The sequence below is a fragment of the Nomascus leucogenys genome, chromosome 2 (assembly GCF_006542625.1).
Source record: "Nomascus leucogenys isolate Asia chromosome 2, Asia_NLE_v1, whole genome shotgun sequence".
NCBI classification, from domain to species: Eukaryota; Metazoa; Chordata; class Mammalia; order Primates; family Hylobatidae; genus Nomascus; species Nomascus leucogenys.
The window spans coordinates 61,916,071-62,060,249 of NC_044382.1; the positions used below are offsets into that span (position 1 = coordinate 61,916,071).

The following is a 144,179-nucleotide window of genomic DNA, read 5'->3' on the forward strand; positions in this document are numbered from 1 at the left end:
ACAGAAAGTTGCTGCTTTCAAATTTGGGGAAAATATAAGAGAAACTTCTTTAAATCATATGCAGTAGACAAAGATACCTTATGAATACCAGAAACAAGTGACAAAAATAAATACCCTAGGGGTTAAGCAGAATGTTCTGGATATCGAACTTGAAGCTTATGAGCATTCTTTGTTTGTTTTTTTGTTTTTTTTTTTTTTAGATGGAGTCTCACTCTGTCACCCAGGCTGGAGTGCAGTGGCGTGATCTCGGCTCACTGCAACCTCCACCTCCGGGTTCAAGGGATTCTCGTGCCTCAGTCTCCTAAGTAGCTGGGACTACAGGTGCACGCCACCACACCTGGCTAATTTTTGTATTTGGAGTAGAGATGGGGTTTCACCACGTTGGCCAGGCTGGTATTGAAATCCTGACCTCAAGTGATGCGCCCACCTCGGCCTCCCAAAGTGCTGGGATTACCCGGCCTAAAGCATGTGATCATTCTGATACCAAGATAAGCACAGAGTTGCCATCAGAGCATATTTCAGGCCTCCCTTCCTGTCCTGTGGTTACAGTTGCATGTTCACTCAATCCTCCATTGTATTTTGAAGAATAAATTGTACTCTACATAGTTGTTGTGCCTTTCAGATACAATTTATAATACAGTTAGGCCTATTAAAATTCCAAGAGTAACAACCTTTTCCAAGATGACCTTGCCCAACATTTTTTTGTTATTAATTGTGTCTGTAGGACCACATCCTCCCCCTTCTGCTCTGAGAAGGTATTCTGAGAAGGACAGAGTTGCACTCAGTAATGAAAACATGTTACACGGATCCTGTAAGCCAAATTTGTTGACCAGGAGAGTTGGGACACATACTTTCACATTTTCTGGAACAACTTGTACTTTCTGGAAAAACCTATATTACTGGCTGGCCCAGGCTCTCTTATTAGAATTTCTAATATTTTAGGGTGACAGCTCATTTTAAGGGACCACATCACACTGTCAGACTGTCAGGGTCTTCTTGGATGTGATATTAACAGCACAGGCAACAAAGAAGAAACAGGTAAATTGGGCTAAAACAAAAATTTAAAACTTTTGTGCATCAAAGGATGCTATCAACAGAGTGAAAAAGGAAATTAATGAAATGGGAGAAAATGTCTGCAAATCATATATCTTAAAAGACACTAATATCCAGAACATTTTTTAAAAACCACTATAACTCAACAACAAAAAAACCAAGTAACCAGATTTAAAAATGGACAAAGGACTTGAATCAATATTTCTCTAAGGAAGACATAGAGACATACCCACTTAGCACATAAAAAGATGCTTGGTGTCATTAACCATTAGTGGAATGCAAATCAAAACCACAATGAGATACCATCTCACACCCATTAGGAGGTCTATTATAGAAAGAAAAGAAAACAGACAAACAAGCAAAAACCCAACACAGAATATAAGTGTTGATGAGGATGTGGAGAAATTGGAAGCCTTGTGGGCTGCTGGTGGGAGTGTGAAATGATGCAGCTGTTATGGAAAACAAGATGGCGGTTCCTCAAAAAATTAAACATAGATTTACCATATGACCCAGCAATTCCACTTCCAGGTATATACCCAAAAGAGCTGAAACAGATTGGGACTGGAACAGATATTTGTAAACCAATGTTCACAGCTGTAGTAATCACAAATAGCGGAAAGGTAGAAGCGACCCTAGTTGAATGAATGGATAAACCGAATGTAGTTTATAAGCACAACGGAACATTATTCAGCCTTAAAATAGAAGGAAATTCCGACACATACTACATCGTGGATAAACCTTCAGGATGTTATGCTAAGTGAAATAAGCCAATCACAAAAAGGCAAATAGTGTATGATTCCACTAATATAAGGTACCTAGAGTAGTCAAATTCACAGAGACAAAAAGTAGGATGGTGGCTGCCAGGGGGGCTGGGGAGAGGGGGAATGAGGAGTTGGTGTTTAATAAATGCAGAATTTCAGTTTTGCAAGATTAAAAAGTTCTGGAGATGGATGGTGGTGATGACTGCACAATTCTGCGAATGTACTTAATGCTACTGAACTATACACTTAAGATGGTTAAAATGGTAAATTTCATGTCATGTAAATTTTACAACTAAAAATAAAATAAATTTTAAAATGTAAAATAACCTTGAATAAAATTTGCAAATAAAAAAAAACTGGTTGTTGAAAAAGGACTGATTTTTGAGAGAGACAAGTTCTAAAATAAATGTTACTTAATTTATTTTAGAAGTTAGTACTTATCATGTTAATTCTTATCAATTTTGAGATAATGCTTTTTAACAGCATCCTCAGAATTTCTCTATGTGCCTAGCAGTGTACCAGATACTTCTGTGGATGGAGTAGGTACATGAAAGATTAGCTTAGCCTTCCAGGAGAGACAATCTTGGTGGGAAAATAAGATGTATATAAAAAAAGTGAGTAACCAGAAAAGACTGCATGACACTAAGCTTCATATGAGTGTGAGAGATAATAAGTTTAAGAGAGAAGAGAAGGCTAGGGCCAATGGCTTACGCCTATAATCCCAGCACTTTGGGAGGCCGAGGCAGGCAGATCACTGGAGGCCAGGAGTTCCTGACCAGCCTGGCCATCATGGCGAAACCCCGTCTTTACTAAAAACACAAAAATTAGCCAGGTGTGAGGGTGGGTGCCTGTAATCCCATCTACTCTGGAGGTTGAGGCATGAGAATCGCTTGAACTCGGGAGGTGGAGGTTGCAGTGAGCTGAGATCACAACACTGCACTCCAGTCTGGGCGTCAGAGTGAGACTATCTCAAAAAAAAAAAAGAAAGAAAAGAAAGAAAAAGGCCGGGCGCAGTGGCTCACGCCTGTAATCCCAGCACTTTGGGAGGCAGAGGCGGGCAGATCACGAGGTCAGGAGATCGAGACCATCCTGGCTAACACAGTGAAACCCCTTCTCTACTAAAAATACAAAAAATTAGCCAGACGTGGTGGTGGGCGCCTGTAGTCCCAGCTACTCGGGAGGCTGAGGCAGGAGAATGGCGTGAACCCAGGAGGCAGAGCTTGCAGTGAGCCGAGATTGCGCCACTGCACTCCAGCCTGGGTGACAGAGCGAGACTCCATCTCAAAAAAAAAAAAAAAAAAAAAAAAAAAAAAAAAGAAAAGAAAGAAAAAGAAAAAAAGTTCCACGGGGACGGGGGGTGGGGGGGAATGAAGGGAGAGTGCTGTCTAGAGGTGAAAAGGACCTAAAATTGAGAAGTATGACAAATCTTGACATTGCTGTGAATTTATATAATGTAGTGCAGAAAGTAACAAATACCATAAGAAAGCCGAGAAGTAATAAAGACAGCTAAACACTGGCACCTGAGTGGCCACGCAAATCAATGGGACAGACTAGAGGGCTCACAAAAACCCAAAAGATGATTTGTTTTTTGATAACATGGCGTTTCAAATCAGTAGGGAAAAGGTAGATTATTTAATAAGTGGGTTGGGAAATTTTTATGTTGAATTCCAATGTACTCTTCACACCCAAATATGTTCCAAATGGAGCAAAAATTTCAATACTGTAAAACCATTAAAAGTACTTGAAAAAATGTTAGAAAAAAAGAGTGTTTTTAAAATCTTGAAGTCAGGAATATTTTTCCAAGCTAGATTGAAAATCAAGGAGCCTTAAAGAAAAAGACTGATAAATTTTACTATATAAAGGTTAAAACATATGCACAGGAAAAACTTATATCACAGATTTATGGTATAAACTATATATTTTTATATATATTTAGAGACAGGGTCTCACTCTCACCCAGGCTGGTAGTCATACTCACTGCAGTGAGTGCATACTAATGCACTCGGCTAATTTTTAAAAATTTTTCATTTTTATTTTAGAGACAGGGTCTCAAACTCCTGAGATTACAAGGATGAGCCCCTTTACTTGGCCTTAATTAAACATTTTTTTTTAGGCTGGGCACAGTGGCTCACGCCTGTAATCCCGGCACTTTGGGGGGCCAGGGTGGGCAGATTGCCTGAGTCCAGAAGTTTGAGAATAGCTTGGGCAACATGGCAAAACCCCATCTCTATGAAAAATAAGAAAAGTTAGCTGGGTATGGTGGTGCAAGCCTGTAGCCCCAGCTATTCAGGAGGCTGAGGTGGGAGGATCGCTTGAGTCCAGGAGGTGGAGGTTGCAGTGATCCATGATTGCACCACTGCACCCCAGCCTGGGTGATAGAGTGAGACCCTGTCTCAAAAATTAAATAAATAAATAAAATTTTTTAATGGCATGATCTATTTTAAAGAGTTTATTTAATACATAACCGGTTCCTGTTGATTAATAAGTTCAACAAATCAGTAGAAAAATGGACACAGTGCAAGAATAAGCAGCCCCAGAAAAAGAAGCAAAAATGGCTTATGATGTCTGACTGAAAAAAAAAAGGCTTATAAACTCTTACTGAAAGAAAAAAATAGCATTAATTTTTTTACGTATCAGAATGGCAAAGATAGAGATGTCAATGATACATGCGTGAGGGGGACAGACACTCATATATTGACTGAAGAAATCAGTGGATTTGGGCTCTGGGCTGGGAAAGGTAGTTTTAATACAATTTTTTTGTTTTTGTTTTTGAGACGAAGTCTGTCTCTGTTGCCCAGGCTGGAGTGCAGTGGTGCAATCTTGGCTCACCGCAAGCTCCGCTTCTCGGGTTCATGCCATTCTCCTGCCTCAGCCTCCTGAGTAGCTGGGACTACAGGTGCCCGCCACCACGCCTGGCTAATTTTTTGTATTTTTAGTAGAGATGGGGTTTCACCATGTTAGCCAGGATGGTCTCGATCTCCTGACCTCGTGATCCACCTGCCTTGGCCTCCCAAAGTGCTGGGATTACAGGCGTGAGCCACCGCACCCAGCCTTTAATACCATTTTTAATATGAGAGAGAGGAAGAAAGATTTTGAATGAGAGAAGTTCCAGCGCTGTGTGGAAGGAAGACAGTCACCTTACTTGGGTTAATCGAGGGAGATCTTGTAGGGATGTCGTGGGGGAAACATTTAACTGGGCCTGGAAAAATGGGGAGGTTTTGAGAAGAAGAGAGGAAGCGCCTTCTGAGTTTGAAACAATGTCTAATTTAAATTCTACATTTTCTTTTTCTTTTCATTCTTTTTTTTTTTTTTTGTCTGAGACAGAGTCTTGCTCTGTCACCCACGGTGGAGTGCAGTGGTACGATCTTGGCTTACTGCAACCTCTATCCCCCAGGTTCAAGTGATTCTCCTGCCTCAACCTCTCAGGTAGCTGAGATGACAGGCACATGCCACCACATTCAACTAATTTTTGTATTTTTAGTAGAGACAAGGTTTCACCATGTTGGCCAGGCCAACATGGTGAAACTCCTGACCTCAGGTGATCCGCCTGCCTTGGCCTCCTAAAGTGCTGGGATTACAGGCGTGAGCCACTGTGCCCGGCCTAAATTCTACATTTTCAAAAACTGAATCAAGCTGGGAGGTTGAAAAGCTCTTTTATTAAACAGAGGAGGGCCATGAAAACAATAGAATATTCTAAAATCTCAACATTCTTTTGGCTTTCAGATCACAGGAACTAAGTTCTGTGAGCAGCGAAAAAAAGAACTCTCTGGGGACTTGGTCATAAGAAGTTCCAAGGCAATTTCCGATGTGCATGGTCCCTCCAGTCTTGATCCCTTGGGATGCAATGGGAAAAACTCCTAACTAAATACCAGATCAGCTGCCTCTAGCCACAGCTGTGCTACCAAAGGTGGCACAGGCGACTCACCAAGCCCCACTTCTGCAAACTGAGGGAACTGGACCATCCGAGCTCTGTCCTTTCCAGTACCAAAATTATCCATTGTGGCCTTGACCACTTGTTGTCAGGGCTAGAGCAGAAACAGTGACAGTGGTTTTCCCGGCAGCAACAATATGGAGCGCAATCCAGGTTTGAGGAAAGGGAAGGAAAGGAGAGAAGGAGCCCTCTGCAGGCTATTATTCGTTTTTATTTTTTGAGACAGAGTCCCCAGGCTGGAGTGCAGTGGTGCAATCTCTGCTCACTGCAACCTCTGCCTCCCAGGTTCAAGCGATTCTTGTGCCTCAGCCTCCCAAGTATCTGGGATTACAGGTGTATGCCACCAGGCCTAGCTAATTTTTGTATTTTTAGCGGAGAGGGGGTTTCGCCATGTTGGCCAGGCTGGTCTCGAACTCTTGACCTCAAGTGATCCTCCCACTTCGGCCTCCCAAAGTGCTAGGATTACAGGCATGAGACACCGAGCCCAGCCCACAGACTATTATTCTTTCTTTTTTTTCTTTTTCTTTTTCTTTTTTTTTTTTGAGATGGAGTTTCACTCTTGTGGCCCTGGCTGGAGTGCAATGGCACGATCTTGGCTCACTGCAACATCCACCGCCTCCCGGGTTCAAGCGATTCTCCTGCCTCAGTCTCCCAAGTAGCTGGGATTACAGGCACCTGCCACCACATCTGGCTAAGGTTTTTTTTTTTTTTTTTTTTTTTGTATTTTTAGTTGAGAGGGGGTTTCATCATGTTGGCCAGGCTGGTCTCAAACTCCTGACCTCAGGTGATATGCCCACCTCAGCCTCCCAAAGTGCTGGGATTACAGACATGAGCCACCGCGCCAGCCTGCAGAATATTATTCTAAGTGAAGTAACTCAGGAATGGAAAATTAAATATCATATGTTCTCTTTCATAAGTGGGAGCTAAGCTATGAGGATGCAAAGGCATAAGAATGATACAATGGACTTTGGGGACTCTGGGTAGTGGGGGAAGGGTGGGAAGGAGGTGAGGGATAAAAGACTACAAATTAGGTTCAGTGTTTACTGCTCGGGTGGTGGGTGTGCCAAAATCTCACAAATCACTACTAAAGAACTTACTCACATAACCAAATACCACCTGTTCCCCAAAAACATATGAAAATAATTTTTTTCTTTCCACAGTGGGGAGCGACCCCACCCTGCTCATTAGGGAAGGACAGAATTCTCCCCCGGGAGAAAAGTCTGTATGAGACAAGCAGATGCCCATTGTCTGTTCACATGGAAATCCTTCTCCATCCAGGCATTTCCTCTGGCTCAAAACTGTTCTGGAACTTCGAGGACATTGTGCAATCACATTGCCAGGTGTGCTCCTGAAAACTCATCTGTGCTATAAGTAGTCAGGCCTATTTTCATCTTCCCAAACAAAAGAGTTTAGGGTGGTGTGTCGGTCATCTTTCAAAAATAGTTGTGGGCTGGGCACCGTGGCTCATGCCTATAATCCCAGCACTTTGGGAGGCCGAGGTGGGAGGATTGCTTGAGCCCAGGAGTTTGAGACCCCACCTCTACAAAAAATAAAAATAAAAGTAGCCGGGTGTGGTGGCACACACCTGTAGTCCTCACTCCTTGGGAGGCTGAGGTGGGAGGACTGCTCGAGGTAGAAGTTCAAGGCTGCAGTGAGTCAAGATTGCACCGCTGCACTCCAGCCCAGGCAACAAAGCATGACACTGTCTCTTAAAAAATTATTAAATAATTATGATTACAGTTTTCCGCTCTGAAGCTTGGATTTCTTGAACTTCCATTTAGAATTCAAGCTTACCAACACAAATTTTTGAGAACATCTTCAAATGGATTAACAAGGCTTAAACGCCATCTATGTCAAGAGTTTTATCTTTGTCAACTTGATTTATTTTTCGAGTCAGGAGACTTGGAGTTTAAATTCCAGCTGCCTCTCTGTGCCACCTGACACCTCTGGGCCTCTGTAACATAGCAGTTTTAGAGGGTTGGTTGGTTTACTTTTTTTTTTTTTTTTGAGACTGGGTCTCACTCTGTCTCCCAGGCTGGAGTGCAATAGCATAATCTTGGCTCACTGCAACCTCCGCCTCCCGGGTTCAAGTGATTCTCCTGCCTCAGTCTCTCAAGTAACTAGGACTACAGGTATGCACCACCACGCCTGGCTAATTTTTTTTTTTTTTTTAGTAGAAACAGGGTACCATGTTGGCCAGGCTGGTCTAGAGCTCCTTGCCTCAGGTGATCCACCTGCCTTGGCCTCCCAAAGTGCTAGGATTACAGGTGTGAGCCACTGCACCCGGCCTGGTTGGTTTGCTTTTAAAGCAACAGAGACTTTCCACTGCATGAAATCTTACCTTTGAGCTCCAAGACAAAACCGGTGCTAAGGCTGGAAAGGGCCTTGTTTAGTCTCCTGGGTTCACTCAGGTCTGTAAGAGGCTGCAAGGGAAGCCAGAGAGTGGCTAGAAGCCCAGGTTTCAGAGATGAGGAAATAACGCTCCAAACACGGTCACCCAGCGAGGGTGGCACCTCCTGCACGGCCCATCGGCTGCGACAGTTCATTTCACAGAAAGGATGAGTTTGCCACTTTGCCTCATTGGAAATGCGGCCGATGAAAAAGCCACCTGATATCAATGAAGAAAAGGCACCGAAACAAAACAGCTAACATGTTAATTAAAGTTTTAACATTTGCAACAAGTTGACAAAAACAAGCAGTTTTTTCTTTCTTTCTTTTCTACAGCAGTTACTCCTATAAACAGTGATCAGAAACCAGGGAAAGCGCTTTGGCTTTTGAGCACGTTTCTCTTGCTGTTTGCAAATAGTTTCTCCGCCAAGGAATCGTCAGCATAGAAACCTTTCACCTTAATTTTCTTGAGTGCCACGTTCAGGCGGCTTGAGGAAGCGTCAATATAGAATGTGGCGAGCAAGATCGCCCCCTGCCTGCAGAAATGATCATCGCACGGAAGCACCAGTATGGCATTTGGTTGACGGGGCTGCTTGGGGGAGGACGGAAATATTTAACTTTTCTTGGGCAATGCATGGGTGACAACGTTTATGTGGTCACCACAGGAAACTAATGAGAGCTTCACATTCGCCCAGTTGAGAAAAAAAATGTTCCATGTCTGCTGCAACTGTCCTGGAATTCTCTGTACCTCTGGAGTGAGGTGTGTTGTTCAATGAATGATACTTTAAATAATAATATTTTTATTATAATAAAATTTAAAATATTAAATTAAATATCAATGTTTAATAAGATAAATATTCTATCATATCATTACAAGTAATATTTTAAATAATATATAAAACGTTTTAAATAATATATTTTTAAGCTCATCATCTTGTGAAATAGAAGCTCTAAAAAGACATTTTATTGGAGATCGAGAGCATCCTGGCTAACACGGTGAAACCCCGTCTCTACTAAAAATACAAAAAAATTAGCCCGGCGTGGTGGCGGGCGTCTGTAGTCCCAGCTACTCGGGAGACTGAAGTAGGAGAATGGCGTGAACCTGGGAGAAGGAGCTTGCGGTGAGCCGAGATAGCACCACTGCACTCCAGCCTGGGCAACAGAGTAAGACTCCGTCTCAAAAAAAAAAAAAAAAAAAAAAGACATTTTATTGATTTATGGTTTATTAAATTCTTTTTTTTTTTTTTTGTGAGATGGAGTGTCACTCTGTCACCCAGGCTGCAGTGCAGTGGTGCAATGTCGGCTCACTGCAACCTCCCCTCCTGGATTCAAGCGATTCGCTGACTTAGCCTCCTGAGTAGCTGGGACTACAGGCGCACGCCACCACGCCAGGCTAATTTTCGTATTTTTAGTACAGATGGAGTTTCGCCATGTTGGCAAGGCTGGTCTCCAACTCCTGACCTCAAGTGATCTGCCTGCCTCCGCCTCCCAGAGTGCTGGGATTACAGGCGTGAGCCAACACACCTGGTCTATGGCTTATTCAATTTTAAAGAGCAATCCAACACATAACTTCTTTTACAAAACATGTTGCTTTGAGGGCCACTGGAGTAGTTAGCCCCCTCATATGGGAATAAGATGTCGATAGAGGCCAGTTTTTACCCAGCACTGCTTCTACCCAGGGCCAGACTAGGTGTTGTGAACACAAGTATGTTCACTGCGTCCCTCACCTCGGAGACGGCCAACCTAGTAGTTAGCTTACAGCATGTTCTTTCTATTTTTAAAACATTCTCAGTGACTATCTCTTACATCCTTACCATTCTGAGCGATTGCGGCATTTATGCAGATCGGTAGGTCATTATTTTCCAACAGATGTTTTTTCTTTTTCTTTTGTTTTTGTTTTTGAGACAGGGTCTTGTTCTGTTGCCCAAGCTGGAGTGCAGTGGTGCTATCTCAGCTCACTGCAACCGCCGCCTCCCAGGTTCAAGCGATTCTCTGACTTAGCGTCCCAAGTAGCTGGGACTTCAGGTGCGCACCACCATGCTGGGCTAATTTTTGTATTTTTAGTAGAGATGGGGTCTTGCCATGTTGGCCAGGCTGGTCTCAAACACCTAACCTCAAGTGATCTGCCCGCCTCAGCTTCCCAAAGGCCAACAGATGTTTTTTCAAGATATTCGTAATTGAGAACGCACACTTTGAAGTCAGACATATCTGGATTTGCATCCCAGCTCCCCTGCTTACCAGCTGTGTGGCCTTGGGCACGTCATTTAACCTCTTTAGGCCTCAGCTGCCTCATCTTTAACATTCTACCCACATGGTTGTTGTGAGAATTAAATGGGTGAATATGTGTTAACACATTCAGTTCCAAGTTTGGCCCATAGGAGAAATAAATATTGGTATAAGTATTTCAATATTTAGATTAAGTGTATTTTTTTTTTTTTTTTTTGAGACACAGTCTTGCTCTGTGATCCAGGCTGGAGTGCAGTGGTGCAGTCTCAGCTCACTGCAGCCTCGAACTCCTGGGCTCAAGTGATCCTCCCACCTCAGTCTCCTGAGTAACTGGGACCACAGGCACACACCATCATGCCTGGCCTTTCTTTCTTTCTTTTTTTTTTTTTAAGATGGAGTCTCTGTCACCCAGGCTGGAGTGCAGTGGCGCGATCTTAGTGCACCGCAACCTTTGGCTCACTGCAACCTCTGCCTCCCAGGTTCAAGTGATTCTCCTGCCTCGACCTCCCGAGTAGCTGGGACTACAGGCATGCACCATCGCACCTGGCTAATTTTTCGTATTTTTAGTGGAAATGGGGTTTCACTATGTTGGCCAGGCTGGTCTCGAACTCCTGGCCTCAAGTGATCTGTCTGCCTCAGCCTCCAAAGTGCTGGGATTACAGGCGTGAGCCACCATGCCTGGCCTACGCCTGGCTATTTTAAAAATTTCTTTTGTAGAGATGGGGTTCTCACTATTTTGCCCAGGCTGGTCTTGAACTCCTGAGCTCATGTGATCCTTCTGCCTTGGCCTCCCAAAGTGCTGGGACTACAGACATGAGCCACCATGCCTGCCCGGATTAAATATATTAAACTGGCTTTGTTCCCTGACTTGTAGAATGGGACTTGGTTGTCACAAGAGTATTTCCAGAAGTTTTGCCTTTTATTGTGCAAGCTTTTTATAGCCACTTTGACCTTTCCTACTCAGGCAAACAAGTCTGCTTCGTCCCAGTTTTCTAGTTCTCAAGTAAGGGAAGTGGCTACCTCACTCCTGGAGAGGTCACACCAGGTAAGTTTGTACACTCATAGAGGCCCCTTGATGTCCTTGAATTTGACACTGGTGCCAGAGTCTATACCATTTTGGCTTATCTAAATAACCAGTGCTCCGTGGGCTCTAATTTTTCTGAGGCTGAGAAGGGCTATTTGAAAATTGTTGGCATAGTTCTGTTTCTGGAGGTTAAGGGATCACTTTTTTTTTTTTTTTTTTTTTGGTGAGATGGAGTCTTTTCTGTGTCACCCAGGCTGGAGTGCAGCGGCATGATCTTGGCTCACTGCAACCTCCACCTCCCAGGTTCAAGCAATTCTCCTTCCTCGGCCTCCTGGGTGGCATGTGCCATAACGCCTGGCTAATTTTTGTATTTTTAGTAGAGACAGGGTTTTGTCATGTTGGCCAGGCTGGTCTCAAACTCCTGACCTCAGTGATCTGCCCACCTTGGCCTCCCAAAGTGTTGGGGTTACAGGCGTAAGCCACCATGCCCAGCCAAGGGATCACTTTCGAAGCAGCTTCTTTTGCTTGGGGAAAATCTACAGGATAGGCCCGTTAGTCACACAAATATAAAAGGTTCTTGGTGACAACTGTGTGGTGGCTCATAACCAGAATACCAATACTTTAGACCAAGATATCCTGTTGAGCCACAAGAATGGTGGAGGCATCTTTAGCCCGACTGTGTCCTTACAGGGTTAGAGGGCGCTGGGCCTTAAAGATCCATTCAGGCTGCCCTGTCTCTAAACAGGGTGATTTGTCCTTGGGGGATTTGGGTGTCCAAGTCTGGCCCACAGATCAGGAGCAGAGGCTGACCCAAGCAGGAAGAATGGGGGAGTGGAACCAGGCAGGGGGTCCAGGGGCCCTGAGCTGGGAGTGAGGGACCTCTCTCTGGAGGGAAAGGGGGCTATTCTTGGCCTTCACAAAGGGGACATTGACCAAGGCACTCCTATGGCTGATAGTTAGGCTGACCTGTCAATCAGGGAAGAGAGAGATTCAAGGAGAGAGAGACCTCTGAGTCCACTAAATCAGACTCTCCAGAGCCATGACCTGGAACCTAATTTCTCAAACCAGAGCCACAGGGTGGGGACATTGCTTGGACTGAGTGCTTCACAGCCTTGGCTGCATTTTAGAATCATTAGGGGAGCTTTAAAAAACACAGATGCAGCCAGGTGCCGTGGTTCACACCTGTAATCCCAGCACTTTGGGAGGCCGAGGCAGGCGGATCACTTGAGGTCAGGAGTTCTAGACCAGTCTGCACAACATGGCGAGATACCTGTCTCTACAAAAACTACAAAAATTAGCCGGGCATGGTGGTGTGTGCCTGCAGCCTCAGCTACTCAGGAGGCTAAGGCAGGAGAATCGCTGGCACCGGGGAGGTGGAGGTTGCAATGAGTAGAGATCGCACCACTGCACTCCAGCCTGGGTAACAGAGCGAGACTCTGTCTCAAAAAACAAACAAATAAAACCAAGAAAACTACAGATGCCCAGTATATACCTCAAATGATAATGGAAAACAGATACCAAACAAACATGTGTACACTCGCGTTCATAGTAGCACTACTCACAATAGCCACAAAAGGCGGAAATAACCCCAATGTCTATCAACGAATGAATGAATAAAAAATTGTGGTGCACCCAATACTATTCAGCTGTAAAAAGGAACGAAGGCTGACTCATGCCGCAACATGGTGGAACCGTGGAGCATTAAGCCAAGGGAAAGAAGTGATGGAAAAGGTCACAGTTTGTGTGATTCCTTTTCTATGAAATATCCAGAATAGTTAAATCCATAAAGAGAGGACCGGGAGCGGTGGCTCACGCCTGTAATCCTAGCACTTTGGGAGGCCAAGGTGGGTGCATCACGAGGTCAGGAGATCAAGACCATCCTGGCTAACATGGTGAAACCCCATCTCTACTAAAAATACAAAAAATTAGCCAGGCATGGTGTTGGATGCCTGTAGTCCCAGATACTCCGGAGGCTGAGGCAGGAGAATGGCGTGAACCCAGGAGGCGGAGCCTGCAGTGAGCCGAGATTGTGCCACTGCACTCCAGCCTGGGAGAGAGAGCGAGACTCTGCCTCAAAAATAAATAAATAAATAAATTAATTAAATAAATCCATAACGAGAGAAAGCAGATTTGTGGTCACCAGGGACTGGGGGAAGGAGGAATGGGCAGTGGCTGTTTAATGGGTACACAGGGTCTTATTTTGGGCGTGATAAAAATGTTCTGAAACCGAGTAGAGGGGGTGGTTGGACGACAATGTGAATGTGCTAAATGCCACTGCATTGTTCACTTTAAAATGGTTAATTTTATACTATGTGAATTTCACTTCAATTTTAAAATTTTATGCTATATGAATTTCACTTCAATTTTAAAAAATCATATTTTAAAAGCATATGAATGCCCAAGCCCCACTGTAGCCCCCATGAAACCTGAGTCTCTGGGGATGGAGCTAGACACGAAGGAATCTCCCAGGTGCAGCCAGGCTGAGAGCCACACTCACAGGGGATTTGTTGCAGATGGGCTCACACCTGCTCCTTTTTTGGGTCTTATTCAGGTGTCCTCTCCCTAGAAAGTTGTTTTCAAGGGAGCCCCCTGCTCCACCGCCTCCCCACTCAGTGGGGTGACACACCCCTTCCCCCCACACTTCATCACACCCAGAACAGGCTTCTTCCTGAGCACCCTGAACTCAATTGCCACCATCTGTTACCCCTCACCCTCATCCCTGATCACAAGCTTTCTTAGGGCAGGTACCATCCTTCCTTCTATTTCAGTTTCTCCATGACTTGGCACAGAGGGAAGCCTATGAAATGTTGAGTGAATGACTGACTGAGTGAAGGAATAAATAACAGTGATAAATGACTTTGCGAGTGAATTGGTGAATGAATAAGTGAATGAATGAATGAGTGATTGAATGGAAGCGAGGTTCACAAGTCCCTTGTAGCATTTCTTTCATCCATGTAGCTTTCCCAGAGCTTTCAAAACAACTTCTGAAAGGTTCTTTTGGGAGCCGGACTTTGATTTCTCTTACATGTTTATTTCTGCAAAATTGAGTAGTTTTACAGCTGGCAGATAGAAGGTGTTCCCAATTTCTTTTCTTTCTTTTTTTTTTTTTTTTTTGAAATGGAGTTTCACTCTTGTTGCCCAGGCTGGAGTTCAATGGCACGATCTCAGCTCACCACAACCTCCATGTCCCAGGTTCAAGCGATTCTCCTGCCTCAGCCTCCCGAGGATTACAGGCATGTGCCACGACACCCGGCTAATTTTGTATTTTTAGTAGAGATGGGGTTTCTCCATGTTGGTCAGGCTGGTCTTGAACTCCCGACCTCCGGTGATCTGCCTGCCTCAGCCTCCCAAATTACTGGGATTACAGGCGTGAGCCACCGCCTCTGGCCAGGTGTTCCCAATTTCTTAATTGTCAAGCATCTCTTGCCATGACATCCAGCCTCTGCACACTGGACTCACCTGGGGGGCTTTAAAGCCATACTGATGCCTGGGTCTCACACCCAATGTCTGAGTCAATTGGTCTGGGGTAGTCAGAATGGCAATTATTAAAAAGTCAAGAAACAACAGATGCTGGCAAAGCTGCAGAGAAATAGGAACACTTTTACACTGTTGGTGGGAATGTAAATTAATTCAACCACTGTGGACGGCAGTGTGGCTATTCCTCAAGGATCTAGAACCAGAAACATTTGACCCAGCAATCCCATTACCGAGTATATACCCAAAGGAATATAAATCATTATATTATAAAGATACATGCACATGTATGTTTGTTGCAGCCCTATTCACAATAGCAAAGACTTGGAACCAACCCAAATGCCCATCAATGATAGACTGGATAAAGAAAATGTGGTACATATACACCATGGAATACTATGTAGCCATAAAAAGCAATGAGATCATGTTCTTTGCAGGGACATAGATAAAGTTGGAAGCCATCATCCTCAGCAAACTAACACAGGAACAGAAAACCAAACACCTCTATGTTCTCACTCATAAGTGGTAGATGAACAATGAAAATACATGGACACAGGGAGGGGAACAACACCCACTGGGGCCTGTCGATGGGGCAGGGGGAGGGAGAGCATCAGGACTAATAGCTAATGCATGCTGGACTTTATACCTACATAATGGGTTGATAGGTGCAGCAAACCACCGTGGCACATGTTTACCTATGTAGCAAACCTGCATGTTCTGCACATGTATCCCGGAACCTAAAATAAAATAAAATTTTTTTTAAAAAATTGGTCTTGGGTGTGACCAGGGCATGGAAGATTCTAAAAGCCCTTAGATGATTCTAATGTGCCTCCAAGATCACAAACCACTGCATTAATGCTTGGTTGCAGTTTTCTTAAACAGTTTTTTTAAAAAAATAGAGACTGGGTCTTGCTCTGTCACTCAGGCTAGAGTGCAGTGGCACAATCATGTTCACTGCAGCCTTGATCTCCTGGGCTCAAGCAATCCTCCCACCTCAGCCTCCAGAGTAGCTGAGACTACAGGTGTGTGCCACTACGCCTGGCTACTTTTATTTTTAAAGTCGCAAGCCATTCAGAAGCTGACTCTAATGTTCCCTTATGTGGAAACAGAAGGATATTCAGCACAACCATGGTAGATGCTTGATTTTGCTCTAGAATTCGATGCCATTTCTTTGAGTCTTTTATATTTGAGACCTGAAAGCTGGTAGCTTGTTGGGATTATAGGCACGAGTCACACAGCCTGACCCCACTTGCTCTTGCACAATAGTTTAAGGCTGCCAAAGCGAGAAATTTTTAGGAGCTTGATAAAGCTGGAGGCTTATCTTTCTTTCCTAGTCTGTAAATAAACAGAGCAAGGTGAAGCTAGCATCATAATGTGACATGCCAAGGTTTTTTTTTTTTTTTTGAGATGGAGTCTCGCTCTGTCGCCCAGGCTGGAGTGCAGTGGCGCAATCTCGGCTCACTGCAAGCTCCGCCTCCCGGGTTCACACCATTCTCCTGCCTCAGCCTCTCCGAGTTGGGACTACAGGCGCCTGCCACCACGCCCAGCTAATTTTTTGTATTTTTAGTAGAGACGGGGTTTCACCGTGGTCTCGATCTCCTGACCTTGGGATCCGCCCGCCTCGGCCTCCCAAAGTGCTGGGATTACAAGCGTGAGCCACCGCGCCCGGCCCATGCCAAGCTTTTCATAGTCACTTAGATAACAATCTATTAAAATTTTATATTTATAGCTAAAACATCTTTTTTAGCTCCATGCGTTTGATTTGTTAAAATTATTATACCTTGCTTTTTTTTTTTTTTTTTTGAGACGGAGTCTTGCTCTGTCGCCCAGGCTGGAGTGCAGTGGCGCGATCTCTGCTCATGCAAGCTCCGCCTCCCGGGTTCACGCCATTCTCCTGCCTCAGCCTCTCCGAGTAGCTGGGACTACAGGCGCCCGCCACCACGCCCAGCTAATTTTTTTTTTTGTATTTTTAGTAGAGACGGGGTTTCACCATGGTCTCCATCTCCTGACCTCGTGATCCGCCCGCCTCGGCCTCCCAAAGTGCTGGGATTACAAGCGTGAGCCACTGTGGCCGGCCTATACCTTGCTTTTAAAGAAACAAAATGCCTATCCTCCATGTTTTGGTTAAATAAGCTTAAATAGTTGTTGTTATGGGTGATATTTTGTTGGCAATGTTTGTCGTTTCTCTTAGTACAATGTGATGAAAAGTAACCATTTCAATATTCATGACTAATTCTTAAATTAGATATGGTTCTATCTAATGACTTCACAAATACTAGCTTTCCTTAGTTTGGATTTTAAAAATTATTATGGTAAAAAAACACATTACATAAAATCGACCATAACATAAAATCGACCACTTTATTATAGATTTTTTTGTTTATTAAAAAAATTCTTTTTTGAGACAGAGTCTCACTCAGCCTGGAGTGCAGTGGAGCGGTCTCGGTTCACTGCAGCTTCAACCTCCTGGACTCAAGCAATCCTCTCACCTCAGCCTCCCAAGTAGCTGGGACCACCATGCCTGGCTATGTATGTATGTATGTATGTATGTATGTATTTATTTATTTATTTATATTTTTTGTAGAGACAGGGTTTCACCATGTTGCCCAGACTGGTTAACCATTTTAAAGTGTATGACTTAGACATGTTAAATACATTCGAAATGTTTTGCAACCATCACCACTATCTAGCTCAGAACTTTTTCATCATTCCTGTACCCCATTAAGCAGTCATTCTCCATTCTCTTTCCACAGGATTCCATTTATATAAAATTTCCAGAATAGGCAAATCCACAGATGCAGAAAGCAGATTAGTGGTTGCCGGCGGGGTAGGGATGGGGAGAAATGGGGAGAAATAGGGAATGGCTGTTAATGGGGATGGGATCTTATCTTTTCTTTTCTTTCCTTTTTTTCTTTTTTTTTTTTGAGACAGAGTCTCGTGCTGTCACCCAGGCTAGAGTGCAGTGGCGCCATCTCGGCTGACTGCAACCTCCACCTCCTGGACTCAAGCAATCCTCCCACCTCAGCCTCCCAAGTAGCCAGGACTACAGATGTGCATCAGCATGTCCAGCTAATTTTTGTATTTTTTAGCAGAGACGGGATTTCATCATATCGGCCAGGCTGGTCTCAAACTCCTTGCCTCCGGTGATCCTCCCATTTCAGCCTCCCAAAGTGCTGGGATTAAAGGCATGCACCACCACCTGGCCAAGGGATGGAGTTTTTTCAGTGATAATAAAAATGTTCTGGCCAGGCACGGTGGCTCACGCCTGTAATCCCAGCACTTTGGGAAGCCGAGGTGGGAGGATCACCTGAGGTCAGGAGTTTGAGACCAGCCTGACCAATATCGAGAAACCCTGTCTCTACCAAAAATACAAAATTAGCCAGGCATGGTGGTGCATGCCTGTAATCCCAGCTACTTGGGAGGCTGAGGCAGGAGAATCACTTGAACCCGGGGGGCGGAGGTTGTGGTGAGCTGAGATCGCGCCACTGCACTCCAGCCCGAGCAACAAGAGTGAAACTCCGTCTCAAAAAAAAAATAAATAAATAAAACAAAAATGTTCTAAAACTGGTTGTAGTGATGGATGCACCAACCTGTGAATATGGTTAAAAAAAACACTCATTTTTGCACCTTAAGGGGTAAATTGTATGGTGGGATGTGAATTATATCTCAGTATATCTGCTTTTTAACAAAACCAACAAAACACCTTATGTCTAACTTGTTGAGCTCCAAATAAGCCTTGGAGTTGTCATATTTATTGTTTTGCTAAAGTGTTTGACTCTGGGGAGTTTAACAAAATGGGCACCTCACCTCAGGCAGCTCTCAAAGGGAAAACAAAGTTCCTCATCCCTACTTCTTGGGCAGACTTAATTGACTGCTATATTTTATTTTTCTTACTCCCAGAGTAGAAAAGAGTAGGCCTTTTCCTCTGAGTATAGCTCTAGTGTTATCCATGAGTTTTTATATGGAATGTATTTATTAGCATTATTTCCCAAATACCTTATAAATGTATTTTTGTTCTAGAGTAGTTCGATAGAAAGGCTTGACATTCTCAAACGTCTTTCTGCATCTACTTTTTATTTTATTTTGTTTGTTGCCAACTACAAAAGACATCCAGTGCATCTACTTTTAACTTATTTCTTGCATTCTTGCATAATGATCAGGAATATGACTGTACAATTTCCAATTTGTTATATACAATGGGCTTTCCTTTTTATTTTATCTCATTGTGTCAAGAATACTTAACATGAGAGCTACCCTCTTAATAGATTTTAAAGTGTACAATACAATACTGTTATTTATAGCTACATTGTTATAGAGCAGATCTCTAGAACTTTTTCCTCTTGAATAACTGAAATTTTATATCCACTGACTAGCAACTCCCCATTCCCTCCTCCCTCCAGCCTCTGGCAACCACCATTTTATTCTTTCTTTCTGTGAGTTTGACATCATATAAGTAGAATCATGTATTTGTCCTTCTATGATTCGCTTATTTCTCTTGGCATCCTGTTCTCCAGTTTCATCCATGTTGTCACATGACAGGATTTCTTTATTTTAAAGGCAGAATAATATTCCATTGTGTGTCTTATTTATTTAGAGACAGGATCTTGCTCTGTCACCCAGGCTGGAGTGCAGTGGCATGATCTTGGCACACTGCAACCTCTGCCTCCCAGGCTCAGGTGATCCTCCTGCCTCAGCCTCCCAAGTAGCTGGGACTACAAGTGCTCACCACCACACCTGGCTAACTTTTTGTATTTTTAGTAGAGACGGGGTTTCACCACGTTGGCCGGGCTGGTCTCGAACTCCTGGCCTCGAGTGATCCGCCTGACTCGGCCTCCCAAAGTGCTGGGATTACAGGCGTGAACCACCACTCTGGCCTCCATTGTATGTATATACCACATTTGTTTACCCATTCATCAGTAGACACCGTTATACCTTTTTCCATTTAATTGAAAAGAAGTCTACTCTTTTCAAAGGATACAGTCCAGAACATTTAGTCATTATATTCTCCTCCTCTGTAATATCCTTACTTTCTTTTCTCTATTTAGTCCAACAAAGACTGAAACAAGTGGGTGAAAGTCTACCACCACTGTTGTATTTTTATTAATTTGTCTTAGTTATTCCCTCCAATTTTACATATGGAACAGGATGCTAAAATGGGACTCTCGTTTTGGCTTCAGCTGAGACTCCGAAGTGGAGTGAGATCAGTGCAACAGATGCCAAGAACTCTACCTCCTAAATTGGGGAGCTAGATTGCCTATGTAGGACATGCTGACGGGCTGTAAAAATGACTAATCCCAAAATGCGGAGTAAATGAGATAAAGTACAAGGATAATTTATAGGAGGTATATATGGTAAAATTTTCTGCCATTGTTAAAAGCTGTACTTTTGAAGAATAATGATATGGAAAAAAGATCGTAACATACTATCAATGGGAAAAAAGCACAGGACACAAAACTATATGCTTAATCCTAATTGTTTGGAATACACGTACAGAAAAAAGACAGGAAACAAATAACCTAATTGGGACTTCAGGTACTTTTTCTTTTCTTCTTGACATTTGTCTGAATTTTAGAAATTTTCTACAATAAATATGTGTTGGTTTCTTTTTAAAATTTTTTTTTCTTTTTTTTTTTTTTTTGAGATGGAGTCTCACTCTGTCACCCAGGCCGGAGTGCAGTGGTGTGATCTCAGCTCACTGCAACCTCTGCATCCGGGTTCAAGTGATTCTCCTGCCTCAGCCTCCCAAGTAGCTGGGATTACAGGCATATGCCACTGCTTCTGGCTAATTTTTGTATTTTTAGTAGAGATGGGGTTTCATCATGTTGGCCAGGCTGGTCTCAAATTCCTGACCTCAAGTGATCTGCCTGCCTCGGCCTCCCAAAGTTTTGGGATTACAGATGTGAGCCACTGTGCCTGGTCATTTTTAATCACTTTTGAGATTAGAAAAAAATACTTTTAAAAAGATAATTCAAATATCCAAATAATCACCTTTTTTTGCTACCTTTGCTCTCCAGCTTACAACCAATATATGAATGAAAAGCAATTGGTTTGGGATCAGTCTTCCTCTTACACAAGGTCCCAGAGGCAGGTTGGTGGTCCAGCAACCTGGCCTCATTAGCAGCAGGTTTAACAGCAGCTTCTGTTGCTTGTTTTCCCAGTAAATGGCCAGAATATTCCAAAAGGATGCGTCAAGTTTGCCTACTTTGTTCTCGTATATTTATTTGCAGCTGATGCTGGGACCAACGCAGTAGTTGTAGCTTTATGTTTAATTACAGCTGAGAAATTCAGTTGCCATAGATACGGAGGGCTAGGATGATGTTACTGTTGCCATTTGCCTCACGAGCTGGTTAAAATTGACCTTTAAAAATCTAAGCTTAATTATCCTTACTGCCAAAGTAGGTCCCCTGGGGCTGTACCTTATGAAGTCATATTTTGACAATCATTTCCTTCTTTTCTCATCATTAAACCTTATTTTCTGGATCTGCCATGAAATGCATACGGGGCCTCTATAAATTGCACATTTTCCAAAGTCACACAAGATCGAAAACTATTTGCATCCTGCTTTTTCCCTGGAGAAGACAGAGCTGAAGGAGTTCCCAGGAAGACTTACTGGCTTATTTCCAATGGGCTCATCTGTCAGGGCAAAAAAGTTGGGGTAGGAGGTTGGGGGTGGAGTGAAGATTTTGATGATCCTAGGTGCCCCCCATTTCTTCCTCAACACAGCACTATCTTGTTATATACATGCTCTGGAAAATAGGTTCTATAAAGAAGTTTGCTGTGGTTTGAAACATTAAGCATTCTCAGAAGTCAGGCGATGCACCAGCCATGCTCCCACACTGCATGCCTGTGTGCACAGCTGCAGAGCCCCTGACTCCACCAGTAGCTTCTGCTGGTCCACAGCAGTTGAATGCACGTCTTCATTCATTCATTCTTTGAACAAATGTCCTAGAAACTGAGGCTATAGCAATGAACAAGAGAGACAAGGACACTAGCTTTATAGATCTACTTTGAATGGGGGAGGCTGAACTAATACTCTCAGAAGCAACTCTACAATCCCCCTGGTAGGTGCTATGAGGGAAGAACACAGGGTGCCATAAGAACCTCTTTCTTTCTTTCTTTCTTTCTTTCTTTCTTTCTTTCTTTCTTTTCTCTTTCTTTCTTCTTTCTTTCGTCCTTCCTTCCTTCCTTCCTTCCTTCCTTCCTTCCTTCCTTCCTTCCTTCCTTCCTTCCTTCCTTCCTTCCTGTCTCTCTCTCTTTCTTTCTTTCTTTCTTTCTTTTTATTTGAGATGGACTCTTGCTCTGTCACCCAGGCTGGAGTGCAGTGGTGCAATCTTGGCTCACTGCAACCTCTGCCTCCCAGGTTCAAGCAATTCTCTTGCCTCAGACTTCCAAGTAACTGGGATTACAGGCACCTGCCATCATGCCTGGTTAATTTTTGTATTTTTAGTAAAGATGGGGTTTCACCATGTTAGCCACGCTAGTCGTGAATTCCTGACCTCAGATAATCTGCCCAACTGAGCCTCCCAAGGTGCTGGGATTATAGGTTTGAGCCACCGCGCCTGGCCAAGAACTTATTTCTGATCTATGGCATGGGTTATGGGTTTTAGGCGGCCTCTCCCAGGAAGTGCCATTTCAATTAAGACCTGAACGACGGCACTCCAGATTTTCTGTATAGGAGATGATTCAGGACAGTATTCAGAGTAGATGAAAGGAGTTGAAGCTGTATGTCTTTGAGAAAACAACAATTACTGTCAGGAAAGGAAGGTGATGGATAAGGCCCCCTCAGACACACCTTTATCACAATACAGGGCATGACAAGTAAGGTATTCAAAGAGCGAGTGCAAATGTCCTGAGGTCAGTCTCCTAGTGGGACATTTGGATAAAAGATCTAAACACAAATTACCATCACTGTAAACCAGTGATTCTTCTTGGTCTCAGGACCCCTTTACTCTATACAAATTATTGAGAACTCCAAAGAGCTTTTATTTATACAGATTATATCTACCAAAAATAAAATACCTATTAGAAATTAAAACTGAGGCCAGGTGTGGAGGCTCACAACTGTAGTCCCAACATGTTGGGAGGAGGAGGTGTAGGCAGGAGGATTGCTTGAGCCCAGTGGTGGAGGCTGCAATGACCTCTGATTGTACCACTGTGCTGGAGCTTGGTGGGGACAATGAGACCCTATGTCTTAAAAAAAAAAAAAAAAAAAAAAAAAAAAAAAAAAAAAAAAAAAGGCTGGGCACAGTGGCTCGTATTTGTAATCCCAGACAGATCACTGGAGTTCGAGGCTAGCCTGGGCAACATAGTGAGACCCTGTCTCTCCAAAATATACAAAAAAAAAAAAAAAAAAGCTGAGTGTGGAGTTGTGGAGCTGTAGCCCCAGTTACTTGGGAAGCTGAGGTGAAAAGACGGCTTGAGCCCGGGAGGCGGAGCCTGCTGTGAGCCACTGCACTCCAGCCTGGGCTACAGCACAAGACTATCTCAAGGAAAAAATAAACTGAGAAAGTTTAAAAACCACTATTTATTAATTCTTCTAAAAATAATAAACCAACTACATATTAACACAACATATTTTTTTGTGGAAAATATATTTTCCACAAAATATATTTTGGGCAAATAAATTTTTGGTAAAGTGTAGCATTCTTTTACATTTTTATCAATATTCTAAACATCTGGCTTAATAGAAGACAACTGAATTCATACATCGGCCTCTACATTTAACCTCTTGTAATATGTTATTATTTAGTTGAAGTATATTGTTATGGTCTGAATTATGTCCCCACTACCTCAGAATGTGACTGTATTTGGACATTGGGTCTTTACAGGTATAATTAAGTTGAAAATGAAAATATTAGGGTGGACCCTAATCCACTATGACTGGTGTCCTTATGAGAGGAGGATGTTTGGACCCCGGCACAGAGCGAAGACTACATAGGGACACCAGAAGCGTGCAGACATCAGAAGCCAACGAGGGAGGTCTCAGGAGAAACCAGCCCTTGGGATACCCCGATCTTGGACTTTCAGCCTCTAGAATTGTGAGAAAATAAATTTCTGCTCTTTAAGCTACCCGGTCTGTGGTACTTTGTTAGGGCAGCCCTATCAGGCTAATGTATATATGAAGAAAGTTTGGCCTCATACAGATAGGTGTAGGTGGAAAAGTTCAGATATTTTAATGGCCTTTTTAGATCATTGTAGATAGCCTTAAGTATACCCAAACTTTTTTTTTTTTTTTTTTTTTTTTTTTTTTTTTTTTTGAGACGTAGCCTTGCTCTATCTCCCAGGCTGGAGTGCAGTGGAGCGATCTCAGCTCACCGCAACCTACGCCTCCCGGGTTCAACCAATTCTCCTGCCTCAGCCTCCTGAGTAGCTGGGATTACAGATGCACACCACCATGACCGGCTAATTTTTGTATTTTTAGCAGAGGCGGGGTTTCACCATGTTGGCCAGGCTGGTCTTGAACTCCTGACCTCAGGTGATCTGCCCATCTCAGCCTCCCAAAGTGCTGGGATTATAGGCGTGAGCCACCGTGCCCTGCCCGACCATACTGAAACTTGACAATTGATGCTTTATCTTATAGGTTAGCTGCATGTGGACTCTGAAGCCACATCAATGACTTTTTCATATTCTCTTATATTAAAATCCATTATTTTGCTTTGCTTTCTTTTTTTTGTCTTTTGAGACAGAGTCTTGCTTTGTTGCCCAGGCTGGAGTGCAGTAGCACAATCTCAGCTCACTGCAACCTCTGCCTCCCGGGCTCAAGCTACTCTCCTGCCTCAGCCTCGTATGTAGCTGGGATTACAGGCCTGCACCACCATGCCTGGCTAATTTTTGTATTTTTAGTAGAGACGGGATTTTGCCATGTTGGCCAGGTTAGTCTCGAACTCCTGGCCTCAGGTTATCCACCCGCCTCTACCTCCCAACATGCTGGGATTGCAGGCATGAGCCGCTGCACCCAGCCTGCACTTGCTCTTTCGAAGGATCTTTACTCATGCATGGTTTCATCACATTGTGTTTTGGTCATTTGGGAAATAACAGTTCATGGAGTGATGCAGATTTTCCAAATGTTACACAAAATTTAAAACTCATGTTTGGTAATGTCACCACCAATCTCATCAGAAAAGAATGTAAAGTATTGGAAAGTGCCCGTGCTTACAGTGGCGGATACAAGTTTCCCAAATGCTAATTTTCATTTGAAAGCTTAACTTTTATCATTGCCAACAAATATTTCAGTTGTTCTCCTTGAAGTGACGGCTCATTCCTTTTATTTTCAAGAAAATGTCGACCAAATACCCAAGTCTGAGTAACCATGGTTTGTCTGTCAGTCATTCTTTTAAGTAAAAATGAAGTTCCATCACCAAGGGGGCTGGGAGGCTGGCAGCTCAGGCACAGACTATGCTGCCTGGAGGTAACATTGTCCTCCGGTTTGCAGAAGGGCTTCCCATTTCATCACACAGAATATTAAAAAATCGTGTACTCCAAAGTCAAGATGTCATAGAATTAATAATCTTAATGGTTTCATCACAGACATTTTTAAGTGGAACTGGCTTTTCCTCTCTCCATGAGGTGTACTCTGGTGAAAAAACAGGCCAAGTTCAGCTTTGGATTCCTGGCCTGTCTGTTTTACTTTCAAAATAGACCTTGAATCTGACCACTTCTCACTAAAACCCACTTTTACCCCCCGGCTTGAGCCTCCACCATCTCCTCGGATTGCTGCAGAAGCTTTCAGACTGAAGTCCCCACTCCACCACTGTAGCCCATTCCAAGCTATTCTCCACCCAGCAACCTCCTCCCCTGAACACCCTCTCCAAAACAGCACACACACACCATCCCTAGTCTGGCTTTATTTTTCTTCCCAGCACTTTAGAAGGTGAGCTCCCTCAGGAAAGACTTTGTTTGGTGCATCTGTCTAGAGCCATGTCCGGCCCCTAGTAGTTGCTCAATAAACACTGGGTGAATGAAAAAGAGAATGCCCAAGAGTGCCAGTTCCCAGTGACACCTCCCCTAACTCAATATGAAAAAGACTCCCCTCCTCTTGCTTTTCCTCTCTCCCTCCATCCTTGTGCTTTTGGGCCAGGTCTGGTGCTTGACCTTGGGAATATAAAGGCAAATAAAACACACAGCCCCTCCGTTCAGGAACCTCCTGGTCCAGTGCAGAGGATAGAACCAATTGTATCCACTGAACCACAAGCTATTCTGATGGGATTCAGTGGATAAAAGCCCAGGACTTGGGGTGGCAGAGACCTGGCTTCAAAACCTGGGTCTTAATCTTTCTGAGCCTCAGTTTCCTCATCTGTAAAATGGCAATAATTGTTCATTGTGAAAATTAAATAATAATATAATTAGATGTTTTGCATATTGATTATTAATGGTAGCTGTTTTTAAGTGGTGAAGGTGGAATTTATGTCTTGAGGACTAGATTTTTTTTTTTTTTTTTGAGACAGGGTCTCGCTCTGTCACCCAGGCTGAAGTGCAGTGGTGCGATGTCAGCTCACTACAACCTCCGTCTCCCGGGCTCAAGTGTTTTTCATGCCTCAGCCTCCTGAGTAGCTGGGACTTCAGACGTGCGCCACAATGTCCGGCTAATTTTTGTATTTTCAGTAGAGACAGGGTTCCACCATGTTGGCCAGGCTAGTCTCAAAATCCTGACCTCAAGTGATCGCCTGCTTTGGCCTCCCAAAGTACTGGGATTACAAGCGTGAGCCACCGGGCCTGACTGAGGACTAGATTTTTTAAAAACACACCCAGAGAATTCACCAGAGAGGTGGGTACAGGTGTGGAGACAGGGTAGGAGAGCTTCCGGGAGCAAGGCACATGGGCCCATGTCTGGGGTCTTGCTGACATGGTGAAATGCAGTGTGGTGAGTGGCTGAGGTCTGGAGGGACTGGGATGGTGCTAGATGGGTTGGCAGGAGCTGGTGAGCAGGCCTAGGGGGCTTCTTGCCAGCAGGCACAGAGGGGAGACCTAGGCAAAGCTGCCTGGAGCCAGATGTCTGGCAGCAAGGTGGAGGGTGGATTGGAGGAGGCAGGGAGACCAGTGAGGGGCAGGACCTACAGGATGCCATGAGAGTCAGGACAGGGGTGGGGTGGCAGACAAGGAGCCTGGAGAAGAAACTGCACTGGGAAGAAACTCAAGCACGGTGCTGAGAACCGGGACACTCTTCCTGCCTTTCCCCCATCTCTTGCAACTGTCAGCTGAGGTACACAGGGGTAAGCTCCAAGCCCCCCAGTGGATGCCTGAAACCATAAATAGTACCAAACTCCATATAGACGACTTTTTTTTTTCTCTCTCTCTCTCTATATATATAGCTTTGGTAAAGTTAAATTTATAAATTAGACACAGTAAGAGATTAACAACAATAATAAAATAGAACAATTATCTGGGCACAGTGGCCCACGCCTGTAATCCCAGCACTTTGGGAAGCCACTGCGGGTGGATCACTTGAGGTCAGGAGTTCGAGACCAGCCTGGCCAACATGGTGAAACCCCATGTCTACTAAAAATACAAAAATTAACCAGGCATGTGGCGCATACCTGTAATCCCAGCTACTCAGGAGGCTGAGGCAGGAGAATTGCTTGAACCTGGGAGGTGAAGGTTGCAGTGAGCTGAGATTGCGCCACTGCGCTCCAGCCTGGGTGACAGAGTGAGATTCTGTCTTAGAAAAATAAATAAATAAAATAGAGAAATTATAACAATATACTGTAATAAAAGTTACGTGAATGTAGACTGTCTCTCTCTCAAAATATCTTATTGTCCTGGACTTACCCTTTTTCTTATGATGAAGAAGGGGTGGAGCAGGGTGGTGCGAGATTTCGTTACTACTCAGAAGGATGCACCATTTCAAACTTACAAATTGTTAATTTCTGGAATTTTTCACTTAATAGTTTTGGACCATTGTTGACTGGGGGTAACTGAAACTATGGACAAGTTGCGGTGGGGGGTGGCTACTGTATTTGTTGCCTGGAATTTCCTGTCCCTCCTGTCTATCTCAGTAAGACGATACGGGTAATCCAGGATGTCTATTTCTGCAATGAGGCAGAATATTTTAACAGCCAGTCTGACAGATGGGTCCCTGGTCTCTTAACGTTGCTTTATTTTACAGCGAGGGACACATGGAGCACTTCGTTATTTAGTTAGTTTAGACTCATCACACTTGGTTCTAAAAAAAGACCTCCTTCTAACTTTCATTCAATAAGTGCTTATTGGCTGATAAATGTTAAAGATATCATATATTGTTTGAAACACAATAATCTTTGTTACTAATTATTTATAATACAATGTTCTTAAAATTAACTGTGCTCCTCTGAGCTCCACAGAAAGGCCAGAAGCACTACAGCCTGCCTTCCGCAAATGTTCCTTATTGTATAAAAGTAACACATGCCTAGGAAAGAAAGCACAAAATTAAATGGAGTCAAAAGTAAAAGATCTCTATCTCCTCCCCACCATCCCTGCATTCTTAACCCACCCCTCAGAGGGGAGGCTGTAGCTTGACAGACATTTTCTATGTATATCTTTTTATAATGTAGTTTTTAAAAGACCAGAAATGAGCTCACGCTCTATTTCCTGTTTTGCAGCTTGCTTTTCTCTTCAACAATAGATCGCCCTTTGGAGGTCCAGGCATTGAATTGCACCCCATTCTATGTTTTGGCAGAAGAGTCCTCTCTATGCGGAGTTTTTTCTTACAGGGAAGGGTGGCCTTGAGCCCAGCCGTCGTTAGTAGAAAAAGCAGACTTCAAAGACACCAACCTAATTTGCAAGGGGATCCTTGGAAAAATGGCAGTTTTTGTCCTTTGTAGCGCATCAGCCTGTGGCTGGATATGTGCCTGGAACTCATGGAAACTCCAAGTGTCCCCAGGCAGCAAGGGGGTCCCAGGAAGAACTGGGCAATGGCCAGCCCCAGAGAGCAGAAATGGGGTTTGTGGCTAGATCAGATTCCTACTGTAGGGGATCCTCAGAGCCCAAATAGAACCTATTTAGACACGTTTTCCATTTCCTCCAGGGCTTTCACCATTGACATTGGGAAATAGAATGGCAAGTTGATTTATGTCAAGGAAAAGTTCCTCCCAGGAAAACTCGTTGTAGCATTCACTCAGCAGGCTCTAGCAAAGATGTTTCTTTGGTGTTAATAGGTTAGCTTGTGGAACACAAAGAAAATCCTTGTTGACAAAAAGAGTCAAAGTCTGTAGAATATTTGATGAGATTTATTCTGAGCCAAATATGAGTGATCCTGAGAACATGTGTCCAAGGTGGTCAGGCTTGGTTTTATACATTTTAGCGAGATATAAGACATCAATTAATACACATAAGATGTATATTGGCTTGGTCCAGAAAGGCAGGACAACTAGGGGTTTCCAGGTCATAGGTGGATTCAAAGATTTTCAAATTGGCAATCAGTCGAAAGACTTACTATCTAGGACCAGGACAGTGGCTCACGTCTGTAGTCCCAGCATTTTGGGAGGCTGAGGTGGGTGGACCACTTGAGGCCAGGAGTTCAAGGTCAACCTGGCCAAACACGGTGAAATCCCACCTCTACTGAAACTACAAAAATTAGCTGGGCATGGTGGCACATGGCTGTAATCCCATCTACTCAGGCGGCTGAGGCAGGAGAATCGTTTGAATCCAGGAGGCAGAGGTTGCAGTGAGCTGAGCTACCACTGCACTCCAGCCTGGGTGACAGAGTGAGACTAAGTCTAAAAAAAAAAAATATTACTATCTACAGACCTGGAATCAATAGAAAGGAATGTAGGAATGTCTCAGTTATAGTAAGGGATTGTAGAGATCAAGGTTTTATAATGTCATGCAGATAAAGCCTCCAGGTAGTAGGCTTCGTAGAGAATAGATTGTGTTTCTTATCAGACTTAAAGAGTCTGTCCTGTCAGTCTTAAGGTCTGTGTTGATATTAATGCTAGTCAGCTGGGCCTGAATTCCAGCAGGGAGGAGGGTATAATGAAGCCTGTCGGCCTATCTGAGCCCCGCTTCCCATCATGACCTAAGCTAGTTTTTCAGATTAATTTTGGAATGTCCTTAGCTGAAAGGAGGGGTCCATTCAGATGGTTGGGGGGGCTTAGAATTTTATTTTTGGTTTACATTCTCCCCCTTCTGGCCAAAATTTGCCAGACGCAACATCAATGGTCACCAAACTTTTATTCTGTCCCACAGTGTAGCTGGGGTGACATGGCTGCCTGCCCCAGGTCCATCTTGTCCCTTGGTGGGATCCCTATGGCCAAGGGACTTCAAGTCAAAAGACTTAACAGCCAGTTTAAATGTTCTAGGCCAGACGAGAATGGACATGGACTGGCATTCATTAACCCTCACATTTTTTCTTTCTTTTTTTTTTTTTTTGAGATGGAGTCTCGCTCTGTCGCCCAAGCTGGAGTGCAGTGGCGCGATCTCGGCTCACTGCAAGCTCCGCCCCCCGGGTTCACGCCGTTCCGAGTAGCTGGGACTACAGGTGCCCACCACCACACCTGGCTAATTTTTTGTGTTTTTAGTAGAGACGGGGTTTCACCTTGTTAGCCTGGATGGTCTGGATCTCCTCACCTCATGATCCGCCTGCCTTGGCCTCCCAAAGTGCTGGGATTATAGGCGTGAGCCACTGCGCCCAGCCAACCCTCACATTTTTTAAAGTAGTATAAAAGCCAACAAACAGAATGCCAAAGGCAGGGTTATAAAATTCACTTATCTTTAACTTCTATGCATTGAGCTGCTGTAATCTTGGTTTTAGTTAAACAATTAGCTATACAAAACATAAGCATTGTTAAAATCTTTTAAGCTGGCCGGGCACGGTGGCTCACGCCTGTAATCCCAGCACTTCGGGAGGCTGAGGCGGGTGGATCACAAGGTCAGGAGATTGAGACCATCCTGGCTAACATGGTGAAACCCCGTCTCTACTAAAAATACAAAAAATTAGCCAGGCGTGGTGGCGGGCACCTGTAGTCCCAGCTAACTGGGAAGGCTGAGACAGGAGAATGGCGTGAACCAGGGAGGCGGAGCTTGCAGTGAGCCGAGATCATTACCAGTGCACTCCAGTCTGGGTGACAGAGTAAGACTCCGTCTCAAAAAAAATAAATAAAAACAAAAAACCTTCTAAGCTAAGGCATTTAGAGACTTTTGTTGTGCTGCAATGCTTTTTTGTGAGTCTTTTAGTAATTTGTCCTAAGGTGGCTGATGTAAAAAAATTTTTAAATATATATATATCTATCTGCATAAACTCATAACTGGGTGTATTATATATACTCAGGAGGTGTTGTCATAAGGTATCTTTATATCCTTTTAGTAATAATTTTCTTTTAATTCTATAGGAAGCAGGAAATTGTTTATGGTTGGGATGAATGAAAAGGTGCCATGAATCCAGTAACCCAGGAGGCAGAATCCCTTATTTTACCTGCTGTTTAGGCATCTGTGTACCCATCCTTGATTTGGAGGGTCTGAACTAACTCTGTCCCTCAAAACCAGCCCTCACAATCTCATGATTTTGGAGGACCAGGCATTGAATTGGACCCCATTCCCTGTTTTGGTGGAACACCTCTTCCACGATAGTCCCTGGGACTAGAGGTGGGGTGCTGGTAGAGTTTTAGCAGTAGGGCATTTACAGTAAGAAACAAATGGGCCCCAGGGGGATTCCAAATAAGGGAGATTCGCAGACTTTGTCCAATCATCTCTGGTCTTCAGAATCCCATGATTCTGGTTTTCTGGGAAGAAGTACAACTATGAGAGATAAATAACTAATAATTTGACAATCAAAAGAGAATCCGTGTGTCAGATCAGAAAAAAAGGAACCTATTTCATTAGGGTGCCAACTAAAAACATTTAGAAAATGATATCCTGATACTCTCTAGAGGATTACTGTAGCAAAGAAATAATTCATGATTCAATCTTCACTCAAAAACAAATGTCAGGGCTGGAATCTAGTATCAGGTGTTATAATTTTTCTTTGAAACAATTTATCTTTCTCTAGCCCTCCTTTTCTACTAAAGAGAAACTATAGTAAGACCAATTTGTGTGCAAAATAAGTTTTAGGCTTATTATACTTGGCCTGATTATTTACATAAAATGCGGCAATGACTGATTGGCCATATAGGCTCTTTTAAGGTTGGCTTTGCTGGAACTTTAACTAAAAATATGTTATTCTACGCAAAGCGTTGGTAGAATAACCAATGTCTCCAATTGTTTTGTTTTAAAAGAAAAAAGACTTACTAAACTTATGCAAATAAAGATATTGATATAAAATCAGAATACTCATGAACAGTTTGTAAATTTTGGAGAACTCAGGTAGAGAGAAAGGTAAATTTGCTCACAAAAATATTCTTTACCCAATTGCTCTAAACTATAAATAACTCAAAAGAAAAAGATTTCCTTGACTCATCTTTAACTAGAGCAGCAGGCTTCCAAACAAGATGTTGTTTGTTCACCTTGGAACTGCCATTCACAAGTCAAGCAGCTCTTGTCAGATGAGAGCTGTTTATCAGGCACTGTAAAATCTACCAGCTGCTTACATGGTTAGATCAGTCCTAGGGGAAAAAAAAGGCTCCCTGCTCATGAATACCTCCACTTTGCATCCCCAGGTAGCAAGATCCTATATAAACCGTTTTTTATCATGGAACTATTTTGGGCACCATTATTTCCATTAGCATACGGGAAGTTTTGGTTAACATCCCATAGCAAGGCAGTAAATGTCCCTCAAGTGGAAATTCTCTACTCCAGAGTCTCAGTAGTTGTCATTGGGAGGTGCTCACAGCTTTTGCCATAAGCCCCAATGAACACTCCACAAAGAGCTACCAGTGGAGGATTTGTCCCAACCAGTACTCCAGCCTTTACCCAATATTCTGTGGGCTCAGGCAATCTTACTAGTTCCCATGTAGCGCATCCAATGAACATTTCTCAAAGGGCAGTGATATGGTTTGGCTGTGTCCCCGCCCAAATCTCATCTTGAATTGTAGCCCCCATAATTCCCACATGTCGTGGGAGGGACATCATGGGAGGTAATTGAATCACAGGGGTGGGTTTTTCCCGTGCTGTTCTCCTGATAGTGAATAAGTCTCATGAGATCTGATGGTTTTATAAAGTGGAGTTCCCCTGCACACGCTCTCTTTGCCTGCTGCCATGTAAGACATGACTTTGCTCCTCCTTCGCCTTCCACCATGATTGTGAGGCCTCCTGAGCCATGTGGAACTGTGAGTCCATTAAACCTCTTTCCTTTATAAATTACCCAGTCTTAGGTATGTCTTTATTAGTAGTGTGAGAACAGACTAATACAGGTAGATTTACATGCCTTCAGTTTTATATTCCAAGGTAGGAGAAACATCCCGCAGTCAGATAGACACCCATTTTCATAAGACATTTAGGTAAGGGAGTTGCAACTATAAAGCCTGTGTAAACATCTCAAATTTCATAATCCTATAAATCTTTACATTCATATGTTCTGGTACCAGGGACTTCTCTTCTCCACCCTCAAACTATTTTACCTTTTGTGGTGAAAAAGGACTTGGGTTCCCAGCAGGGAGTTGAGCCAAGGGACTCAGACTCTTTTGTCAATTTTTTATCTTAATTTGTGTCAGTATTGCTCCAGGCAATGTCAGCATTATAACCTTTGCTTTTTGATTTTTCTCAAATCTCCCCAATCTGGGGCACATGCAGAAAACTATTGTGGGGCCCTTGAATGTTGGTGTCACAGGCGTTTGAACCAGAGCTACTCCATCTTTAATAGGGGCTGGGTAAAATTAGGCTGAGACCTGATGGGCTGCATTCTTAGGAGATTAAGGCATTCTTAGTCACAGGATGAGATAGGAGGTCAGCACAAGATACAGGTCATAAAAACCCTGCTGATAAAACAGGTTGTAGTAAAAAAGCTGGCTAAAACCCACCAAAATGAAGATGGTGACGAGAGTGACCTCTGGTCATCCTCACTGCTACACTCCCACAAGTGCCATGACAGTTTACAGATGCCATGGCAACATCAGGAAGTTACCCTATGTGGTCTAAAAAGGGGAAGCATGAATAATCCACCCCTTGTATAGCATATCATCAAGAAATAACCATAAAAATGGGCAACCAACAGCCCTCAGGTCTGTTCTGTCTATGGCATAGCCATTCTTTAATCCTTTACTTTCTTAATAAACTTGCTTTCACTTTATACTATGGACTCACCTTGAATTCTTTCTTGCATGGGATCCAAGAACCCCCTCTTGGGGTCTGGATCCGGACCCCTTTCCAGTCACATTGGGAGACCAGCAGTGGCTCCCTTTGGTCCACCCAAGCTTTGGTAAGTGTTGTAAAGACCTTTGTTTTAACCTCCATCAATTTTCATTTTATTTATTTCATTTCTTAATGGCCATCTAAAGATTTCCACCCTTCTGGAACTAGTCTTTTGAGTCTCTTTTGCCTTTCCCATTTTTTTTTGTTAATTAATGTTTTATTAGCATCTAAAAGACCCATGAGGGACAGCAAATTTGGTAAGGCTTCTCAATCAGTTGTTTGATTGTGCAGGAGTAATGTCACCTGGGGTTCCCATGTAGAAGGGGCCCCCTAACCACAGCATTTACCATGACCTGGGAAAGGCATATTCACTGGGAGAATATCCTGATCACCATAAAGCCAGGCCCACATGGTTTGCATATGAAGCATAACAGCTGCTTCATCTGGGGTGCTCCACTTGGCATTTTATAGGGAAAGTTAGGAAATCCACTTCTCAGGGTAAACAGACCTTACAGTGGCATTTATCCAGTCTACCAGGCTGGTCGTTCTCTCAGGAATAACCTCCTATGTGTCTGAATCACATATACTCATCAGAGATTGTTCAATAGTGAGCTGTGGGTCCTGCATCAACCTAAACATGCTCTTTCATTCTGTAGCATTTGAAATTATAGATATGGTCCTTAAAGTACTTATTTTTATAACCCATTACAGTAAAGGTTTCTCAGGAAACTGATGATACCAATCTACAAAGTGGAACAATTATTTTATATTATACCCTCCGATTTTAATAGTTACTTGGTTTTGCCCTTCCCCCACACTATCATCTTGGTATAATAACTACAGGTCTCAGAGGTAACTTTTGTTGCCCTGGCTTAATCTTAACTTTTGTGGGTAGCTACAAGGCTAGTGGCCCGACCTGAGAGAGACCCATATCTGAGCTTGGTCCAGCCTTAAGGCCCAATTTGGCACTCTTTGACTTTCATTTTGGCTATTACAGATAACAATAACCAGCTCAATATTTTGTTTTTTCCTTTTTAGTCTGCATTTCCTTATGCATCCAGTGAACTAGCTTCCTGGGAGTAGGAGTATGATCCATCTCTAAATTCCACAGTAAACTGAATGCAGCCCAGCTGCAGCCCCTAAAGATGGGTTGACCACATGGCCACCCAAGAGTCAAAGCTTTCTTATATCTCACCTTTAAAAATTTCTCTTTATTCATTTAGTTTTATGTAGCTAATTTTTCCTTTACTTAAATAGATAGCCTCTAAACTAAAAAAAAAAAATTACATTTTCTTTAACAAAAACCACATCCTGTGTTTTTATAAACTTCACCCAAAACACATTTTATTTTTTAACTCTTAGTAACCCAAATTCCCAATGAGAAAAAAAGAGGATTACTTAATTTAACATAACATGACTTTAAGATTTTAAACTACTGAAGAAAATGTTTGAGATTATATTTACCAAATTAATCTTACCAAATATTACTAAAGTCTTGTGAACTAAAAGGCATCTGAGCTAGCCGTTATTAGTCTGATAAACACTTATTTTAAGCCAACTGATTAGAGCTCTTTTTATAGTTTGGTAGTGAAATATTACTTCCACATGACACATATAAGCATATAGACAGAGCAGACATACAAAGGCAGATCCCATAAGATTTTTCATTTGCCTGTTTCCAAAAATTATCTCCCTTACATTAGACTATTTTAAAAAAATTACAGGAGCCAACAAAATTTGAAAGAGAGAGTCCCCATCCCAGTCCTTCCCAAAAGGGAGAAAGAGCTGAGGCGGTGGAGTATGGCAGAAGTTGAACTTGTGAGATATCAGTCTGAAGAATTGTTACAAAGAAACGGATTATGGAATTTAAAAATTTAAAACTTCTTGCATTAAGAATAAGTCAATATTTTAAATAAAATCTTATTCTAACCAATCTTTTAGTTTTGTATTGGTGTATTTTTGATATCAAAGTCCAATTTCTAGAAAGACTGTTATATTTCCCTTTTTTTTAATTTTAGTTTTTATTTTTGAGATGGAGTCTCGCTCTGTCACCCAGGCTGGAGTGAAGTGGCATGATCTTGGCTCACTGCAACCTCTGCCTCCAGGTACAAGTGATTCTCCTGCCTCAGCCTTCCAAGTAGCTGGGATTACAGGTGACTGCCACCACGCCCAGCTAATTTTTATATTTTTAGTAGAGACAGAGTTTCACCAGGTTTTGCAGGCTGATCTTGAACTTCTGACCTCAGGTGATCCACCCACCTCGGCCTCCCAAAGTGCTGGGATTACAGGCATGAGCCACCACACCCAGCCATATATTTCCCTTTTAATTATAGCCAACTTAATCATAACATTTTAAAAATAAATTATTTTTTGGCTGGGCACGGTGGCTCACACCTGTAATCCCAGGACTTTTGGAGGCCAAGGCAGGTGGATCACGAGGTCAGGAGATCCAGACCATCCTGGCTAACACGGTGAAACCCTGTCTCTACTAAAAAAATACAAAAAAAATTAGCTGGGTGTGGTGGCAGGCACCTGTAGTCCCAGCTACTTGGGAGGCTGAGGCAGGAGAATGGCATGAACCCGGGAGGCAGAGCTTACAGTAAGCTGAGATCGCGCCACGGCACTCCAGCCCAGGCAACAGAGTAAGACTCCGTCTCAAAAAAAAAAAAAAAATTCCTTTTTTACAAACCTTATTACAACTTACACGGATCATTCATAACATGCTTGGGCTTTCTGGTTTGTCCTAAACATCCCTCTTTCTTCTTCTTTTTTTTTTTTTTGGAGACAGAGTCTGGCTCTGTCACCCAGGCTGGAATGCAGTGGCGCGACCTTGGCTCACTGCAACCTCCGCCTCTCAGGTTCAAGTGATTCTCATGTCTCATTCAAGTGATTCTCATGCCTCAGCCTCCTGAGTAGCTGGGATTACAGGCGCCCACCACCAAACCTGGCTAATTTTTGTATTTTTAGTAGAGATGGGGTTTTGCCATGTTGGCCAGGCTGGTCTTGAACTCCTGACCTCAGTTGATCTGCCTGCCTTGGCCCCCTAAAGTGCTGGATTACAGGCATGAGCCACTGTGCTTAGCCAACATCCCTCTTTTTTAAACAGTCATTTTATTTTAAGACAAAAATTTGCAATATACGATTCTCTGTCATACAAAGTTATTTTTCTTTTAACCTTTCTTACCAAAAGTAGCTCTTTCTATCTATAACTTTCTTTAAGTATCTCTTATTTTTCTGATTCCTTTCATCTTGTTTTATATATAACCTTTAAATGACCTTTGAATTAGACAGAAATTATTTACCTTTTAACAAAAGTACTTTTTTTAGAAAAAGGTTTTCCTATAATTGACTACATTTGAAATTACTCAGACATTTAATGAATATCTTTTTTTAATATAACCTTAGATTCTACATTATACGACAAGTTTGTTTACAAGCATTTATTTCATTATATTTACCTGATTACTTATTTTATTTTTAATAGTTTACCTAGATTATTTATGAAAACTATGATAGTCATCATTTAAAGTTATTTTTCTGTTAACCTTTATGGCCTGTGAATTTCACATGTTTATCTAATTAAGAAACTTAAGGTTAAATATATGGGCATTTTACCAATAACATAGGATTTAGTTGTTTTCATTGAACCAGTGATATTAAATGTCTTATTTATAAAAAATTACACAAGCAAGGCAGGTGTGGTGGCTCACACCTGTAATCCCAGCACTTTGGGAGCCTGAGGTGGGTGGGTCACCTGAGGTCAGGAGTTTGATACGATCCTGGCCAACATTGCAAAACCCTGTCTCTACTAAAAATACAATTAGCCAGGTGTGGTGGCGTGTGCCTGTAGTCCCAGCTACTCCGGAGGCTGAGGCAGGCGACGTTTGAACCTGGGAGGCTAAGGGTGCAGTGAGCCAAGATTGCACCACTGCACTCTAGCCTGGGCAACAGAGCGAGACCCTGTCTCAAAAAAAAAAAAATTACACAAGCAAAGAATCATTCTGTCATGGGCTGGCTTCATACTTTTCTAGCCCTTATGTCAAATTTTGACACAGTATAGTGTTTAGCAGAGATAAGTATGAAACTTCTTAATAAATGCAAACAAAAAATGCTGACAATTCTTAAGACATCCCTAATACTACTTTACCAATAATTTCAAAGCTTCAAGGTCATAGGCAGATTCAAAGATTTTCTGATTGGCAATTGGTTGAAAGAGTTATTATCTAAAGACCTGGAATCAATAGGAACGAATGTCTGGGTTATAATAGGGGTTGTAGAGACCAAGGTTTTATGCTGATGAAGCCTCCAGGTAGCAGGCTTAAGAAAGAATAGATTGTAAATGTTTCTTATCAGATTTAAAGAGCCTGTTCTATCAGTCTTAAGGTCTGTGTTGATATCAGTACTGGTCAGCTGAGTCTGAATTACAAGAGAGAAAGGTATAATGAGGCCTGTCTGACTCTCCCTTCCCTTCATGGCCTGAGCTAGTTTTTCAGGTTAACTTTGGAATGTCCTGTCCATTCAGATGGTTAGCAAGCTTAGAATTTTATTTTTGGTTTACATCCTTTACACTTGCATATGGATAATGGTACAACAATGTTTACTACAGGATTATTTGTTAATATTTTAGAAATTGGCAACAATGCAAATGTCCATGGGCAGGGGAATGAATCAATAAATTGAGGTGTGTTTATGGGATAGAATACTTGACAGCAATGAAAATGAATGGACTAGATCTTGAAATAATGATGAAAGAGCAAGCAGTAGGCCGGGCGTGGTGGCTCACAACTGTAATCCCAGCACTTTGGGAGGCCAGGGCAGGCGGATCACTTGAGGTCAGGAGTTTGAGACTAGCCTGGCCAACACTGTGAAACCCCATCTCTACTAAAAATACAAAAAATTAGCCAGGCGTGGTGGCAGGCACCTGTAATCCCAGCTACTTGGGAGGCTGAGGCAGGAAAATTGCTTGAACCTGGGAGGCAGAGGTTGCAGTGAGCCAATTTGCCACTGCACTCCAGCCTGGATGACAGAGTGAGACTTCATCTCAAAAAAAAAAAAAAAGAAAGAAAAAAAAAGAGCAAGCATCAGAATGATATGTATGGTGTGAGCCCATTTTAAAGACACACACAATGCAGCATGTTGTTTATGGATACATGTAATTTGTAGTAAAAGTGTAAAACAGCAGTGTTGTTGTGGTGATGACCTTGGGGAGGGAGAAGGGAAAAATACTGCCTGTCTGGGCCATGCTAGAGACTTCACCTTCACCAATAATGTCAATTTCTTTCTTTTTTTGAAATGTTAGAGGAATTTATTATATTATTTATTAGAGTCTCCTTTTTCGTCCTTTATTTTATTTTTCCCAGCTTTATTGAGGTATAATTGACAAATGAAAATTGTGTATATTTGGCCAGGCATGGTAGCTCATGCTTGTAATCCCAGCATTTTGGGAGGCCAAGGCACGTGGCTCACCTGAGCTCAGGAGTTTGAGACCAGCCTGGCCAACATGGCGAAACTCCCTCTCTACTAAAAACACAAAAATTAGCTGGGCATAGTGGTATGCTCCTGTAATCTCAGCTACTGGGGAGGCTGAGACAGGAGAATCACTTGAACTAGGGAGGTGGAAGTTGCAGTGAGCCAGGAAATGGTGCCACTGTACTCCAGCCTGGTGACAGAGCAAGACTCTGGGTCAAAAAAAAAAAAATTGTGTATATTTACAGTGTACAATGTGATCTTTAAATATATGTATATGTTGTGAAATGATTATACTAAAATTAAGTAAATTAACATATCCATGATCTCACATAGTTCTTTGTGTGTGGTGAGAGCATTCAATGTCTCCTCTCGGTAATTTTCAATAATGTAATACATTATTATTAACTATAGTGACCATACTGTACAATAGATCTCCAGGTATTCATCCTGACTAACTCAAATTTTTATACTCTTTGAGCAACGTCTCCCCAGGCCCCCACCCCCAGCCCCTGGCAACCACCATTCTGTTCTCTGCTCTTGAGTTTGATTTTTTTTAGATTCCACATATAAACGAGATCATGCAGCATTTGTCATTCTGTGTCTGGCTTATTTCATTTAGCATAATATTCTACAGATTCGTTCATGCAGTTGAAAATGAATTTTCTAAGCCCATGCCAACATTATACTTAATGGGAAAAGTTGAGAGCATTACCCCTGAGAACTGGAACAAGACAAGGATGCACACTTTCACCACTTCTATTCAACACAGTACTGGAAGTTCTAGGCAGAGCAATCAGACAAGAGATGCCCTTTATTTCTTTAAAGGAGATATTTATTTTTTTATTTCTCTCCACTTTAAATCAGTAAAGTGGAAGTCAAACTGTCACTCCTTGCTGATGATATGATTATATACCTAGAAAACCCTAAAGACTCATCTAAAAAGCTCCTAGAACTCATAAATGAATTCAGTAAAGTTTCAGGATACAAAATTAACGTACACAAATTAGTAGCACTGCTATACACCAACAATGACCAAGCTGAGAATCAAATTAAGAACTCAACCCCTTTTACAATAGCTATAATAGCTACAAAAAACTAAAATACTTAGGAATATACCTAAACAAGGAGGCAAAAGACCTCTACAAGGAAAACTACAAAACACTGCTGAAAGAAATCATAGATGACATAAACAGATGGAAACATATCCAATACTCATGGATGGGTAGAATCAATACTGTGAAAATGACCAAACTGCCAAAAGCAATCTACAAATTCAATGCAATGCCCATGAGAATGCCACCATCATTTTTCACAGAACAGAAAAAAACAATCCTAAAACTCATATGGAACCAAAAAAGAGCCCACATAGCCAAAGCAAGACTAAGCAAAAAGAACAAACCTGGAGGCATCACATTACCCAGCTTCAAACTATACTATCAGGCTATAGTCACCAAAACAGCATGGTACTGGTATAAAAATAGGCACACAGACCAATGGAACAGAATAAAGAACTCAGAAACAAAGCCAAATACTTACAGCCAACTGATCTTCAACAAAGCAAATGAAAACATAAAGTGGAGAAAGGACATCCTATTCAACAAATGGTGCTGGGATAATTGGCAAGCCACATGTAGAAGAATGAAATGGCATCCTCATCTTTCACCTTATACAAAAGTCAACTCAATATGGATCAAAGACTTAAGTATAAGACCTGAAACCATAAAAATCCTAGAAGATAACATCAGAAAAACCCTTTTAGACATTGTGTTAGGCAAAGACTTCTTGATCAAGAACCCAAAGCAAATGCAACAAAAACAAAGTTAAATAGATGGGACTTAATTAAACTAAAAAGCTTCTGCACAGCAAAATAATAATAATGATAATAATAATAATCAGCAGCATAAACAGACAACCCACAGAGTGAGAGAAAATCTTTGCAAGCTATGCATCTGACAAAGGACTAATATCCAGAATCTACAAGGAACTCAAATAAATTATCAAGAAAAAACCAAACAATCCCATCAAAAAGTAGACTAAGAACGTGAACAGACAATTCTCAAAAGAAGATATACAAACGACCAACAAACATATGAAAAAATGCTCAACATCACTAATTATCAGGGAAATCAAATCAAAACCCACAATGCAATACCAGCTTACTCCTGCAAGAATGGCAGTAATAAAAAAATAAAAAATTAATAGATGTTGGTGCGAATGTGGTAAAAAGGGAACACTTTTACACTGTTGGTTGGAATGTAAACTTTCCACTATGGAAAGTAGAGTGAAGATTCCTTAAAGAACTAAAAGTACATCTACCATTTGATCCAGCAATGCCACCACTGAGTATCTCCCCAGAGGAAAAGAAGTCATTATACAAAAAACATACTTGCGTATGCATGTTTATAGCAGCACAATTTACAATTGCAAAAATATGGAACCAACCCAAAGTGGATAAAAAAAAGTTATATATATCTATCTATATGTAGATATAGATAATATATAAAATGTTATATATCTACATATATATGTATATATATATGTGTGTATATATATATATATGAATGGATAAAAAGGAAGGAAATAATGAGCATTCACAGCAACCTGGATGGAATTGGAGACCATTATTCTAAGTGAAGTAACTCAGGAATGGAAAACCAAACATCGTATGTTCTCACTTATAACTGGGAGCTGATCTATGTGGATGCAAAGGCATAAGAATGATACAGTGGACTTTGGGGACTCAGGAAAAAGGGGCAGTGAGGGATAAAAGTCTACACATTGGGTACAGTGCCTACTGTACCAAAATCTCAGAAATCACCACTAAAGAACATATCCATGTTTAAAAAAAAGAAAGAAAATGAATTTTCTTCTTTCTTAAGGCTGAAGAGCATTCTATTGTATGTATCTGTACTACGGGTTTTTTTAATCCATTCATCCATTGATGAACACTTAGGTTGCTTTCATATCTTGGCTATTGTGAATAATGCTGCAATGAACACAGGAGTGCAGATATCTCGTTGATACAGTGATTTCATTTGTATACACACCCAGAAGTGGGATTGCTGGATCATAGGGTAGTTCTATTTTTAATATTTTGAGGAACTTCCATATTCCTTTCCATAATGGGTTTTATATTCCCACCAATAGTGCACAAGGTTTCCTTTTTTTCCACATCCTTGTCAACACTTGTTAGTTTTTATCTTTTTGTTAATAACAGGTGTGAGGTGATTTATAGTTTTGATTTGCATTTCTCTGATGATTAGTGATGTTGAACATTTTTTCCATATACCTGTGGTCCATCTGTGTGTCTTCTTTTGAGAAATGTCTATTTCAGGTTCTTTGTCAATTTTTTAATTGGGTGATTTATTTTCTTGTTATTGAGTTGTTTGAGTTTCTTATGTATTTTGGATATTAACCTCTTATCAGAATGTATGGTTTGAAAATATTTTTTTCCGTTCCATAGTTGTCTCTTTACTCTGTTGGTTTTTTATCTTATTTTATTTTTATTTTTATTTTTTGAGATGGAGTCTTTGCTCTTGTTGCTCAGACTGGAGTGCAATGGCGCGATCTCGGCTCACCACAACCTCCGCCTCCCAGGTTCAAGCTATTCTCCTGCCTCAGCCTCCCAAGTAGCTGGGATTACAGGCATGTGCCACGACTCCCGGCTAATTTTGTATTTTTAGTAGAGACAGGGTTTCTCCATGTTGGTCAGGCTGGTCTTGAACTCCCAACCTTAGGTGATCCGCCCACCTCGGCCTCCCAAAGTGCTGGATTACAGGTGTGAGCCACCGTGCCCGGCCCTGTTTTGTTTTCTTTCTTGTGAAAAACAAACAAACAAATAAACAAAAACGCTTTTTAGTTTGATGCAATCTCATTTGTCTATTTTGGCTTTCGTTGCCTGTGTTTTCAAATCAAATCCAAAAAATCATCACCCAGGCCAATGTCAAGAAGTTTTTCCTTTATGTTTTTGTCTGATAGTTTTATAGTTTCAGGTCTTAAATTTAAGTCTCTAATCCATTTTGAATTTATTTTTATGTGGTATGAGATAATGGCCTAATTTTATTCTTCTACATGTGGACATCCAATTTTCCCAAGACTATTTATTGAAAAGACTATTCTTTTCCTATTGCATGTTCTTGCCACCTTTGTTGAAGATAAATTGACCATAAATGTATAAATTTATTCCTGGGTGCTCTATTCTGTTCTATTGGTCTATATGTCTATTTTATGGTACCATACATATATTTGGAAGTCAGATAGTGTGATGTCTCTAGCTTTGTTCTTTTTGTTTAAGATTGCTTTGGCTATTCAGGGTCTTTTGTGGTTCCATACCAATTTTAGGATTTTTTTTTCCATTTCTATGAAAAATGTCACTGGAGCTCTCTCCTGATGCCATGTAAGACATGCCTTGCTTCCCCTTGACCCTCCACCATGATTGTAAGTTTCCTGAGGCATACCTAGCCATGCAGAACTGTGAGTCAATTAAACCTCTTTTGTTTATAAATTAAAAAAAAAGAAAAGAAAAATGTCATTGGAATTTTGATGGGGATTGCATTTGATCTATAGATTGCATGGAACTTTCAACAATATTAATTCTTTCAATCCATGAATATGGGGTATCTTTCCATTTATTTGTGTCTTCTTCATTTTTTTCAGCAATATTTTGTAGTTTTTAGTGTACAAATCATTCACCTCCTTGGTTAAATTTATTCCTAAGTAATTTTTATGCTATTATACATGGGATTTTTTTCTTGATTTATTTCTTAGTTTACTGTTAGTGGACAGAAATGCTACTGGTTTTTGTATGTTGATTTTGTATCCTGCCACTCTACTGAATTTGTTTATTAGCCCTAACAGGTTTTTTTTTCTCCTTTCCTGAGGCTCAAACCTAACTTTTTTTGGTAGAATCTTTAGGGTTTTCTATATATATAAAGTCATGTCATCTGCCAACAGAGACAGCTTTACTTCTTTCTTTCTGATCTGGATGCTTTTTATTTCTTTTTCTTGCCTAGTTGTTCTGGCTAGGACCTCCAGTACTATTAATATATTTAATTGAAACGGTAAAAGTGGGCATCCTTGTCTTGTTCCTGATCCTAGAGGAAAAGCTTTCAGCTTTCCACTGCTGAGTATGATATTAGTTGTGGGCTTGATAATAATATTATCTCATAATATGACTTTTATTATATTGAGTTATATTCCTTCTATACTTAATTTGTTGTGAGCTTTTTTAATCATGAAAGGGTGTTGAATTTTATTAAATGCTTTTCTTCATGTATTGAGATAATAACAATTTCTATGCTTCATTCTGTTAATGTGGTATATCAGATTTATAGACTTGTGGTTAATGAACCATGCTTGCATTCCAGAGGTAAATCCTACTAGATGATGGTGAATGAAAGAAACCTGTGCTGTTCTCCTTGGAGAGGAAGAGGAACATGATTGGGGAAGGGCCAACAAGGGGCTTCATATATACTCCGTGGTGATGTTCCAACATAATTCATAAACTGGGTTGCAGGTACCTCAGAACGTTGTTGCTTTTGTGTTTATGCTGTTATTGATATATATTAAATGTATCCTTTTATATATACAAAATGTTCCACAATGTGTTTTTATAAAAACTCTATGAACATTAACCATGATGAAACACAAGTCTACTCTAACAAATAATTGTTTTCCAATGACTGCTGCTGTTTTTATTGTTGAAAAGACCTTACTGGCACTAGTCACTGATCAGACTTGGAATTAAAATGCTTAGGCATGAAAGATACTCCAAGCACAAGACCTGTGGATCAGTAAGGGTTTTTTTGGTCAGAAGCAACAGAAACTGTCTCTGACTAGCATGAGGAAAAGAAATGTGCTGGTGGGATTTGAGATAGAACATAGAAGCTCCAACTCTCAGGGAGGACAGGACAGGGAAGAGCTCCTGATGTGGCAGCAGAGCCAACAGAACCTGCTGTTGGCCTAGCGTGGCAGCTCCAGCTGTTACACTCTTTCTGTCCCCTGGCTCAAGACTCAAATTCCAGAGATGAGGGAATCTGGCAGGGCTGGTTGCAGGTTTACCCTGGGCCTGTGGGACTATCGGGTCTGCATGGCATTATAGCTCCAACTCACAAAAATGATGGGAAGGTTAAAAGAGGTACAGTGAAGTGTAAAAACAGTGATGAAAAACAGAAGTGTAAATACCGTAACTCAGAAAAAGAGTGGCTGAGACTCTAATGTGAATCACTTTCACTGGGACGTATGAATCTGAGAGTAGGATGAGTTCAAGCAAGCAGCCAAAATCTTGAGTGAATAAAGCCAAACAATAGAAACCAAAAATCCAAAAGTACAAACAGGAAGCACGATGACTACCTGGAAATTATGTTTTGCTCGACTGGGCATCCATTAGTCCAGCTTTGAGTGTGTACTATGTTGTGAGGCTCAGCCCCTTCAGCTTTGAGCATCACTGCAGACTAGGTGATCTGAGACAACCTCTCACTGCAAAACAGTGCAGAGGACACATTCTTTGAGTTATCCTTGCTCCCACTAACTTTAGGAGAAGATTCCAAGAAAAATGAGCTGCTTACCTCTGGGAGAGGAGGGGTTGCCTTAGGGGTAGCAGCACAGCTGTTAAAACAATTTACCAGCGGAGAGGGTAGGAAGCCAAGTCACAGTCCCTGGTTAGTGGCGCTCTCTGGTGACCAGTAGAGGCAGAAGCAACTTCTGTCTGGAAGAAAATGTATCCAAGTCAGAGCCCTAGATTAGGAACAAAAAATGAATTCACAATTATTAGGAAGGCACACAGGAAATGCAAGCCACATTGTGTGAGAGTAGATGAAACTAAAAACATTTGGAATCCCCCTCTCCCCAAAATAGCAGATCTTGGAACTGTCGAATACCAAATATAGAGCAGATATATATGAAATGGTTGCAGAAATAATGGATGGAATGACACAGATGAGCTCCTGACAAGATGCAACCAGAAACAAACAGGGAGACTTAAAAACATGTCTTCTAGAAATAAAAAAAAATTGAATGTTGAATTTTTAAAAACCTCCAGAGGATGGTTGAACAGAAAATTAGACAAAGATGAAGAGAGAATTAATAAACTGGAAGATATGTCTACAGTAATCACCCAAAATGCAACACAAAGTGATAAAAAATTAAAATATGAAGGCTTTGATGAGACATATGAAGGACAGAATGAGAAAGTCTGACATATATCTATTTGAAATCCCAAAAGTAAAGAATAGAGAGCCTGAAGAAGAGGCAATATTTGCAAAGATAATGGCTGAGATTGTTTCAGAACTTATGAAAAAATATAAATACACAAAGCTAGAAAGCATAATCTATCCTAAAATAATAAATTCAAAGTAAATTAATGCTTAAAGTATCATAGTAAAACCATAGTACACCAAAAATAAAAGAAGTTCTTAACAGGGGCCAGAGGAAAAGGACAGAGCACCTATAATGGAAAAACAATTGGATTTCAGGGAGACTTTAAACAATAGTACTCAGAAGACAGAGAAAAAGCACCTCCAGAGAACCGAGTGAAAATAACTCTTAACCTAGAGTTGTATACCCACAAAACTATTTTTCAGAAAGGGATACAAAAAATACATTTTTATATTAGGAAAAACAAAAACATTTGTCATCAAGAAGCTTGTACTAAAGAAATTTCTAAAGACTATTCATGGAAGAGATATTCAAATCTAAATAATTATTATCTGAATAAAATGATAAAGTATAATGTATGGAACTAAAATACGGAACGAGAGCATGAGCAGAAGTTTAAAGTATTTTAAGCTTGTAGTATTATCATGAAAGAGTTAAGATAGTAATTAATGTTAGAGGTGATTAAGTTAAATGTGCATTTCGAATATTCATTGCAGCACTATTCACAATAGCAAAGACATGGAATCAACCTAAATGCCCATCAATGATAGATTGGATTTTAAAAATGTGGTACATATATACCATGGAATATACACAACTGAATACCATGCAACCATAAAAAAGAATGATACCATGTCTTTTGCAGAAACAAACATGGATGGAGCTGGAGGCCATTATCCTTAGCAAACCAATGCAGGAACAGAAAACCAAATACCGCATGTTCTCACTTATAAGTGGGAGCTAAATGGTGAGAATACATGGACACCAAGAGGGGGGCAACAGACACGGGGGCCTTCTTGAGGGTGAGAGGTGGGAGGAGGGAGAGGAGCAGAAAAAATAAATCAATAATCTCAATAAACATAAGAGGAGTATGCGTATCAATTAAAAAGACAGAGGCCCGGCACGGTGGCTCACGCCTATAATCCCAGCACTGTGGGAGCCTGAGGCAGGTGGATCGCTTGAGCTCAAGAGTTCAAGACCAGCCTGGGCAACATGGCAAAACCCTGTCTCTACAAAAAAAAAAAAATTATCCAGGAGGATCACTTGAGCCCAGGAGGTTGAGGTTGCAGTGAGCCGAGATCGCATCATTGTACTCCATTTTATAAAACTGCTGTGACCAGAGGCTTTCAGGATCCTACTCTTGTTATTTCCCCAAGGAAGAAAAGTTCAGTACTCATTAATTCAGTGTTTGTCAGGACTGTATAAAACATAGCTACAGCGAATAATGAGAATCAACTGTAGTTCAATTTACCAAGAATAGTTGACAATTCTAAACTTGTGTATCTGGGCAAAAATAGCTTCAAAACACATAAAGCAAAAATTGCTATAACGATAGGGAGAAATGGGCAAATACACTAGTATAATAGGAGGCACCTTTCTGAATGATTGATAGGTCAAGTAGACAAAAAATCAGGAATAATTCAGAAAATTTGAATAGCACAGTCAACAAGTTTGAGGATAATTGACAGATATAGACAGTACATTTTCCTCAAGCAAACATGGTACAGGTACAACAATTCTTATCACATATTAGGCCACAAAGCACATCTCAGAGATTTTGAAGATTTGTGTTACACAGATCACATTCTCCAACCAACTGGGTTAGAAGTCTGTATCAAAAAGGTAAATAAAACTAGTCATATGTTTGGGAAATTTAAGAACACATTTGTAAGTAGCTCAAGAGTCAAACAATAATCACAATGGAAATGTAAAAATAGAACTGAATGATAAGGAAATCACAAGGTATCAAAAGTTAAGAGTTACAGAGAAATGGTACTTAGGGGAAATACAATGACTTAAAGACTTATATTAGAAAGGAGGGCTAAAGTTAACACACTAAATGCCAGCTAAAAATTTTAGGAAAATAGGCCGGGCGTGGTGGCTCATGCCTATAATCCCAGCACTTTGGGAGGTCGAGGTGGGTGGATCACGAGGTCAAGAGGTCGAGACCAGTCTGATCAACATGGTGAAACCCTGTCTCTACTAAAAATACAAAAATTAGCCAGGAGGCTGAGGCAGGAGAATTGCTTGAATCTGGGAGGTGGAGGTTGCAGTGAGCCGAGATCACGCCACTGCACTCCCGCCTGGGCAACAGAGCGACACTCTGTCTAAAAAAAAAAAAAGTAGGAAAATAACACAACCTCAAAGAAGGTAGAAGAAAACAGACAATAAAAGATAAGGGCAGAAAATAATAAACTAGAAAACTAAGTACAAAGAGAAGTTCAACAAAGAAATGTATACTTTGATATGTGCTGGAGTCACATTGGAGACTTGTGACAAATGATGCTGGCATGACTAAGTATCCACACCATGCACAGAAAATGAATCCATACAGGTTGAAGACTTACATGTGAAAAACAAGACTTCAAGGTATGAGAAGAAGATAGAGTAGAATAGATCTCTGATGCTGAGCTAAGGAAGAATTTCTTAAACAAGACACAAAGAGTCCTAACTGAATAAGATGAATACATGTGAGTTCATGAAAATTAAGACTTCTGGTCTTAAGTGGAGACAGGGTTTCACCGTGTTAGCCAGGATGGTCTCAATCTCCTGACCTCGTGATCCGCCCATCTCGGCCTCCCAAAGTGCTGGGATTACAGGCGAGAGCCACCGCGCCTGGCCGGATACAGGTATTAAGCAAAGAACAACGGAATGAGAAACACATTCTGGGCCACCATGTTCTCACCTGGAAAGCCCAGGAAATGCCTTTGTCCTGCCAGGGTGACTGCGAATTGTGAGAGAGGAAACGTATGGTAATGAAAGCTCTTTGAGGGCTGGGTGAGGTGGCTCATATCTATATAATTACTAATGCTTTGGGAGGTTTAGGTGGGAGGATCACTTGAGCCCAAGAGTTCGAGACCAGCGTGGGCAACACAGTGAGACCCCATCTCTTAAAAAAAAAAAATACGAAAAATTAGCCAGACCTGGTGGCACAGGCCTGTAGTTCCAGCTACTTGGGAGGCCGAGGCTGGAGGATCACTTGAGCCCAGGAGTTCGAGGCTGCAGTGAGCTATGATTGCACCACTGCACTCTAGCCTGGACAACAGAGCAAGATACTGTCTCTAAAAACAGTAAAAAATAAAAATTTAAAATACAGCTCTTTGAGACCTGTGATGTGGAACAAATTGAAGAATCAACTCCCACTTCTCCCACTGCCAAAAATTTTCTGCTCTTGTAGCAGAAGCCAATGCCCCTGCCCCCCTGCCCAGGGTTAAAGGTGAGGGAGGGTGGTGAAGCCGGCAGGACATCAGGGGAACCATGGGGGAAGGAAGTAGTGGCTCCCTTTGGACTCAGGCCTCACTTTATTATTATTATTTTGAGACGGGCTCTCACTCTGTCGCCCAGGCTGTAGTGCAGTGGTGCGATCTCAGCTCACTGCAACCTCCACCTCAGCTTCCCGAGTACCTGGGACTATAGGTGTGTGCCACCATGCCTGGCTAAATTTTTGTATTTTTGATAAAAGACAGGGTCTCACCATGTTACCCAGGCTGGCCTCAAACTCCTGAGCTCAAGCAATTTGCCTGCCTCGGCTTCACAAAGTGCTGGGATTATAGGCATGAGCCACCGTGCCCAGCCAGGCTCCACTTTCTCACCAGCCTTCCTGCCTTCCATCAGCCATTCATCTACCCATCCAGTAAGGATCTTCTGAGCATCTGCACCAGAGGCCTGCGCGCCCACCCTCCCTCTGTGGCTCCGTGGAATTAACATCTTACCTCAACCTTCTCGACACTTCTCGAGTCCTGGCATTTGGGCTGAAACCAAAGCTGCTCCCAGTGGCTGGAGTGGCAGATCCCATCTGGGCCTCTGGTTTGGCAGAGCTGTTTGGTAGCTTAGATTGGACCCGGAAACTGAGAGGCTAAAGAAAACTGGGCTAAGTCTGAAAGAAACCACCCTGGGAGTGTAAGATGCTGATGGGGACTGGAAATTCCAAACCCACCCCAGTTGTGGGCTTCCTCAGTCCAGTCTGACAACCATGTGTGGACACAGGCAGGGCTCTGAGTGGGGTAGACAGACTGTGGCCATGACCAGAGAGGACTTTGTAATCCAGCAAAAAGCTTGCCTTCTCAGACTAGGAGAGAGCCTGCCTTCCAGAAGAGCCCTGCCAAGGCTAAGCAACAAGGAGGCCTTTCATCCTAGCTCCTCCTAAGTCCCCATGTCCAGACAGTTGCTTGGTGGTGCCATGGTAACCATGATGCCACAATGGAACATTCTTCCTAAGGCGGTAGAAGAAATCCTTCTGTTGAACTCTACTGTGTCAGGCCAGCCTGAGTTCATTTCTCCTTGAGCAGGAACAGTTCATGGACGAACTCTGAGGACCATTCCGAGGACAAGAGGCATCCGGTGTCATGAGTGGAACATGGTGACTTAGAACTGTGCACATGGGTTCCTTGGGCTTCTGTGCATTGCTTGACAGCTGTGTGACCTTGGACTGGCTACTCGATGTCTCTGAGTATCAGTTTCTGAATCTGTAAAATGGCGATAACTAGAGTGTCTACTTCCTACCGCGGTTGTGCAAATGAGCTAAGCTAAATGCTGGGGCTGTTCCTATGTAAAGATACAGGCTGTTGGGTGGGCGTGGTGGCTCACGCCGGTAATCCCAGCACTTTGGGAGACTGAGGCGAGTGGATGACTTGAGGTCAGGAGTTCGAGACCAGCCTGGCCAACATGACGAAACCCCATCTGTACTAAAAATACAAAAATTAGCTGGGCATGGTGGCGCACATCTGTAGTCCCAGCTACTCAGGAAGCTGAGGCAGGAGAATCGCTTGAACCCGGGAGGAAGAGGTTGCAGTGAGCTGAGCTCGTGCCACTGCACTCCAGCCTGCCAATAGAGCGAGATTCAGTCTCAAATAAAATAAAATAAAATAAAATAAAATAAAAAACAAACAAAAAAAAAACAGGCTGTTAACAGTTAACAGAAGCCCCAGCATTCTTTTAGCCAGCAGAGTTTAGAAGGGTAAAATCACAGCAGAGGCATTAATCCCAGGGTGAGCTTCCACTAAAACTCTACATTTCTTTCAGCAGCATTTTATGGCTACAGAGTTAAGGCAAGGGTTGAATTCCACGAGTCAAAAAGCAGCCCTTTTCAGAGACCCGACTCTCTGGGGTGCTCAGGGGCTTGGGCTGGATTGAGAAGAAAACTGACAAGAGGAAGCTGCCTTCTCTTCTTGGGCCATCTCACAAACCACAGTGTGGGCCAACTGGTCCTGCCTTTTACTACACAGAACCAAGCACTAGGGATGTGACAGGTCAGTGCCCTACATCTTGGAACCTTTGTTGGTAGAAAGAGGGGGAGCCTCCGATGTTTGGGAGGGAACATGTGTGTTCGGGAAGAGGATGGAAAAAAGAGGCTTAGAAAACCCCACATGTGTTTGGGAAGAGGATGGAGTCATTGGGTTTTGTTTCCCCAGCTGCCCATGGTGTCCGTGGCGGGTCTCTCTGGGGATGGCAAGATGCGAGGGGTGCTCCTGGTGCTGCTCGGCCTTCTCTACTCTTCCACCAGTGAGTGTGCTGCTTTCCTCCTTCTGACTTTAGCTGCACATGTGGCACAGAAGGGGATCATCCAGGAAAATGAAGTGGTCCTTAACGCCCAAGGAGGGGCTCAGGGAAGATGACTCATGGCACTTTGCCCTGGGCGGCCTGCATTGGTGGCAGGAACCAGGCAAAGAAGTGAATCATGGGATGTGGATGGAGGAAACTAAAGTCAGGGCCAATCCTTAGGGTGGGAGTGTGGTTAGGAAAATAAGGCCCTCTGGGTGCAGGGGTGAGCAAGATGCCTGCCTCTCCACTCCCAGCCCCTGCCCTGTCCTTCCTGGAGAATACTGCTCTTTTGCAAACCACAACCCTCAACTGCAGGGCTGGTCCTGGGAGCAGCGGGGGCTTCTACTGCTGCAGGTGTCTTGGAGGCTGCCACAGCCTCAGATGGCAGAAGTGGCAGCTGCAGTCCCCTCCTCCCTTGACCTCTAGGCTGCCCAGGACTAAGAATTCCAGTCTACAGAGGGCAGGTGGAGAGGAGACAGCTAGCTAAAGCAGGCTCTGTCCCACCTTGCTGCCATCCCAGCCGGCCCTGCCCTGCCTTCCTGGGGTTAGATGGGAGACATGAGAAAGTCCACACACACTGTCACACACACACACGTGCACACACACACACACTCTCAAACACACACATGCACATACACACACACACGCACACACACATACATGCACACATGCACACACACATGCACACACACATGCACACACACTCATACACACATGCACACACATAGAGGGGAGTCCTCCAGCTCCCTCAGTCTCCTGCAGCTCTCTGTCTTCTTGCAGCCCCAAGGAGACCAGGGGATACCCAGAAAACACAGAAAGGTCCTCTCCCTCCTTAAAAAGCCACAGCTAAAGGGGTCAAGACAAGCATTTCATCTCTGGGTCAGATTTCCTCATTACATCTTGGCTTTCCAAGGGTTTTGTAAGGTCAAATAAACTAGCCAACTAGAGCTTTGAAAAAGCAAAAGTCATCACGCACTCACAAGCTCTTGTGGGGTTAGGGAAGGTTGGCAAATGCCTTGCACTGTAGATTGCCAATGTCCCAAAAAGAAATCAGACCAAAGATAAGGAATCTTGTCTCTAGTGGTTCTGATGCACTTAGTGACCTTCCAGACATCATCTTGCTAAAATCAGCCTGTCATTGTTCCAGCAAAGTCACCATGTGTCAATTAATGGAGATGTCTGGTCATATGATGCTCCATCATGGAGAGGTCCTCTGTGCTCCTTTAATGATAATTCTGTATGTTACAATCAGTTCTTAGGGTCATGGTTTGGAAACTGTTTTTGGTGCCCATATGCAAGGTTGCCCTCAGGGGGAAGCCCTCCGAGACTTTATGTCCTGGGTGGAATTCATGCCCCCTCCTCTTATACTTTGGGCACACTCCCTGTGTCACATATCCCTCTATATGGCCATCACTCTTCAGCATGTCACTCTGATGGGCTCCTGAAATCCATCCTTGGAATCCCAGGCCCTACCTCAGCACCTGCCAGGGCTGAGTGTGGTTGGATGCATGGCTGAAAAAGGAGTCACTGGTCAGGCGCAGTGGCTCACGCCTGTAATCCCAGCAATTTGGGAGGCTGAGGCAGGCAGATCACTTGAGGTGAGGAGTTCAAGACCAGCCTGGCCAACATGGCAAAACCTCATCTCTGCTAAAAATAGAAAAATTAGCTGGGCATTGTGCTGTGCGTCTATAATCCCAGCTACTTGGGAGGCTGAGGCAGGGGAGTCACTTGAGCCTGGGAGGCAGAGGTTGCAGTGAGCCGAGATTGCACCATTGCACTCCAGCCAGGCGACAGTGAGACCCCATCTTAAAAAAATATAAAAATAAAAAAAGGAATACACGAGGTCACACATACTACTAGCCATCATGGTGATGACATCCTGTGGCCTCTGGAAAATTCTACTGTACATTAATGAAGAGAGCAAAAATGCAAATAATGTCTTCACATTCTTATGAAAATAGTTTTAAAGCTGGGCACGGTGGCTCATGCCTGTAATCCCAATACTTTGGGAGGCTGAGGAGGGAGGATCTCTTGAGCTAGGGGGCTCTAGATCAGCCTGGGAACATGGCAAGACCTCATCTCTACTAAAAATAAAAGAATTTAGCCGGGGGTGGTGGCAGGCGCCCGTAGTCACAACTACAGAGGCTGAGGCAGGAGAATTGCTTGAACCCGGGAGGTTGAGGCCACAGGGAGCTATGATCCCACCACTGCACTCTAGCCTGGGCGACACAGTGAGATCCTGTCTCAAAAAAGAAAAAAAAAAAGAAAAGAAAATGAAAATAGCTTTAACCTTGCAGATCCCAAAAGTGTGCTGAGGACTCCCGGGGGTCCCAGACCAGGCTTTGAGAACTGCTGATGAACACGAAAGACGGCAGACACTGCCAATGTGTACCGTTATGTGTTCAATAGATGAGAGTTTTTATTTGTAGTCTAACATAATTTGGGGATTCAAAAATGCCACTGAGCATCTTTTAGGGTGAAGAAGACACACTAGGCAAAAGAAAGAAAAGGGGTTGCAGATAGCGTTAGTGATGATCGAGACAGACAGCCCGCAGGAGAGAGGGTCCCGAGGTCTCCTTGCCCCGGCAGTGAGGCCCCTCACCTGCTCCGCAGGTTGTGGCGTCCAGAAAGCTTCCGTTTTCTACGGTCCTGACCCCAAGGAGGACTTGGTCAGCAGCATGGAGTTCCCGTGGGTGGTGTCGCTGCAGGACTCCCAGTACACACACCTGGCTTTCGGCTGCATCCTCAGCGAGTTCTGGGTCCTCAGCATCGCATCCGCCATTCAGAACAGGCCAGTGCCCCTGCCTTTGGGGCCCGCAGCATCGCCGGGGGTGAGGGTGGGGGCGGCCCTGTTTCCTGCTCAGCCTGGGGAGGCCCTGAAAGGTGCATTCTGGGGGACAGGGCTTTTTACCAGCTCAGCGCTTGCTCTGTTGTGAGCCCTAAAATCACCAGTTGCCAAGGCTGATCTCTGCTGTGAGGAATGCAGGCCTTGCAACGGAATAATGAAATGATGAGTCCTCCATTCAATGCAGGTGGGATATTCATTCTGATTTTACTGCCATCACAGAGGCACTGGATCCTAACACTAGGGTCCCTACCACTTATCCTGTTCAGCCAGTCAGTAGGAGCCCTTACCTTAAAACACTTGGGCCTTACAAACATTACTGCTACAAATACATGTACACAGAGAAAAGCCTCGAAAAAAATACAGAAGCGCTTTTAAGAGTGCATATCTCTGAATGCTCAGAACGCACGATTTCTACTTTCTTCTTTTAGCTTCTCTGTATTCTGCAAATTCTGTAGTACAAATATGCATTCTTTTAAACCAGGGAAAATCATAAATATTATTAAAAGAATAATGTTTTTGGTAAATATTTCTCACTCTTTGACCCAGTGACTTCATTTTTGGGAATCAACATTAAGGAAATAATTTCAACCACTGGAAAATTTGTATGTACAAAGTTGTTCCTAGGATGGTTAATTACACACAAAACACTGAAAAGAAACCTAACGTCCCACTGTCGTGATGAAATTGTAATTTTTCATATATATACATGCTATACATATAAATATATATTATACATAATATATAGTGTATACTATACATGTAAGTGTATACTATACTCTATTATATGTAATACACATGTATATTGTAATATATGTATATATGTATATGGAATATCTATGCATACAATATTATATGTAACATATAGTATATAATCTATAGTTACATATATACACACACAGAGTATTGGGCGAGAGAGTATAATGACTATAACTGGCTAAATAAATTATAATATAAATCCTTGATGGAATATTATGCAGCTGGTGAATAGTTTAACATAGGATTTGTATTTTTAATTAAAAATACACGTGCAGCCGGGTGCAGTGGCTCACACCTGTAATCCCAGCACTTTGGGAGGCTGAGATGGGCGGATCACTTGAGGTCAGGAGTTTGAGACCAGCCTGATCAACATGGCAAAAACCTGTCTCTACTAAAAATACAAAAATTACCTGGGCATAATGGCATACACCTGTAATCGCAGCTAATTGGAAGGCCGAGACAGGAGAATCGCTTGAACCTGGGAGGTGGAGGTTGCAGTGAGCTGAGATTGTGCCACTGCACTCCAGCCTGCGTGACAGAGCGAGATTCCACGTCAAAAAAAAAAAAAGTATGTAGTAAAATGTTCACGAGAAACCAAAGGATGTACAGTGAAAAGCAGTTCCTTCCCTCCCCCGCCCCTCAGTCACTAGTTTTTCTCCCTCGAGCCACATTCTGTCACCAATTTCTTGCCTATTCCTTCTTAAATACTCAAATCACTCATAGATAGCTATATACCTATAGGTCTGGCTATATTGATTCTTATATCTATTGACAGAGAATTTTCTTTCCCCTTGTATTAGTCTACTTAGGCTGCCATAACAAATATCACAGACTTGGTGGCTTAAACAACAGAAATTTATTTCTCACAGTTTTGGAGGCTGGAAGTCTGAGATACAGGTGTCAGTAGATTTGGTTTCTCCTGAGGCCTCTCTCCTTGGCTTGCAGACGGCCACCTTCTCGCTGTGTCCTCACATGGCCTTCCCTCTGTGCCCGTGCACTCTTGGTGTCTCTTTCTCTTCTTATAGGGACACCAGTCCTCTTAGATTACAGCCCCAGCCTTATACCTCATTTAATCTTTATCTCCTTAAAGGCCCTATCTCCAAATATATGGTCAAATTGGGGGTTAGGACTTCAACCTACAAATTTTCAAGAGAACGCAATTAAGTTCATAACGCACTCCCGACACACCCACAATGCAACTGGTAGCACATCATACACATTAATTCACTCACAGCCTTTTTTCACTTTATCATAAATTTTGGAGACCTTTTCTTATTGGTACATAAAGGGCTAATGCATTCTTTTTTCAGCTGCACAATAGCCTGTTATGGAAGTACCATAACTACAGTCTTCTGTTAATGGAAATTTAGGCTGTTTCCAATCTTTTACTACTGCCAAAAATGCTGCAACAGACATACTTGTACACGCATTATTTCACACGCATGCAAGCGTACCATAGTGTAGACATCCCACGAGTAGAAAGACTGGGCTAAAAAAGACATGCATTTAAAATCCTGAGAGCTACTGCCAACTAGCCCTCCATGGAAGTTCTGTTTTCTATGTAGTGTTTTCATTATGGCTATTTTCTATCTGGTCCATTCTTTTGGTTTTGATTTTCTCTTTGACTCATGGGTTTTATTAAAGTCAGAGCTTTATTTTTTTAATTTTATATAATTTAATTTTTTTGAGACAATCTTGCTCTGTTGCCCAGGCTGTAGTATAGCAGTGCGATCTCAGCTCACTGCAATCTCCGTCTCCTGGATTCAAGCAATCCTCTTGCCTCAGCCTCCCAAGTAGCTGGACTACAGGCGCATGCCACCATGCACAGCTAATTTTTGTATTTTTAGTAAAGATGAGGTTTTGCCATGATGGCCAGGCTGGTCTTGAACTCCTGGTCTCAGGTGATCCACCCACCTTGGCATCCCAAAGTGCTGGGATTATAGATGTGAGCCATCATGCGTGGCCAAGACAGAGTTTTAAAATGTCTAGGTGCTAGGGTTTTTTGTTTTGTTTTCTAACATTATTGAATTATACCACGTGGTGATCTATTTAGGATTTGTTGAGGTTGTCCTGTCTGTCTACTATGGGTGGTCTATGTGAATATTTTCACAGGTAAATTAAAAAGTTCATTCTCCATGCTTGGTGTATAATTCAACATATAAAATTGGGCAAGGAAGTCTACTTGATCTTTCCTAGACTGTCAGAGGTGAATTAAAATCGCCTACCAGCCAGGTGCAATAACTCACACCTGCAATGCCAGTACTTTGGTTAGACAATACAGCCAAACTTAATTAAGATGACCTCATCTTTGTTAGTCTGGATGTCCAAGGATTACTTCTTTGTCACTCAAGTCCAGCAACTTTACTAGTTGTGCTGGATTTCCCCCAGCTGCCCCTTCAGATCCACTCTACTCTTCTACCCTGCCAGGCCCCAGGAGGCTCACCTGTATGGGTTATACCAGTGGTCTTTCTTGCCTTCTGGATTCCAATTGGTTTTGGCCAATATGCATAAAAGAGGCAAGAGATCAGAGGGAGTGGGGAAAGTGAAGTCAGTGTCCTTATCTCTCTGAGGGCTACTGCATATTGGCTGCTGGTTGGCTGCTTTTACCAGCTAAGTGACCCACTCTACACAGCTCTGTGTGATCACATCCTCCCCTCACCTAGAGCCCAGAGACAGTGTCAGCACAGCGATGTTATCTCAGCAGGAGCTGCCTATAGCATGCAGTGCCCAGCGCTGTCCTTGTGGTTTCCCTGCATCCTGCCAAGACCTTTGTAAAGAGTCCCTTTATTAAACTCACCCCAATTTATCTTATTTGAGTAGAACATTTATTTCCTGTTGGGACCTGACCAGAACTATGTCTCAGTGTTAACTACTCCAAACTACAGAGATAGTGGACACTCAACACTACTGGACATAGGTTAGCTGTCTCCAAACTATAAATTCCAGTCTTAGTTCTGAAAAGTTTTCTTAAATTATATATTGAAATATTTTTCCTGTTTCATCATTTTGGTTACTTTCTTTGTGGCCAGCTGGTTCTCCTGTGACTGCCTTATCTTTCATTTTCCTCTCAAGCCTTTAAAAATCTTTGTTAATTTTCATTTCATTTTGGTCACATTGCTCAATGCCCCTAATTGTGTTTTCTATGGGCCCTATTCTCCTTCATGCTGCTTTTGATTTGGCCTTCATTTGGTGATGGTCTCGTTTCTTTTCTTTTCGCTTCTTTGCTGAGAACATGCTCAACAAGCTTTTTCTGAGCTCTGTGGTGGTCAGTGTCATCTATAACTCTTGCACTCCTGCCATCCTTCCTTTCGTCAGCCCTTCCTTTGACTCTGAGATCTGGATTCTTTAGCATCTCTTGGTTTTATGGCGTTTGTATTTGTTCCTCTTTCTCATAGTTTCTTGGGTGATTCCCAAGAGGAGAAAGGGAAAACACTCAACTCAATTCTATTGTTATTAGAACTTCAATTTCTCCAAAATGTATTTACAGAATATATAATAAGGAAAGATGCCTGCTTTAAAATGTAAATACTAAAAGCAGGAGTCAAGATGACATCTCTGGTAGAACTGCAATTACTACTTTTGCAAACTACAATATGTAAAAAAAAAAAACTATTCATAGGAAAAACGTTAATCAGCAATAACATGTTAACAGATTTTCTTTAGTGGTGGGGCAAATGGTGTTAAGATTAAAGAATCTCCAGGATTCTGCAGGCTCACAAAAGAGGGCACAAGCCTAGAGGTTCATAAAAGATTTCCTAGAAACTTGAGTCCAAAGGGGTGAGGAAGAATTAACACAGGGAATATGAGCTGGATGAGTGTTCCAGGCTGAAAAAACTTACATGGGAAAACCGGGAAGTGTGAAGCTTCCTTGCTGTCTTGGCTTCTCAAGATTCCCTTGCTCTCTCTCCAGGAAGGACATTGTCGTTATAGTGGGTATAAGTAACATGGATCCCAGCAAGATTGCTCACACAGAGTATCCAGTCGATACCATCATCATCCATGAGGACTTTGATAACAACTCCATGAGCAACAACATAGCCCTCCTGAAGACAGACACAGCGATGCATTTTGGCAACCTGGTCCAGTCCATCTGCTTCCTCGGCAGAATGCTGCATACACCACCAGTCTTGCAGAACTGCTGGGTGTCAGGATGGAATCCCACATCTGCAGTTAAGGCATTCCTCCTCCCAGAGGAGGCTGCATGTGTGCTGGCAGTGGGGGTGACCTGGATAATCCAATCTAGGGCCTATCTTAATTTAATAATGGAGCTTGCTTGAGGTTCTAGAGTTTGGCTGAAACCCTTACCTAATCAGTCAAGACTCCCAGGGCTTTCTCTTTCTGTGGCCACTCTTTTTTTTTTTTTTTTTTTTTTTGAGACAGGGTCTTTTTCATGCAGTGGTGCCATCACTGGCTCATGCCAGGCAGATGTCACCATGCCTGATTAATTGTTTTAAATTTGTTTTTTGTAGAAATGGGGTCTTGCTATGTTGCCCAGGCTGGTATCAAACTCCTGGGCTCAAGCAAGCCTCCCACCTCGGCCTTCCAAAGTGTTGGGATTACAGGCGTGAGCCACTGTGCCCATCTGGTGGCCACTCTTACATCACATTGGTCCTTTACCTTCTAGCCCTACACCAAAACTGGAAGTACACAGGCAGTGGACACCCTGGAATGAGTACAAGGGTACAGAGAGGTGAGGGGATGTTAGTCCCCGAACTAGGGCTGATTGTCCTCCTGTCTAAGCCATCCTTGTTTTCTTTCATTTTGGGGAAAGAAAGAAACAAGGAAATGGATACTCTCTAGAAGAGGGGGAAGGGTGTTCTCTGCCTGTTTGCACATTCAAGTTCAAAGTGGAGGTAGTTTTCAGTAAAAACTCGGTCACAGGTTCTTATTTCTATGAAAAAAAGGGATTTGTAAGAACATTTCTGGCAGGGCACAGCAGCTCATGCCTGTAATCCCAGCACTTAGGGAAGCCAAGGCAGGTGGATCACTTGAGGTCAGGAGTTCGAGACCAGCCTGGCCAACATGGTGAAACTCCATCTCTATTAAAAATACCAAAATTAGCTGGGCGTTGTGGTGCAGGCCTATAATCCCAGCTACTCCGGAAGCTGAGGCAGGAGAATTGCTTGAACCCGAAAGGCAGAAGTTGCAGTGAGCCAAGATCACACCACTGTACTCCAGCCTGAATGACAGAACAAGACTCCAACTCCAAAAAAAAAAAATTCTCACTCTCGTTTGGCTATATGAGTGGGAGTTGTGTTGACATAGGGGACTGCCTTCTCGTTAATAATCCCTGGGCTCTCTGTTGCATGGTCCAGACAGGAAATCACATGACGATGAGTATCCTGAGGAAAATCTTCGTGAAAGATCTTGACATGTGTCCCCTACAAAAACTCCAGAAGACAGAATGTGGCAGCCACACGAAAGAGGAAACCAAGACTGCCTGCTTGGTAAGAACATCGTGGAGTAGAAGCTAAGTGTTGAGAGTAAGCCTTGGTCACATCCAGGGGAGCCTCAGGACTCCCCCTCCCTAGATGGAGAGCTCTGTGAGGGTAGGGACTAGGACTTGAGATGAGTGGCTGTCTCTGGAGTGAATAGCACTTGGCAGACAGTATGCACTCAATAAAAATCTGCTGAATGAACTAACCAGTCACAGTTTTCAGTGTAACACTATGAAGCTTGTTTAAGTCACAGGTGCTTTTTAACTAGTTAAAAATTTGAAAGTCTGAGTCCAAACCACACAGGCTGATAATGCTTTGAGCAGGTCTACAGTGTGGGGCTGCTGTATTCAGCTCCTAGGCAACCTAGACTCCCCTCTGATGCTATCAGTTATAGGGTTTTTCTTCTCTGAGAAGCCCTGCCCTCCACCCAGATGAGGGCTGTACGGATGTGGCTGTCCTACTGCCTCAAAAAAAATGTGTAGAAGTCACACACACCTGGTTCAGGCCCCTTCATATCCAAATCTGGAGAAAGTGTGGCTTACTAGGGTCACACAGTCAATAAAAGTTACAGCAAAGACAAGGACCTAGGTCTACCAGATATCCAGATAGCGTTTATCTCCTCTACTCTAGAATTGCTTTTCTAAGAGGCTTATCACACACTCTCCTCTAAATAGCCTTCAGGACACCTGATGGGGAATTTTTTTTTCCCCATAGGATCCAGAAAGGCAGGATTTTTAGAGCAAGGGGAAAAAATACATATATACAGATAATTTTTTTAAAGATCATTTTATTGCAAAACACAAAGGACTGCCTCTCATTAAGAAATATGTTTGCCCTTCCAAAGTTGGTGTAACATCTATTGAGTGCCTACTTTGTACTGAGTCCTCTGCCAGGTGGGGGATCTTAACAATTTCTTAAATTAGATAATGTGTTAAAATACACTGAAGATATAGCTTTTTAACAAAATTCTGCCCTCAACCATTCCATCAAACAAGTATCATACTTCCTCAGATCTAAGATGCTGCCAATTATAGAATGCACCATCATTTTTTGTAATCCCAAGAAAGAAAAAAATGCTGCCCGTTAAACTCTGACATCAACTGATTAAAAGACACACCCTAATTTCAAAGATGTTGATTTCTAACTGTATCTTAGACTCAATGGAATATTCTAAGGTATTTCTTCTCTAAGTGACCATCTTTTAAAATCTAACTGCAAAGTTCAGGTTGGTTTTTAACTGTGACTCACCTCTAAACAGGCCTTCCTTTTTGAACAGAATTATGCTTGCACACCATTTAATGGTGACCTGTCCCCGTAGAATCCTCTGTCTTGGAAATATGTTCTCATGTCCAGAGGTCTCCAAAGCCACAATTCCCACATGTAGAGTCAACCACCACGTTCAGAATCTGCCTATGGGTTTCCCCGAAACCCAACAAAAGCAGAATCACTCTGCACTCACCCATCCTGCCTTTATTCTACTACTGTTAGGGCTTTTGCTGAATGTCAAGGGAAAAGATCACACAATGAAAGACCCCACTCTGGGCTGTGGCCACTCCCTTGGGAGATGAGGTAGGGTAGCTCCAGAGGGGCACCTGGAGCTGTTTGCCTCTGCCTCTTGTGCTTCAGAAGTCGCAGCCCCTACAGGATTATGGGGAAGAGAAAAAGCGTATATGCTGTGCCCAGGTGGGTGGAACAGTGACCTGCAAAACCACGCCATAGCTGAGGACATCTACCAATCACTCATCCAATCATTTGTCCTAAATCACATTCTTTTTCTTGCTCTGGCTATACCACTACAGTTAAGACAAACTGCGAATGGGACTGACGAAAGGGGGAACCACGTCATTCTTGGCCAGGGAACCCTCATGACCTAGGCAGACATAGTGAGGTGCACACAAGGGCCGGTTCACCAGTCAATTGAAAAGTCAAGAGTGCCACACTAAAGCACCCCCTTCCATCCAAGGAGAGGCACAGAATGAAGTCCTCAAGGCCTTCCTCACATGTCTGGCCTTGGCCTGCTGAGAGATCACCAGGGAATCACAGCAGCTTTGCAGCACGGCCTCCCCCGCTGCCCTGCCCGCGGAGTTGCTCCCTTCTTTTCCCACTGGTCTTCATGTCTGTTCTGGTGTGGCTTCCTTGGAAAAGAGGAGCTTTGTTGAAAGAGAATACCCCACTGGGCATGGTGGCTCATGCCTAATCCCAGCACTTTGAGAGGCCGAGGCGGGCAGATCACTTGAAGTTAGAAGATTAAGACCAGCCTGGCCAACATCGCCAAACCCCATCTCTACTAAAAATACAGAAATTAGGCCGGGTGCAGTGGCTCACGCCTGTAATCCCAACACTTTGGGAGGCCGAGGCGGGTGGATCATGAGGTCAGGAGTTCAAGACCAGCCTGGCCAACATGGTGAAACCTCATCTCTACTAAAAATAAAAATTAGCCAGGTGTGGTGGTGGGCGCCTGTAATCCCAGCTACTGGGGAGGCTGAGGTAGGAGAATTGCTTGAACCCAGGAGGAGGAGGTTGCAGTGAGCCGAGATCATGCCACTGCACTCCAGCATGGGGGACAGAGCAAGACTCCATCTCAAAAAAAAAAAAAAAAAAATTAGCTGGGCATGGTGGCACATAGCTGTAGCCCCAGCTACTCGAGAGGCTGAGGTGGGAGAATTGCCTGAATCCCGGAGGTGGAGGTTGCAGTGAGCCAAGATTGCACTACTGCACTCCAGCCTTGGGGACAGAGAAAGAGAGAAAGAGAGAAAGAGAGAGAGAGAGAGAGAGAGAAACACCCAAGACAGACCACACACCCAGGCCTCGGATGGTAAGGGGCTGATGCAGCTGCTCTTCTGCCTTTCTGCTGCTCGTGGTTGAGTCTGTTCAGATTGTTTCCTGTTGTTAATTGCAGCCCCATTCCATGTCTCAGTCCAAACCGCGAGAGCTACATGTCATTGCCCAGGCCTTCCAGCCAGGCAGGCCACACAGGTCAGAAATGGCTGGCTAGCCTGGGGATGACCACCCCCTTCTCGGACCAAGATGGGCCACGGGAGGGGCAGGAATTCCTTTGAGAGGAGACCTAGGGGTGTGGGGTCTGGGCAGGTAAGGTAAATGTTACCTAGTAGTTGCCTTGTTGCTTTTCCCATTTTCCCCAACTTTTCAGAAAAATGATGGGCTTTATAGAGACATCAAGATGATGGTAGCTAATATTCTATTGAGTGTTTGCTGTGTGCCAGGCACTATGCTGTGCTCAGCACGTGTTACAGGTATTAACTGTGTTCCCACCTTGGCTCAGAGAGGATTTGGTCACTTGCCAGGGTCCCATATCTAGCTAACGATGCCAAGCTTCTAATCCCTCACTTTAAGTTAGGTAAAGTGTATGTGGCAGAATTCCCAAGTCCCAGAGGACTGCTCCACTGGGAGTAGAGAAGACCAACAGCACGGCCAGCCAGGCTGGTGAGCAGCTTTCAGGTGGCAGGAAGTGGCTTAAACTAAGAGTCGAAGCAAGGCAGAGAGGAGAAGGGAAAATGTGAGCATTTCAGGACAAAACAGAAACAAACACCAACATTTCAGGAATGAGAAGCCAGAAAAGAGGGAAGGTTTGGCCAAAGGACTGGAAAGGGGCAAGAAAATGAAATATGAACCAGGAAGCTATAGGCAATCAGCAGAAGTCCACAGCTAATTTGCATAATAAAAGGAAAAGTCATCTTGTTGGAATTTGTGGTGGTGGCTGCCTTGATTTGAAATCATATCCTATAATTTGCCCCATTTCCAGTGAGAACCAGCGTAAAACATTTCTAGAACAAACAGTATATTGCACAAGGATAGATTTACAACAAAAACTAGTTTTTCTAAGACCTGAAGCCTTCTGTCTTTTGTCACAGGGGGACCCAGGAAGCCCAATGATGTGCCAGCTACAGCAGCTCGATCTGTGGGTTCTGAGAGGAGTCCTGAACTTCGGTGGTGAGACGTGCCCTGGCCTGTTTCTGTACACCAAGGTGGAAGACTACAGCAAATGGATCACATCCAAGGCTGAGATGGCCGGCCCTCCCCTGTCCTCACTCCACCACTGGGAAAAGTTGATTTCTTTCTCCCACCATGGACCAAATGCCGCCATGACACAGAAGACATATTCTGATTCTGAACTGGGCCATGTTGGATCATACTTGCAGGGACAAAGAAGGACCATCACGCATTCACGACTAGCAAACAGCTCTAGAGATAGTCTAGATGTTAGGGAGGAGGGCGTAAAGGAATCAGGCAGGTCTCCTGAGGCGTCTGTACAACCCTTATACTATGACTATTACGATGGGGAGGTGGGGGAAGGTAGGATTTTTGCAGGTCAGAACAGGTTGCATCAGCCCAAAGAAATCATCTTGGTTTCCTTCGTGCTTGTTTTCTTTTGCAGCAGTATCTAGTCTAGGAGCTACCCCACCAAACTGAAGAGTAAGCTCAGAATGCTGAGTGCCAGGCATTCGCCATGCTGTTTTGGTGTCTGTTTTTGATAGTTGCACACCGGGGCTGCCACGGATAAGCCCACGGCACACACTGGGCTGGCTCTCCCTCCTCTGTCCCTCTCCCAGGTGTGGGAAGGTCACTTTCATTATGCTTGTGAACTAAATGCTGGCTAACAAGTGTCAAACCATTAGAGTGCCCTGTGGTTCTTTCGGTGGTAACAGTTCCAGGGGCCAGGTGGTGAAAACACTCCCCATGGGCAGATGTGGCCCAGGAGATGATGCTCAGCCTGGCTGGGGGGTTGGGAATACCAGACAGACAGGGAACAGTGAGAGGAGCCTGTGACTAGAAAGGAGCTGATTACTTTAATAGGTCATGTCATGGTCTGTAAGCCATGGCCTGCCTCTGGCTACTTCCCAGCAAGGTAATCTGCCTGTAACTGCTCATTGGTTATTTTCATTCGATTCCAAGCCTTACGGTAGCCTTTTAAGGACATCTGCAAAAAAAAAGAAAAAAAGAAAAAAAAATGATAAAGGAGAGGGGGGAGAAGGTCACTTGGGGAAAACTGATTGTGGCTACTCAGAATGCAGCTCTCATCCAGCCCCGTGATGGTGCAGGCAACCCTGTGTGGGGCAGCGTGTCCTCCATGCATGCTGCTGTGCGGGGGCCACCAAGGGGCAGCACCCACCAGAAGATTTTTCTATAGAGCATGTTTCTTCTGTTCAGTAAAGTGAGAAGTTGCATGTTCCTGCCACGATTCTGCTACTTCTCAGCGTCGGATCTGAGGGGCCCAAGTTTGGATCTGAATTTACTCTCTGCTGCAAAATGGCTACAGGAGAGGCAGGAGAAAGTAACACAGGAAATGAGAGCCAGGGTCTAGATGTGAAAACGCAAGGTCCCAGTTTTCCAAGTGACTTGACTGGCTTTCTAAGCTACTCTGATGATGTCCTGCATGACCTCAGTTTGCAACCTGGCCACGGCAGCCTAGGTGCTTGTCCTTCTTCTGACACCAGCATATGGTTTCCCATTGCCCATTTATCTCCCGCAGCTCACAGGAGCAAGGGTGCTTCCTGTCACATGGTACCATATTCAAAGTCTGCAGGATTCTTTCAAAAGCAGAAAGACCCATGGCGACTGTGTACATGCATGGAGTGAGGTCCTGAGTGATATTAAAAAATCCATCACTATCTCATTTTTTAAAAAAACTGACTTCTCCATGTATAAAGTAGCAATCACTAAATTACCAGTGCAGAGGGATTCAGAAACTTCTAGAATTCATTAAGATAACAAGCAACTAAAAACACATTCTTACTACAAAGTTTCTCCCTGAAAATGGAAAAGACTCTGCCCCTAACAATGCAAAAGGGGGAACTTTAAAAAAAAAAATCATCCTTCATTTTGGTTTAATAGTTAAAGCAACTGCTGAGGTTTCTCCCAGAAATTACATATCCAAACATCTGTATTCTTAGCCCAAATAACAAAATCCTAAATGAAAATGTTGAAGACATAAAAGACTGGCCATCTCGGGGCTCCCTGTGGCTCACCTCTGCTATCTCCACTTTCCTTTCCCACATCCTGATGCTCTTCTCCAGGTCCCCATTTAAGATCTTCTCCCGGACGTAAGTCATCACCTGTGGTACCCGGAACTCAGCCAGCTGCTTCCGGAGCCTCTTGTTCACTGCCTCGGCTTTGGCCCGGTCCTGGGTTGGGAAGGACCAGTTATACCCAGGGAACCCCAGCAGCTCTTGCTTTGAGAACTCACTGGCCCTGCCATCTCTCCCCATAGTTCCAATAGAGTTTCAAAAATAATGTTTACATTTTCAAAGAGGTTGGGGAGGGGTGGGAATCACAAGATTCTGATTTTTTTGCAAAATATATTTTAAGCCAGTTCAGAAACACCTAGTGCAGTCTAAATAGTCTTGTTTCTTTCATTCCTTTCCCTTTTCCTTTCCTTTCCTTCCCTCCTTCCTCTTCCTCTCCTTTATTAAGGAATATGTTGTACTTATTTTGACTTCTTAGGGTTTCTGTGTGTGAAAAATTGTGTATTTAAGTATACTTTGATCAGACTCAATTCACTTCCATGTCTTTTAATTATAAGATATATATATAATATAAAATTTATCATTTTAACCATTTTTAACTATACAGTTCTGTGGCATTAAGTACATTCACATTCTTGTGCAACTATCACCACCATCCATCTCCAGAACTCTTTTTGTCTTGTAAAACAGAAATTCTGTACCCATTATACAATCACTCCTCCTTCCCTCCTCTCCCAGCCCCTGGAACCCACCATTCCACTTTCTGTCTCTATGAATTTGACTACTCTGGGTACCTCATATAAGTGGAATCAAACAGTATTTGTCCTTTTGTGACTGGCTTACTTCACTTAGCATAATGTCCTTAAGTTTCCTACACATGATAGTATGTGTCAGAATGTCCTTCCTTTCTAAGGTGGAATGATTTTCCGTTGTATGGATATACCACATTTTATTTATTTTGTTTATCCATTCATCCATCGATAGACACTTGGGTTGCTTCCACTTCTTGGCTATTGTGAAGAATGGTGCTGTCAACATCGGTGTACAAAAATCTGTTCAATTCCCTTCTCAATTCTTTTGGGTATATTCCCAGATGCAGAATGGCCAGAACCTATGGTAATTCAATTTTGTGAGTAATCCTTGTCTTTTAAATATTTATTAAAAAAATTATCATACAGTAAAATTAATTAGCCCTTTTAATAGAATGCATTTTTTTAAAATTAACATCAGCCGGGGACAGTGGCTCACGCCTGTAATCCCAGCACTTTGGGAGGATAAGGCGGGAGGATTACTTGAGGTCAGAAGTTTGAGACCAGCCTGGCCAACATGGTGAAACCCCGTCTCTACTAAAAAAATACAAAACTGAGTCAGGCATGGTGGCTTAGGCCTGTAATCCCAGCTTGGGAGGCTGAGGCAGGAGAATCGCTTGAACCCTGGAGGTGGAGGTTGCAGTGAGCTGAGATCATGACGCTACACTCCAGCCTGAGTGATAGAGTGAAACTCTGTCTCAAAAAAAAAATTTAAAAAAAAATTTAATATTATCCTTTTAACTTTTATTTTACTAATTCTTTTGTTTAGGCAATACATTCAGTTCAAATGGTACACTGTGGCAAGCTCCCATCCCACTCCTGTCACCCCATCAGGAAGGTCTCCTGCCCAGAAGCATACACTGTTTTTAGGTTTTGTGCATCCTTCCAGAAATCTAGGCTTACACAAACATGTTTCTTTTTTTGACCTAAATATTAGCATACTCTATTCACTTTTATTCATCCAGATGTTTTCACTCAATAAATCTTGAAGATCTTTGTGTATCAGCACATGAAGAATTTACTCATTCTTTTTGACAGCTGCATAATTTTCCACATGGATGTACCATAATTTAACAATTCTCCCACAGTCACTTAACTGTTTAATCTCTTGCTATTACAATAAACAATGCTGCAATTACTAACCATCTGGATATACATTATATTATCATTATGCAAGTGAATCAGTAGGATAAACTGCTAAAAGTGAAATTGCTTGTTCCAGGGCAGTGGTTCTCAACCAGAGGCAATTTTGCCCCCAGGGGACATTTGGCAATGCCTAAAGACATTTTTGTGGGAATTAGAGGGGTGCTGCTGGCATCTAGTAGGTAGAGGCCAGCAATGCTACTGAAAACCCTCAATACACAAGACATCCCCCTACAAGAAAGAATTATCCAGCCCCAAATGTCAGTAATAATGTGTTTAGGGTGCAAAACCCAGCCTTAAGCATATGTGCATGTTAATGTTTGGTAAACAGTGCTAAATTCCCCTTTATAATAATCAAGACAATTACAGTTCTGCAGTAATGTCTGAGACTGCCGGTTTTCCCTCATTCTCTCACTACAGTTTTATCGACTCTTTGATCTTTGTCAATCTAAGAGAAGGAAAATAATATCCCATCATAGCTTTCTTTTGTATTCCTTGTATTATGAGTGTGGTAGAACATTTTTCACAATTCAGTTTTTTAGCTTTTCAGTAAACTCTTGAAAACTTTTGTCCATTTTTTCTATTAGTTATTAGTTTTTACTTGTTGATCTGTAGAAGTTATTTATTTGGAGTTATTAGCTCCTTGTGATTTTAGATACAACATTTTTCCAGTTATTTACCTTTTGACTTTGCTTATGATCATTTTTGCTGTGCAAAAAACTTTCATTTTTATATAACTCACTTTATTGATGTCATGGTTTCTAGGGTTTATATTTTGAAAGGCCTCTTCATTCCAAGATTATATTAAAAATTTTCCCAGTATTTATTTTAGGATTTTAATGGTTTTATTACTTACATTTAAATCTCTGATATACCTGAACTAATTTCAGCGTTAAGACACAGTTCCAACTTAATTTTTTCCTTAATAGTTACCCAGTTACCCCAGTTACCCCATGTCATTTATTCAATAATCTGGCTGTCCCTTGATTAATGCCATGCCACTTTTATCATAAAGGTATCAATATCAAAGCTTTATCAAATATTTATATACTTATGTGATCGGTATCAGGGCTCATTATAGGACCTTATATTTTTCTTTGATTTTCCAGCCTATTCCTGAGCGTGTTTTAAATATTGTAACTTTATAACATATTTCATTATCTGATAGGGCTAGTCCTCTTATTTACTCATTCAGAATTTGGAGATACTCTTTTTTTACCCCCCAAAGGAATTTTTGAGTCAGTTGATTTAGATCCTTAACAACAAACAAACAAAAAAACCTTCCTTGGTATTTTAACTGGAATATCATATTTCACAGATCAACTTAAAGAGAACTAACAGTTTTATTATGTTGAATCTTCCCAGTATGGTATTGTCTTTTAATTCCTTGCTTCACAAAGCACAATCTCTGGCACTAGAAACACTTGGGAGCTGCAGACTCCCAGGCTACCCTAGACCTACCCACTCAGAATCTGCATTTTAACAAGATCCCCAGGTAATTGGTTTGCACCTTCCATTGTTTCAATACACTATAAAACAAACCAATAATTTAATTTTTATTAACTTGTTTTCAGAATGCAATAAAAAATTGTCAAGTGTTCAGTGAATAGCTCCTGTCTGTTTAGCCTAAACAAACAACTGTGGAGAGACCCAAAGATGTGGGCAGAACCATCAATGCATACTCCTGTCCAGATGGTGATTTGAGAATACCTAAGATAAATATAGTGAAGTAGCAAGAACGAAGGCATTAAAACATAAGTACTACAGCTGTGAGGGTCATGCTGAGAAGACCAGAGACTATGATCCCCACCCAGCAACCCACTTGTAGAGCAGCAATGTCACTACGGGAAAAGTTGTCCACTGTCCCACCCCAGTTCCAGGGCAGCAGTGCAGAAGTTTTGCCCAGGGAGACAGGCTGTGTATTTGTCTGTTTTCACACTGCTATAAAGAATTACCCAAGACTGGACAATTTTATTAAGAAAAGAAGATTTGATTGACTCACAGTTCTGCATGGCTAGGGAGGCCTCAGGAAACTTACAATAATGGTGGAAAGTGAAGGAGAAGAAAGGCACATTTTCACAAGGTAGCAGGAGTGAGAGCACATGCAGGGGAAACTGCCACTTTAAAAACCATCAGATCTCGTGAGAACTCCCTCACTATCATGAGAACAGCATTGGGTAAACTGCCCCTACGATCCAATCACCTTCCACCAGGTCCCTCCTTTGACAAATGGGAATTACAATTTGAGATGAGGCTTGCGTGGGGACACAGAGCCAAACAAAATCAGGCTGCAAATCAGAGGGCTCTGGAATGCTGCCCAAGGGGACTCACTATTTGGAACAGAGATGGGGAGCTCATGCCTAAGAACTGTGTGGGAAACAATTTATGAGTTTTTTAAGGTAAGCAATTTAGAGGAGGCTGGTAGTTCTATAATGTTAGTAGCAGCAAGTAAAATAATAAACCAGCTATATGTTTAACAGAACAGTGAAAGAGACCACTAAGAAGAGCCCTCTGAGAGTTGGAGAAAGCCTCAAAGACTGGCAATACCTTGCCCCTGCAAAGGTCTTGACTTTACTTGGATCAGAATTTAAAACAATTAATGTCTCAGGGTATTGTTGAAAGCAATAGAGCAATTAGTTAACAATTAATGAAGGCTGATGGCCGAGTGTGATGCCAATAGAGTAGACCAGCCGTAGGAAAGTGCTCTAGTAGGAAGATGCAGAGTCAAAGAGAACTCAGCAGAAGCAACAATTATCCCTGGTCATCAGGGCAATTGTATCCATGACTAAGGCTGTACCATGTAAGGAGAAACATTAGAGAGTAATAACAGCAGGGGAATAGATCTAGTTTACTGATCTAGTCCAGCCAAGTCACTAAACAAGTAACAAGCAAAAACAATGACAAGCCCAAGAAAGGGATGGGAGGGACCAATATCAAGAATTGCTATATCACCTAAAACATACAGCTTCCAACAAAAATTATGAGATAGGCAAAGAAATAGGAAAGCATGATCCACCCAGGGAAGGCAAAATAAACTGCCTTTGAGGGAGAGCAGATGGTGGACCTAGCAGACAAAGTCTTCAAAGGAGTTATTCAAAGAACCAAAGGAAACCATGTTTAAAGAATTAAAGTAATAATAATAATAATGTCTCATCAAGTAAAGAAAATAAAGGGGTAGAAATTCATTTTTTAAAACACAGAAAATCCGGAATCTTTTCAATATGATGACTGAAATGAAAAATTCATCACAGCAGACTGACAGCAGATTTAAGCCAGTAGAGTAAAGCATCAGTAAACTTGTAGATTGATAGAGATAATGCAGATTGAGGAGCAGAGAGAAAAAAAAATCAAAGAAAAATTAACAGTCTTAGAGAAATGTGGAACACCACTAAGTGTACCAACATACAGGTAATGGGAGTAACAGAGAGAGAAAAGAAAGAGAAAGGAGTAGAAAAAATTATTCAGATATAATGACTAAAAATTTCACTAATTTGTTGAAAAACAGTAAGCTACACATCCAAAGGGCTCAACAAACTCCAAACAGAAGAAATGTAAATAAATCCACACCCAGACTCATCATACTCAAAATGTTGAATGGCAAAGCAAAGAGAAAATATTGAAAACATTAAGAGAAAACAATTCATTACATACAAGGGAAGCCCAACAAGATTAACAGCTGATTTCTCATCAGAAACAATGAAGGCCAGAAGGCAATGGGCTGAAAGAAAAAAAAAACTGTCACTCAAGAATATTATATCCTTGACCAGTTCCGGGTTTTCCCGAGCCAAGATGGCCGAATAGGAACAACTCCGGTCTACAGCTCCCAGCCTGAGTGACACAGAAGACGGGTGATTTCTGCATTTCTGTTTGAGGTACCAGTTTCATCTCACTAGGGAGTGCCAAACAGTGGGTGCAGGATAGTTGGTGCGCGAGCCAAAGCAGGGCGAGGCATTGCCTCACTCGGGAAGCGCAAGGGGTCAGGGAGTTCCCTTTCCTAGTCAAAGAAAGGGGTAACAGACGGCACCTGGAAAATCGGGTCGGTCCCACCCTAATACTGCGCTTTTCCAACGGGCCTGGAAAACGGCACACTAGGAGATTGTGTCCCGCACCTGGCTCGGAGGGTCCTATGCCCACGGAGTCTCGCTGATTGCTAGCACAGCAGTCTGAGATCAAACTGCAAGGCCACAGCAAGGCTGGGGGGAGGGGCGCCCACCAGTGCCCAGGCTTGCTTAGGTAAACAAAGCAGCCAGGAAGCTCCAACTGGGTGGAGCCCACCACAGCTCAAGGAGGCCTGCCTGCCTCTGTAGGCTCCACCTCTGGGGGCAGGGCACAGACAAACAAAAATTCAGCAGGAATCTCTGCAGACTTAAATGTCCCTGTCTGACTGACAGCTTTGAAGAGAGTAGTGGTTCTCCCAGCACGTAGCTGGAGATCTGAGAACGGACAGACTCCCTCCTAAAGTGGGTCCCTCACCCCCGAGCAGCCTAACTGGGAGGCACCCCCCAGTAGGGACAGACTGACACCTCACTCAGCCGGGTACTCCTCTAAGACAAAACTTCCAGAGGAACTATCAGACAGCTGAATTTGTGGTCTCACGGAAATCCGCTGTTCTGCAGCCACCGCTGCTGACACCCAGCCAAACAGGGTCTGGAGTGGACCTCTAGTAAACTCCAACAGACCTGCAGCTGAGGGTCCTGTCTGGTAGAAGGAAAACTAACAAACAGAAAGGACATCCACACCAAAAACCCATCTGTACATCACCATCATCAAAGACCAAAAGTAGATAAAACCACAAAGATGGGGAAAAAACAGAGCAGAAAAACTGGAAGCTCTAAAAAGCAGAGCACCTCTCCTCCTCCAAAGGAACACAGTTCCTCACCAGCAAAGGAACAAAGCTGGATGGAGAATGACTTTGACAAGTTGAGAGAAGAAGGCTTCAGACGATCAAACTACTCCAAGCTACGGAAGGAAATTCAAAACAATAGCAAAGAAGTTAAAAACTTTGAAAAAAAATTAGACGAATGGATAACTAGAATAACCAATGGAGAGAAGGGCGTAAAGGAGCTGATGGAGCTGAAAGCCAAGTATCAAGAACTACGCGAAGATTGCAGAAGCCTCGGTAGCAGATGCGATCAACTGGAAGAAAGGGTATCGCTGATGGAAGATGAAATGAATGAAATGAAGCGAGAAGGGAAGTTTAGAGAAAAAAGAATAAAAAGAAATGAACAAAGCCTCCAAGAAATTTGGGACTATGTGAAAAGACCAAACCTGCGTCTGATTGGTGTACCTGAAAATGACGGGGAGAATGGAACCAAGTTGGAAAACACTCTGCAGGATATTATCCAAGAGAACTTCCCCAATCTAGCAAGGCAGGCCAACATTCAGATTCAGGAAATACAGAGAACGCCACAAAGACACTCCTCGAGAAGAGCAACTCCAAGACACATAATTGTCAGATTCACCAAAGTTGAAATGAAGGAAAAAATGTTAAGGGCAGCCAGAGAGAAAGGTCGGGTTACCCACAAAGGGAAGCCCATCAGACTAACAGCTGATCTCTTGGCAGAAACTCTACAAGCCAGAAGAGAGTAGGGGCCGATATTCAACATTCTTAAAGAAAAGAATTTTCAACCCAGAATTTCATATCCAGCCAAACTAAGCTTCATAAGTGAAGGAGAAATAAAATACTTTACAGACAAGCAAACGCTGAGTGATTTTGTCACCACCAGGCCTGCCCTAAAACAGCTCCTGAAGGAAGCACTAAACATGGAAAGGAACAACCGGTACCAGCCACTGCAAAAACATGCCAAATTGTAAAGACCATCGAAGCTAGGAAGAAACTGCATCAACTAACGAGCAAAACAACCAACTAACATCATAATGACAGGATCAGATTCACACATAACAATATTAACTTTAAATGTAAATGGGCTAAATGCTCCAATTAAAAGACACAGACTGGCAAACTGGATAAGGAGTCAGGACCCATCAGTGTGCTGTATTCAGGAAACCCATCTCACGTGCAGAGACACACATAGACTCAAAATAAAGGGATAGAGGAAGATCTATCAAGCAAATGGAAAACAAAAAAAGGCAGGGGTTGCAATCCTAGTCTCTGATAAAATAAACTTTAAACCAACAAAGATCAAAAGAGACAAAGAAGGCCATTACATAATGGTAAAGGGATCAATTCAACAAGAAGAGCTAACTATCCTAAATATATATGCACCCAACACAGGAGCACCCAGATTCATAAAGCAAGTCCTGAGTGACCTACAAAGGGACTTAAACTCCCACACAATAATAATGGGAGATTTTAACACCCCACTGTCAGCATTAGACAGATCAACGAGACAGAAAGTTAACAAGGATATCCAGGAATTGAACTCAGCTCTGCACAAAGTGGACCTAATAGACATCTACAGAACTCTCCACCCCAAATCAACAGAATATACATTTTTTTCAGCACCACACCACATCTATTCCAAAATTGACCACATAGTTGGAAGTAAAGCTCTCCTCAGCAAATGTAAAAGAACAGAAATTATAACAAACTGTCTCTCAGACCACAATGCAATCAAACTAGAACTCAGAATTAAGAAACTCACTCAAAACCGCTCAACTACATGGAAACTGAACAACCTGCTCCTGAATGACTATTGGGTACATAATGAAATGAAGGCAGAAATAAAGATGTTCTTTGAAACCAATGAGAACAAAGACACAACATACCAGAATCTCTGGGACACATTCAAAGCAGTGTGTAGAGGGATATTTATAGCACTAAATGCCCACAAGAGAAAGCAGGAAAGATCCAAAACTGACACCCTAACATCACAATTAAAAGAACTAGAAAAGCAAGAGCAAACACATTCAAAAGCTAGCAGAAGGCTAGAAATAACTAAAATCAGAGCAGAACTGAAGGAAATAGAGACACAAAAAACCCTTCAAAAAATTAATGAATCCAGGAGCTGGTTTTTTGAAAAGATCAACAAAATTGATAGACCGCTAGCAAGAATAATAAAGAAGAAAAGAGAGAAGAATCAAATAGATGCAATAAAAAATGAAAAAGGGGATATCACCACTGATCCCACAGAAATACAATCTACCATCAGAGAATATGACAAACACCTCTATGCAAATAAACTAGAAAATCTAGAGGAAATGGATAAATTCCTCGACAAATACACCCTCCCAAGACTAAACCAGGAAGAAGTTGAATCTCTGAATAGACCAATAACAGGTTCTGAAATTGGGGCAATAATCAATAGCTTACCAACCAAAAAGAGTCCAGGACCTGATGGATTCACAGCCGAATTCTACCAGAGGTACAAGGAGGAACTGGTACCATTCCTTCTGAAACTATTCCAATCGATAGAAAAAGAGGGAATCCTCCCTAACACATTTTATGAAGCCAGCATCATCCTGATACCAAAGCCTGGCAGAGACATAACCAAAAAAGAGAATTTCAGACCAGTATCCTTGATGAACATTGATGCAAAAATCTTCAATAAAATACTGGCAAACCGAATCCAGCAGCACATCAAAAAGCTTATACACCATGATCAAGTGGGCTTCATCCCTGGGATGCAAGGCTGGTTCAACATACGCAAATCAATAAATGTAATCCAGCATATAAACAGAACCAAAGACAAAAACCACATGATTATCTCAATAGATGCAGAAAAGGCCTTTGACAAAATACAACAACCTTCATGCTAAAAACTCTCAATAAATTAGGTATTGATGGGATGTATCTCAAAATAATAAGAGCTATCTATGACAAACCCACAGCCAATATCATACTGAATGGGCAAAAACTGGAAGCATTCCCTTTGAAAACTGGCACAAGACAGGGATGCCCTCTCTCACCACTCCTATTCAACATAGTGCTGGAAGTTCTGGCCAGAGCAATCAGGCAGGAGAAGGAAATAAAGGGTATTCAATTAGGAAAAGAGGAAGTCAAATTGTCCCTGTTTGCAGATGACATGATTGTATATCTAGAAAACCCCATTGTCTCAGCCCAAAATCTCCTTAAGCTGATTAGCAACTTCAGCAAAGTCTCAGGATACAAAATCAATGTACAAAAATCACAAGCATTCTTGTACACCAATCACAGACAAACAGAGAGTCAAATCATGAGTGAACTCCCATTCACAATTGCTTCAAAGAGAATAAGATACCTAGGAATCCAACTTACAAGGGATGTGAAGGACCTCTTCAAGGAGAACTACAAACCACGGCCCAATGAAATAAAAGAGGATACAAACAAATGGAAGAACATTCCATGCTCATGGGTTGGAAGAATCAATATCATGAAAATGGCCATACTGCCCAAGGTAATTTATAGATTCAATGCCATCCCCATCAAGCTACCAATGACTTTCTTCACAGAATTGGAAAAAACTACTTTAAAGTTCATATGGAACCAAAAAAGAGCCCGCATCGCCAAGTCAATCCTAAGCCAAAAGAACAAAGCTGGAGGCATCAAGCTCCCTGACTTCAAACTATACTACAAAGCTACAGTAACCAAAACAGCATGGTACTGTTACCACAACAGAGACATAGATCAATGGAACAGAACAGAGTACTCAGAAATGATGCCACATATCTACAACTATCTGATCTTTGACAAACCTGACAAAAACAAGAAATGGGGAAAGGATTCCCTATTTAATAAGTGGTGCTGGGAAACCTGGCTAGCCATATGTAGAAAGCTGAAACTGGATCCCTTCCTTACACCTTATACAAAAATTAATTCAGGATGGATTAAAGACTTAAATGTTAGACCCAAAACCATTAAAATCCTACAAGAAAACCTAGGCAATACCATTCAGGACATAGGCATGGGCAAGGACTTCATGTCTAAAACACCAAAGGCAATGGCAACAAAAGCCAAAATTGACAAATGGGATCTAATTAAACTAAAGAGCTTCTGCACAGCAAAAGAAACTACCATCAGAGTGAACAGGCAACCTACAGAATGGGAGAAAATTTTTGCAACCTACTCATCTGACAAAGGGCTAATATCCAGAATCTACAGTGAACTCAAACAAATTTACAAGAAAAAAACAAACAACCCCATCAAAAAGTGGGCGAAGGACATGAACAGAAACTTCTCAAAAGAAGACATTTATGCAGCCAAAAAACACATGAAAAAATGCTCATCATCACTGGCCATCAGAGAAATGCAAATCAAAACCACAGTGAGATACTATCTCACACCAGTTAGAATGGCCATCATTAAAAAGTCAGGAAACAACAGGTGCTGGAGAGGATGTGGAGAAATAGGAACACTTTTACACTGTTGGTGGGACTGTAAACTAGTTCAACCATTGTGGAAGTCAGTGTGGTGATTCCTCAGGGATCTAGAACTAGAAATACCATTTGACCCAGCCATCCCATTACTGGGTATATACCCAAAGGACTATAAATCATGCTGCTATAAAGACACATGCACACGTACATTTATTGCAGCACTATTCGCAATAGCAAAGACTTGGAACCAACCCAAATGTCCAACAACAATAGACTGGATTAAGAAAATGTGGCACATATACACCATGGAATACTATGCAGCCATAAAAAATGATGAGTTCATATCCTTTGTAGGGACATGGATGAAACTGGAAAACATCATTCTTAGTAAACTATCGGAAGGATAAAAAACCAAACACCGCATGTTCTCACTCATAGGTGGGAATTGAACAATGAGAACTCATGGACACAGGAAGGGGAACATCACACTCCGGGCACTGTTGTGGGGTGGGGGGAGGGGGAGGGACAGCATTAGGAGATATACCTAATGCTAAATGACAAGTTAATGGGTGCAGCAAAACAACATGGCACATGGATACATATGTAACAAACCTGCACATTGTGCACATTTACCCTAAAACCTAAAGTATAATAATAAAAAAAAAGAGAAAAAAAAAACAATATTATATCCTCAAAATGATCTTTTAAAATGAAAGCAAGCAATCAACACACTCAGATCCTGGTTTCCAACGTCATTCTCAAATAAAAGTCACTGAGCCTCCTTGGAGAAATTGTGGATTCTAGGACTGAGGCAGAAAATATCTAAGATGAGCCTAGAGCATCTTCTGGTGCCAGAAAGGAAGTGCTCAAAAAAAAAAAAAAAAAAAAGCCATAAAGATGAAGAGAGTCAAAGTCAAAGGGACACCAAATTCAACTGAAAGAGCTCCCAGTGGCCAACCTGGAACAATTTGAGCAACAAAATAAATAATGTAATACAGTCACATGCCACAGAAAACATTTCGGTCAACAACGAACCACTTATGAAGATGGTCCCATAAGATTATAATGCCATATCTTTACTGTACTTTTTCTATGTTTAGATATGTTTGGATACACAAATACTTAGCACTGTATTACAATTTCCTACAGCATTCAGTACAATAACATGCTTTTGTGTGTAGCCTAGGTGTGTAGTAGGCTACACCATCTAGGTATACCATCATAGAGTACACTCTATAATGTTCACACAGTGATGAAATTGCCTAACAATGCATTTCTCAGAATGTATCCCCATCATTAAACAATGCATGGCTTATGATATTATAAGCCAACATACAAAACAAATATCTGGCCGGGTGCAGTGGCTCACGCTTGTAATCCCAGCACTTTGGGAGGCTGAGGTGGGTAGATCACAAGGTCAGGAGATCGAGACATCCTGGCTAACACGGTGAAACCCCGTCTCTATTAAAAATACAAAAAAGTTAGCCAGGAGTGGTGGCAGGTGCCTGTAGTCCCAGCTACTCGGAGAGGCTGAGCCAGGAGAATGGTGTGAACCCGGGAGGCGGAGGTTGCAGTGAGCCGAGATCGTGTCACTGCACTCCAGCCTGGGCGACAGAGTGAGACTCTGTCTCAAAAAAAAAAAAAAAATCTATGAGTGGGAACTGATATAAATAAATGATGTTAAAAATAAATAAATGGGGGAGAATAGATAAATCTCCTATACAAAAGAATTCCAGATAAATTAAGTGGAGCATAAATCCCCACTCCTTAAGTATGGGCTGTACATAGTGACTTCCTTCCGAAGAGTACAGTATGGAAAGGAGGGAGAGTAACTTCACAGTGAAGAAATCTGTAACATACTATCCATCTAGGTGATCAAGGTTCACATCAATGATGAGTCATGTTGACAGTAGACTCCCTTGATATGATGTGATGTGAATGGTACTTTACGTCTGTGGTCTTCCTCCTCAAAACACATAAACCCCAGTGTAATTATGAGAAAAACATCAAACAAATCCCAGTGGAGGAACATTCTACAAAAACCTGACAAGTACTCCTCAAAACTGTCAAGGTCATCAACATCAAGGAAATTCTGAGAAACCGTCTCAGCCAAGAGGGGCTTAAGGAGACATAGCAGTAAATGTAATATGGATATCCTGGGTGGGATCCTGAAACAGTTAAAGGATGTCAGGTAAGAACTAAGGAAATGTGACAAAAGCACAGACTTTGGTTAATAATACTGTATCAATACTGGTTCATTAATTGTAATAAACACATTGTACTGATGTAAGAGGTTAAAATAAGGGAAACTGGGCATGAGGTATATGTTGGTTCTCTGTACTATCTTCACAATTTTCCTGGAAATCTAAAATTTCTAAAATAAAAAGTTTATTTTTGAAAAATAAAGGAAAAATAAAGACATTCCCAGATTAACAAAAACCTACAGAAGTTATTGCTGGCAGACCTGCCTTACAAGAAATACTACAGGAAGTTCTTCAAGCTGAAAACAAGTGATACCAGACAGGAATATGAAATCGACATTAAAAAAGTAGTGCAAATGAAATTAACTGTATAATAGGTAATTATAAAAGATAGTATAATTGCATATTTCTTCTCTTAACTGATTTAAAAAGCAAATGTATAAAAATACATATATAATTGTATTTGGGGAACTATAACATATAAACATGGAGTGTACTTGACAGTAACAGCACAAAGGAGGCAGGCTGAAACAAAGCTGTATTTGCATAAGAAACATCAGATAGTAACTCAAATTCACAGAAAGAAATGTAAATAAAAAGGTTAATATGACAAACTGTGAACATATTTCATCTCCTTTCTTCTTTCAGCTTTTGAACTCCTCGCTCACACTATTTAAAAAATTAACTCAAAATCGATTATAAAACCTAAACATAAGAGCTAAAATTATAAAACTCTTAAAAGAAGACAGAGGAGTAAATCTTCATGATATTGGGTAAGGCAATGGTTTCTTATATATGACGCCAAAAGCACAAGCTCAAAAGAAAAAAAATGGATAAATTGGACTTGTATCAAAATTAAAAATGTTTGTGTTGCAGACAAAACTATTAAGAAAGTGAAGAAAATCCACAGAATGGGAGAAAATATTTGTGAATCTTATACAGATGATCCTTGACTTACAATGGGTCAACTTAAGTTTTTTTTTTTTTTTACTTTAAGATAGTGCAAAAGCAATACACATTCAGTAGAAACCATACTTCGAGTACCGATATAACCCTTCTGTTTTTCACTTTCAGTACAGTGTTCAATAAATTACCTGAGACATTCAACATCCTATTATAAAACAGATTTTGTGTTCGATGATTTTTCCCAGTTGTAGGCTAATTTAGGTGTTCTCAGAATATTTAAGATAGGCTAGGCTAAGCTATAATGTTTAGTAGGTCAGGTATGTTAAATGCATTTTTTACTTATGATATTTTCAACTTACAATGGGTAAGTTAAAAAGATAAATAACCCAATTATAAACTAAGCAAAGGACTTGACTAGACATTTCTCAAAGATAGACAAGTGGCCAATAGGCACATGAAAAGATGCTCCATGTCATTAGGGAAATTCAAATAAAAACCACAACGAGATATCACTTCATACCAAGTAGGATGGCCATTTTTTAAAAAAACTGAGAATAACAAAGATGTACTTTGTTTGTGAATCTTATACAGATGTACTGGAACCCTCTCATACATTGTGGGAATACAAAATGGGGCAGCCACTTTCAAAAACAGATTGGTAGTTTTTCTAGGTGTTAGACATAGAATTACCATGTATAACCCACAATTCCACTTTTAGGTGTGTGTCCAAGAGAAAAGAAAACACGTATCCACAGAAAAACTTGTACCAGAATGTTCATATCAGAATGACTCATGATAATTCCGAAGTGGAAACACAAATGTCCACCAACTGATGAATGGATAAATAAAATGTTGTCTATCCACACAAGGAAATGTTATTCAGCCACAAAAATAAACAAATGATACATGATACAAGCGAACCTTGAAATGTTATTCCAAGTGAAAAAAGTCACTCATAAAAAACCACATATTGTATAATCTCTTTTAAATGAAATGTTCAGAATAGGCAAATCCACAGAGGCAGAAAGTAGATTAGTGGCCACAGAGAGCTGGAGGGTGGGAGTGGAGTGTGGGGAATGCAGAAGGATCTTTTTCTTTCTTTTCTTTTCTTCTTTCTTTTCTTTCTTTCTTTCTTTCTTTCTTTCTTTCTTTCTTTCTTTCTTTCTTTCTCTTTCTTTCTTTCTTTTCTTTCTTTCTTTTCCTTCCTTCCTTCCTTCCTTCCTTCCTTCCTTCCTTCCTTCCTTCCTTCTCTCTTTTTTCTTTCTTTTTATAAATAAATGTATTTAAGTAGTTTTTTGTTTTGTTTTGTTTTGTTTTGAGACAGAGTCTCCCTCTGTCGCTGAGGCTGGAGTGCAGTGGTGTGATCTTGGCTCACTGCAACCCCCACCTCCTGGGCTCAAGAAATTCCCCTGCGGCTGGGCGTGGTGGCTCACGCCTGTAATCCCAGCACTTTGGGAGGCCGAGGCAGGCGGATCACGAGGTCAGGAGATCGAGACCACAGTGAAACCTCGTCTCTACTAAAAATAAAAAAAATTAGCTGGGCGCAGTGGCGGGCACCTGTAGTCCCAGCTACTCGGGAGGCTGAGGCAGGAGAATGGTGTGAACCTGGGAGGCGGAGCTTGCAGTGAGCCGAGATCGTGCCACTGCACTCCAGCCTGGGCAACAGAGCAAGACTCTGTCTCAAAAAAAAAAAAAAAAAAAAGAAATTCTCCTGCCTCAGCTTCCTGAGTAGATGGGACTACGGGTGCCCACCACGCCTGGATAATTTTTGTATTTTTAGTAGGGCGGGGTTTCACCATTTTGGCCAGGCTGGTCTTGAACTCCTGACCTCAAATGATCTTTCCACCTCAGCCTCCCAAAGTGCTAGGATTACAGGGTGAGCCACTGCACCTGTCCTGTGGGGAAGGATTTCTAATGGGTACAGAGTTTTTTTCTGGGGTGATGAAAATGTTCTAAAATTATTGTGCTGATGGTTACACAACTCTGTGAATAAATTATAATCCACTGAACTGTACACTTTAAATGGGTGATTATATGGTATATAAATTAAATCCCAATAAAGCTATTTTCAAAACGTTAACAAGAAAACTAAAATATACTAAGCAGTGAATGTCAGGCTTTAAAAAAAATCAATTTTAAGTTTTACTTGTAATCTATTAACTATCAACACGAGGAAAAAATAAATAAGGACCACAGCAATTCTGCATTTAGAGAGTTCACAGGTTTTTGCTTTGCTACTTGCCACTCTGTACTGAGATTGGGGTTTTTTTTCAGAAGGTATTGGTTCTCCATTGAGAAAATGATGTGCATGTTATGACAAAACTTAGATGTGAATAATCCTGTGGCTTTGGGGCTATTGTAGGCAAATTTGGGGCCACACAAGACAATGACACTAATAATCATACAAACAGTTTTAGAGATTGACAAAGCATCATTATATGTGGTCCTCTCTAGCCACTACAACAAGGGCAGTAGATCTATTTCACAGATGTGGCAACAGTCCTGTCTATTTAAAAGCTTGTTCAAGACCAGAAATTGGCAGCACCAAACCTGATGCCAGGCCTTCTGATCACGAGTCCAGCACTCTTTCTCCTGTGCCGTCCCCAAAAAGTTCTTTTTGCATCACATCCTATGTGCATTTAAGTTAGGGAAATTCAGCTATCAATGCTCAGGAAAGTAATGAGAGAGGTAAATTGCAATTTACACAGGCAAAGAGCTCAGATGACTCCATTCACCTCTTCACACAGTGACCACAGGCCTTGGAGTGAGCCCAGGACAGAGGTCACAGGTCTGCTGTCCTTCAGCTGGTCTCTGCTACAGGCTACTCAGGATGTAAGTGTCCAGCCTGGGTATCAGACGAGATGTCTTATGGTTATGACCTCTCTCTCTCTCTCTCTTCCTCTCTCTTTCCTCTCTCTCTCTCTCTCTCTTCCTCTCTCTCTTTCCTCTCTCTCTCTGTCTCTCCTTTACAACAAACATTCTATTTTGGCATATGTACTTTTTTTCTATCAGGTACATTACTACATGCATTAAACATTTTTCCTGGGGTTGTAGACATGAAACATCGAATATTGTACTTTATGGGTCACTTAAGGAATTCCCAAATGTTATTCGGACTCTACGAAATTTTTGTTTTCTGAGCTGACTCTAGAACCCAACCCAGCAGTAAAATGAGACACACCTGGACTGTAGGTCTCCAGGTGCCACTTTGTGCTTCGATGGCCCAGAGCTATTTTGATTTTTATGGTCTAGGCTTTTCTAGATAAACCAGCAAGGTGGCTTAGATCTTGATGGACCTTGACTCAAGCCCTTATAAACACAAGGAGACAAACATCAGAAATACCACATTTTTCCCTCTCCTACCTCCTCTACTTGTAGTGTTTCTTTTTCAATTTTTTCAAGTAGCTCTTTTCTCAGCAAGATCTCCTTGTCCAGATTGATGTATATTTCCATTGCCTTGTGAAGCTTGCTCTGAAATATAATAACACAGCAAGTCTTGAGCTAAGATGACCTCTCAGAACCGCAGGAAGGGGAGACAGCTCTTTGTTAACGAAGAGAAAAGCAGGACCATCCAGAAAGTCCAAATTGCCTTTCTCACGGTTGCCCAGATTTTCCAAATCCTGATGTCTGAGAACTGGTGGGGGAGGAGAGGACCTTGGAGTCTTGTCCTCAGCTGGAGAGGCAAAGAAGTCAGGCACACAGGGACCTAAATCCTGCCCCACTACTCACTAAGGAGATCTTTGGGGAGGTCCCAGAACCTCTCTAAACTTGGGTCCAGTCACCATGTAGGGTTGTGGAGAGGCTTACAGGAGACAGCCTGGTAGAGTGCTGAGCACAGTGCCTGGCACATGGAGAACATTTGACAAACAGCTGCCAAGACTATCTCATGTGGATGGAGAGTGGGGAATACTCCTTATGAGGTGGGCGCTACTGCTATCTCCATTTATAGGTGAGAGAACTGACCTTTAGGGAGGTAAAACCATTTCCCCAAGGTCACAGAGACCAGGGGGAGCCAGGAATTGAGCCATGCAGTGAGATTCCACAGCCCACAGGCTCCACCACCATCTCATCGCCTAACGAGGCCGGGCTTGCTAGTTTTAGAGGAGTCCTGCGGGAGCACAGCCTTGCAGATTCCCACTGCATCATCTGCCCTTCACCGGCTCCTACAGGCCCCACCCCTACTTCTTAGATTGGCCCCCTTTTGACCACTGTCTCTCAGTGGGGAAGAGTCAGCCAGAGGAGCTGGGATATGCTTTGCTGGGCAGAGGAGTGGGCCAAGGGAAAGACGCAGTGATTTGGGGAGCTCGCTCAACAAACCCTGAAAACCCACCTACCAGGCGCCAGTCCCTGCACCAAGAACTGGCCAGCAAAGCAAACTAGGCTCTGCCACCAGAAGGCTGGCTCACAGCCCGGGCAGTAGGGGAGAGGCAGTAAAATAATTTCAAGAAGAAATGTAAGACTGCAATTGTGCCAAGCTGTGAGAATGCTAGGACAGAGGTTGGAGAAGGTTTTCCTGAAAAAAAAATAATAATAAAATATATATATATATGCTGGAAAGAGAGCTGAAAGGTTGAGTCAGTATGTCTAGGTGAAGAGGGAAGAGAACATTCCAAGCTAAGGAAAGAACTGAGGAGAGGAGGATAATAGAAGCTGGGAGAGTGGGTAGAGAGCAGCAGGGCCACAGTCAAAGTGAAGGCAGGAGGAGGGGGCAAGGGCGTTGCCCCGGGGTGTCAAAACAGAGGAGCCTAGAACCACCTGCCCGGGGGACCTTCTGGCACCCAGGGGCCATTCTCTTCCCCACTCCTATTTTCAGGCCTCACTTCTTTAAGGGTCATTTCCTGTTCCATGTCCTGCATGAAAATTGCTCTGCTAAGGAAAGCAAAAGTGAATGAGACCACACTGATGGGGTCAGATGTGGGGCCAGGGAGATGCGGCAGGACTTTGCTGCAAATCCAGCAATTCAGGTGGGAGGAAAGAGAGCAGAAGGAAGACAAGCAGTCACCAACTTAGAGTGGCAGGGCAGGAAGGAATGGAGGTACAAGAGCAGCAGCGAGGCCATCACTGGCTCTGCCGGGGCAGGTCTCCACAAAGGCTGATGAGAGCGAAATTGGTGACGCTGAGTCAAAATGTGCGTCCCTTGAGGAGGCACTTCTGTAAAGGACTGCATTCACTTTCTATCGCTACATAACAAATTACCACAGACTTTTGTGGCTTAGAGCCACACCCATTTATTATCTCACAGCTTCCATAGGCCGGAAGTCTGCGCACAGTGTGGCTGGATTCTCCCCCATGGTCGCATCTGTCTGAAATCAAGGTGTCCGCCAGGGCTGTGGTTCTTGTCAAGGGCTCAGGGTCCTTTTCCAAGCTCACTTATTGTTGGCAGAAGGCACTTCCTTGGAGCTGTAGGACCAAGGCCCTTGTTTTCTTTTGGGCTGTCAGCAGGAGGTCGCTCTCAGCTCCCAGAGGGCCCTCTTGAATCCCTTCCATGTGGCCCCTCTGTCTTCAAGCCCACAATGGAGAAGACCTCCTCCAGCCATTTCTCCTCATGCTTCACATCTATGACTTCCTCTTCCAGAGAAACTCTGTTCTTTCAAAGGACTCGTGTGATTAGGTCAGGCCCAAGTGGGTGATCTACCTGTCTTTAATCAACTGTGCCATACAGTATAACCAAATCATAGAACAGAACTTAACCGAACCCATCACATTCACAGTTCTGGCCAGAGATTATACAGGGTGTAGACACCAAGGGCCAGGGAGTCTTGGGGACATCTTAGAATTCTACCTACAAGGCCCCAGATCACTAGTTTACAGGCAGTCTGGAGTGACTCATCACAGCTGTAGTCACATGCTTACATTTTACCAGACTCCACCAGGCAGGGCTTGAGGGCATAAACTCAGAGAAAAAGCTTCCACCTTGACTCAGGCTCACACATGAAACTCACAGAAGACAAGAGCCCATCTCTGCCTGGTGCTGTCTAAATGCTGTACCCTGAGCACTCAGCCCGGTGGCTACCCTCGGGGAGGTATTGGTACTTTTGGTATAGAGGAAAATTATTCTGCATGTCTTTAACAAGGTTTCACACTTCGGTGTTTGATATTTATTTCTTTATTTTCATTTTCTGATAGCTGCGAAAATGAATGTTTAATATTTATATCAAAGTGGCCCCTCCTGTCACCCTCCCACCCCTACCAAATACACACCTGTTCTGCAACACCTGTTCATTCAACAATATTGGCTAAGCACCTGCTTTGGCCAGGCACTGTCCTTGATGCTGGGGACACAACACATACTAGACAGAGCACCATCCTGGTGACACAAAACTTGCCTCCAAGAGGTGAAGAATCTTGCCCAGATGAAGCACCTCCCGCAGCAGAGCCCCCATTCAAGCACAGGCAAGGTCTGACTCCACAACTCAGTTGTTCTGCCTCCATTTCCCCCAGGAATGGCTCTCACTCTGCCCACTATGGCCTGTGCTGCTGATCTTGGATACTGCAAGCAATCTGCACTGTGTGTTTAGACCCATCCTAAAGAGTTCAGGCCCTGCAACCTGGCAGTTTGATTTTAAAAATCAGTAGCTCCATTTCCAAAACCCTTGGCTTTTCCCCCACAAGACCAGGCAGGCCCTGTGCTGCTTAATTGATTCCACAGGATAAGATCGAGGTCCAATGTGATCCAAGTACAACCTACTCTCCAGGCAATGAGGGCCTGGGAGTCACAGGAATTGGCTTCCTCTATAAATAACAGTGATCAGATAAGCTAAAAACTGATGAGAGAAGCTAAAAGTAGAGGATCTGTTGGATGTTTATGACACATAAATTTCAGAATGCCAGCACATTGTTTTCTACACACTTTATGCTGGAAAAGGCAGTTGAGTGGGATACACACTGAGTTAGGTGGGATGCATACTGGACTGGGAGTCCCAGCTCTGTCAGTAAGTTGTTGCTTGAATTTGGCCAATACTCTGCATCTTTTTTTTTTTTTTTTAAGACAGAGTCTTGTTCTGTTGCCCAGGCTGGAGTTCAATGGCATGATCTCAGCTCACTGCAACCTCTGCCCCCGGGGGTTCAAGCAATCCTTATGCTTCAGCCTCCCAAGTAGCTGAGATTACAGGTGTGCACCACCAAGCCCAGATAATTTTTTGCATTTCTAGTAGAGATGGGGTTTTGCCATGTTGGCCAGGCTGGTCTTGAACTCCTGGCCTCAGGTGATGTGCCTGCCTAGGCCTCCCAAAGTGCTGGGATTGCAAGTGTGAGCCACTGCGCCCTGTCTACTCTGCATCTTTGACCCTCGGTTTTTTCATTTGTAAAAGGAAAATGTTGAACAAACATAAACCTGGTCTAAAGACATTCATATTCACATTTTTAAACTGTGTGGGCTAAACAAAGCCCACCTGCGAACTACTTAGCCCACAGCCACCATTGCAACCTGGGCACTTTGCGTGGGGTCAGCAAAACTTTTCTGTAAAGGACCAGATAGTAAATATTTTAGGTTTTGCAAGCCCAGAAGCAAAATTGTGGGTATTGTGTACTTATATTAACAAGAGAAAAAAAATCCTACCAATATTTTATCGATTCAATTCAAATATAATAACTGAGTACAATACTACAGAATATAGGTCTACTAATGAAAGAAATGGAATTTCTGGGGAAGAAACCAATTTTGCTTCACTTGGTTTCAAGTTAGTGTTTTCTATAATCGAATTGGTTATAAAGGTTCTTCTGTAATATCATTCTTAGCTCACAGGGCAGTGGGTGGGGACACACTGGCCTGCAGTTGCTGAATACTGCATTAGATGGTCTCTAGCAGGGTGACCAGATGGCCTAGTCTGCTGGGGCCAGGCCCTTTGTGTGCCTATAGTCTCTGCTTAATTATTAATAGTGCCTCTTTTCCCTCCCAAAAGGGTTGTGTTTGGATGATAAATTATTTAGTAGTTTTCTGATTTATAGCGAAGACTGCTTTCCTTTGCAATGTTTTAAGCAGGAAAGTGCTTATAATGTGCTCAAATTAAACAAGGCTCTAAATGTGGTTAGTTCTCAAAACTTGCCATGCATAAAAATCACTTGGGGAATTAACAACAATAAAAAACAAAACAAAATAAATAAGAGGCATGGCCCTCACCTCCTAATTCAATTAGTCAGGGTGGGACTAGGCATCTATCTATCTATCTATCTATCTATCTATCTATCTATCTATCCACCTATCATCTATCTATATGTTTGTTTGTTTTTTAAAGAAAAACTCTGGTTCTCATGTACAGTCAGGGTCGTGGGAGCATTCAGGGAATTTTAGGACACATGGCTTGACAGCGAGGGGGCATCTAAGCGCTGTGTGAAACTGGAATGCACAAGAGCCTCCCTGTGGCTAGAAAGGTGAGTGTGGAAAGCCTTGGGGGAGCCCTAGGCATCAGGGATGGCCTTACTTTGTAGGCATTGAGAACCTGCAGAGTGTTTCCAGATGACAGCTTTAGCTGGGTCAGTTCTTGATTCCTTGCTTCAATTGTCTCGAGAAATTGAGCGTTCTCTATCTTCAAATGCTGAAAATCAACATCATGAAGGGCCTCACCCACCTCTTCCTTCTACAGCTCAGAAAGATGAAAGAAAAGATGATACATCAGTTGTGATTCTGATTGTATGGCTCACATCTTGCAACTCCTGACAAGACTTTGGAGGTCAGTCATCATTCAGTCATTCAACAAACACATATTGGGCATCTGTTTGGTCCCAGGCGTGGTGTTAGGCACTGGGTATAGAGATTTAAGTAAATACAATGTTCCCTGGCCCCAGGCAGTGCATATGAGGGTTTACCAACAAACCATTGACTCAACATGTGGTGCAGTGGGATGTGTTGTTCGGGGGGCATGTGGGGGAGTGGGGGCAGAGGGCACACAGAAGTCCCTAAGCCAGGCCAGGGGAGGAAGAAAGACCGAGTCACACACAGAGGGCATCCCACAGTGGGTGGTGCCTAAACAGGGCCATGAAGGTTGAGCAAGAATCAGGCCATTTAAAAGTTGTTTTTAACATGAAAAACCTAGGACAAGCAGCCCACAGATTTCTCCCTCCTTTGATCATCTGATATTTCTGCACTGCAGCGCATGAGTGCACAAGGTTCCCTCCCGGACCTGGGCCACCTTACCAGCCCTGCTAGCTCTATGCCATTTTATATCTGTGGTAGAAAACAGCCCAACTTGGGAACTGCTGTTCCTCACTCCCACGCCTCACTCATGCTGTCTGTCCTATCTCCTGGAATTCATCTTCTTCTCCTTCTCAAAACAACGCAACTTCCTTAAGCCCCAATACAACCATTCCTCCAGCTCCAATGCTCCCAACCTGTTTTCCACACCAGAGGGTGATCCCTCTCTCTGCTGAGCCCCTGGAAGCTTTAGCTCTGTGGTCCTTGGTATGTAGCTTCTGTATACACACCTTTTCTCATGACACTGCTGCCCACTAGTCTATGAGCTCGCAAGGGCAGGGCCCATGTCTGTGTTATCTCTGTGTAACAGCAGCATTATGGTTAAAGATCATCCATCTACTCCTCATCTCCAGCTTAAAGCCCCTCTTCAAGATGACCATGCTTGCATGAACCTCCAACTACCAGGAACTGACGATCTGCAGACAGCTCCACTGGGACCACTCACTGCAGAATTTTTTCTTGCACTGAACTCAAATCTCCTTCCCTGACACCTCCATCCACAGCCCCAGCTCTGCTCTCCCTTCCTGCCGCAGCCCTGAGCACTTGGAGACAGTGGCTGTGGCCCTCCTAGGCCCTCTCTCCTTGGGCACATGAGTCCCAGGCTCTTGGATATGGTTTCTATTCCTGACATCTGGCTTGCTCTCCGATGTGAACTCTAGTTTACCAATTCTTTCAAGGGTGGGGCTCACCCTGTGACATGACACTCCAGGTAGGGGCCGCTCAGACAGAGTAGAGAAAGGCTACCCCTTCCTTGGTCTGGGCACTGTGTTTCTATGAATGCAGCCTATGCCACAGCATCACCACCACCTGAGCTGACTTTATCAGGTACTCTACGGCTAAGCCATCCTGTACCTGAGCAGATATTTTGGGGGATCAAAAGTGCAGGGTGTTACACTTGTCCTTCATCACTTCATGCTGTTAAATCTGTCCCAGCTTGCTGAGGTCTTTCTGGATCCCAAGTCACTCAAGCAATAGTCCCCCAACATGTTAATTCTCCTGCCCAGTTTTGTGTCCTTGTCAGTAGCCCCCTTTGATGAGCATGCCACCAGTGCCCAAATTCAAGTTAATAATAAAAATATTGAGCTAGGAAAGGATGGAACCATGTTTGCCTTACTGCCTTCCATCAGGAGCCATTAGGGTCAGCTGGTGGCGATGCTAGACACACCAAAGCACATATAACTGTGCCACCAGGCCGTATTCCCAGAAAGGGCCAACAAGTATGTCTTGAGGGTCTTTTACATTCACGCCAACTCTGTCTACAGAAAACCTCTGATTTGCCTGCACAGTCATCATATGCATTTCCTATTGCTGCTGTAAAAAATCACCACAAACCTGGTGGCTTTAATAAAAATTTATCCTTACAGTTCTGGAGGTCAGGAGTCTGAAATGGGTTGGGAGGCTCAAATCAGGATCTCAGCAGGGCTGCATTGCTTCCCAAGGATCTAGGGGAGAATCTGTTTCCTTGTCATTTCCAGCTTCTAGAGGCTGTCTGCAGTCCTTGATTTCTGGCCCCTTCTCCCTATCATGAAAGCTCATCACTCTGATCTCTGCTTCTGTTATCATAGCTTTTCCCACCCTCCTGCTTCCCACTGATAAGGAGGAAGATTATATAGGGCCCACCCAGGTAATTCAAGACCATCTCCCCATCTCAGGATCCTAAATTAATCACATCTGCAAAATCCTTTTTGCCATGTAAGTTAATGTGTTCACAGGTTCCAGGGATTAGGATATGGACATTTTGGGGTGGGGATGGGAATCTTATTCAGCCTACCACGGTAACCTTAAAATGAAACAGAGAGAGAGAAAGGACCACATACCTGCCTCAACTGTAAAAGCATTTTTTTCCTCTGAACTTTGAGAGAAACATTTTTCAAACGTAATTTCTCCTTCATATTATCCTAAAACATAAAGGCATATTTTAAAGCATTTAATCCATTTCTCTCCTTTTTCGCATTGGTTTGAAAAGTGGATGGTTCTGGGGCTGCAAACCAAACCTTGAGCCCTAACATTCTGTCACTTATTTTAGGTCCTTTTACTTCTACTCTAGCTGGGGCTGGTATGACATTTCATGACCAAGAAGCAGAGGACACTGGTTTTGCACCAAGCAAATTTTATATTGCTTTCAAATTCAAGATTATTTGGGTGTATGCTACTGTAGGGGCCTTTCATGACAAAATGATCTTATGATTTTTTGGTCTTGTATTCCCACGGTAGTTTACATAATTTTTATTACTCTTAACATGTTAGGGTTAGTAACCCTACCTTGTCTCCAGAATCTAAAGCTTGACATGTTGTAAAATCTCTGGAAATGAGGGTTACCCCCCAAATTATCCTTTTTTCTCATAACAGCCCAAGGTCCATCTCCTGATAACAAAGGATCTCAAAGGGCTTGAGACTCACCCTGTAATCCCAGCACTTTGGGAGGCCAAGGCAGGTGGACTGCTGGAGCCCAAGAGTTCAAGACCCGCCTGGGCAACACAGTGAGATCTCATCTTTATAACAATTTTTTTAAAGGTTTTTTTAAAATTTTGAAAAAGATATTTACCTGTCCTACTCCACAGTCACCTCTCTAGACAGGCTGGACCAGACCAGTCTCATACCTTTCTCAAGAAAATATATCAGATCTTGAAACAAATAACAAAACAAAAAACAGAAATCAATCTGAGGTACTGTTAATATACCTCCTGCCTGGCTGGTGTTAGCCTTGATAAACACGCATTTATTTTTTTTTTTTTCTGAGATGGAGTCTTGCTCCGTTGCCCAGGCTGGAATGCAGTGGCATGATCTCGGCTCACCGCAACCTCTGCCTCCCAGGTTCAAGCAATTCTCCTGCCTCAGCCTCCCGAGCAGCTGGGATTACAGGCACAAACACCTCGCCCAGCTAATTTTTGTATTTTTAGTAGAGATGGGGTTTCACCATGTTGGCCAGGCTGGTCCTCCAGCTCAGATGATCCGCCCGCCTCAGCCTCCCAAAGTGCTGGGATTACAGGCGTGAGCCACTGCACCCAGCCATAAACATACATTTTAAAACATGCATATACACATACACTTTCAGGGATGCAAAGAAAATCCGCATATGTGGGCAACATTTATGGTGGACCAAAGGGAGCTAGGCTGCTTCACATGGATGATTTCCATAACATCCCTGTAGGAATGTTTTTTCCCTTTCTAAGCTCTGTCTGCAAACTCACCCTCCGGCGGTTCATGTCCTCAATGTATTTCATCACTTTCTGAGTGGCCAAAATACTCCCTTTCTTCTTGGATATGGCTTTTAGAATATCTTTTTCAAACTCATGCACTGCTCTCGAAACTTCACTCCATCGAATTTCAGCCTCCTCAATGATCGCCTTGGGGAGTCAGCACAAAGAGAGAAGAATGTTTCCAGCAATCTTCAAGGATGTGTCCTCTAAGAAAACCTAAGTTCCCAGGCCTCTTTGTGTCCCAAAATATTATGTTTCTTCTTAGTCTTAGGAACATATCCTTAAGATACAAACTTGACCATATCAATGTTATTAGTTAAAAGCATTCTTCAAAAAAATAGAATCCATAAAAAGAGAGCAAACAAAAACAGGTGTCAGGTATCTTTTTTTTTTTTTTTTTTTTGAGACAGAGTCTCGCTCTATTGCCCAGGCTGGAGTGCAGTGACACAATCTCAGCTCACTGCAACCTCCGCCTCCTGGGTTCAAGCAATTCTCCTGCCTCGGCCTCCTGAGTAGCTGGGACTACAGGCACCCACCACCACGCCTGGCTAATTTATGTATTTTTAGTAGAGAAGGGGTTTCACCAAGTTGGCCCAGCTTGGTCTTGACCTGACCTCAGGTGATCCGCCCACCTCGGCCTCCCAAAGTGCTGGGACTACAGGCATGAGCCACCGTGCCTGGCCAAGGTATCTATCTAAATATGTATTTCCATATTTGAAATTATTTATCCATTAAAAATATCTGGAAGGATATACATCAAAACATGAACGACAGTTACATCTAGAGAGATGGATTAGTGGGGAAATAAAGAGGCACTCTTATCATATTTCTGTTATTTAAAAAAAAAAAGACGTTATATTTCCAAGCCTGAGTATTGGGGGGAAAAATGGAAAAAAAAATAAAGAAGACATCATAAAGTCAGGTACGGTGCCTGTAGTCCCAGCTGCTCAGGAGGCTGAGGCAAGAGGATTGCTGGAGGCCAGAAGTTCGAGGCTGTAGTGTGCTATGATTGCGACCGCGAATAGCCACTGCACTCCAGCCTGAGCAATGCAGTGAGGCCCCATCTCTTAAAAATAAAAAAAAAAGATGTTATAAAATGAATATATGTATTGACATAAAGAGAGGTTAAGTGAAAAATACAGTTTACAAAATAACATGATACTATTTTTTAGAAGAAATTCATATATGCATAGAAAATTATCTAAACTGTAGGAGGTAAATGGAAAGTCAACAGAAATTACCTCTGAGTAGTAAATTGTGAATGTTTTCAAATGTTCTTTTAGCTTAACTGTATTTTTCAACATTCTACAACATAGATTGCCTAGAAATAAGAACACGCACAGACATACATATTACTATAAAAAATAAAATGGAATGGTATCTGTAGCCAGACTGCAAATCATCCTAGTTCAGACTTTTTTTCTGGACACCAAGAAGCAAAAGCATTTTCACTGGCTGGCCTCAGGCTCCAGCCTCTTCCCAGCCCCATCATCTCCACATGGTAGAACATCAATCCACCTGAAACGCTGCTTTCAACACGTTGCTCTCCTACTCAAGTATCCTCAGTGGGGTCCAGCTTTCCAAGACATCAAAGATAAACTGCTTGGCATGGCTGTCAAGAAATCATTGCCTTACTCAACCTGACTTCCTAAAGTAGCCTCTTCTCTAATCACACTGGCCTCCTCAATGTCATGAGCTCACCAAACTTGTGCCCACCTCCACTGCCTTGCCCATGTCATTCTCCTTACCTGGGGTGCCCTTCTTTCCCTGTGCCTTAAACAGATACCATCATTCTTCAAGATCATGCCAAGTCCCTTTTAAGCCCTACCTCCTCAACAAATTCTTTTTGACCACTCTAGCCCATACTGATCTCTGATCTCCGCACTTGATGCTTACATTGCACAACCTAGCGCGTCAGGATAATGCTACCACATCCCAAGCTCCTTTAACTTGCTAGAATTCAACAATGTATGTTTGGAAAGAGAGAGAGGAGGGGTGGGAGAGCAGGATCAGTTGATGTGATACAGATGGTTGCATTGATGGGAGACATGAGTCTACTGACTGGTCCCTCTTGAGACGAGTGTGATTCTGTGAATGCCCACATTTAGAAACAGAAAAATGGAAAACTTTAGAAATAGAACAGAAGTATCTACTTTTCATACAACATGGCTCTCAAATGCAAGCCAACAATGTCATCCTGTGGGCAACCGAATTAACAGTGATGTTTCTTCTCTGGAGGAAACTGACTGTATTGGACTTTCTAAGAGACACTACTATATTGGTCTGTAACAGTGCATGAACCATGGGCACGTGTGCCGTATAGAAATGCTGACCTAGGGGCTGGGCGCGATGGCTCATGCCTGTAATCCCAGCACTTTGGGAGACCGAGGTGGGTGGATCACGAGGTCAGGAGATCGAGACCATCCTGGCTAACATGGTGAAACCCCGTCTCTACTAAAAATACAAAAAAAATTAGCTGGGTGTAGCAGTAGGAGCCTGTAGTCCCAGCTACTCGGGAGGCTGAGGCAGGAGAATGGTGTGAACCTGGGAGGTGGAGCTGGGATCGCACCACTGCACTCCAGCCTGGGCAACTGAGCAAGACTCCGTCTCAAAAAAAAAAAAAAAAAAAAAAAAGAAATGCTGACCTAGGGACTTTTCACTCAATTCATTGACTGTGATGGTTAATATTAGGTGTCAACTTGACTGGATTCAGGGATGCCTAGATGGCTGGTAAAGTATTGTTTCTGGGTGTGTCTATGAGGGTGTTGCCAGAAGAGACTGATATTTGAGTTGGTGGACAGGGAGGGGAAGATCCACCCTCAATGTGGGTGGGCACCATCCAACTGGCTGCCAGAGCAGCTAGAGAAAAGCAGGTGGAAGAAGGTGGACAAGCTTGTGTACTGAATCTTCTGGCTCTCCCTCTTCTTCCCATGCCCAACAATTGCTTCTGCTCCTCCTGCACTCGGACATCAGACTCCAGGTTCTTTGCCTTTAGACCCTCGGACTTGTACCAGCGGCTTCCTGGGTGGGGGCTCTAGGGCCTTCAGCCATGGACTGAAGGCTGCACCGTTGGCTTCCCTGGTTTTGAAGCTTTCAGACTTGGACTGAGCCACTATCGGCTTCTCTCTTTTCCCAGCCTGCAGACAGCCGATCGATTGTGTGGGACTTTGCCTTGTAATCACGTGAGCCAGTTCTCCCTAATTAACTCCCTTTCATATATACATGTATGCTCTTGGTTCTGTCCCTCTCAAGAACCTTAATACACTGACTTGAACCTCAAACCCCTTGTATTATTAAGAAATTATTGCAGGCATGGCGCAGTGGCTCATGCCTGTAATCCCAGCACTTTGGGAGGCCAAGGCAGGCGGATCATGAGGTCAGGAGATCAAGACCATCAGCTAATACAGTGAAAACCTCGTCTCTACTAAAAATACAAAAAAATTAGCCAGGTGTGGTGGCGGGCCCCTGTAGTCCCAGCTACTCGGGAGGCTGAGGCACGAGAATGGCATGAACCTGGGAGGCGGAGCTTGCAGTGAGCTGAGATCATGCCACTGCACTCCAGCCCGGGCAACAGAGCGAGACTCCATCTCAAAAACAAAAAAAAGAAATTACTGTAAAATTTTAAGAGCATTTAGGGTTATCATGGTTATGTCCTCTAAAAGAATTCATATATTAAAGATATATACTGAAATACATACAGAGATTCACTAGGATTCACTTGCTAGTAACCCAGCCAGATGAAGGGAAAATTGATCAACCAAAAGAGGCCATATGTTGATGATCATTGCACCCAGGTGTTGAATACACAGGGCTTTGTTGTGCTAGCCTCTCTACATTCGTGTATTTTTGAAATTTCCCATTAAAAAAAGTTCAAAAATGTGTTGTCCCCACAAGCAGGTGGTAAGTTCCTTGAAGATAGGCCCTGGATTCGCCTCATCCTACTTGTGTTTCTTCCAAAGCCCCAACAATCACATGAACCCATTCTAGATACCTCTCAATGGGGCAGAGGTGGGGAGCCTGGGCAGGACAGGCTGCGCTGGGAGGAAGCTGTACCTCATGATGCTGCAGGTCGCGTTCCGCATTTGCCCTCATGTGCCATAAGTCATCCTTCATGTCTTCCACCTCCTTTCGTACAAGCTCAAGTTTTTGGTCGGCAGTCAGGCCTACCCCACGGTCCATGCCTGTCCGGGATTTGGATCTACGCCTGCCTCGAAACTGCAACCCAAGAGAAACAAAGCCATTGTCAAAGAGGAATTGGTAATGAACCAGCCCAAGATAGGCATCAGAATGATCCTCTGACCTGCTAGAAGTTCCCCAGAGTGACAGCCAGGGAGAACAAATTCATGGTAAAAGGATGCTGGATATTAGGCCTGAGCTGACATTTATTTCTCAAGTCAACCTAAGCCCCTGCACTAAATACTTCAAAGGCCTATGTTTGACAATGAAGTGAAAATAAATACGGGTAAACGTCTTGAGGGTGGAAAGGCTGTGAACATGCTATAGACTAGCATTCAAGTCAAAGACAGGGGACAGCTGAGAGGTACTTCCTGAGCTGAACACAGGAAAGAAACTGCATCCGTGGGGGACTGTGTTCAGCAAAACAGACAAACAAACATCTTGGACTTTCTATGCATTTAAGGCAAAGGTCAGAAGTGGGTGGTCCAGGGTACATATGGGTTTGCTTGGCCCTCAAAGGATAAGCCTACACAGATAACCCCTTTGAGACAAGGCCCTGTGCTAGGCCCACTTTCCTCATTTAGGTGGCTGGCTGGGCCTTGTTAACAGTTGAGTCCCTCAACTTAAATGAATTCTTTTTTTTTTTTTTTTTAATTTTTTTGAGACAGAGTTTTTCTCTGTTGCCCAGGCTGGAGTGTAGCAGTGTGATCATAGCTCACTGCAGCCTCAAACTCCTGGGCTCAAGCAATCCTCCCACCTCAGCCTCCCAAGTAGCTAAAACTACAGGTGCATGTCACCACATCTGGCTAATTTAAGAATTTTCTTTTGTAAAGATGGGGTCTTGCAATATTGCCCAGGCAAGTCTCGAACTCCTGGTCTCATGTGATCCTCCCACCTTAGCCTCCCAAAGCACTGGGACAGGCCTGAGCCACTGCACCTAGCCAAAGGGAATTCTTTCAAGTAAACTAAGATATGCTTGGAGAGTCAATCCACTATTAACTGAACCCAATTTCTTTCACAGTCACTTGAAAGAGAAACCCTAGAGGGCAAAGAAAAATCAAAAGTAAAACAGGGAGAAGGTCCCATGGTCAATTGGCTACAGAGGGTGCACCAAAGGCAGATATACAAATACCACTTGCATTTAAGGTGACAAACAATAAAAGAATGATCTAGATCTCCATTGTGTACCTGTGCATAATCTGCTGCTGCTATCTTAATTTCTGATAATCGTGGAGGTCGCTGATCCCTGGGCTCCAGTTTAGCGTAATATTTCTCAAACATCTCAGTCTCAGTTTTGAGAGCAGAGTTTACATAGCTGCAAGACAGGGTACCTGAGTAAGTTCTAGTAATAAGAGTTTAAACCTCAAATAACTAGTGTTTAATAACTAGTGGACCTGCAAGACCCCTTAGCCTCTTGGTGCCTTAGCTTCCTCACCTATAAAATGGGTATAAGAATAGCACTTAACTTTTAGGGTTCCAATAAGGAAGACAAAGCCTCTGGCACAGTGTCTGACACATAGTAAGTGCTATATATTTGATATTTTTATTAATATGTTTAATGAGCCACAAAATTCACAACACTAGTATTACATTGAAAATTCTCATAGGTTTCAAGTATCATTGAACCCATGTGGGAGATTATTTCTGAATTACTATATATTATATATATATTTTTTTTTTTATTTGTTTAAGAGACAGGGTCTTACTCTGTTGCACTCACTGTAACCTTGAACTCCTGGGATCAAGCAATCCTCCTGCCTCAGCCTCCCGAGTAGCTAGGACTGCAGGTGCACAACGCCATGCCTGGCTAATTTAAAATTTTTTTTGTAGAGGTGGTATCTTGCTATGTTGTCAAGGCTGGCCATGAACTCCTGGCCTAAAGTGATCCTCCCACCTTGGTTTCCCAAAGTGCTGAAATTACAGGCAATAATAGCCACTGTGCCCAACCTGAATTACTATATTCTTGAAGTTAAACACACCCACAATCTTCAGATGTTTCCTTTGGTTTATGTTTTTCAGTTCTTTTATTTCCAGTACCCAATAGATGAAAAGTATCAACTGGAAGTTTATCATAAACTCTGGAAAACTCTGAACAGAGGAAGAGATAACATACCTAGTTTATCCTGTATATGCCAAGGTTATAACCTTTTTAACTTAACTTCTCATATGTGTGTATGTGTGTGTGTGTTACACACACATATGTATGTATATGTATATGAGAGAGAGAACAACTTTGATGTTTTCATGTGTTATTAATCTATTAGTTTGGTACAAAAGGAATTGCAGTTTTTGCTATTACTTTTAATAATTCCTGTTTGGCTGAATTTTAAGACTAGTGGGGCCAGGTGTGGTGGCTCACGCCTGTAATCCCAGCACTTTGGGAAGCCGAGGCAGGTGGATCACCTGAGGTCAGGTGTTCGAGACCAGCCTGATCAACATTGTGAAACCCCATCCCTACTAAAAGTACAAAAATTAGCTGGGTGTGGTGGCAGGCACCTGTAATCCCAGCTATTCAGGGGTCTGAGGCAAGAGAATCACTTGAACCCGGGAGGCGGAGGTTGCAGGGAGCCGAGATCATGCCATTGTACTTCAGCCTGGGCGACACTTCAGTGAGCGAGATTCCGTATCAAAAACAAAACAAAACAAACTAGTGGAAAAGGCTGAATGGAAAACACAATCTATCAAAGTAGCTTGCTTTTTCAGCATAGATCATGCTCCAGGTGTATGTAGTCTGTGGGGTCACACCTGAGTTTGAATCCCAGCACTACCACTGACTAACTGTGCGAACTTAGGGAAGTGACTTAACCTCTGTGTCTTTGTTTCCTTCCTGCAACTTCCTAGGGTTGCAGTATCATCATATAAGATCATATATGTAAATGCATGGTACATAGAAACACTAAAAAATGAGAGCTATTAGTAATAATACCTCAGTTCTGACCTAAAGCATTTGTAGATGTATAGAAAGAAGTAACATCTATTCAGCTGCTAGAGCTAGGATATTCTGTGCAAGACCAGTAAGTTGTACAACTAATCTTAACTACATCATGGAATCTTTATATCCAATTTACTTGCTATAGTAGTAGATATAAAGCAGACTGCAAAATAAAATAAAATAAATGCAGACTATCGGGCCATTCTTTACTGTCCATCTCCATGCTTATATCCAGGTTCAGGCACACATTGCCTCATACTGAAACCATCTCAATAGCTTGCTTTCTATTCTGCTGCCGTGTTAGTTTTATCATAGAATCTTTTTTTTTTTTTTTTTGAGACTTAGTCCCTCTCTGTTGCCCAGGCTGGGGTGCAGTGGCACAATCTCAGCTCACTGCAACCTCCGCCTCCCAAGTTCAAGTAATTCTCCTGCCTCAGCCTCCAGAGTAGATGGGATTACAGGCACGCGCCACCACGCCTGGCTAATTTTTGTATCTTTAGTAGATACGGGGTTTCACCATGTTGGCCAGGCTGGTCTCGATCTCCTGACCTCAAGTGATCCGCCCGCCTCGGCCTCCTAAAGTGCTGAGATTACAGGCGTGAGCCACCGCGCCCAGCCTTATCACAGAATCTTAGCATCAGAAAAGGACTTAGAAGTCACCTGGTCCAAATTGCCGCTGTAGAATTGTGGATGGGCTAAGCACACCGTCTGGCACGAGAGAGACTCATCCGGCCGAAACTGTCACTTCCCCAATTACCCTCTGGGCTTCCCACCACCGGCCCCATCCCCTCGCCCCACCACCCCGTTCTAGCTCCACCAACGGCTCGTTGGCTCAGTGGTGGTGGTGTAAAGAGTAAAGTCTCTTTACTCGCAGGAGTAAAGAGGCAAAGTCTCCCCAGTGCTCAGTGAGGGCTTGGATCTTCTCCATGCTGGTCCCCAGGTCCGAGGCCGCCCGGGGAGGAGGGCCCAGGAGGAAGAGGGGCGGCCCCCAGGCGCGGGCCGCGGTACCTGAGCTCCTCCACCAGCCCGCACAGCTGGATAACAGGCAGCTCCAGCTCCGACCCTTCACGGGAGTCGGAGAGGACGCTCTCGGACTCATCATCAGTCATCACTCTGCCGAAGCGGCCCCTGCCAATGCCGTGTGCCCAGGAGCTCCGGGTGCCGGCGGCCACGCGTCACTCCGGCTGCGACGCCGTGGCGCGTTGCCCGGGCGACCGGACGCGAGGAAAGGGGTGGGGATTCCGGTGGCCCCTCCCCGCGCTGCCCCGCCTGTCTCCATGAGGACCCAGCCAGGTTGCTGGCTTTGAGCGCACACCTAAGCGCGTTCAGTTTCACTTCTTTAACAGTAACTCTTAAATTGATAGCAATAATAGCAGCCGCTGTTTCTCAGCACTTACTGTGTCCTTGGCAGCGTGTTAAGCATAGTTATGAAAACCTTCGGCACAACCTTGTAATGGTATCTATCAATCTCTCCATTCTCCCAATAAGGAAACTGGGGCCCAGAAAATTAACACGATTTATCATAGTGTCCTTCTTCCCCTGTCCCACTGGGAGGCCCCTGCTCTGTTCACCACCTGGTGCTTCCTACATGCTAACAGCAGCTCCTCTCAGATATTAACATCCTGCATTTCTGGAAGGAAAAAACGTGGCTGATAAAAATGGGTATACCTTCAAGAGACATCCCTAAATAATTACTGAATATCTACTGTGTCCTCAGTATCCTAGGGGGAATGTCTGGAAAAGACCATTCTGATCCTCAAGGAGCTTCCAATTAAATGAGTGAAACTGCCTCTAAACAAGCCGCTGGAACCTGGGGTGCTGACAGCAACATCATGCGTCACACTGTGCATCGTAGTCATCTCCTTAAATCCTCAAAACAATCTGGTACAATTGGTATTATTGCCGTCATCTTACAGATCAGAAAACCAAGGAATGGAGTAGCTTAGATTCCATTCTACTCAAAAATGGAATCAAGCTCCGGTGGAACCCAAAGTCCGTGCTGTTAACTTCTATGCTGATGTGGGACATGGTAAGGATCAGGGAGGCAACACGGGAGCTCTCTCTCTGCTCCCCATCGGGATGAAAGAGGACAGAGGGCAGGACGGGGAGACTTCTCCTAGGGAGGGTGAGCTCTGGATGTGCTTAGAAAGCAAGCTGTGATAAAGTGCTTGGTGTGCGGGTCAGCCCCCTTCCTGCAAGGGACATGCATTAGCATTGACAGGCACTCCCTAGATCTGAGGGAGGGTTTTTGTTTTGCTGCTCAGGGTGCACAAGGTTGGGGCCAGAATAGAATCACTGGAGATGACAGCAGAGAGCTGGAGCCCTACCACCTTCTCTCTGGCGGTAGGCCTCTTTAGGTTCTAGGGACAATGCAGACCACATTTAGCAATACTTAATATGTCCATATACAAGGTGACACAAGTGGATGCTATCCCCAGGTGACATAAATAGATGCCAGCTCCAAGTGAACCCAGAGCAAGAACGGGCTCTGTAGCAAGTCGAGGCTATGATGCAAACAGCCCTGCCAACTGGGCTGTGTGATACAACAGACTCTATGACATTGGGGGTGTCAGTGGTGAAAAAAGATGCAGCAGGAATCTTAAAGCAAGACCCAGCAAGAGAATCACAACAAAGGACCCAGGATTCTGAAACAAGACCATGCAATCCACGGCAGAGAATTACGTGTCTTTTGAGAAACAACTCCTGGCCTGTTACTATACCCTGGTAGAGACAGAACACTGGATATATGGGGTACCAAGTGACCATGCATCCAGTCCTGCCCTCTACCAGCTGAGTTATTAAGTAGGACAGGCCCAGCCTCAGTCCATTGCAAATGGAAATGGTTAATCCAGGATTGGGCTCCAGCAGGACCAGAGAGCATGAGTAAGCTGCATGAGCAGGTAGCCCAGACCAACATGGCACCCACCACATTTGCACCAGGATCCCTCCTCCAGCTCAAATTTATGACTATATTTGCAGGGGCTTGGGGAGTTCATGACCACCTGGAAGAGAAGGCAAAGGCTTGAGCTCAGTTTACAGATGGGCTGGCTTGGAAGCCAAAAATGGACAGTGGCTGCATTACAACCACTTCACGAAAGGTAGTGAAAGACAGTATAGAGGGAAAGCTTCCCAGCTGGCAGAGGTGTAAGCGGTGGTGCGGCTGGTCATCTATTTTGTGTGGAGAGAGAAATGGTCCCAGGGGACACATCTAATTGGAAACTTTGTTTTTCTTTTTTTTTTTGGAAGGGGGAGTTTATTTTTACTTTTTTGAGACAGGATCACACTCTGCTGCCCAGGCTGGAGTGCAGTGCAGTGGCACAATCACATATCAATGCAGCCTTGAACTCCTGGGCTCAATCAATCCTCCCACCTCAGCTTCCGGAGTAGCTGGGACTACAGAGGCATGCCACCATGACTGGCTAATTTTTTTTTTCTTTCTCTCTCTGTTTTTTGTTTTGTTTCATTTTGTTTTTCTGTAGAAATGGGGGTCTCGCTATGTTGCCCATGTTAGTCTGGAACTCTACCCTTCAGCGATCCTCCTGCCTCAGCCTCTCAAAGTGTTGAGATCACAGGCATTAGCCACTGTACCTGGCCTAATTGGCGTCATGGACTCAAAGACTCCCGATCAGGCTGGCTGGAACTTTGTTAGCGCCGTGCTTTGATCTGGGATGCCTCCTCCCTGGCCCTCACTCCGTCCTCTCCCAGATGTCATCACAGTGGGAGGCTGTCCTTGTCTACTCCAGCTTCCTCTCCTTTGTCCATTACAGACGCTTTCCCCAAGAAAGAGATCTCTTCATGTCTAATTTTATCTTGGTTTGGAGGACTCAAACCAACAGAAAGAATAAATTTCAATCTTAAAGATATTATTCTAATTTGGTAACATATTACATGTATGAACTAAAATTTGCATTTGCTAACCAAAAATATTGTTTGGATCACCTTGCTGGTCAAGCTGCTTTACATGTTTTAAAAATTGTGGTTAAAAAATACATAACATGGCCGGGCACAGTGGCTCACGCCTCTAAATCCCAGCACTTTGGGAGGCTGAGGCAGGTGAAAAGAAAAAGAAAAAAATAATAATATAAAATTTACCACCTTTTTGTTTTTTTTGGATGGATTCTCACTCTTGTTGCCCAGGCTGGAGGGCAATGGCGTGATCTCCGCTCACTGCAACTTCCACCTCCTGGGTTCAAGCGATTCTCCTGCCCCAGCCTCCCGAGTAGCTGGGATTACAGGCACCTGCCACCATGCCTGGGTAATTTTTTGTATTTTTAGTAGAGACAGGGTTTCACCATGTTGGTCAGGCTGGTCTCAAACTCTTGACTTCATGATCCAGCCGCCTTGGCCTCCCAAAGTGCTGGGATTAGAGGCGTGAGCCGCCTCACCCGGCCTGTAAAATTTACCATCTTAACCACTTCTTTTTTTTTTTGAGATGGAGTCTCGCTCTGTCGCCCTGGCTAGAGTGCAGTGGTGCGATCTCGGCTCACTGCAAGCTCCCCTTTCCGGGTTCACGCCATTCTCCTTCCTCAGCCTCCCGAGTAGCTGGGACTACAGGCATTCGCCACCACGCCCAGATAATTTTTTGTATTTTTAGTAGAGACAGGGTTTCACCCTGTTAGCCAGGATGGTCCCGATCTCCTGACCTTGTGATCCACCCGCCTCGGCCTCCCAAAGTGCTGGGATTACAGTCGTGATTCACAGCGCCCAGCCCATCTTAACCACTTCTAAGTGTACAATATAGTAGTGTTAAGTATGTTCACAAGGTTGTGCAACCAATCCCCAGAACTTTTTTATCTTGCAAAATGGAAACTCTATATTCATTATAAAACTCTATACCTGCTTCCCCTTCCCTCCAGTCCCTGGCAACCACAGTTCTACTTTCTGTCTCTATGAATTTGACTACTCTAGGTACCTTACATTAGCAGGGTCATATACCATCGTCTTTTTGTGACTGGCTTATTTCACTTAGCATGTCTTTAAGGTTCATTTATATGGTAGCATGTGTCAGAATTTCCTTTCTTTCTAAGGCTTAATAATATTCTGTTGTATAGATATACCACATTTTGTTTATCCATTCATCCGTTGATGGACACTTGAATTGCTTCCATCACTGCCTTATTTATTTATTTATTTATTTATTTATTTATTTATTTATTTTGTGAGATGGAGTCTCACACTGTTGCTCAGGCTGGAATACAGTGGTGCCATCTCGGCTCACTGCAACCTCCACCTCCGGGGTTCACAGGCACATGCCACCACACTCAGCTAATTTTTGTATTTTTAGTAGAGATGGGGTTTCACCATGTTGGTCAGGCTGATCTCGAACTCCTGTCCTCGTGATCTGCCCGCACTGGCCTACCAAACTGCTGGGATTACAGGCGTGAGCCACCACACCTGGCCACTGCCTTAGCTTTTAAACACAAATTAAAATTCCAAAAAAGTCACACAGAATAACAAAACTGAAGTAACTCAAGTTCCATTTATTTGTCTTTGCAATCACTGTACTATCATCACTTATTTTGAACCCATTGTTCAAATGCAAGAATATATTGTACCACAGGAGCTGGAGATGAGAACTTTACCCAAAACAAGCCCAAACTTTTCCAAACCTATAGGAACTTGTACACAAAATAAATAAGTGTAACTGAGTCTGTGAGTTTCAGGGGATGATCGTATAGCAAGGAGTTCTCTGAACCGAAATATGCCGATTTGAAGCCAAAATGTGTATCATAAAAGCTCAACATTAACTGTAGCAGTTATTTAGGACTTAGACCCACACATGAATTTTGGCGGGAGGAGAATTTTGTTGCTGTCATTGTTTAGAATTGCCAGCACCTAGTAATAACAGTCTTTAAAACAGCAACTTTTGGTTGATTTTATTATTGTTTTAAAGGTCTTTATGGACAATGAAATTCTAAATTATTTCCTACACCACAGATAGAACCTCCCACTGCCCTGCTCTTGGTACACCATTGAGAAGTGACAATTCCTTTGGCGACAGCTGTCCTAGTATTCTGGACTTTCTCTGTAAGGAAAGGCACAGGAGGGGTTACTACAGGAGGGGTTTCACATACCAAATGAGGGGTCTCCAGACTGTCACCAGATGAGCTTATTGAGGCTCTGGAGTTTGGGGGCAAGGGGCTGACATCGGCCTCATGCCCCAAGAAGTTAAAAGTAGAGGCTGGAGGGATCTGTACATCTAAGCGGGAGGCAGGGGCAAGGGCTCCCAGGGAGCAGGCTGCTCTGACACCAAGATGGGGCAAGCTAAATGATTTTCACAGGTCAGATGTCTTCACAGAAAGAGGCTGGAGGCGTATCATAAAATGCAGAAGATCAAGAGGAATCTCAAGAAAAAACACTGTGGCTCATGTCAGGGAATCAGTGGGATTCATCAGTGGGAGAATCATTAGGGAACCCACAGCAGCCCTTGGAGAATGAGAAGCTTTGGGGCACAAACTGGTCACAAGAGCATAAGCCCGAAATCATTGCTGTCATGTGAGACCTCCTCTGCCTCTTAACGTCTGCCCTTGTTCTCTCGGGCTCTACCTTGGAAAATCCAGAGGCAACAGAGTGGAGAAGAGGAGGGGAGAAAAGCAAGATGGGTAAAGGAGACTGAGGCTGATCTGACCTGGGTATCTCATCCAGTTACTAATCCTGAAAACCTCCATATCCCAGGGAGAGCTCCAGAGATGTGGATCTGAAGAAGGAAATAAACAGATCCTGGCTCAATCCTCAATCAGTAGAGTCTGTCACAGCTGAGCAACCTATATTGCTTTAATCGATGTTAAGGAAGAATTGAGTTAATAAGGAAGAGGGATATTTCAAATATTGACAAACAAAAAAATAATAGTAATAGCAGCCAACATTCGAGTGCTTTGTCCCCTAACCCTGTAAAATAAGTACTATTGTAACCAAGTATCCCAGCCTCAAAATGCGTTTTAAAATATTTTTCCTTTCTTGCTTCCAGCCTTGAAACATACTTTGAAACTTGTTTTGCCTTTTCCCACCAGCCACTTCTATGAACAGTACTTGCTTATCTAATTATGTGCTTGCTTAGAAATTCCAGGGATCGATTTTGAAACAAGCCAGGCAGAGAGACCTAGCTGCGGAACCCTCTGATTAGGGGGAGTTAGGAGCAGTTAGCCCACCACTACCGCAGTCAGGATGATGCAAACCGGTCCTCCAGGCAGGCGATGACTCAAGATAACAAGACCTCCTGCTGCACCACTCCTGCGTGTTTCCCTCACCTTTTTCCTTCTTAAACCCCTTCACTCAGCCCAAAAAGTTAGAATGGTCTTTCAGAGGCATGGGCCTGGCCATTCCCCAACTGCTAGCATTTGAATAAAGTTGCTTTCCTTTCACCACAACTCGCTTCTCGTGTTTTTGGCCTCCAAGCGGCAAGCAGCTGGACTCGGCCAGTTACACTATTACTCACCTCATTTGTGTAGGTGAGGAAGTGAAAGCCAGAGAGGTGATGTGAATTACTCAGTCAAACAGCAGGTGACATGCAGAGCTGGAGCTGAAAGCTTGTACCTTTAATCATTACTCATTCCTTCCCATCCCAGTCCTTCTCCTATCCATCCAAAGCCATTCCCACTAAGGTATTGGAAGAGTTCATTGAGATTACATTTAACCAGGTACCAGGCATGGAGCAAGCTCTGGGTTATTATTTTCCTAGATTAAAGGCCTGACTATGCAAATGTGCATCTCTAAAATGTAAGAAGCTTAGTACATTTTCCTTTGTACTGCCTTCTCTTGATATTTTCCTTTGTAGTGTCTTTCCTTGATCCTGCTCATCTTCAGAAGTGAGGAGGAGACAGAAAAAATATTTGAAGAAATAATGGCTGAATTTTTCCACATTTGATGAAAATTACAAACCTATAGATCTAAGAAGCTCAACCAACCTCATATAACAATAAACATGAGGAAAATGACACCAAAGAAATCATAACTAAATTGCTTACAACTAGGGATAAACAGAAAACCTTAGAAGCAGCCAGGAAAAAAAAAAAAAAAAGACACAGTATATACAAAGAATCAAAGATTAAAATGATAGCAGATTTCTTGTAGGTAACAATTCAAGCTGGTAGAGTTCTGAAAGAAAAAAAAACACCTGTCAAACTAGAATACTTTACACAGCAAAAATATCTTTTAAAAATAAAGACAAAATAAATATTTTTTTCAGATATTCAAAAGCTTGAAAGAATTTGTTGCCAGAAGAGCTTCACTATACAAGATATGTTAAAGGACGTCCTTCAGGCAGAAAGAAGATGACACCAGATGGAAATCTGGATCAACACAAAGAAATGAAGAGCACTAGAAATGGTAACTAAGTGGATAAGTAAATATATTTGTCTCATTATTTAATTCTCTTTGAAAGATAACTAACTGTTTATATACAAAAATTATGTCTTGTAGAGTTCACAACATTTACATTGTAGCTAAGCACGGTTGCTCATGCCTGTAATCCCAGCACTTTGGGAGGCTGAGGCGGGCAGATCACTTGAGGTCAGGAGTTCGAAACCAGCCTGGCCAACATGGTGAAACCCTGTCTCTACTAAAAATACAAAATTTAGCCAGGTGTGGTGGCGGACATCACTTGAACCCAGGAGGTGGAAGTTGCAGTGAGCCGAGATCACGCCATTGCATTCCAGCCTGGCAACAAGAGCGAAACTCCGTCTCAAAAAAATAATAAATAAGCAAATGATTTGAATGGACATTTCTCCAAAAAAGATATACAAGTGATCAATAAGTACATGAAAAGATGCCCAACATCATTAGCCATCATGGAAGTGTAATATATAATAAAACATATATAATTAAGAAGACAGATAAAAACAAGTATCAGTAAGAATGTGGAGAAATTGGAATCCTCATAAACTGCTGGTGGGAATGGAAAATGGCGCAGCTCCTTTGGAAAACGAAGTTTGGTCGTTCCCAAAAGGCTAAACATAGAGTTACCATATGATCCAGCAATTCTACTCCTAGTATATACTCAAAAGAAATTAAAACACATATCCATGCATGAACTTGTACATGAATGTGCACAGTGGTATTATTTAAACTAACCAAAAAGTGGAAACAACACAAATGTCTATCAACTGATGAGCAGATGAACAAATGTTGTATCTATAAAATGTAATATTATTTGGCAATAAAAAACGAATGAAGTGTGGATACATACAAGGACAAAGCATGAAAACATTACGATAAGTAAAAAGAAAGAAAATCACAAAGGACCACATATTGTATGATTTTATGTATATGAAATGTCAAAAATAAGCAGATACATGGAGACAAGAAATAGATTAGTGGATGTTTATGGCTGGGGTAGGGAAAATGAGGGATAAGTGATGAATAAGGCATGTGGAGTTTCTTCTGGGGTAAGAAAAACGTTCTAAAATTGATTAGGGTGATAGAGGCACAACTTTTGAATATAGTAACGGTCACTGAATTTACTTTTTAAGTGGGTGAATTGTTAAGTATGTGAATTATATATCAATAAAGCTGTTCTTAAAAAAGAATAAGTAGAAAATATCAAGATGGTAGATTAAAATTCAACCATATCAATAATTACATCAAATGTAATTGGTCTAAACATTCTGATTAAAAGGCAAAGATTATCTGATTGAATAAAAAAGCAAAACCTAAATACATGCTGCCTATAAAAAATACACTTTAAGTATAAAGACACAAGTGGGTTAAAAGTAAAAGGGAAAAAGATACAAACACTAGTCAAACAATAATACAAACACTAAAGAAAGGTGAAGTAATTATGTTAATATCAGACATAGTAGATTTCAGAGCAAAGGATATTACCTGTAATAAAGAGGGTCAATTTATAATAATAAAGGGATGAATTCATAAAGACATGATATTTATGCGTCCAATAAGAGAGCTTCAAAATCCATGAAGCAAAAACCAATAGAACTGCAAGAAGAAACAGACAGATGAATTCACAATTAAAGATTTCAAAGATATCAACACCAATCTCTCAAAAATTGATAGGCTAAATGGACATAAAAATAAGTAAGGAAATAGAAGACTTGAGCAGCTTTATTAACTGAAGTGTCCTAAGGGACATTTCTAAAACACTCCACCCAACAAGAGCAGAACTCACATTCTTTCCAAGTGCACACAGAACATTACTAAGAAGACAATATTCCTAAAACAATAAAGTTCAATACATTTAAAAGTATTTGCCATATAAAGTATGTTCTCTCACCACAACAGAATTAAATTAGAAATGAAACAGAAAGACATTTGGAAAAACCTGTAATATTTGGAAACAAGATAACACACTCTTAAATCACAAATAGGTTTAAAAAACAAATCAATAAGGAAATTAGAAAGTACTTTAAATTGAATAAAAATTAAACACCATATATTAAAATCAATAGTATGCATCCAAAGCACTATTTAGACACAAATTTAAAATACTAAAATGCCTGTACTGCAGAGAGAGAGAGAGAGAGGGAGAGAGAGAGAGAGAGAGACCACCTTCATGGATCACAGGGCTAAATATTAAGCTATCAGTTATCCTGTAATTAATCTGTAGAGTCAATGCAACTGTAATTAAAATCCCATCAGACTTTATTTTTGTGAATTGATAAGCTGATTCTAATAGCCACACGGAAATTCAAAGAACAAAGAAAAAACAACTTTAGAAGAAAGAACAAAGGAAGAGGAAGAACAAAGTTGAATGACTTACATTACCTGACTGTAAGACTTGTTATAATGCTATAGTAATTGAGACAGCATGGCATTGGTGACAAATCGACAATGGATCAATGGAATAAAATAGAGTCCAGAAACAAATCCACACATATATATGAGCCATGGAACGCTATACATCATCCAAAAAAAAAGGGGGGGAAAGGAATGAACCATGGACGCAGGCAACAACATGCATAAATCTCAAAATAGTTTGAGTGAAAGAAGCCAAATTTTAGAAAGAGTATGTGCTGTATGATTATATTTGTATAAAATTCTAGAAAGTGTAAACTAATTTACAATGATGAAAAGCAGATTAATGGCTGCTTGGGATATGGAGGGGGCAGGGAAGTGGGAATATGGTGGAGGGGATCACACGGGGCACAAGGAAGCTTTTGGGAGTGATTTCATGGGTGTAAACATATATCAAAACTTATCATCCAGGCGCGGTGACTCACACCTGTAACCCCAGCACTTCGGGAGACCAAGGCAGGCAGATCACAAGGTCAAGAGATCTAGACTATCCTGGCCAACATGGTGAAACCCTGTCTCTACTAAAAATACAAAACTTAGCTAGGTGTGGTGGCGTGCGCCTGTAGTACCAGCTACTTGGGAGGCTAAGGCAGGAGAATCACCTGAACCAGGGAGGCAAAGGTTGCAGTAAGCCAAGATCGTGCCACTGCATTCCAGCCCGGTGACGGAGTGAGACTCCATCTGAAAAAAAAAAAAAAAAAAAACTTTATCAAGTTGTACACTGTACAATATTTATATACTTGCCATTTGTTTTATTTCAATTACACCTCAATAAAGCTGTAAAGCAAACAAATAAACATGCTGTCTTCTCTACTCCAGCCTTGTCTACATCTAACCACCTACTCAACATCTGCACTTGCAGGTGTAATGGACATGTAAAACTTAACACACCTCCACTAAACTCATGACTTTCCCCTTCCCTCCCAACCCATTCTTCCCCATCTCAGTATCTGACAACTTCATCCTTCCAGGACAACTTCATTACTCCTTCCAATAAACCTGGGAGTAATCCTTGACTAACTCTTAACTCTCCTCTTTCTCTCACCTCCACATCTGATCTGTAAGCAGATCCCAATGGCCCAACCTTCAGAGTAAAGCTAGAACTTGACCTCTTCTCATTACTGCAACCACCCTAGTCCAAGCCACCATCATCTTTTGTCTACATTGTTGTAGTTATCTCCTCACTCTGCAGTTTGTTGTGGGTCAATAAAACTGCAAGATGAGGCCGGGCACATTGGCTCATGCCTGTAATCCCAGCACTTTGGGAGGCCGAGGTGGGCAGATCACCTGAGGTCAGGAGTTCGAGACCAGCCTGACCAACGTGGTGAAACCCCATCTCTACTAAAAATACAAAAATTAGCCAGGTATGGTGTCGCATTTCTGTAATCCCAGGTACTTGGGAGGCTGAAGCAGGAGAATTGCTTGAACCAGGGAGGCAGAGGTTGCAATGACCCAAGATCACGCCACTGCACTCCAGCCTGGGCAACAGAGTGAGCCTGTCTCAAAAAAAAAAAAAAAAAAAAAAAAAAAACACCTGAAAAAAGAAAAAGAGGAGGGGAAGGGGGAGGAGAAGAAAAGGAGGAGGAAGAAGAGGGGAAGGGAAGGAAGGGAAAGAAAGGAAGAAGGAAGGAAGGAAGGAAGGAAGGAAGGAAGGAAGGAAGGAAGGAAGGGAGGGAAATGCTGCCAAATCCCAAATTGTCATCCCCTTTTGTTCTCACCTCCACCTCCTGTAGTGCATTCGCCACACAACAGCCAGAGGGATCTTGTTAAACATAAGTCAGATTATGCCTCTTCCTAACAGGGCTTTCCAATGACTTCTCAACTCATTCAGAGTAAAACCCAAAGTGCTTTACTATGGCTGACCTTGTCTATTACCCAGCTATTTCCTCTCTGACCTCGTCTCCTCTCCTACCCCGACCCTTTCACTTAGTCCTTTCTAGCCACACTGGTCTCCTGGCTGTTTCTCAATCGTGACAGGCATCCTCCTGCCTCCCAGCCTTCATCCCGGTAGTTCCTCTGCCTGGACACTCTTCCCCCAGACAAACACATGGCTCATCCCTTCACCTCCTTCAGATTCAATTATCTTCCAAGGAGGTCTCCTCCTCCTTTCTGCCCCCTTCTCTGTCCTGGCAACTTAGCAAGCAAAGCTGTTTGATTTTTAAAGCAAGCACCAAGAATACAAAGTATGTTTCCAGGCATTCTGTTCCTAGCAGAAGAGTTCATACGAATATGGTTATCACCACATCAGCTCTTCGCCTGTGCTGCAGATTTTCTCTTTACCCCTTCACATCACCACCCCACCCATCCGTGTGCTAGTGATGCTCCCTCCCTCAAACCCCTTCCCCACAATCCTGTCCCTCCCTGCCCTAAGCCCTGGGAGGCTGGTTCCTGTGGACTCCATTTCCCAGGCTCCCTTGCGGCTGACTTCGGGTTGGTTTCAGCCAATAAGAGGCATCCAAGGAGACAGGCGGGCGGGAAGGGAGAGCGCCCTCTGTATTTCTTCTCTGCTTTCCCACCCCGTTTTGGCGGCGTACAGCCTCTCCTTGATCATACCTCGTGTCTGGCTGACCCTCACGCACAGTGCCAGCCATGCTGGACGCTGGTTTTATCATCTCTCCCTTTCCCCGTCTCATAGAATTACCTGGAATGCTGCTGGTCCCTGGGTGCCACAACCATCTTCTCAGGTTCCCTTATTCACAGTCCCCTGTGAATGTAAACAGTCCCATCACTAGGGTCTCTTCAGCTGAACTGAGTAGGGTTCTGTTTCCTACAGGACCCCAACTAATAAATACACCCGGACTCCACCTACCTGAGGATTTCACGTCAGCTCCAAAAACGACCTGTTTGCCCACTAGACAGAGGTTCACTGCAAATATCCCTCCGAAAGATGACTATTGAATATAAAGTCACTCTAAGCTGTAGGGTATCGGCTTCTTTTCTCGTAGCCAGGCTTTGTAAGGGGAGGTGGGTAGTAACAGGTGTCTCAAAGAAGTGGGAAAGGGGATGCTTTGGAGGTAGGGGAGTCAGGAGCAGATCGTGTTTAAATGGCCCGGAGTTCCAGCCCTGGCTTGGCTACTGGTAATTACTTTGGTAATAACTTAATGTTTTTGTGCCTTAGTGTCCACCTCTGTAAAGTGGGGATGACATTTTAAGCGTTTACCTTATGCATGTTACAAGGATATCATCAGGTTAAGATACCATCAAATGGGATAAAGTAAGAAGAGGCAGCAGTTTGGAAAGTATGACACCAAGATGGGCACCCCAGCACCTCCTCCTCTGAGAGGAGCCACTGCCCCAGTTTGGCAGCAGTCTATAGTAGATTACTACCTGAGAAACTGAGTCAGCTTGCAGGCTTTTAATGATAATAATGATAATTTAATTGTCATTGTTATTTCTTAACATATTTATTACCAATTAGGTAATATTATTATTGCTTAATAAAAAACACTTATAACAAGTATTGTTTCAGGTACTATATTTCTCGAGTGCTAGCTGTGTGCCCAACGCTGTGCTAAGCACCTTCTGCACATTATCTCATTTCATCAGCATAATGATTCTGCGAGATACAGGTACCCGCATTAGCCTCGTTTTACTCATACGCAGACTGAGGTTCAGAGAAGTTAAGCAACTTGTCCAAGGTCATGTAGCCATTCGGGATGGGGCCGAAATTCAAATCCAGGCTTATCCCACATTGCTCTGTCTTTTCCACAAATCTGCTCTGTTAGAGCAGGGGTTCTCAGCGAGTTGGCAAGAAAGATTTGGCCCCCTCCCCCCAGGCGACATTTGGCAATGTCTGAGGCATTTTTGTTTGTCCTAACTGAGGGGGTGAGATTGGCATTTCGTGGGTGGAGCCAGAGATGCTGTGTGTATTAGTTTACTAGGGCTGCTGCAACAAATTACCATAAGAACAACAGAAATGCATCGTCTCACAGGTCCAGAGGCCAGAAGTCTGGAGGCAAGGTGTCTGCATAGCTACTCTCCCTCTGAAGGCTCTAGGAGGAATCTTTTCTTGCCTCTTCCTAGCTTCTGGTGGCTCCTGGCAACCTTGTCATTCCTTAGACTGTAGCTACATCACTCCAATCTCTGCCTCCATCTTTTCATGGACTTCTTCCCTATGGCTTTGTGTGTCCCCTCGTCTTCTTATAAGAACACCAGTCATAAGATTTATTTTTCTTTAATTGACAAATAATAATTGTACATCATTAGATTTACAGCCAACCCCAAACCCAGAATTCTTTCATCTTGAGATCCTTAGCTAATTACATCTGCTAAGACCCTTGTTCCAGAGTCACAGTTATTATTTATTGAGTGCTAGCTGTATGCTCAACACTGTGCTAAGCACAGTCTATGCATTATCTCATTTCATTAGCCTGAGGATTCTGTGAAATTCAGGTACCTTCATTAACCGCCGTTTTACTCACAGGGAGGCTGAGGTTCCAAGAAATTAAGCAACTTGCTGAAGGTCACGTAGCTATTCCCAGGGTGGGGCTGAAATCAGACAAGATGGGTATGAATTTTGGAAGAAAACTATTCAACCCGCTACACTGCTGAACACCCTTCAATACACAGAACAGCTCCCGCAGCAAAGAATTATCTGGCCCCGAATGTCAGTAGTGCTGAGGTTGAGAAACCCTGCTTCAGAGAGGCATTTCTTCTCTGGCAAGCAATGAGAATTGCCTCTGCTTATCTTGACAGCCACAAACAGAAAGGGCTCAGAGTGGGTGAGGCCGCCCTCTCTGAGTGAGTCCAGAGGACACCCTCTCCTGCCCACTCAGTCCCTCCACCTTTCTGGGCCCATTTCCTCTGATTTAGCCTCCAGTATCTTTATGGGGATGTTGTTCCTGCCTGCATTTTTGCGGTATTTTATGTTTTGAACAATAGGGTCTGATCCATTCTAAGTATTAAGCTTCAACCATAAGTAAGAAGTACCTGGCCTCTTCTTTCCCAAATGGGAAGCTGCTCAAAAATCAGATAAAGGGACCGGGTGCAGTGGCTCATGCCTGTAATTCCAGCACTTTGGGAAGCCAAGGTGGGAGAATCACTTGAGGTCAGAAGTTGGAGACCAGCCTGGGCAACAAAGTGAGACCTTGTCTCTACAAAAAAAAAAAAAAAAATTTTAATCCACTGGTCATGGTGGCACACACCTGTAGTCCCAGCTACTTGAGAGACTGAGGCAGGAGGATCACTAGAGCCCAGGAATTTGAAGCTGCAGTGAGCTACGATTATGCTACTGCACTCTAGCCTGGGCAACAGAGCAAGACCGTGTCTCTAAAAACAAACAAAAACAACACAATATCAGATAAAGGAACTCAGGCTCGTGGGCAAGTTGTGAAAATTATCATCTGATGGCTACCAGAGACCCTGTCTCTACCAAAAAAAGAAAAAAAAGACTCTTTCAGTCTTCCAACAAATATTTATTGAGCAACTGCTATGTGCTCGGTCCTGGACATGCAGCAGTGAGCAGCAAAGCTGATGGTGTCCCTGCTCACATGGAGCTTCCACTCTGATACAGACCATTACAATTTAGGGTGATAAATGCTATAATGGAAGAAGTTCAAGGTATACCAGATTTCAAGGCACCAGGGAAGGTTTCCTGGAGTAAGTAAGGTCTTAGCTGAGATGTGAAGACCGAGTCGAATTCGAATCCAGGTGAGCCAGACTCCACCACAAGCTTAGCCCCCAAGCAAAGGCCAAGGGAAGAGTGGCATTTAGAAAGAGAAGAGCTTGTGCAAAGGCCCAGAGAGAAATGAGAGCGCATTTGAAGAATTGAAGGAAAGTCAGTCTATGCTTCACTATTTTATTTTATTATTTTATTTTATTTTATTTTTGAGACAGTGTCTCACTGTGTTGCCCAGGCTGGAGTGTAGTGGCGCAATCATAGCTCACTGTATCCTCGAACTCCTGGGTTCAAGTGATCTGCCCACCTCAGACTCCCAAGTAGCTGAGATTACAGATGCACACCACCATGCCTGGCTAATTTTTGTTTTGTTTTTGTTTTGTTTTGTTTTGTAGAGACAGGGTCTTGCTATGTTGCCCAGGCTGATCTCAAAATCCTAGCCTCAGGTGATCCTCCCGTCTTGGCCTCCCTAAGTGCTGGGATTACAGGCGTGAGCCACCACGTCCAGCTGATTCACCCTTGAGGAAAAAAAAAAAAAAAAAGCTGAGATGGTGATTACTAATATCCACCTTTTGGTTTTTCTCCCTGTTATCTGGGGGCTCCCTTTGACCTTCCTTTTCAGTGTGAGCTGTTTGGATATTTTCTTTTCTTTTCTTTTTGAGACAGAGTCTTGCTTTGTTGCTCAGGCTGGAGTGCAGTGGCGCGATCTCGGCTCACTGCAACCTCCACCTCCCAGGTTCAAGCAATTCTGGTGCCTCAGCCTCCCGAGTAGATGGAATTACAGGCATGCACCATCACGCCCAGCTAAATTTTGCATTTTTCGTAGAGACAGTGTTTCACTATATTGGCCAGGCTGGTCTTGAGCTCCCGACCTCAAGTTATCCACCTGCCTCGGCCTCCCAAAGTGCTGGGATTACAGGCATGAGCCACCGAGCCCAGCTGGATGCTTTCTGTTGGTGTTCATGTTGAACTTGGTTCTCTTTTTCCTAAAGTTACAGGGACTCATGTCTAGGCCTGACCTAGGCCAGGACAAAGCCTTTGGACCTCATTTAGAGAGGGACATCAGGCATCTTTGGGGTCTAGAAATTACTTAGTCCCAGCGAGGATAAGGCAGAGGCGCAAAGTCCCCAGAAAGCGTCAGAGCTGGGGCCTGTTCACTGACAAGGTAGCTCCTATTTTAAAAATCAGAATAAGAGACGAGGAGCCATAGTCATTACCTGTGTCTCCTGTTTCCTCTGGATCTTAGAGGAACAAAGGGATGAGGAGCCTGGTCTGGGGAGTTTGGAGATGACCTGCATTCAAATCTTGCCCCAGCCACTTATTAGTTGTGTGATGTGAAGCAAGTCACCTCACCTCTCCAACCTCATTCATCATAACCATGATGCTGTCCCCTAGGGGTTGTGCCTGTGTGTTACAGATGGGTCACTGGACCATTCTCCTAAGGGTTCAGCACAGGGCTTGGCACCCAAAAAGAGCCCAGTCCTTTGGGTTCATTTCTTTCTCATCTCTGAGCCCAGCCTCCTCCTTCATCAGGTTTCCAGGGAGGCTCACTAGAGAAAGCAGGAAATGGGAAAAGGAAACAGTCCTTCCATTAGGGTATTCATTTTTTATTAAAGAATTACAGGCCGGGCACGGTTGCTCATGCCTGTAATCCCAACACTTTGGGAGGCCGAAGGGGGCAGATCAGTTGAGGTCGGGAGTTCAAGACCAGCCTGGCCAACATGGTAAAACTCTGTCTCTACTAAAAATACAAAAATTAGCTGGGCATGGTGGTACACATCTGTAGTCCAAGCTACTCGGGAGGCTGAGGCAGGAGAATCGCTTCAACCTAGGAGGCAGAGGTTGCAGTGAGCCGAGATCACACCACGGCACTCTAGCCTAGGCAACAGAGTGAGACTCAATCTCAAAAAAAAAAAAAAGAGAAAAAGAAAAAAAGAATTACGTACAAGAAGCTGCACACAAATTATAAGTACAACTTGACATAATTTCAAAAACTGAGTGCTCTGTGTAACCTGCACATGGTTGAAGAAACAACATTGCCAGTGCCTCAGAAGCCCCTCAAATACTCCTTCACTGTCACCACCACCCCCAAGGGTGACCACTACCCTGACTTCTGAAGCGGACATTAGTGTTGCCTGCCTTTCTTTTATGATACATGGAATCACGCAGTGCATTCTCCTTTGTGACTGGCTTCATTCATTCAGCATCATGTTAATGAGAGTCATCCACTTTGATGAAGGTTAATTATAGATTGTTCATGCTTGTTGCTGTACAGTATTCCATTTTGTTTATCCGTCCCACTGTTGATGAGTATCTAGGGAGTTCCCAGTTTGGGGCTATTGCAGTAAGCACTGCTATGATCACTCCAGTGTGTGTGTGTGTATGTCTTTCAGGGAGCACACAGACACATCTCTGCTAGGTATACACTTAGGAGTAGAATTGCTAGGTCATAAAATGTTCCACTTTAGTAGCTACTGCCAAATAGTTGTCCAGGGTGATTATACCAGGCACTCACCTAAAAAAAAAAATCAGTGACATCAGGCACTGTGCCCTCTTTCCCCAACAGTCAATCATTTGTTCAACCCCATTATGGAACTCAAATCTGTGCCAGGCCCAGGCCAGGGTGGGTAATTGGAATGCTCAGGTGGAAAGGCCAGGGGCTGGTGCTGGCCTCATGTGCCCTGAGATCTATTCCTCACCCTTCTCCTCCTCTGTGTCTGTGAGTGTTGTGGTAGTGGGTGGCTGGGTGGGTGGATCAGGGGTCGAGGTTGGTGCTGAGCCCCTCAGGCTGGGTTTCCCAGGCCCCTGGATCAGCTGGACGGTGCTGTCTAGAGCCCAGCAGGTAGGAGAATGGAAGAAGCTTACAGGCTGTGGCTGCGTCTCTTCCATGGGGTGCAGTAGCGTCACCTGTCTCCTTGTTCCTGCAGCTAGGGGCAGGAGAGTGGGGGAGAGGAAGGCAGCAGTGGCTTCCTACTGTCCTAGCCCCTCCAGCCAAGGGCTGGAGAGCGGGGGAGGGGAAGACAGCCCTGGCTTCCTGCTGTTGTGCCTCTTTGGTTTCCCCACTCTTCCATCACCTGGGTATCCAATTTCCTACAATCACTGCCAGTTTTAGATGCTTTTAGAATAGTTTCTCTCTTTCTGGTTAGACACTCACTGATCCTGGCAGGGACCACCAGGGCCAGTGGGGAGATCTCCAGGCAAAAGGCCAAGTCTCATTCACTAAGACCATTCCACTGGTGGTGGCAGACCCAGGGGGATGGCAGAGGGCCTAGATAAGCTCTAGATTGCCTGGGGAGTCACCAAAAGGATGGCTGCCAAATAAGTGCAGTAGCTCCTCTCAGACCAAGGAGCAATATGGGGAGGCCGCCTTCTGTCCTGCTGGCCAAGGCTGCTCCCTCCAAGGCATCCCTCTGTTGGGTTCTGTGGACCGGAGATCCACGGGCCAGTCCTCAGTGTGAATTGCCTGGGGTTGCTTCCTGGATAGACAGTAGCCCCAGGAGTGGAGAATGGCATCTTAGACCTCATGGTATTCCCAGTGCTTTATGCACAGTAGGTAATAATAATAATTCACATGTGAGCATTTACTACATGTAGGCACTGTTCTGAGCACTTAGCATGTCTTAACTTATTAAGCATGTATTGTTGTGATCCCATTTTACAAATAAAAAAACTGGGGCACAGGGACGTAAAGTAACTGGTACCCAGTCAATATTTGTTGATGACAATAACATCAATAATTAGTGTAGCAGAGTGCTTTAAAACACTGGCTTTGGAATTCCAAAGACAATGGTTCAAATCTGAGTTTTGTCCCTTGCTAGTGTGGAAACTTCTTTAGTTTCCTTCATTCTTGTAAAATAAAAATAATGATGCCCACCTGACCAGGTTCCTGGGAGGATTAAATAATGAATGAGCATCAGTGAAGTAGTGTGTGTGTGTGTGTGTGTGTGTGTGTGTGTGTGTTTGTACATACATGCACACGCATAACAGAAAATTGTCCTTTACCACATGTACGTTACACTTCAATATTTTTCAGTTGTATACTTATTTGTTTATAATTAGTAATAACCTGAAAACAAGTCATAACCTTCAGCTTTAACAAATTAACAATTAGCTCATTTTATCTGATAAAATAATATACATGATGAATTTGCCTATGATAATCTAGACCTTTGCCTCTAGTCATAAATTGCCCCTTTGGGGATCACATTAATAATCCCAATGTATGAAATATATTTTTAACACTGCATTATTTTTAACTTTTTATGTTGAAATAGTTTCAGGTGCAAAATAGAATAAAGAATTGCCATACGCCCTTTACCCAGATTCTCCAAATTCCCCAAATGTTAACATTTCACTACATTTGTTTTATCATTTTTCTCTGCTTCTCTCTCTGTTTTTTTCTGAAACATTGAAGAGTAACTTACAAATCTAATGGCTCTTAATTCCTACATACTTTGGTGTATATTTCCTAGAAATGAGGACATTTTCTTAAAATATTATAAAAACCCAAGATATTCACATTGTTATAATAGCATTATCTAATGAGATAACCTATTTAAATTTTGTCAGCTGGGCACGGTGGCTCACGCCTGTAATCTCAACACTTTGGGAGGCCAAAGCAGGTGGATCACCTGAGGTCAGGAGTTTGAGACCAGCCTAGCCAACATGGTGAAACCGTCTCTACTAAAAATACAAAAAAAAAAAAAAAATAGCCGGGTGTGGTGGCACATGCCTGTAATCCCACCTACTCATCTACTGGGGAGGCTGAGGCAGGAGAATCGCTTGCACCTGGGAGGCAGAGGTTGCAGTGAGCTGAGATCGTGCCATTGCATTCCAGCCTGAGCAACAAGAGCACAGAACTCCATCTCAAAAAAAAAAAAAAAAAAATTGTCAATTGTCCTACTAATATCCTTTAGAGTACAATAAATGAATGGATTTTTCTGTTCCAGGATTTTGTTTCGTGGTCATGTCTTTTTGGCATTCTTTGATCTGGAGCAGTTCATTGGTCTTTGTCTTGTGACCTTGACATTTTTGAAGAGTAAAGGCCAGTTATTTTTGAACAGTGCTTCTCGATTTGGGCTTGTCTGATGCTTCCTCATGATCTGAGTCAGGTTCTGCATTGTGGGCAGGAATACCACCAAAGTGAAGCATCATTCTCAGTGCAGTGCATCAGGAGGCATTTGATATCTATGTGGTGATTTTCACTTTGATCACTTGGTTAGATGGTGCCTGCCAGATGTCTTTACTGTAAAATTACTGTTTTTCCTTTGTAATTTATAAATATCTTGTGGGAAGACACTTTGAGTCTATGTAAATATCCTGTTTCTCATCATACTTTCACCTACCTGTTTCAGCATTCATTGGTGATGCTTGCCTAAATACATTGTTACTATGACAGCTGTCAAATGATGATTTTTCTAATTCCATCATTCCTTTTACATTTCTTAGTCAGGATTCTACACTTATTTTTATCAGTATCGATAAAAAATTTTATGTTATAAGCTGTAATCTCTTACTACCATTATTCCATTTGATGCTCAAATTGTGCCAAATTGGGCCAATGGGAGCCCCGTCAAGCTGGCTCCTGTGTCCTTTTGACATGTTCCCATCATTTTTTGTGTACTCACTTACTTTTGGCAAGCTAGATGTGCATCTATATTTCCCTTATCCAAATCTGGAATCAGCCATTTCTCCAAACATTCCTGGTTCCTTTTGGTAGAGAATTTGTACCTCAACTTTTAAAAAAGGAAGAAGCATGAGGAGGCGGAGGAGGAGGAAGAGGAGCAGGAAGAGGAGGAAGAGGAGGAGGAGGAGGACGAGGAGGAGAAGGAGGACGAGGAGAAGGAGGAGAAGGAGGGGAGGAGGAATGCCCAAATTAAGAATTATACACATTGCAGTATATTTTAAGTGTTTACATTTTATAAAAACGATGGTTTTTAACCACCCCCCACAAAAAGTGATGCAAGTATAATCGTGTTCCCCCATAAGATAGCTAAAACAAAAGTCTATGTTTAAGGTTCTTCTTGAATGTGGGTTCGAATAATCTCTCTTCCTCCTCATCACACTCCATGATGAGCCTATCCTAGTGATACTCAAATGGGGAGGTATAGGGAATTTTGCAGTGTCACGGTGAACCTCAGGGAGCTCTGCTTGAGTTCTCTGAACCCTGACTTTGACCTCCAAACCCAGGCCAGCTTTAAAAGGGTACCTGTTTTATATATTGGTATATTGGGATTTTGAATTTTACTTTATTTTATTTATTTTTGAGACAGGGTTTCACTGTGTCACCCCAGCTGGAGTTCAGTGGCAGAATCATAGCTCACTTCAACCTCAGACTCTTGGGCTCAAGCAATTCCTCCACTGCAGCCTCCTGAGTAGCTGGAACTATAGGCACGTGCCACCACTCCCAGCCAGTTTTTTAATTTTTATTTTGTAGAGATGAGGTCTTGCTATGGTGCCCAGGCTGGTCTCAAGGGAACTTCCTGGCCTCCTGGCCTCAAGGAAACCACCACCTCAGCCTTTCAGTCACTGGGATTATTGTCATGAGCCACCATGTCTGACCTGGTGTACTGGGATTTCACTTTGTTTTGCTTGGGGAGGTTTGCAGGGAGTGGGGTGGGGAAGGTGGCCAAGGCATCTGATTTCAAATCTTGGCTCTGGCAAGTGACTTAACATCTCTATGGATCAGCCTCCTCATCTGTAAAATGGGGATGTGGTGCCTCCGGAGGATCTTGCAGAGGGTGACATTATTCAATGCAGCCACTGGCATGTAAGAGCTGTAGATACGATGTTGGTGGTTGTCATGACTTCACATAAAGACTGTGGCCTTTGGAGACATCTACCTGTTCTTAGATTCATTGGTTAAAATGATCCCTGAGAACCCCCACTACCCCCAGGGATTGTTGTTCACAAGTATCTCTCATGGCCCAGACCTGCAAGACCTCCATGCTGACCTGACGTTAGTCAAGCACCTGTATGCGTCTGTGCGTCAGGCATCTGTGTCAGTCAGGACAATTTCTGGTGCAAATGACAGAATTCCAACGCCTGTCAAGTTAAACAAAACAAGGATCTATAGGCTCTTCCTCCACCTTCAGGCATGGCTGGATCCAGGGACACAATTAATGATGTCACCAAGTTACCAACTCTCTTCATCTCTTCTGGACTCAGTTTTCCTCTGTGTTGGCTTCACCTTGAGTTGGCAGCAAGATGTTCGATGGCCACGGGCTCTTATCCCACCAGCTGTGCAACCCCCAAAAGGAGAGAGTGGCTTTTTCCCAGTCTGCAACTGTATCAGGACTGATGCTTATTGGTCTGCTTGGGTCACGTGCCATCTCTGAACTAATCCCAGGTCATGTGCTGTGCTGGATCACTTCTGTTTGCCTCTCGATAGCCACTCTCCACCTTTTCCACCCTGCTCTGTGCCTTAGGAGGGCGACCCTTAGAGATGACAAAAACAAGCTTCCCTGCCTTTTGGGTTTAGGTTGGGTTCAGCAAATGGGAGGCACAGGAAGGAGACTGGAGGGCAAGAAGAGTAAGGTCAGAGTGTGCATTTTCCAGCTACTTCCCTCCCATGTCTCCATGCGCTGGCTGAGTGTGTCCACTGAAGGTTGCAGCTCCTGCCAAGGTGCTTTCTTCATACGGCACCATTCTTCATGGGTCCAGTAATCCCTCCCTCCTTGCCCCTTCAGGTACGGGAGATGATGGCTTCCTGCTGTTATTGCAAGACCCAAGACAGTGCACCAACTCTTGTTTGTTTCCCTAGATCCTGCCTTCACCTTAGTAAAGAGACCCTTTATAACACTCTCCTCAGTGACAGAGTTGAATGTGCCACCTATGTCCTGCTAATACAAATGCCCACTTCTGGAGCACAGGTGAGGTCTGCCTTAACGGACCACAAAAGAAGAGACAGAACAGTGCTACCGGAAAGGGAGCATCAAAGTGCTTTGTAAACCTCCAAGCATCAGACCATGTTGTGGGTCAGTATGGAAAGTCAGAGTCCTTTTTTTTTTTTTTTTTTTTGAAACAGTCTTACTCTGTCACCCAGGCTGGAGTGCAGTGGTGTGATCTTGGCTCACTGCAACCTCTGCCTCCTGGGTTCAAGCAATTATCCTGCCTCAGCCTCCCGAGTAGCTAGGACTACAGGCGTGCACCACCACACCCACCTAATTTCTGTATTTCTTTTTAGTAGATACGGGGTTTTACCATGTTGACCAGGCTGCTCTTGAATTCCTGACCTCATGATCCACCCACCTCGGCCTCCCAAAGTGCTGGGATTACAGGCGTGAGCCAGCAAGTCCAGCTCAGAATCCCTTTTAATCTTGGTTTCATCCTCCTTCCTCTCTGAGCTTCACCAAATGACGGAACGAGGAAGGGAACTGGGTTTGGAGTCCTCTCTCTCTTCTATCTCCCTCTCTCTCATATTTCCCACTAGCTGTGTGACCTGAGCAAGCTTTTCTGAGGCTCTCTTAAATGAAGAAGCATGCCTGCTTCCCCCATATGGTTGTGAACAGAATGAGATAAAATGATGGCCATGGGGAAGGATGCTGGCATCTAGAGTTCCCTGGTCACTGTGTGTTAAAACCTCAGGACTTTGTGACACTCTCAGGTGTGCCCTTCCTTCTTGTTTGTGATTCCTCTTGTTTCTGTTGTGGCTACGGAAGACTCTAGTCCTCTGCTAGCCACTTTCTGCATGACCTTAGAGAAGACCACCTATACCTCCCATCCGCTCCTCGCCGGTATGTTATGAAGATTAAAAGTGATAGCACACTTTCACGGTCTTTCTGTCTCACTCCAACCTGCAGAAAGCCAAAAGCTCCTTCAAGGCAGGGATGCCATCTGTTTTGTCCCCTGTATTATGCCCATGCCGAGGAGAGAGCAGCACAGACCAAGTGCCCAATAAGCAGGTGCGAATGAACCAAGCCAAACAGAAATCAAGAAAGACCTGGTCATTGTTGTTGTTTTACTCCTGGATATTAAAAAGCAAAATGGGCCGGGCACGGTGGCTCAGCCTGTAATCCCAGCACTTTGGGAGGCTGAGGCGGGTGGATCACCAAACCCATCTCTACTAAAACAAAATTTAGCTGGGCGTGGTGGTGCGCACCTGTAATCCCAGCTACTTGGGAGGCTGAGACAAGAGAATCACTTGAACCTGGGAGGCAGAAGTTGCAGTGACCTGAGATCGCACCATTGCACTCCAGCCTGGGCAACAAGAGCGTAACTCAGTCTCAAAAAAAAAAAAAAAAAAAAAAAAAAGCAAAATGTAGAAATGTAAAACAGGGTTACAAACTGCCCAAATGGCCAGCCTTGCCGTGGGTGATAATAATAATATCACCTACACTACAGGCTTGTTTCAAGATTGAAATGAGATCATGTACAGAAGGCACTGGGCACGGTACCACCCTGCAGCCAACGTTGGGTGGATTCACTGGGAAGGAGTGACTTGGAAGACCAGTGCCTGGCTGAGAGGCCAACATGTCTCTGTCCCTGCCAGTCTGGCACTCGCTGCTGAGTTAATAGTGGATCTCAAGGAGGGAGGCTCTTGTCTTGGAGGAAGTTGTGTCTCTCTGTTTCCCTCAGGAGGGACATTGTGGCTGATAAAAAGGCAAAGAGAGGCTGGGTGCGGTGGCTTACACCTGTAATCCCAGCCCTTTGGGAGGCCAAGGTGGGAGAATCACTTGAGGTCAGGAGTTCGAGACCAGCCTGGCCAACATGGCAAAACCCCATCTCTACTGAAAATACAAAAATTAGCTGGGTGTGGTGGTGCACACCTGTAATTTCAGCTATGCAGGAGGCTGAGGCAGGAGAATCACTTGAATCCCGGAGGCAGAAGTTGCAGTGAGCGGAGATCACACCACTGCACTCCAGCCTGGGCAACAGAGTGATACTCTGTCTCAAAAAAAAAAAAAAAAAGCAAACAGAGACTGTAGGTTGAGCTGAGAGGACACTAGACTCTGCTACTAACTTGAGCCTCTGATGAATGATCTAATCTGTCTGGGCCTCAGTCTCCTCATCTGGAAAATGAGGATATTTACACCAGTTCCATCTACTTCACAAGTGGTCCTGCGGAGCAAATTTTAAAAATGGCTAGAATTAGGAGCTCCTGGAAAATATAAGGTCCCTAAAGAAGCTCAAGGGATCATTAAAATCTTTCCCTCCCTCCAACCCCCACACACTTAGGCCCTAGGGCCCCCAGAGCCTATTTCCAAGACTCTTCCCCCACTCTCCGCCATCCCTTCCTCTCACCCTTTGCTCTAATCAATGAACCTTGCACAACTTCCCCAGGCTGGCTGCAAGAGAACTCTGTGCAAAGGCCTGGATTGAAATGTCCCTGGTTTGTATTGATCTGGAAGGGACTCCTCCTCTAGGATTGCTGAAACAGGGCAACCCGCAGGCGACAGCTCCGCAGGCAGCTCCTGCAAAGGGAGGAGAGGAGCCATCTCCACCCTCCTGGAAAGTGAGTCACCCTGTCAACATGCCCTTCTGACATCACAGCTGGTTCTACCAGATCCCCCTAGAGCTGAGGCCTGTTCTTGCCAAGCCGGCCCTTGCCAACCCTGGCCCTCCTCCCTTCTCTGGAATCAGAAGCAGAAGACACAAACAGACCAGGCCAGAACTACCAGGCCCCAGAACCCCATTCTATTCAAAAGTCTTCCCAGTGATCACCTTTGTAAAACAAAAACAATGACTACTGAATAACACAGGGTAAAAAGAGAAAATTTCCCCTCCCTGCCCACCATCTCGGTCCACGCACCCAAAGAAACCATTATTAATAGCTCAGTGTGGAAACATTCCAGATTTTGTCTAATGCATATTCAATGTTTAAAATTAACATTTAATTTTGCAACTAATACAGAAATCTTTCTTTTTTGAGGAAAAAAAAGAAGCAGAGCAAAATCTGCTTTGACCTTTACCCACCACCTGAATCCACTCTTGCCACAGCCTGTGGGTTATCTCCACCCTTCTCTATGTGCTTTTATGTGTACATATGTCTATGTCCATGGGAAATAGAAAGCTGTATTTTGTGTACATGTGTTTTATATAAATGCTGACATATATCACACCTATTATTTGCCAGTTCCAATCACACTGAGTCTAAGGATCTCTTCAATGTTGGACATACATAGCTACCTTGTTCTAAACATGTCAATGGTATTCTTTTACATGAATGTATCAACATTTATTTATCCTTTTCTTATTGATAAATATTTAGGTCATTTCCAATTTTTCTTACATCTTTCATGAAAATTTTTTTCAACTTTGACCAAATTCCTTCATGTTCATGGTATTAATAAGTCAAATAATACAAGGCTTATAGAAAAAAATCAGTAAGCAACCCCCAATTACATCCACTTCTGAGTCCTGCTCTGGTAAGAAAATGACTTGCCACTTTCAGGCCAGGCACAGTGGCTTAAGCCTGTAATTCCAGCACTTTGGAAGGCCAAGGCAGGTGGATCACCTGAGGCCAGGAGTTCCAGACCAGTCTGGGCAACATGGTGAAACCCCACCTCTACTAAAAATACACACACAAAAAAAAATTAGCCAGGCATGGAGGGGTGGGGGCGGGCATCTGTAGTCCCAACTATTCCAGAAGCTGAGGCAGGAGAATCGCTTGAACTCAGAAAGTGGAGGCTGCAGTGAGCCCAGATCATGCCACTGCACTCCAGCCTGGGGGACAGAGCCAGACCCCATCTCAAAAAAAAAAAAAAAAAAAAAAAAAAAAAAGGAAAAGAAAATGACTTGCCACTTTCAGCTGTTTCTTCTGGTACTTACCTCCATATTTACAAATAAGATGCTAATATATGATTTCTTGATTTCTCAACCTTAGACATGATTGACTGCCTTCCTACTGTGGTGGAAGTAGATTTAATGCTTTACACTCACCACCCCACCAACTTGTCTCCCCTCTCTCAATTATTCCCATATAATAGTTTTCCAGTTAAATCAGTATCCCCTGTTTACATTATTGTAACCATAGAACTACTTTTTCCTGCCAAACAGTGGTTCTCTACTTTAACTGCACATCGAACCACACAGGGAGTTTTAAACAATCTCAGAGCTCAGCCCACACCCTAGATCTAGTCAACCAGGCTGTCTTGGAGTGGGGTCCAGGTATCAGGATGTTTTGACACTCCCAAAGGGATTCCAATGTTCAGCCAAGAGCAAGAACCACTGTTGCTAAGCCACGTATGATTGTTTTCTTTGTTTACTATTTCCTCTGGGAAATATTTTTTTACACCTGCTTAGATTTCTATGTTTCTATCACAAATTCTTTTAAAACTCTCCAACAGAATTGTAAAACCCCTCTGGATGCTATTGTCTACACTGTTAAGCACAACATCATTTAGAAATTCCATTTCCCACAAGGATGCTCTGGAGCCATCCTACTCCACTACAGAAAGCTCATTCTGTCTGTGTGGCCTGCCCACAACTCTCTCTCTTTCTTCTGTGTTGCTTTCTGTATTTCCTGGGTCTCTTGTCTTTCTCTTTCTTGATACTCTCTTCTTTTTGGTAGAGCAGATCCTCTAGTAGCTTTCTGAGAAAGGGTGCATGGGAGTTTATTTTTTGAGACCTTGTATGTCTGAAAATGTTTTTATGCTACCCTCAAACTTGATGGACTGAGACTTCGGCTTGGAATTCTAGAGTCGAAAATTCTAGAGTTGGAAATTATTTTTGCTAAGAATTTTTGAAACCGTTACATTTGGGCTCCCATTGTGTATTTGGAGAAGTCCAATGCCATTCTCATTCCTGATCTTGTATATAAAGCCTGTATTGTCTTTATAGAATCTCTTGGGCTGTTTTCTTTAATTTGTGTAGTCTGAAGTTTTGTGATGATGTGACTCTATTTTATTCATTTTTCTGGGCATTTGATAGTTCCTTTCAACCTGAAAGTCATGTTCTTGAAATTTTTTTTTTAGACAGCGTCTCACTCTGTCACCCAGGCTGGAGTGCTGTGGCACAATCACAACTCACTGAAACCTCCACCTCCTGGGCTCAGATGATCCTACTATATCAGCCTCCTGAGTAGCTGGGACTACAGATGTGTGCTATCATGCCTGGCTAATTTTTATTATTTTTAGTAAAGATGGGTTTTTGCCATGTTGCCCAGGCTGGTCTTGAACTCCTGGGCTCAAGCCATCTGCTTGTTTTAGCCTCCCAAAGTGCTGGGATTACAGGTGTGAGAAAAAATTTTATGAATTAGTCTTATAACAATTTTCTGTACCCCCTATTTTCTTTCTCTGAAAATTCTATTCGTTGTACCTTGGACCTCTTGGATCTTTTTCTTTTCTATTTTTATCTCTTTCTATCTCTCTTCTTATCCTACTTTTGAAGGATTTCTTTAACTTTTCCTGCCTCAACCTCCCATGGAATGTTTTATTTCTACTTTCACATTTTTCATTTACAAGAACTCTTTCTTGTCTTCTTTGTGCCGCTTCGGTCACTGGCACAAGAATAAGGCCAGCGTAGAGGCCCGGGCGGGCCCCCGGCTCATCGTGTACGTCATGGGCGGTGTGGCCATGTCGGAGATGAGGGCTGCCTACGAGGTGACCAGGGCCACCGAGGGCAAGTGGGAGGTGCTCATTGGCTCCTCACACATCCTCACCCCGACCCGCTTCCTGGATGACCTGAAGACGCTGGACCAGAAGCTGGAAGACATTGCCCTGCCCTGACCCCTGGCCCCGCCCCCTGCCCCTCCCTTTCCAGAGAAATAAACTCTTGCCGTGTCTCTGCCAAAAAAAAAAAAAAAAAAAAAAAAAAAAGGAAGGAAAAGTTAAAGAAATCCTTCAAAAGTAGGATAAGAAGAGAGATAGAAAGATTGCTTCTTGTAGCAGACACTGTTGATGCCCTATCCACAAATCCTTGGCATTAGCTCCTGCATGATGCCCAAGGCTATTTTCTGTAAATATCTATGACTGTCTGCGCAAGGGCTGTTTTCTTCCAAGTAGCATCCTCAGCCTAAGTACGGGACTAGCTGGAACAGTAAGGTCAATTCCCTTAGAAGCAGTTGGTGGATTATTGCCCATTGGGATGCTTCTGCAGCAAGTTCTACACCATTTCTTGGAGTTTCCTAGTAAGATCAAGCTCCAACTGTCCACAACGCTAACTGGCTGGATAGCACACCTTTCATTGGCTTCCCTCACTTTCCTATCTCACTTCCCCAACCCTCATCTTGTATTTTCTGGGAATACCTGCCAAAATTTACTTACACTGGAATCATTGTCTCAGAGTCTGCTGCTGGGGAAACCCAAACCAAGATACCCTGATATGGTTTGGATGTCTGTCCCCACCCAAATCTCATGTAAAATTGTAATCCCCAGTGTTGAAGGTGGGGCCTGGAAGGAAGTGACTGAGGGGCTGATTTCCCCGCTTGGTACTGTATAGTGAGTGAGTTCTCATGAGATCTGGTTGTTTAAAGTGTGTAGCATCTCCCCCATCTCTCCCTTGCTCCTTGCTCTGGCCATGAAATATGTCCCTGCTTTCCCTTCGCCTACCACCAGGATTGTAATCTTCCTAAGGCCTTCCCAGAAGCAGAAGCCCCTATGCTACCAGTATAACCTGCAGAACTCTGAGCCAGTTAAACCTCTTTTCTTTATAAATTACCCATATCAGGTATTTCTTTACAGCAGTGCAAGAATGGCTGCCCCTCCTTTTTAAAATTAAATCTTATTCTTGTCTTATGGATGCAATAGCTCATTATTTCTGTAAGAATATGAATTATAGTGAGATCTAACTTTTTTTTTTTTTTTGAGACGGAGTCTCGCTCTCTCACCCAGGCTGGAGTGCAGTGGCACGATCTCAGCTCACTGCAAGCTCCACCTCCCGGGTTCACGCCATTCTCCTGCCTCAGCCTCCCGAGTAGCTGGGACTACAGGTGCCTGCCACCATGCCCGGCTAATTTTTTATATTTTTTAGTAGAGACAGGGTTTCACCATGTTAGCCAGGATGGTCTCGATCTCCTGACCTCGTGATTTGCCTGCCTTGGCCTCCCACAGTGCTGGGATTACAGGAGATCTAACTTTTTAAAAAGGCACACACCTGCTTCTGTGAGGAGAACTTAGCTTGGCCCATAATATCTAGGCTAATTTTCTGAGTCTTCTCTAGTGATAATTCTCCAGTCTCCTGCTGAGGAAGGATATGTGCCTGACTGGCAGCATCCTTAGAGCCAAGGAAGGGCTAGGGTTCACACAGACTTTCACATATCATCCTCATTTTTAGTATAGTGTCTCCCCCTCCCCTCTCCCATGTCTAGTGTCTTTTATTTTTTTGAGATGATGTTTCGTTCTTGTTGCTCAGGTTGAAGTACAATAGCACCATCTCGGCTCACTGCAACCTCTACCTCCCAGGTTCAAGTGATTCTCTTGCCTCAGCCTCATAAGTAGCTGGGATTACAGGCACCTGCTACCAGGTCTGGCTAATTTTTTGTGTTTTTAGTAGAGATGGGGTTTCACCATGTTGACCAGGCTGGTCTCAAACTCCTGACCTCAAGTGATCCACCTGCCTTGGCTTCCCAAAGTGTTGGGATTACAGGCATGAGCCACTGCACCCGGCCTCTAGTGTCCTTAAGTCTCATTTTTCTGTAGAACAAATTTCTGGCAAGGTCAGGAAGGGGTAGTTGCCCGGCCGCCCCAGATTTGAAAGGGGATCCAAGTGGTTATCCCAGTTATAATTGATATGCAAAAAATCACCCCTAACTAATTAAAATAAAAACACTGATTTTACTGTCTCTCATACTTTCTGTGGCTGAAGAATTTGGGAAGGGCTCAGCTGGGTGGTTCTAGTTTGGGATCTCTCATGCTGTTGCAGCCAAACAATTATTGAAGCTGGATTAGCATGCAGCTGGCAAAGCATCTATCTCTCTTTCTCTGAAGTCTCAGGTCTTCTCCATGTGGTTTCTCCATATGAGCTATTTTAAGCTTCCTTACAGTATGGCAGTGTCAGGGCAGTCAAACTGTTCACATAGAGATTTATAGTTTTAGCATGAGAGTTCCAGCCTTGGAAATTATGCACCACCACTTCCACTGAATTCTATTGTTATAAATGAGTCACTTGAATTGAGCCTGCCTCAACTCAAGGGAAGGGGACCTAGACTATATCTCTCAAGAGGAGGAATGTCACAGTCACACTGTGGAATAGCATGTTGAATGGAAGATATTTGTAGTGGCTATCTCTGGAAAACACAATCTCCACAGTGGTCTCACCACCTCTTACATGGGGTTCCTAGTCATACTTCTGTTTTCAAGCCCATTCCACCTATGTCTTAGTCCATTTTGTATTGCAATAGCAGAATACTATAGACTTGATAATTTATAAAGAAAGTAAATGTATTTGGCTCACAGTTCTGGAGGCTGGGAAGTCCAAGAGCATGGTGCAAACAACTAGTGAGAGCCTGTGGGCACCATTATCCATGACAGAAGGTGGAAAGGCAAGACGGTATGGGAGCAAGAGGGGGACAAACTGGATTTTACAACAAGCTCACTTTTGAAATAATGAACCCACCCCTGTGACAATAACATTAATCCATTCATAAGAGCAGAGAGTCCTCATAACCTAATCACCTCTGATTAGACCCCATCTCCCAACGCTGTTGCAGTGGGGATTAAGTTTCCAACACAAGGTCTTTGGGGGACACATTCAAATCATAACAACCTCCAACACATCATTCTGACTAAATTTCTGGCATTTGGGGTTTTAGTCCATAGATCTTTCTATTTCTTGTGGGGACACCCCTTGTACAGGTGTGCAGGTTGGGCAGCACATGGTGGAACCATATCTTAGGGGTGCCATTCACCTTGTAAACATTTTTGCTTTGTCCACTTATTATGATAATGTTCCAGCAGATAGCAGTAAAGGGTGGGAGGAACAGCACATTATGTCACTTTCCCACTAGGTGGATGTCAGGCATCTAGAGGAAAGGAAGCTACTTCTCCATGCAAAGACTACAGGCTAACAGGTACACTGACTGCTGGTTATTTCCCTCTGCAGGCATTTTCAGCTCTACCAAACTCACCTGCTTTCTACCTTCCAAAAATTTGTTTAAAACTCTCATCTGCGGCCGGGCACAGTAGCTCACACCTGTAATCCCAGCACTTTGGGAGGCCAAGGTGGGCGGATCACGAGGTCAGGAGATCGAGACAATCCTGGCTAACACAGTGAAACCCAGTCTCTACTAAAAATACAAAAAATTAGCCAGGCGTGGTGGCCGACGCCTGTAGTCCCAGCTACTCGAGAGGCTGAGGCAGGAGAATGGCGTGAACCCGGGAGGCGGAGCTTGCAGTGAGCCGAGATCGTGCCACTGCACTCCAGCCTGGGTGACAGAGAGAGACTCCGTCTCAAAAAAAAAAAAAACAAAAAACAACTCTCATCTGCTATTTTCCTGTCTCTGCTTCATTTTGTTTCTTTTTTGAGTTTATATCTTTTTAGTTCATTGACTCCGATTTTGGTTGGGCTTTGGGAGGGGGCAGACAAAAATGAATGCCTTCAACCAATTAGGTGCCATGTTTTCCATTTTTTCCCCAGTGTAGATTGCTGCAATGATGCTTCCCTACACACGTGAGTATTCGTACCCCTTTGTTCAGTTTACTTTTACAAAAATGGATCGTGCTGTCCATATCATTGGACAATTCGCTTTTTTTCACTTAATATATTCTGGACATCTTTCAATGTCAGCATATATAGATTTATCTTATTCTTTATGAAAGCTGCATAATGTTCCAAGGTAGGGACAAAAATCCTATTCCAGAGGAGAGAAAAAAGAAAAAAGTACCCGTTCATCATTCCTTATCCCCCAGTGGGTGGGGATGACAGCAGGGCAGGCATCTCTGCTGTCAAGGAGCAGGATTTGGTGGGTGGGAATGGGTTGCACATAGTTTTAACCATATCTTTGCCTCTGTATTTACATAATTAGAGATATAGTGTGGACACCTCAGATTCTGATTTTTTCCCTTTGGCTTTTTTCCTATAAACCATGATTTCTCAACTGTGGCACTGTTGACATTTTGGACCAGATAATTCTTTGTTGCAGAAGCTGTCCTGTGCATTACAGGATGTTTAGTACATCATGGCCTCCACCACTAGATACCCACCACTTTCCCATTGGTGACAATAAAAAATGTCTCCATTCATTGCTTAATGTGCCCCAGGGAAACAAATCACCCCCTGTTGAAAACCACTGCTATAAACTGATCTGAAGACCTCTTAGCAATCTACAACGCAGTTAGTAAAAACCCAGTTTTTACTTCTTGCGTTTCTGTCACAACTAGTTATTTATTAATTGGGGAGAACATACTTTCTCAGCACTCTATTCCCCTGTGTGCTCAGATAAGGGGTTCATTTCTCTTAACTTACTCTTGAGTTTTGTTTCCTGTCAAATTTATTTGCTGGCTTTCTTTCAAAGAATGTCAAAAAACTCAAATGTAATACATATTTATTGTGGAAAATTGGAAGATACAGACAAGCTCAGGGAAGAAAACTTTAAAATTTCCTTAAACCCCCTCAAGATAACCACTGATAACATAATTTTGGTCATTATTCTTGTTTTTTTTTTTGTTTTTTTTTTTTAAGACTGAGTTTCACTCTTGTCACCCAGACTGGAGTGCAATGGCACAATCTTGGCTCACTGCAACCTCCGCCTCCCAGGTTCAAGCAATTCTCCTACCTCAGCCTCCCGAGTAGCTAGGATTACAGGTGCCCACCACCACACGCAGCTAATGTTTTGTATTTTTAGTAGAGACAGGATTTCAACATGTTGGCCAGACTGGTCTTGAACTCCTGACCTCAGGTCATCTGCCCGCCTCGGCCTCCCAAAGTGCTGAGATTACAGGTACCACTTCCAGCCCCATTATTCTTATTTTTTAAGAGATGGAGTCTTTCCATGTTGCCCAAGCTGAAGGGCAGTGGCTATTCACAAGCACGATCATGGCACACTATAACTTCAAACTCCTGGCCTCAAGCAATCCTCCCACTTCAGCCTCTCAAGTAGCTGGGAGTATAGGCACATGCCACCACACCTGGCTAGGTGATTATTTTTGTAGCCTTTTAGTTTTTTTCTCTCTCTTCTTCTGTGTAGAATGTAAGCATCCATGTATACACACACACACATTTGTATAAAATTTTAAGGAAAACCCTTCTTCTCCAGGTCCTAACATTGTAATGTCTCCCCCTGCTTTAAATTCCCAGAGTACTTTGCAATCCCTTCTCATTTGTGCATCCAGGTGTCTCCCCTTATAGCTCAAGTTCTGGTGTCTATGGTGATTAAGGCCATCACTTATTGGTATCTTTTTGTTGAGACATAGTCTCACTCTGTCGTCCAGGCTGGAGTGCAGTGGCGTGATCTCGGCTCACTGTGACCTCCACGTCCCAGGTTCATGTGATTCTCCTGCCTCAGTCTCCCAAGTAGCTGGGATTACAGGCGCCCGCCACCATGCCCGGCCAATTTTTGTATTTTTAGTAGAGACGAGGTTTCACCATGTTGGCCAGGCTGGTCTCGAACTCCTGACCTCAAGTGATCCACCTGCCTCGGCCTCCCAAAGTGCTGGGATTAAAGGCATGATTATTGGTATCATTTTTGAAATACAGCAAATAACTCCTGTTCCCTCTCAAAGTATAACTTTAAGAACATTAAAAATGCAACTGTTATACAAGTGAGCATGCACCCAAGATATATATAACTTGTTAATGGGGGACCCAGCAGGATGGTAAAGATTAGTGCAAAAGAGAATTAGAGGGAAAAGGGTTATATAGTCCATCAAGAAAGACACACTAAAATCAGTTTGTTAGGTTAGAGACAAAACTGATTAATAGCCAACAAGGCAAATAGAACAGTAACCTTTGGGGTTCTCTTTTCTGCTAGACAAAAATCATTTGCATCTCTATCAAACAAAATTCTACAAATTAGCACATAACTTTATAGAATCTGGGCCCCAGTCAACAGTAAAGTTGAAGTCAAACAAAGGCACGTCCCTCAGATTATGAAACAATCCAGGAGTGGTCTGTTAAGCAATGCCCAGCATGCACTGAAGCGACGCACAGTCTTCTTCTTGCCTTATTTGCCACGTTTGGGATCACTTTTCTCAATATCCCCTAGTTCCCCAAGCACATTCTGCACAGTATTTCCCTAAGGGAAAGTGGACAAGATTTCTGTGGTTCCTTGTCATCTTTCATCTTCCTCTCCTCTACCCACATTCTAAGAAGGTGAGACCAGTCCCCAGGGACCTGGGTATTTCCAATTAGTTACTGCACCTGGCCTGGCTTCCTTTTCCATATGGCCTTCCTTCCTTCCTTCATTTTTCTTTCCTTCCTTCCTTCTTTCCTTCCCTCCTTTTCATTTCTCTCTCCCTCCCTCCCACCTTTCCTTTCCTTCCCTCTTTTCCCTCCCTCCCTCCCTTCCTTCTCTCCTTCCCTTCCTCTTTTTCGTCCCTCGCTCCCTTCCTTCCTATCTTTCTTTTCTCTATCCTTCCCTTTTTTCCTTCCTTCTTTCTTCCCCTTTTCCCTCATTTCCTCCCTCCCTTTCTTCCTTCCTCTCCCTTCCTTTCTTTTCTTCCTTCTTCATTCTTCCCTCCCTCCCCTCACTCCCCTCCCTCCCCTCACTCCCCTCCCTCCCCTCACTCCCCTCCCTCTTTTTTTTTTTTTTTTGTTTTTTTTTTTGGTAGACTCTGGCTCTGTCACCCAGGCTATAGTGCAGTGGCACAATCTCAGCTCACCGCAACCTCTGCTTCCTGGGTTCAAGCAATTCTCATGCCTCAGCCTCCCGAATAGCTGGGATTACAGGTGCATACCCCAATGCCCAGCTGATTTTTGTATGTTTAGTAGAGCTGGGGTTTCACCATGTTGGCCAGGCTGGTCTTGAACTCCTGACCTCAAGTGATCTGCCTGCCTCAGCCTCCAAGCGCTGAGATTACAGGTGTGAGCCACCACACCGGCCCCTCCTTCCTCCTTCTTATTCTTTCTTTCTCCTTCCTTCTTCCTTCTCTTCCCCTCTGTCTCCCTCCCTGACTTCCTTTCTTCCTTCTTCCCTTCTTGCTTTCATTTTTATGAATATATAACTTTTATGGAGATATAATTCACATACCAAAGTGTACAATTCAATGGGTTTTTAAAGTATATTCACAGAGTTGCACAATCAGTTTTTAAACATATTCATCACCCTAAAAAGAAACTCTATACCCAATACAGTCAGTCCCCAGCAACCTATAATCCACATTCTGTCTCTATGGATTTGCCTATTCTGTCCGTTCTGTATAAATGGAACCATGCAACATGTGGGCTTTTTGTGTCTGGTTTCTTTCACTTAGCACAATATTTTCAAGGTTCATCCATGTCATAGCATGGATCAGTACTTCATTCCTTTTTATTGTCATGTAATAGTCTATAGGATAGATATACCAGGTTTTATGTATCCATTAATTAGTTGATGGGCATATGAGTTGTTTTCACTCTTTGGCTATTTTGAAAAATCCTGCTATAAACATTAATTACAAGTTTTGGAGGGGACTTATGTTTTAATTTCTCTTAAGTATAATATACCTAGGCGTGAAGTTTCTGGCTCATGCGGTAACTGTGTTTAATCTTTCTAGGAACTACAAGCTGTTTTCCAAAGTGGCTGCACCATTTTGCATCCCAACCAGTACTGAATGTATAAGGGTTCTAATTTCTCCACATCTTGTTAACACTTGTTACTGTCTATCTTTTTTATTACAGCCATCCTAGTGGGCTAGAAGTGGTATCTCATTGTGGTTTTGTGGCCTTGCTTCTTAAACCAATCTTGCACAGACACCAATTTTGCACACAATCGGAGGTACCCAGCACCGTGGCATCAGGTTATAAATTTCCATTCATGGATTAAGTCTGATCAATGAGTGAAGACTGTCTTTCTGAGCCATCCAACAGGTGAAGGGTATCAAAGGGGTACAGCCGCTACATCAAGCCCTGCCCACCATGGGGAGAGAATCTAGAATGATGCTCTTTTGGCCACATCAGGATCAAGTCCTTGCAGTAAATAGCAGCAGTAAGTGCCACAGTTTGTAACGTGAGGCAGGAGACAGAGGAATGCAGCCTGGCCCTGGGCTGGGCCCCCTCAAGGAGGTCCCAGATCTCCATATGGTGTCATTTGAGGCCTGCCCAAAACAAAATGACTTCCTTCACCACCCTGCCATACTGTCAGAGATTCCACCACATTCCCAGAGGTAAGTAAATAAGTTGCCACCTTTTTAAAATGTGAATCCTTCTGGGAGGGGTAAGCGTCTTGCAAGAAGTCCATACCTTATTGTGAATTAGCTTATCAGATGCCAACCCACACCCTGCAGGGACAGGACTCAGAGGAAGTGGGAGTTTTGAGTCATTGGGAAGGGTGGGAACAGGATATGAGGGAGCTCTGGTAGAAAAGGGGCAGCACTGCTCAAGAGGTGACATTTCAGGATGCCAAGATGGGGCCAGAATTGGGTCAATGGAGCTCAGGGCAGGTTTTCATCTTCATTCATCAACGGACAGTGGTAATGATTCATTTATTATATGTCACACATTGTGCTAAGTGCTTTGCATACAATTTTTCTATTTTATTTATTTAACAAACACTTACATAGCACCATGTGCCACCACCTACCTCTCAAACCCCACATGCCACATCTTGTTAGCTTCCCCTAAAATATGATTCCCGAATCTGAGCATTTCTCACCACCTTCCCAACCATCCTCCTCACTTTCCTGGTTTCCTGCAGGTCTCCTGGCTGGTGACTCTGCTTCCACATTTGCAGTTAGAGCAATCCTTTATAAAGCAATATCTCTCCTGCAATCAACATGTGCCAATGGCTTCATATCTTGGTCACTACTGTAGTCCTTACAACAGGGTGCTACTTGAACCATCCCTCTTACCTGGCTGACATTATTTGCCTACTGGCTCAGCCACAGGACACCTGCTGTTCCTCCAACACACCAGCATGCTTCTTGCAGGGCCATTGCAATTACTATCGTGTTCTCCCTAGAACATTCTTCCCCCAGAATCTGCCTTGCTGATGCCTTCACTTCTTCAAGTCTCAGCTTAAATGTCACCTTCTCAGAGAGACCTTTCTTAACACTGCCTCCTCCATCTCAAAGAGCCCTGTATTGCCAGCTTGCTCACTGTCAGAAAAGAGGGTTACAAATATAGAAAGGAAGAAAACTAGAATGAGTCCTATGGTGTTAGATTGGAATTGGAGGCATGAAATGTACTTATAGTTTTCAATATACACAAATAAATACAGAAATAAATAGATGTATAAATGTGTGTCTGTGTGTGTATGTTATTGAATGTGTACATACATATATTCTCTAGCTCAGCCTGGGAGCAGCAATAGTTCAATAACAATGAGCACACTCATGCCCTGATGTTGGCTTCTAAACACTAGTCTCCACTAAAAGGAATCAGGATCCCTTTGAGCAATGGTTGATTCCAGGGCTTGAACAGGAAAAACACAAGATGAACCAGGAGCAAATTTTGTGCCAAAAACAAGAAAGCGATCAGAGGATGATAGGACAGGTAAAAGGGATTCAGGAGCCAGTTTGAAGGGGCTCCCACCAGCAAATAGAAATGATTTGAGCATCAAAATAACTCATGATAATAATGGATTATAACTCATTGAATAAAATAGACATCCATGAGTCCATAATAATATAAATAACTGCTGGGCCTGGTGGCTTACTTCTGCAATCCCAGCACTTTGGGAGGACAAGGTGGGTGGATTGCTTGAGCCCAGGAGTTCAAGACCAGCCTGTGCAACATACAAAGACCCCTGTAGCTACAAATAATTTTTAAAAATTTAGCCAGGCATAGTGGCAAGCACCTGTGATTCCAGCTACTTGGGAGGCTGAGGTGGGAGGATCGCTTGAGCTTAGGAGGTCAAGGCTGCAGTGAGCAGTGATCGTGTCATTGCACTCCAGGCTGGGCAACAGAGCAAGTCTCTGTCTCAAAAAACAAACAAAAGGCTGGGTGCCGTGGCTCACGCCTGTAATCCCACACTTTGGGAGGCCAAGGTGGGCAGATCACGAGGTCAGGAGATTGAGACCATCCTGGCTAACACGGTTAAAACCCGTCTCTACTAGAAAAATACAAAAAAATTAACCAGGCCTGGTGGTAGGCACTTGTAATCCCAGCTACTTGAGAGGCTGAGGCAGGAGAATTGCTTGAACCTGGGAGGCGGAGGTTGCAGTGAGCTAAGATCGCACAACTGCACTCCAGCCTGGGTGACAGTACAAGACTCTGTCTCAAAAAACAAACAAACAAACAAAAAACACATAAAAAGAGTCACTTTACAGTAAAGAAATCTGGCATACAGTATCCTGATAATCAACTGATTGAAGTTAATATCTTCAGTAATGGGACCAAGAAGACGGTATGCCACCTGGTAGGATGCAATGACAAGAACACAGCTTTATTTCTGTGATATTTCTGCCAGAGATGCATAATCTGAATCTAATTATGAAGAAACATCAGATAGCCCCATTCAGGAACATGTCACAAAATAACTCACAAATAATCTTCAAAAAGACACTATAAAATGGTCATAAATGGAAAGAGATTTTTAAAAATGACCACTAAATGCTGCACGTGGTTACTGAGGGGATCTTTTTGCTCTAAAGCAGTGGTCCCCAACCTTTTTGGCACCAGGGACTGGTTTTGTAGAAGACAATTTTGGGGTGGGGGGATGATTTAGGGATGAAACTGTTCCACCTCAGATCATCAGGCATTAGTTAGATTCACTTAAGAAGGCTGGGCGTGGTAACTCATGCCTGTAATCTCAGCACTTTGGGAGGCTGAGGTGGGTGGATCACCTGAGGTCAGGAGTTTGAGACCAGTCTGGCCAACATGGTGAAACCCTGTCTCTACTAATAATACAAAAATTAACTGAGCATGGTGGTGCACACCTGTAATCACAGCTACTTGGGAGGCTAAGGCAGCAAAATCACTTGAACCTGGGAGGCGGAGGTTGCAGTGAGCTGAGATCGCACCACTGCACTCCAGCCTGGATGACAGAGCGAGACTCCATCTCAAAAAAAAAAAAAAAAAATTCCCCTAAGGAGTGTGCAACCTAGATCCCTTGCATGTGCAGTTCACACTAGGGTTCAAGTTCCTATGAGAATCTAATGCACCATGATCTGACAGGAGATGGAACTTAGGTGGTAATGTTTGCTCACCTACCACTCACCTCCTGCTGTGCAGCCTGGTTCTGGACTGGTACTGGTCCACAGCCCTGGGGTTAGGGACCCCTCCTCTAAAGGACATTATTTGGGCAAATGACAAAATTAGGATAGACCCTAAGGATTAGACGGTCATAATGTGTAAGTATTGACGGAATGACACAATTCTGCTAATCAGGATAAGCTCCTGCTTCACTGAAAGATGAATCTCTCAATGACACTGATGTCCAGTGTAGTGGCAACCACTGCCGTCTTTTCCTAATTGTCTTTCTCTACTGTCATCTGTGTCTCTTCCACTTTCTCTATGAAGGGATTGATCATACATTAGGCGTGTAGAGTTTCAATCTTCTTGGGATTTATTGTGTTTTCTGATCATCCATGGGAACTTCTGCTATACTCTGTGCTCTCGTGGGCAACAGAGCTGACAAAAGGCCCATCACTAATGTAGCAGGATGAGCCACGGACAAAATCCCTCAGACACTGGGTTAAAGAAAGTGGCTTTATTTGGCCGGGAGTTTCCTCCCTGGCTTGGGAACAGGCAGGACTAGGACCCAGGGTTTCCATGTCATCCTCTAGTCAAACAGGAAGACTTCTGCAAGCATCCAGAATGGTGTGCTTCCTAAAACAAAAAGTAGAGCTTGCATGTGCAACTTCGTTTAGTTTCATTTAGTTTTTCTTCAGGATAGAGAAGCTAGTGTTTGTCGAGGGATATTAAATGTCACCAAATCCCAGGCTCAGAGTCTTCTGAACAGAAGGCCTAAGGGGAGGAAGAGTAGGGGCTGGAACACAGGAGGAAAAGTCCAAACTCAAGAGGATTCCTCCACATTTTTTTTTGCCTGCAACAATCAGAGCAGCTAGGCTTTCTGGGGAGCAAATTTTCCTGCTTTGAAATAACAGCAATTGTAATGTGACTAGCACATGTCTGGTTTCCACTGGTGACAAAGTCACAGGTACTGCTAATACTGCCATGTTTTGTTTTGTATTGTATTTTTTTTTACTATAGGACAAAGGCTGTGGGCACCCAGACAAGAGTGTAGATGGGAGTGGCCATCTGGAGAGGAAGCCAGCTGCACTTGGTTGGGGTTGGGGAGTGGTGAGGGGGATGTGGGAGCTGTTGGTGATTCTGGGAAATTTGGTTGGGTTAAGAGATACTGTGGGCCAGGAGCAGAGGCTCATGCCTGTAATTCCAGCACTTTGGGAGGCCAAAGCAGGAGGATCACTTGAGCCCAGGAGTTTGAGACCAGCCCGGGCAACATGGCAAAACTGCCTCTGCATAAATTGGCTGGGCGTGATGATGTGCACCTGTAGTTTCAGTTACTTGGGAGGCTGAGGTGGGAGGATCACTTGAGTCTGGGAGATTGAGGCTGCAGTGAGCCATGA

The 144,179-nt window shown here is 43.2% G+C and overlaps 2 protein-coding genes across 6 annotated transcripts; one reads left to right on the forward strand and one right to left on the reverse strand.

The window, feature by feature from the left end:
• Positions 1-51,093: 51,093 nt before the first annotated feature.
• PRSS54 (serine protease 54) lies at positions 51,094-66,110 on the forward strand. 3 transcript variants are annotated; one of them, XM_012504647.2, is made up of 7 exons: positions 51,094-51,254; positions 51,917-52,143; positions 52,306-52,396; positions 55,049-55,226; positions 59,950-60,208; positions 61,355-61,486; positions 65,350-66,107. In XM_012504647.2, the coding sequence occupies exons 3-7, from the start codon at positions 52,312-52,314 to the stop codon at positions 65,881-65,883; spliced, it is 1,188 nt and encodes a 395-aa protein (XP_012360101.1). In that variant the 5' UTR covers positions 51,094-51,254; positions 51,917-52,143; positions 52,306-52,311; the 3' UTR covers positions 65,884-66,107. The 3 variants fall into 3 exon arrangements, with proteins under 3 accessions (XP_012360101.1, XP_003263160.1, XP_012360102.1); XM_003263112.3 differs by having other exon boundaries at positions 51,102-51,254; positions 51,920-52,143; positions 65,350-66,110; XM_012504648.2 differs by lacking the exon at positions 55,049-55,226 and having other exon boundaries at positions 51,117-51,254.
• On the reverse strand, positions 62,248-102,469 carry CCDC113 (coiled-coil domain containing 113). 3 transcript variants are annotated; one of them, XM_030796175.1, is made up of 9 exons: positions 102,282-102,469; positions 99,530-99,656; positions 98,219-98,380; positions 94,157-94,312; positions 92,783-92,863; positions 90,196-90,351; positions 85,139-85,246; positions 67,465-67,620; positions 62,248-66,416 (listed from the first exon to the last, which is right to left on the reverse strand). In XM_030796175.1, exons 1-9 carry the CDS (start codon positions 102,380-102,382, stop codon positions 66,330-66,332), a joined length of 1,134 nt encoding a protein of 377 aa, XP_030652035.1. In that variant the 5' UTR covers positions 102,383-102,469; the 3' UTR covers positions 62,248-66,329. The 3 variants fall into 3 exon arrangements, with proteins under 3 accessions (XP_030652035.1, XP_030652036.1, XP_030652038.1); XM_030796176.1 differs by lacking the exons at positions 62,248-66,416; positions 67,465-67,620 and adding an exon at positions 68,305-68,572; XM_030796178.1 differs by lacking the exons at positions 62,248-66,416; positions 67,465-67,620; positions 85,139-85,246 and adding an exon at positions 68,305-68,572.
• Between the last annotated feature and the right edge of the window lie 41,710 nt (positions 102,470-144,179).

Excerpts from the sequence above, each read along its gene's own strand:
- CCDC113 (XM_030796175.1), bottom strand. The coding sequence starts at position 102,382 with ATGACTGATGATGAGTCCGAGAGCGTCCTCTCCGACTCCCGTGAAGGG. Across the intron at positions 98,381-99,529 it reads CAGCAGCAGATTATGCACAG|TTTCGAGGCAGGCGTAGATC; the intron begins GTACACAATGGA and ends CTTGGGTTGCAG. Across the intron at positions 92,864-94,156 it reads AGGACATGAACCGCCGGAGG|GATAATATGAAGGAGAAATT; the intron begins GTGAGTTTGCAG and ends TTTATGTTTTAG.
- PRSS54 (XM_012504647.2), top strand. The coding sequence starts at position 52,312 with ATGGTGTCCGTGGCGGGTCTCTCTGGGGATGGCAAGATGCGAGGGGTG. Across the intron at positions 55,227-59,949 it reads GCATCCGCCATTCAGAACAG|GAAGGACATTGTCGTTATAG; the intron begins GCCAGTGCCCCT and ends CTCTCTCTCCAG. Across the intron at positions 61,487-65,349 it reads AAACCAAGACTGCCTGCTTG|GGGGACCCAGGAAGCCCAAT; the intron begins GTAAGAACATCG and ends CTTTTGTCACAG.